This window comes from Mirounga leonina, unplaced genomic scaffold (assembly GCF_011800145.1).
Source record: "Mirounga leonina isolate KUSES-001 unplaced genomic scaffold, KU_Mleo_1.0 Mir_366, whole genome shotgun sequence".
Lineage (NCBI taxonomy): Eukaryota > Metazoa > Chordata > Mammalia > Carnivora > Phocidae > Mirounga > Mirounga leonina.
This window is the reverse complement of record NW_023270709.1, coordinates 6,354,470-6,498,648: the sequence shown is the minus strand read 5'-3', so window position 1 is coordinate 6,498,648 and position 144,179 is coordinate 6,354,470. Positions and strand designations below refer to the sequence as shown.

General features: G+C 39.5%; 3 protein-coding genes across 10 annotated transcripts; 2 read left to right on the top strand and 1 right to left on the bottom strand.

Annotated features, from left to right (window-relative positions):
- Positions 1 to 15,888: 15,888 nt before the first annotated feature.
- On the top strand, positions 15,889 to 37,789 carry ECI2 (enoyl-CoA delta isomerase 2). 2 transcript variants are annotated; one of them, XM_035030766.1, is made up of 11 exons: positions 15,941 to 15,995; positions 16,978 to 16,999; positions 18,726 to 18,879; positions 20,758 to 20,856; positions 21,111 to 21,299; positions 23,523 to 23,592; positions 29,503 to 29,605; positions 30,677 to 30,797; positions 34,852 to 34,941; positions 36,497 to 36,640; positions 37,531 to 37,789. In XM_035030766.1, exons 3-11 carry the CDS (start codon positions 18,772 to 18,774, stop codon positions 37,684 to 37,686), a joined length of 1,080 nt encoding a protein of 359 aa, XP_034886657.1. In that variant the 5' UTR covers positions 15,941 to 15,995; positions 16,978 to 16,999; positions 18,726 to 18,771; the 3' UTR covers positions 37,687 to 37,789. The 2 variants fall into 2 exon arrangements, with proteins under 2 accessions (XP_034886655.1, XP_034886657.1); XM_035030764.1 differs by lacking the exon at positions 16,978 to 16,999 and having other exon boundaries at positions 15,889 to 15,995.
- A 22,968-nt stretch (positions 37,790 to 60,757) lies between these two features.
- FAM217A (family with sequence similarity 217 member A) lies at positions 60,758 to 68,607 on the top strand. Its single transcript, XM_035030478.1, has 6 exons — positions 60,758 to 60,820; positions 62,854 to 62,938; positions 63,103 to 63,116; positions 63,747 to 63,821; positions 63,907 to 63,974; positions 67,389 to 68,607. Exons 1-6 carry the CDS (start codon positions 60,758 to 60,760, stop codon positions 68,605 to 68,607), a joined length of 1,524 nt encoding a protein of 507 aa, XP_034886369.1.
- A 5,119-nt stretch (positions 68,608 to 73,726) lies between these two features.
- On the bottom strand, positions 73,727 to 111,738 carry PRPF4B (pre-mRNA processing factor 4B). Of its 7 annotated transcripts, XM_035030762.1 has the most exons (20): positions 111,551 to 111,738; positions 102,011 to 103,210; positions 99,289 to 99,465; positions 95,363 to 95,518; positions 93,889 to 93,970; positions 92,339 to 92,549; positions 88,953 to 89,026; positions 87,295 to 87,385; positions 86,489 to 86,636; positions 85,421 to 85,558; positions 84,651 to 84,804; positions 81,699 to 81,813; positions 80,954 to 81,105; positions 79,513 to 79,599; positions 78,146 to 78,424; positions 77,681 to 77,815; positions 77,127 to 77,172; positions 76,521 to 76,606; positions 75,692 to 75,737; positions 73,727 to 73,907 (listed from the first exon to the last, which is right to left on the bottom strand). In XM_035030762.1, the coding sequence occupies exons 1-15, from the start codon at positions 111,685 to 111,687 to the stop codon at positions 78,221 to 78,223; spliced, it is 3,126 nt and encodes a 1,041-aa protein (XP_034886653.1). In that variant the 5' UTR covers positions 111,688 to 111,738; the 3' UTR covers positions 73,727 to 73,907; positions 75,692 to 75,737; positions 76,521 to 76,606; positions 77,127 to 77,172; positions 77,681 to 77,815; positions 78,146 to 78,220. The 7 variants fall into 7 exon arrangements, with proteins under 7 accessions (XP_034886653.1, XP_034886650.1, XP_034886651.1 ...); XM_035030759.1 differs by having other exon boundaries at positions 75,692 to 76,263; positions 77,681 to 78,424; XM_035030760.1 differs by having other exon boundaries at positions 77,681 to 78,424.
- Positions 111,739 to 144,179: the final 32,441 nt, after the last annotated feature.

The following is a 144,179-nucleotide window of genomic DNA, read 5'->3' as shown; positions in this document are numbered from 1 at the left end:
GACTTTGTCTGTTCTCCAGTCACTTGCCAGATTCACACCACATGAGTCTTTCCTCTGTTCCTTGAGTTTCCCAAGTTTCTTCCTGCTTCAGGGCCTTGTCACTTGTTTCCTCTGCTTGGAACATTCTTCCCTCAGATATTCACATGTGTAGCTTATTGCCAGGGTTTCAACTCAAACCTGACCTCCTCTGAGAAGTCTTTTTTTGGCAAAATCCTTCCTAGCACCTTTTAAAATCAGTACCCTCTTTGGGGCACCTGGCTAGGTCAGTCAGTAGAACATGTGACTCTTGATCTCAGGATTGTGAGTTTGAGCCCCATGTTGAGTGTAGAGATTATTTTTTAAAAAATAAAATTAGTACCCTCTTTTATTTCCTATACAATACCTGAAATTATTCTATTTTTCTGCCTGTTATCTTTTGCTTCCCTCCACTAGAATATGAACTCTATGAAAGCAAGACTCTATCTATATGGTTTACCACCATCTCCATGGTGCCTAGGACAGGCCTGGTACATGATAATTCTTCAATACACATCTCTTAAAGACGTAAAGGAATAAACTCCAATTTTCAATATCTGTGATTTATCAAAAAAAGTTAACAGATTTCTGTGGAAATTTTCAATAAAAAGAAATAAAGTTATCCAGAACATATGTTTTTAAAAGGGCTTGAGATCAGCAATTAGAAATTAATACGAATTTGGGGAACCTGGGTGGCTCAGTCGGTTAACCATCTATCTTCATCTCAGGTCATGATCCCAGGGTTCTGGGACCAAGCCCCACATTGGGCTCCCTGCTCAGTGGGGAGCCTGCTTCTCCCTCTCTCTGCTGCTCTGCCTGCTCATGGTCTCTCTCTCTCTGTCAAATGGATAAATAAAATCTTAAAAAAAAGAATTTAATACAAATTCAAAATAGTAGCAAGAGACAAGTTGATCCTGGTTTCTGAAAATTAATAAAGGTAAGTACAAACTTGAAGAAATCATTGCCTTGAAATCCACAATTAAGCAAATTAAAAAACTACAATTAAAAAGATTTGTGGCCTCAATGCTTTGAAATTAGAACTCAATCACAAGAGGAAAGTCGGAAAGAACTCAAATACATGGAGGCTAAAGAGCATCCTACTAAAGAATGAATGGGTCAACCAGGAAATGAAAGAAGAATTAAAAAAACTCATGGAAACAAATGAAAATGAAAACACAACTGTTCAAAATCTTTGGGATGCAGCAAAGGCAGTCCTAGGAGGAAAGTATATAGCAATACAAGCCTTTCTCAAGAAACAAGAAAGGTCTCAAGTACACAACCTAACCCTACACCTAAAGGAGCTGAAGAAAGAACAGCAAATAAAGCCTAAACCCAGCAGGAGAAGAGAAATAATAAAGATCAGAGCAGAAATCAATGAAATAGAAACTAAAAGAACAGTAGAACAGATCAACGAAACTAGGAGCTGATTCTTTGAAAAAATTAACAAGATTTATAAACCCCTGGCCAGACTTACCAAAAAGAAAAGAGAAATGACCCAAATAAATAAAATCATGAATGAAAGAGGATAGATCACAACCAACACTAAAGAAATACAAACAATTCTAAGAACATATTATGAGCAACTCTATGCCAGCAAATTAGATAACCTGGAAGAAATGGATGCATTCCTAGAGATGTATCAACTACCAAAATTGAACCAGGAAGAAATAGAAAACCTGAACAGACCTATAACCACTAAGGAAACTGAAGCAGTAATGAAAAATCTCCCAAAAAACAAAAGCCCAGGGCCAGATGGCTTCCCAGGGGCATTCTACCAAACATTTAAAAAAGAATTAATACTTATCCTTCTGAAACTGTTCCAAAAAATAGAAATGGAAGGAAAACTTCCAAACTCATTTTATGAGGCCACCATTACCTTGATCCCAAAACCAGACAAAGGAGAATTACATCAAAAAGGAGAATTACAGACCAATACCCTTGATGAACATGGATGCAAAAATTCTCACCAAAATACTAGCCAATAGGATCCAACAGTACATTAAAAGGATTATTCACCACAACCACGTGGGATTTATCCCTGGGCTGCAAGGTTGGTTCAACATCCACAATACATTAATAAAAGAAAGAACAAGAACCATATGATCTTCTCAATAGATGCAGAAAAAGCATTTGACAAAGTACAGCATCCTTTCTTGATCAAAACTCTTCAGCGTATAGGGATAGAGGGTACATACCTCAATATCATAAAAGCCATCTATGAAAAAACTCCAGCGAATATCATTCTCAATGGGGAAAAACTGAGAGCTTTTCCCCTAAGGTCAGGAACACGGCAGGGATGTCCACTATCATCCCTGCTATTCAACATAGTATTAGAAGTCCTAGCCACAGCAATCAGACAACAAAAAGAAATCAAAGGCATCCAAATCAGCAAAGAAGTCAAACTCTCACTGTTTGCAGATGATATGATACTTTATGTGGAAAACCCAAAAGACTCCACCCCAAAACTGCTAAAACTCATACAGGAATTCAGTAAAGTGGCAGGATATAAAATCAATGCACAGAAATCAGTGGCATTCCTATATGCCAACAACAAGACAGAAGAAAGAGAAATTAAGGAGTCGATCCCATTTACAATTGCACCCAAAACCATAAGATACCTAGGAATAAATCTAACCAAAGAGACAAAGGATCTGTACTCAGAAAACTATAAAATACTCATGAAAGAAATGGAAAAACGTTCCATGCTCATGGATTGGAAGAACAAATATTGTGAAGATGTCAATGCTACCTAGAGCAATCTACACATTCAATGCAATCCCCAACAAAATAGCATCCACTTTTTTCAAAGAAATGGAACAAATAATCCTAAAATTCGTATGGAACCAGAAAAGACCCCGAATAGCCAGAGGAATGTTGAAAAAGAAAAGCAAAGCTGGCGGCATCACAATTCTGGACTTCCAACTCTATTACAAAGCTGTCATCATCAAGACAGTATGGGACTGACACAAAAACAGGCACATAGATCAATGGAACAGAATAGAGAGCCCAGAAATGGACCCTCAACTCTATGGTCAACTCATCTTTGACAAAGCAGGAAAGATGTCCAATGGAAAAAAGACAGTCTCTTTAACAAATGGTGTTGGGAAAATTGGACAGCCACATGCAGAAGAATGAAACTGGACCATTTCCTTACCTCACACACAAAAATAGACTCCAAATGGTTGAAAGACCTCAATGTGAGACAGGAGTCCATCAAAATCCTAAAGGAGAACACAGACATCAACCTCTTCGACCTCAGCCACAGCAACTTCTTCCTAGAAACATCGCCAAAGGCAAGGGAAGCAAGGGCAAAAATGAACTATTGGGACTTCATCAAGATAAAAAGCTTTTGCACAGCAAAAGAAACAGTCAACAAAACCAAAAGACAACTAACAGAATGGGAGAAGATATTTGCAAATGACATATCAGATAAAGGGCTAGTATCCAAAATTTATAAAGAACTTATCAAACTCAACACCCAAAAAACAAATGATCCAATCAAGAAATGGGCAGAAGACATGAACAGACATTTTTCCAAAGAAGACATCCAAATGGCCAACAGACACATGAAAAAGTGCTCAACATAGCTCGGCATCAGGGAAATCCAAATCAAAACCTCAATGAGATACCACCTCACACCAGTCAGAATGGCTAAAATTAATAAGTCAGGAGACAACAGATGTTGGCGAAGATGTGGAGAAAGGGGAACCCTCCTACACTTTTGGTGGGAACGCAAGCTGATGCAACCACTCTGGAAAACAGTATGGAGGTTCCTCAAAAAGTTGAAAATAGAGCTACCCTATGACCCAGCAATTGCACTACTGGGTATTTACCCCAAAGATACAAATGGAGGGACCCAAAGGGGTACGTGCACCCTGATGTTTATAGCAGCAATGTCCACAATAGCCAAACTATGGAAGAGCCAAGATGTCCCTCGACAGATGATTGGATAAAGAAGAAGTGGTATATATATTCAATGGAATATCATGCACCCATCAAAAGGAATGAAATCTTGCCATTTGCAACGACGTGGATGGAACTGGAGGGTATTATGTTGAGTGAAATAAGTCAATCAGAGAAAGACACGTATTATATGATCTCACTGATATGAGGAATTCTTAATTGCAGGAAACAAACTGAGGGTTGCTGGAGTGGTGGGGCGGGGGAGGGATGGGGTGGCTGAGTGATAGACATTGGGGAGGGTATGTGCTATGTTGAGCGCTGTGAATTGTGTAAGACTGTTAAATCACAGACCTATACCTCTGAAACAAATAATACATTATATGTTAAAAAAAAAAGAAGATAATAGGAAGGGAAATGAAGGGGGGGGGAATCGGAGGGGGAGATGAACCTGAGAGACTATAGACTCTGAGAAAGAAACTGAGGGTTCTAGAGGGGAGGGGGGTGGGGGGATGAGTTAGCCTGGTGATGGGTATTAAAGAGGGCACGTTCTGCATGGAGCATTGGGTGTTATACACAAACAATGAATCATGGAACACTACATCAAAAACTAATGATGTAATGTATGGTGATTAACATAACATATAAAAACAAAAACAAAAACAAAACAAAAAATGATTTGTGGCCTTTGGTTTATCTGTCCTCACTTTATTTGAGTTAAGAAGGAATTTATTGCCATTAAATACCCAGCATCAGCAATAGAAAAGAGCCCATGGGTCATCTCATACCTTATGTACTATTTCTCTTTAAATATATACCCTTTTACTGAGTCCTTATTCCCTTGAATATTTTACATAGTAGAGTCCCCTGTAAGATGCTTAACTTTAGAACTCTCTACCTTCCATGGAGTTCTTAAAGAAGATCAATAGTGCATACTGTAGTGTATATCCTACAACAGTCCATACTACTGATCTAAAAGCCTGCTATTTGCCATGTAGTGTGGGCTTTGACTCCTAAATGAAAATAGATAAAAATCTTCTGAAGATAGAGCGTCTTTCCCCAGTTCCCATGTATCCACATTCTTTCCTCATTCCGAAGGCCTTCCCTGACTACACCCACCCACAGCGGCTACTCCCACCACCAACTCTTCTGAGTCATTCTTTTTTTTTTTTTTAAAAGATTTTATTTATTTATTTGACAGAGAGAGACACAGCGAGAGAGGGAACACAAGCAGGGGGAGTGGGAGAGGGAGAAGCAGGCTCCCACTGAGCAGGGAGCCCGATGCGGGGCTCGATCCCAGGACCCTGGGATCAAGACCTGAGCCGAAGGCAGACACTTAACAACTGAGCCACCCAGGTGCCCCAATCTTCTGAGTCATTCTTTACTGCTTGCTGAGCCAAATAACAAGCACATTGTATAGACAAATATTTATTCAGTCTCATGGTGTAACTGGAAAGTGGGGCCACCAGAAAGAGATTGGAACAAGCAAGAATGTTCATTATCTGTAGTACTAGGGCAGAGACAAATAGGTGCTGAAATCCAGCCAGCTCAATTTCCCAAGCCAGGTGCTGCCTAAACCATGTGTTCATGGGACTGCATATGCCCAACTGACTTATCCCTTCTATTTCAAATAAAAATGTGCCATGTGGATTAATATTGACCTTGTTCTTCTTCTTAAGAGAAGAAAAACAAGATTCTTCAACTCTCCTAAGACCTGTAAAACAAGGAGGTGATCTCTCCTCTCAGACCAAACTTCTATTTTTTTCATTGAAAAGAATGGAAATCACAGGATATCACGGTCAGAGACTGGCCCAAAGGGTTTTTATGGTCCCTTCATTCCCTAACAGATGCAGTGCTGGGAAGAATTCAGATATTGCCTATACTGCTCCTTCAGTTGTCTGGATGGTGCTCCTCATTTAACTGAAGGTTGATGACAAAGGGAGTATCATGTTTCCCAGGTGAATGTCTTTACCCTGTTGGGACATTCTCCAAAGTAGGAAGTTACTCATAAGTCTTTTGACTTGCTCTGGGCATAAATTATGGGCCGGTGGTGATCATTATCATAACTCAATTGGCTCGACCAAACCTCTCTTAACTCATTTGGTTCAACAAAGTGTAATTGCTTTCTAGTCTTATTTTTCTGTAGAAAATGGAAAGCTAACTCATACAACTTATAAACCAAGAGCAGTTTTTTTCCCAGAAAATTTGCAGAAATTATCTATTCTCTTCACTTACTACAACATAGAACTTATCTTTTAGGAAAGATAGTCACAAAATACTTGGAGATCCTTGGTTAAAAATAATCGACAACTGGGTATATACCCAAAAGAACTGAACACAGAGTACACCTGTGTTCATAACAACATTATTCACAATAGCCAAAAGGTGGAAGCAACCCAAGTGTCCTTTGACAGAGGAATGGATAATCAAAATGTGATGTACACACACGATGGAATATTGCTCAGCCTTAAAAAGGAAGGAAGCTCTGACACAAGCTACAACATAGATGAACCTTGAAGACATTATGCTGAGTGAATTAATCCTTTTGCAAAAAGAAAAGCACTGTATGAATCCACTCATATGAGGTACCTAGAGTAGTCAAATGTATAGATGGAAAGTAGAAGAGTGGTTGTCAGGGGCTGGGGGGAAGGAAGGAATGAGAAGTTATTATTTAATGGGTATAGAGTTTCAGTTTTGCTACATGAAAAGGGTTTTGGAGACCGGATACACAATAATGTAAATGTTCTTAACAATATTGAACTGTACACCCAAAATGGTTGAGAAGATAAATTTTATGTTATGTGTATTTTACCACAGTTTTAAAAAACAATCAACAATAATTGCAATCCATTAAATTCATGTGTCCTTTAAGAAAATAAAATCTGCACATATTAGTGTCAGATGGTCTCAGACCCTTCAATATATTTTCCTGAGTTTTCCTCACACCCGTCTAATCTGTAATCCCATTCCATTCATATCAATTCATTTATCTAAATTCAGTTTAGCATAGATTAAATTTGTCAGATTAAATAGTAAGGTATTTGGTCTTTTTACACAATATTTGTATTTTCTGGCTTTTTAAAAAGTTATAGCTCAGCAGAAACTCTGTATGTTTGCACAACAATCATTTCCTTGGTTCTCTGATCACTGTGGGAGTGATCAGCAGAGAGAGCACCGTGGTTCAGAGGTCGAGCTTCCAGATCAGAAAGCCGCTTACTGACTCAGATTTGGGGCAATATTTAGACTCTCTGTGCGTCAAATTCTTTACCGTAAAACAACAAGAATAATTGTACGTATCCCTAAGGTAATTGCAGATAATACGCATGGTACATTGTGGCCTATTAATATTGTTGAACTTAAAGGTTACGGACTCTTGTTGTTGTTGTTGTTGTTGTTGTTATAGCGGATGGGGCCCTGAGATCCTTCCTCCCTGGTGTGTGACTTCCCGGATTTGTTCTGCTGCAGGCTCACCCTCCCCTCTCTGTATCAGCAGAAAGAGTGGAGATCCACCATTGCCTAGCTTCTCCTCAACAAACTTGTCACTCCACAGATAACCAACATGAAAGCCTCAACCCCACTCCAACAGAGTTCTCTGCTGCTGCCTGACACATAATAAATGTCTGCTAGAGGAAGGATTGAAGAATGAGTGAATGAATGAATGAACCGATCAATCGATCAACTTTCCAACCTTGCTAAATGCTGCCAGTATCTTAATGAAGCAGGTGAGCATGACAGATGAATGGCAGATTATGTTAATGGATGCTTTGTTTGAACGTCCTGTGATTGACAGCAATACTCAAAGACATGAATTCCATCTGGCCTGGGTACCTATGAAGTCTCTGTAAAATATAGAATTAGATTTATAAGGGTTGCCTGCAATTATAATTGGGCTGAAAATGTTGAGAAGTGTGGAATGTGCAGTACATTTCTGGTCCATGAAATTCCACAGATACTTGGAATGAAGAGCATTATTCAAGATAATAATCACATTGTAATGAAGTATTACACTAGCTGGCTTGGACCTGTGAATTTTCTATCAATGAATCCACTCACTTCAATTTAATTCAAATTGTCCAGTGTGACTGAAGACACTGCTGAGGGAAGAACTAACGGTCCTAATCTAATCATCAAAGATCTAATAGCCTAGTTGAGAGGGCCCAAGACATACCTTTGATGTGGCGCTGTCAAACACAGGACTGCCCAATGCAGGACTGAGCCATGAGGTGGAGTTGCCCATCAGACAAGCAAGCAGGAGTGCCAAGGCATCAGAGACAGAGAAAATCCAAGAGGTCAAATGCAAGAGACCAAACCCATAAGGCAGTGCAGAATAAAACCAACAGCAATCAATAATTTAAAGCAGTCACTATAACCTCCTCCAGGAGGTAAAAGTGAACACTTCTGAAATGAAAATAAACATAGGTGTTGTCAGCAGAAAGCGAAACTAGTCAAATGAACCAAATGGAAATTTGAGAATGAAAAAATAGAGTGTCTGGAGCACCTGGGTGGCAGTCAGTTGAGAGTCCAACTCTTGGTTTTGGCTCAGGTCATGATCTCAAGGTCCTGAGGTAGAGCCCTGCATGGGGCTCTGCACTCAGCAAGGAGTCTACCCTTCCTTCTCCCTCTGCCCCTCCCCCCACTCATGTACTCGCTCTCAAACAAATAAATAAATCTTGAAAAAAAAAGAAAAAATAGAATGTCTGAAAGAAAATAATTTACTAAGTAGGCTCAATAACAATGGAGATGACAGATAGAATAATCAGTAAATTTGAAAACATATCAACAGAAATGATCCAGGGGCGCCTGGGTGGCTTAGTTGGCTAAGCATCTGACTCTTCGTTTTGGCTAAGGTCATGATTTCATGGGTCATGGGATCAAGCCCCAAGTTGGGCTCCATGCTCAGTGGTGAGTCTGCTTGAAGAGTCTCTCTCTCTGCCCCTCCCCCCACTCATGTGTGCCATCTCTCTCTCTAAAATAAATAAATAAATCTTTAAAAAAAAAAATAGAGATGATCCAATCTGAAGAATAGACAGAAAAAGGATTAAAAAATAAACAGTTAAAAAATAAACAGTCACAGGAACACATGGGATAATAACAATATCAGTGGAGTCCCTAAAGAAGAGGAGAGAGATCTTGTGGCAGACAAAATATCTGAAGAAATAATGACTAAAAACTCTTCAACTTTGGTAAAGATATAAATTTATAAATTCAAGAAGTTTAGTTAGCCCCAAACAAAATAAACTCAAAGAACACCATGCTTATACACATCAAAACCAAACTGCTGAAAAACAAAGATAAAGAAAAGTCTTGAAAGCAGTCATAACAAAATGATGCATTACATAAAGAGGAACAACAATTCGAACACTACAGTCACTAGAGAATACTAAGGAGTCCTCATCAGAGATTATAAAGGCAGTAGAGTAAAATCTTGAAAGTGCCAAAAGAAATGTCAACTCAAAATTCTATAATCAGTGAGAACACCCTCCAGGGATGAAAGTAACATAAGGTTATTCTTGATGAAGAAAAACAGAGAATTCCTTGCCAATCTATCTGCTATAAGAGAAACTGCTAAAGGAATTAAGGCTGAAGGAAAATGTTCCCAGAGGAAAACTTGGAACTTTAGGAAGGAAAGAAAAACAATAGAGGTGATAAATGTCTGATTAAATGATATTTTTCTTTTTTAAGTTCTCTAAAATATGTATAAAGGTTGAAAGCAAAAAATCAGCTTTGTCTGAGAAGGTGCAAATGTGATACATGTAACAACTATAAGATAAAGGGGGGAAGATAAAGTGACCTATATGGTTACAAGTCCTGTATTTTACCTGAAGCTACAAAATATGATCTCTAAGTAGACTGGAAACTTAGTCATATATATTATAATCTGTAGAGCAACCACTGGGAAAAAAAAACACAAACAGATATAGCCAAAATGCTAGCAAATACATTAAAATGGAATACCAAAAAATATTCAAAGGAAGACAGGAAGACGTGACAGAAGAACAAAAAACACAGGAGTCAGGGCGCCTGGGTGACTCAGTCAGTTAAGCGACTGCCTTCGGCTCAGGTCATGATCCCAGGGTCCTGGGATCGAGTCCCACATCGGACTCCCTGCTCTGCGGGGAGCCTGCTTCTCCCTCTCCCACTCCCCCTGCTTGTGTTCCCTCTCCCGCTGTGTCTCTCTGTCAAATAAATAAATAAAATCTTAAAAAAAAAACACACACAGGAGACAAAGAGAAAAATAACAAAATGATAGGCTTAATTCAACCATATCAGTTATCACATTAATTGTAAATGATTTAAAAACACCATTAAAAAAAGATTGTCAGATTTGATTTCCATAAAAAACACCTATATTCCAAAAAAAAACCCCAACTATATTCTACTTACAAGAAACCTACTTTCATATATTAAAAGGATGAAAATAAGCCACACAAACCCCGATCAAAAGAAAACTGTATTGCCTACACTAATATCAAATAAATTATATTTCAGATCAAGGAAAATTACTTATCAGGGATAAAAAGGGACAATACATAATGATGGTCAATTCATCGAGACATACAATCATCAATTTGTATGTAACTAACAAAGCATGAAGCAAAACCTAATAGGACTAAGTGGAGAAATAGACAAGTTCACAAATATACTTTGTTACATCAACATTCCTTTCTTAGTAATCTACAGAACAAGTAGATAGAAAATCAGTGTAGTTTAAAGAATATCTACCAGACAGCAATAGAATACACACTCTTTTCTAAGACACGTGGAATATTCACCAAGATAGACCATAAGCTGGGCCTTAAGACAAACTTATTTAAAACGAATTTAAAAGAATTGAGTTCATACAAAGTATGCTCTTGGACCATAATGGAATTAAACTCCACGGCATGTGTTCTTCATTGGCTCTCAGAGTGCCTGGGTTGAGTTTCAGTTGCCCACAAAAGTCATTTGCTTGATTAACTCACCCTTTATTGGCTGCTTTTGTTTTTCTGTCCCACTTCCCTCAACCCACACCAATGTTTCCTGGGGTCATTTCCAAATAAACTCCTTTCTGGAGGTCTGCTTCTGGAAGCCCAAGCTAACACAGCTGCATGTACAGTCAATTCTCATTATCTGTGGAAGTGAGATTTTCTAAAGTCACTGCAAGCACTGAATTAGCGAATGCTGAACCACATTGCTCCAAGGGAAAATACAGTTGGTTCCTGTGAGCCTCTGGTCATGACGTTTCATCAACTAATCAATAAATAACCTTGTTTTATGCATGTTTCTGTTTAAAGACAACTTATTTAATATACATTGAAAATTTCTTTAAGATAGATCTCATGCCAACAGCACTATTACTCATGTCTAAATGAAGCTTATCTAGCACACATATTTTCCCCATAAGACACATCACAGCCTTCTTGCAGTTAGATACGCTAGACAGAACTTCAACACTACACTTGGAGGCCATTTTAAACAGCAAATCAACACCACCACCACCAACAATAAACACACACACACACACACACACACACGTGGAAAACGTGATACTAAATAGACCATGAGAAAGACACTTGTTTACAGTATGAGAGCTGGAACAAGAAGGCAGAGCACCACCTTGTTCACCCTCAGCTGGGAACATGCATGTAGGGAAACTCCAATGTTTTGATGCTCTGCACATGTCTGTGAATAACTGTGAAAAACCCAGGAGTATTGATTTTGAGGTTACAAATAAATTTTAGCAAGTAAGTGAATTCTCAAGTACAGAGTCTGAGAATAATGAGGATTGACTGTGTCTTCTTAAAGTCTCAATTTGGTGGTTTATGGATAGAACTTTTAATTTACTTTTTCCTTATACAGAAAGGAGAGGCCAGATCAACCTCTGCTAGTCTACAAGGATGTCATCTGCCTCCCCAACCGGGGATGCCATTCTCTGACCTCTTTCTGAGCCCTGGGATCATTGTAAATTATCTAACGTTGTGCTGAATACATCGCTGATGATTCTTTTTGTCACTCCCCTTGGCTCATTTTTTTTTATTATAGCCATTGTTCTTGTTCTTTTCTATGCATTTGGACAGGTTGTAAGTTAAACTTTGGTGCGAACAAGAAAAACTGGGAATTCCTCTGGAAACAATAGCCATTTCCTACACGTGTAATATCTATCAGTTCCAATCATTCTCAGAGCACAATACCTGAGGGAGGTTTCTTTGCATGAGAAAAGGGGTTAAAGGGTAATCCTCCAGCACAAGACTGGTTTAATGTTTGTGCCACACACACACCCACACATAAATGTGGATAAAATAGATGTGGGTGAATGAACAAATCATTCAAGCATAGGGAACTTAGGCAGAGGTGATACAGAGAGTCAAATGTTTACTTCTGAAATGTGTTTCTTCTCTATATCATAATAATTGAAAAGACAAAGAACGTGCAAAAACATACACAATTCCAGAATATTATTTTTAATATCATATATGTATCATATATTTTAATAACATACTACTGTATAGGAAGATGATACAAAGCCTACATAGAAAAAAAAGAGGATTAATTTGGTAAAGAAAACATAATAGCAGCAGAGGCTTAACCGATCGCAAGCAATGTCGTAGAACTTAAGCAAGAAATAGTTATGATACGGAGCACAGAACATGGACTAGTGATTTTTAATGACTAATTGAAGAAAATGTATTTCCGCTCCCCCAGAAATTTATAGATTTAAACAATGCCACGGTTTCCCTGATCCCACATTTTCTAGTTTGTTTTAATGCAGGAACCCAGCAATAGTCAAATTCCTTCTCCTTGAGCTACCACTCCCTGAAAAAGAAATAGTTTAAAGCACAAAAACATTGATGTTAATTTCTTCTGACAACTTAATAAAAACATAGAAATTTACTCACAACCTATTATCAAAGGTGGAAAATCATGGCCTAGAGAGACACTTTCAATAGCTCATCCATCATTCAACACACATTTACAGACTATGTTGTATCAAGCAGCATGTCAGGAAACAAGACCTGGGGTTTACTGTACATGAAATTCTTCTCAGTGTGTGCCCTTGGGTGAGTAACGAGACAAATCCCTAACCAGACACACAGGTGCTCTGAGAAAGAGAAGTAGGGGGATTATAGGAGCTCAGAAGGAGAGAATATACCCAATGGAGGGTCAGAGGCAACTTCCTGGATAAGATGGTAATATGAAGATTCAGAGAAACAGAGCATCCCAAGTTCATCTGAAATGGAAGTTTCAAGTGTGGGGTTGATGAGAGATAAACTAGACTGGGAGGCAAGGGCCAAATCTTGAGGGCCTTTAGGTCAGGCGAAGAAGTTTGAATTTTTTCAGAAGACCAAGGGGACCCACCATAAGATATTCAATCATGAGGGGAGATTGGGGAGAATTACGAGTGTAGTGTCAGGTTTACTATTTAGGGAGACCAGTGAGGAAGCAGATTGACAATGGGCTGCAGATGCGGTGCTGAAGTCAGCAAAACTGGTAAGTGGCTGGGATGGTAACTTTAGTAATGATAATCCAAATAACAGTAATCCAAACACAACAAGGGCCTGAGTTAAGACACTGATAGATGGGAAAGGGAAAGAAGTGAACAAATATTGAGGAGTCAGAGTCACTAGGGCTTGGCAACTGATAGAAGTTAGGTGTCAGTGGGACAGAGGGATTCTGGGCTATTTCCAGGTTCCTAGCATGCAGTTAACGGGACAATGGTACCAAAAATCATTCCTCGTGACTGAACATGACAGCCTTCTTGTATGTCATAACAGTATCTGACGTCTTCAAAATGCTCACCATTAAGGGACTTCTTAAAAATATTGATATTTCTTTGAGAGGTGTTTCATCTTCTGGAGTCCAAGAGAATTTCCCAGTATTTCTGCAATTTCTGACTTGTGTATTTCCATTGCCTTTGAGGGTCACCTAACTCCGCCGGGGAGAGGATCCAGGTCTTTGAGAGACAGCTCGGCCTACCAGCCACACCTTGTACTACCTGAAGTTTTAGAATAATTCCAAATTGTTCTACCCTGGCTTTCTGTCCTGCCCCCGCCTGCACTATTACCCAGATCTGCCTGATGAGGCACAAATACTAACAGGCCATCAACATGAAATAGTAAAATTACTGCGGACTTCAACTCTGAGCTCTGAGTTGAAATAGGATTCTGACTACTTCCAAGTCTCAGGTCTTTGGGCAAGCCATGTAATGAATCTTTCTTGACCTCTGTTTCCACAACGGCAAAATAGGGGAACACCATTCTTCCTATGGGATTACAGAAAGAATTATAATTAGTCTGGCTCACTATATATAAGTAATTCAGTGTCAGGGGGCGCCTGGGTGGCTCAGTTGTTAAGCGTCTGCCTTCGGCTCAGGTCATGATCCCAGGGTCCTGGGATCGAGCCCCGCATCTGGCTCCCTGCTCGGCGGGAAGCCTGCTTCTCCCTCTCCCACTCCCCCTGCTTGTGTTCCCTCTCTCGCTGTGTCTCTCTCTGTCAAATAAATAAATAAAATCTTAAAAAAAAAAAAAAAGTAATTCAGTGTCAGTTTCAAAATCTGACTGGCCCCAGGCCTACTTGGATGTTGTACCTTGAGCCCTGTAAATCACAAAAATTTAAACTGAGTAAATTTGAAGAGCTAATTGGCTTTATTAAATGACTCATGAATCAGGTATCAAGCCATCTAACATAGAAAAGAGCTCTGTGGGGCTGCAGAAAAGGAAATGTTTTTAAAGGCAGAAAGGGAGCAGAAAAAAAGGAAATTATTAGCAAAGAATGCATTGTTTTTGGCAAGTTCACCCTCCTAAGAGAACAGAAGGGATTTATCAGTAAATTTCCTATTGACTGGTTAAAGGTTACATGGGGGGGAGGGGGGTAAAATTTGGTTAGGTATTAAGTCTTAGTTTGCTGACCCTGGGGCTTTACCACAAGTGACTCTATTTTGCACCTGTAGTTTTCTTTTGAGCCCAGTTTAAAGCAGTGATTTTTACTGTTCTTGAACTGGGGGAGGTGATGGCTAAAGGCCCTTCCAACTCTTAAGGATTCTTTCCCAAAGAAAATACTTCGTTAAATGCTTTGGCAGAACTCAAAAATATCCAGGGAGAGTTACTGACATGAAAAGACGGGTTTAAAAATACTCAACAGACCATTTCTGATCCCCAGGTGTTCTACCAGGTCTGTACACCTCTCATCTTTGGCGGTAAATCGTGTGTGTGTGTGTGTGTGCGTGTGTGTGTGTGTGTGTTACACACCCTCACTGTTTCCCCCCTTAACGCACAGCCCATTTTAGGTGGCTGGGGGACTGGGGGGCACTGGGGGGGCAGAAAGCGACCGCCCCAGCGCTGGCAGAGTTCCAGTGTTCCCATTACACACCTTCGCTGCTCCGAACGCACCCCGAGAAGCTCGGACGGCCTGCGCCTCCAAGCTCTGTTTTTCCGGTTCCCGCCCGGAGTGGATGCGCGTCCATACAGCCCACCTTAATCCCAGCGACGCTCCCCATTCCTCCTCCCCCTCCCCTTCCCCCTCGTCCTCCTCCTCCTCCCCCCCTCCCCTTCCCCCTCTTCCTCCTCCTCCTCCCCCTCCTCCTCCTCCCCATTCCTCCTCCCCCTCCCCTTCCCCCCTTCCTCCTCCTCCTCCCCCTCCTCCTCCTCCCCCTCCTCCTCCTCCGCATTCCTCCTCCCCCTCCCCTTCCCCTCTTCCTCCTCCCCTTCCCCCTCTTCCTCCCCCTCTTCCTCCCCCCTCCCCCTCTTCCTCCTCCTCCCCTTCCCCCTCTTCCTCCCCCTTCCCCCTCTTCCTCCCCCCTCCCCCTCTTCCTCCTCCTCCCCCTCCTCCTCCTCCCCCTCCTCCTCCTCCTCCTCTCTCTCTTCCCCTCCCCCCGCCCCCCGTCCCGGCGTCACCCTGGGCGCTGGTACCGCCCCCGTCCCGCCCCGTCCCCCATTCTGACCTATCGTGTCCCGCTCCGCTCCCCGCCCCATCGCCTCCGGGCCATCCAGGTTCTAAATACCGCCCCCGAATGCTGTCCCCGCCCCAGCTTTCGGGTCAGCCATGGCCGTGGTGGGGCCAAGCGGCCGACTGGCCCGGTGCTATTGCCTGAGAGCGGTCAGGAGGTAAGTGGCGAGCCGGGGGTCCAAGGTCGCCCGTGGGACCCCGGCGTCCAGAGGCGGTCGCCATCCGTGGGACGTGCCCTCTCTCTTATCTTGTCCCGGTGGCAACAGGGCTTTGCTTTTACGGTTTTCCCGGGAGAGAGTGAAGGCAAGTGTCCTTAAACGCGCGCCCTCTTCTTCGGCTGGGCCCGAAATTGTCCGGATGGACGCGCGGGGGGGGGGGCCTGAGCTGCCCTCAGCCCTCACCTCGGGCCACGCGCCACCCAGCCCTCGGGTGCACGTCGCCGCCCTGGCTGCCGCGAGGTTGCCACCGTAGTTTGCTAAAACGCGGTGGAACATGTAAGCACGCTTGGCTTCTCTGCTGAATGCTGTAGAAACGCAAGCCGTTATCGTCAGGGGGGGTTAAACTCTTTGCTTCCTGGGGAACACTTCTGTAATGTGAAGTGACGGCATACACAATCTATGTAAAAATTGAGGTGGTGGAGTTAAGAATGATTTTCCCGATTTTATATATTAAACGGTAGTGTTCTGTCATTTTTTTTAAAACTCACTTTATTTGTGAGAACGTGCACATTGAGGCCTTCTAATAGACATTTTGCTTTCCTTTCTGTTGGGAACTTCACATGCATCACGTAGGATGCAGAGTTTTCCCCTTTTTGGAAAGAAACGAATTCAGTTACTTAATATAAAAATTATTGAAGACTTTATTGAATTACTAGTATTTCAGAGTTTGAACCTAGGGTTCTTTATAGGCTTTGAAAGGCATATTATTGCAGAGGAAGTGATACATCAGGTGTGGGCGTTATTAAAACTGTATTATTTTAATCATCTTTGATCCCATTAACTTTAACTTTATATGCCAGGGTCATCATTGTGAACTTCAGTTTTTTGCTTGTGGCCCCAGTACTGTGCACTGAAATTTTCTCTTCCTCTGCCTACTAAACACTGTACCTGGTTGTGCTTGCTGTTTCTGGTCTCCTCCTAGCTGGCTGGTTCAGCTTCCTGGGGTGAGTATTTAGTTATGTCTGTTCAGGGCAGCTTCACAGACTAGCAGCCACAGGGGTTAGATTTTGCCTGGGTAGGTCCCCCACCTACTAGGAAGTGGCTCTTTGTCTGGAATGCCAACAACAGCTCATCCGTCTTTTTGAACATTTCTTGTATCCTAACCCATTCTCCCCTCCTTCTGATGTGGGAAACAAAGGCAGAAGAAAAATTAAATTTCCTTACCACTTACAGCCCACTGACAAGTCCTTGAAACAGGCAGAGTGACCTTCCTCTAGGAACTCAGCTGCCTGGATGTTAATACTTTGCTAAGGGCAAAAGGCAATCTTAGCCCCACCCCCAGGGTCCTGTTAGTCTACTTTAACATATAAAAATTCCTTTGGAAATGTCCTTTATCTCTACCCCCCAAGATACGTGTTGACAATCACCCCCCAAGCTTATGACTCACCGATATACATCTGAAGGGTCTCATGACTAAGGTTTTATTAGACAGTAATAAATGACCTTTTCCTAACAATAGCTAGCCCCTTCAAGGTCCTGGAAACCTTGCTTCCAAAATTCCTTAGAGACTTAGGCTACCCCTAACCCCCTCCCAACTTGAAAGTGTATAATCAGCCATCCTCTTGACCCACGGGTCGTGTCCCCATGCTTTAATAAAACCACCTTTATGCACCAAAGACGTCTCAAGAATTCTTTCTTGGCTGTAGGCCCTGAATCCCACCTTCTTTCCTACATCACTTCCACCTGTATGTTGGGACACACATTTTGCTGAACAGAAAGGATTGACCTGATAATAGTTTATACTTTGTTAACCCTCAGTGAGGGCAGACAGGATTTCTGGCCCTTAGGACACAAAGGACCAAATTCTGTACAGCTGACCTCTTCAGGCTCAGTCTCCTGCTCACTTCCATTTCGCAGTGCTTTTCATTTACTTTCTTGCCTGTGGCAAAATTTACATGGCCATTCAGGTTCTCGAAGCTTTTATCAGTAATTTGAATTGCTACAAATGCTGTGCTGGATTGTAACTTCCTTTTCCTTTATTTTAAGATTACTACAGTTAGCCTCTGTATTGATTTTTTTTTTTTGAGGGGGGGGGGATCATTTTGAAAACCACTGTTGGGAAGGAAGAGATTTATTCTGCCCTTCAAGGTCCTTCTAGCTGGATTAAGAATCAAATTGACAGAGACAGATCAACGGGAGAAAATCAAATTTAGTTTCATACATATGGGGAATCCACATAGACATGAAATTCCAAAGATGGGCAGCAGGTGGCTTACATGACTTATATTTTGAAGCTTATATTCTGAGCTAAGGAGAGGGGTTAGGAGTCTGAGGATACAAAGTGGAGGAAGACCATTAGCAGGAAGGTGAGAGGAGATCTTGGGAAAACAAAGATTGTCCCATTACACAAATAAGTTTCTTGGATAAAGGGGAATCTCTGTTAATGGCACTGTTCCTAGTACAAGCTCTTCTTTCCAATGTAAACCTAAGCAGTTGGTGGGGAGTCAGAGAGCTTTTCCTGCATCTGCTGGGCTTTGCTTGCTTTTAACTCAAAATATTGCTCATGCCAACATGGCCCATCTTGGGGCTATTTGCCCTTGGCCCCTACACCACTAACCATTTGCAGCCAGCTTGTATAGGGGTAGGTATAGAGAACATATTTCAGGAGAAACAGAGCATTTTGGTATGTAAGGACTGGCAGCAATTAGAAATCAGTCTGCCTGTTTGCAGTTCCCTGCAGGTCCCAGCACTTCAGCTGCACGTGAGCAAAACAGCAATGGGAGCCAGTCAGAAGGATTTTGAGAGTGCAGTGAATCAGGTGAAGCTGTTGAAGAAGGACCCAGGAAATGAAGTGAAGCTCAAACTCTATGCGCTCTATAAGCAGGTAAATGCCTGAGGTCTGACGTAATTTAGAGACATTTTGAGCAGAAGGCTCCTCAGACAGATCTGCCGTGTGTTTTACTGAAATGCAGCTTTCATATTTTTAGGGTTTGTATTACTGCCTTTCCTCTGAAGAGTGTCTACATGAGAGTTTTTGTACATTAGTCTTTGCAGTACCGTGAAGGCAAAAAGTAACGTATCAGGATCACTCTGGAGTCAGAGAGACTTAAAAGAGATAACCACCAAAGGCTTCTGATTAGAAAAAATCAACTGAAAAAAATTTTTTGAGACCACTGGGGAAATCTGAATGTGGACTGAGTATTAGGTGATACCTAGGAGTTATTATTAATGGCACCATGGTTATATAAGAAAATGTTGATGTTCTTTAGGAATGCACACTAAATATGTAGGGGTGAGATAGCATGGCGTTTGGGGTTCACCAAAATGAGCAAAAAAAAAAAAAAAAAAGAAGGAAGGGAGGAAGGAAGGGGAAGGGAAGGAATGGACAAAGCAAGTATGGCCAAAAAATGATAGTTACTGAGTTAGGTCGAGTATTGGGAATTCATTATAATATTCTACTTTTCTACATGTTTGAAAATTTGTATAACAAAAATTTAAAACTAAAATTTTTAAGTTGTGATGTCTAAAGACAACCTTGGGAAGTCAGCTGGTTTGGGGCTCCTGTGTGTGATCTATTTTCCTCTTCCCGTGATCGGTACCAGCCTCCCTTAGTGTCCTATGGGTGTGTACAGTGAAGAATTTGACATTTCAGAAAGAGGCCAGGACTTTGTTTGCCCTTGACTTCTGGGAGGTAATCCCTAAGCCCTCAAAAGATCATGCCTGCTAAGGAGTGTCTTTGTCAGCCTGAGAGTCTAACAATGTGATTTCAAGTCAGGGCTCCTGGCTGCGTATTCAGTCATGCCTACACCATGAGCCCCATACGAGAACTCTGAACACCAGGGCTTGAGTGAGCTTCCCTGGTGGGCAGTACTCCGTGTGCATTATTACACATCTATTCTGGGAGAAGTATTGTTTCCTGACTCCAGGCTGGGTTGGGGAAGGAGGCTTGTGGACCGTGTTGCCTGTCACTTCCCTCTTGCAGGGTGACTGGTGTCTCTTTGTCTTTGGAAAGTCTAAGCCTCCTCCACTGCCTTTGTTTCTCAAAGCCTCTTTCTTCTTTCCTCTTTTAGCTAATTATAGGATTTGAAGTTTTTACATGTGGCTCTGTAAGTGGCATGGGATACTCATCTCAAAACACTCACTCCACCTACTCTCAAACAAGTAAAATTGAGTTGTTTTTATGCTTCCTATTTACATGGCCTTCATTTAAGTTTCCAGAAGGCCGGTGGCTTTGACACCCTCCTATCCTTGCTACCCCAAGTAGGACTCTGTTCAGTTGGCAGAAATCCACCACTGAATTAAGTGGTATTTTTTGTATCTTTGAGTGGGCTTTCAGAATATACAGTAGGTTTCCAAATGTTTGTTGGCTGGTTACTTTTGAAGATGGTTTGCGTGAATATTTTGATTGTGTGTGAAAAATGGGATCATCGGTATAAAACTAATGAACTATTAGACGTTTTTAAAAAGTACTTTGCCAAAACCCTTGCCTTGCATTGTTTTCATAAGCAGGCACTTATAACTTACTTTAGGGACTGATAGCTGATGGCACATTTTGTTTCTCCAGTCTCTTTTCTGTTGTGTATTTTTACCTGCAGCATCAAAGACAGTGCAAGGGGAAGGTTAAGATGAATTTATGTATCTTCTAAAAGTGTTTGGGAGGGGAAGGCGCATTCACGCTAGTTGTCCATTTTATGGATCTTAAATATTTGACACTCCAATTTGCATGGACATTTGACTGATAATTGCCCTCTCCTCTTCACAGGCCACTGAAGGGCCTTGTAATACACCTAAACCAGGTCTGTTCGACTTGATCAATAAGGCCAAATGGGATGCATGGAATGCTCTTGGCAGTCTGCCCAAGGTAAATTTACTTGCTACTTGGCTTTTATTTTAGTTACTACTTTGCTTTTATTTTACTTGCTATATTCCTGAAGGAAGATGAGTGCTTCTCATTATTAAACCATTGTAGATGGAACCTGTGAGATCTGGTTGGATTCTGTTGAATCAGACCTCTCTACTTTCTTCATTGCAAGGTGCCATTTCTTAGCGTCGTAAGTTTCGCGAAGTGCTTATTTGTTGACCATGGGCTGCAGTTATTTGTCATCTTCTCTTCAGGAAACTGCTAGGCAAAACTATGTGGATTTGGTGTCTGGTTTGAGGTCTTCATCTGACTCCTCTAGCCAAGTGAAGCCTGAAGCAGACAAAAAACAAGCTGGGTATGAAACGCTGGTGATCACCTCTGAAGACCACATCACAAAGATCATGTTGAACCGTCCCGCCAAAAAGAATGCACTGAACACACAGGTAACATGACCTGCCCTGGGAGTTTGTCCTGCTTTTCTTTCCTCCCTCTGTCTGTTTCAGTGAACAGCTAGAATGTTTCAGCATCATTGCTATTTTTGTGATCTCTTATTTGATTTGTGCAAGAGGATTAGTAATGGTGCCTACTTCTTTATACAACTGAGTTGGGCATTTGTTATTTAGAATTTGTTGGCTTTGGGTAGGTTCTCTGTGCCCAAAAAAGCACTGCAACTTTCCTAATGATGGCAGCACAAATAAATTAAATTAATACAAATGAAACATACATTGATATAAGAGAATAGGTGTAGAGGTTCTCCAAGGTTGATATAGACCGGATTCCCCAGACTTTGCTCATGTCACTTAGACTTGAGAGTGAGTACTGTTCAAGTTGCATGGGCCTTTATTTATATAAGTAGAAGGAGAAAGGAAAGAAGACCTTCATCTTAAATATAGCATAACCCAGCTCTGCTTCAAATGAGCCGCCTGACAGGAGCTCCTTTCACCTTTGAGTCTTTCATTGAACTAGAATGATAATAAAAATAACCACTTCTACCTCTTACCCTTGAAAAAAATATAGGGAATTAATTGGATGCTTGGTGCTGAACTGCAAGTAAAATTTGAGGGGCTAAAACCCTTTCCATTGGGTTTATCATCTACATTGTAGCAGAAAGAGTGTGATCACTTAAAATGGTGTTAAATAAGAATTCCATGGAGTTGGATATGTGCCATTGACTTAGTAAAACATTTGATCCTCAAAATTTCATTGCCCTTGCCTCATTTCTGTGTAATCACGGTGATGATGATGATGATGGTGATGATGATGATGATGATGGTGGTGGGATGATGGTGGTGATGGTGGTGGTGATGATGGTGGTGATGATGGTGGTGATGATGATGGTAATGGTGATGGTGGTGGTGATGGTTATGATGGTGATGATGGTGGTGGTGATGATGGTGGTGATGGTGGTGGTGATGATGGTGGTGGTGATGGTGATGATGGTGGTGGTGATGGTGATGATGGTGGTGGTGATGATTGTGATGATGATGGTGGTGGTGATGGTGATGGTGGTGGTGATGGTGGTGGTGATGATGGTGGTGATGGTGATGATGGTGATGGTGGTGGTGATGATGATGGTGGTGATGGTGGTGGTGGTGGTGATGATGGTGATGAAGGTGATGGTGGTGGTGATGATGGTGGTGGTGATGATGGTGATGATGGTGATGAGGAGGAGGATAGTAATAGCATCTACTCTTTACAGAGTGCCTAGTGTGTGTCAGCCCTTTCCACACAGAGTTTCTTTAAATCCCACAAGGAGCCTACTTTTAATACTAACAATAAAATAATTAGGTTAAGCAGTAACTTGCTCAAATTCACATAACTAATAAGCTGGAAAACCTAAATCAAAACCCTAATATATCCATCTCCTAATCCCAGCTCTGGCCAAATACCCTGTCATGCTGCGTCATCATAACCATAATAATAATGGAGTTATTTCCTCGTTCCCTCCCTCAGTGAATACAATTTCACCTTTACTCACATATTATGTCAAGTCCATATTTTTTTTCAGTGTCTGTGTATCCATAAATAACCCTCTTCATCATTCTCTCCCACACTGATGTCTTATCTGAGGTAGAAAGGGCACCAGTGCGTTAAAAGCTATAACAACGACACCTCCAAGATTTTCAGAGACGTTGCTGATTTAAAATATTGGACCTATTGTCTTTGGCTACCATTAGAGTGTCTTGAAATCCCAGCCTTTAACACTTTCCAGAGTGCCTGGGACACACGTGCTCTTTTTTGAGGTCCCAACTGACAAACTGCTTCATGGAAATCTTCCTCTGGCCACCTCCCGTCCTACCCATGCTAGACGTCAGTGCTTCCTCCAGTCTGCCTGCCGTGTCATACTTTCCACCCACTTTAGAGCTCCCCCTCTCTAGTAATTCCAAAGGCTCAAGGACTAGGTCTTACTTGTTCACTTTTGGGGAAAGGTGGATATATCCCCCAGTGTCCACAAGCGCACATGGCACGTGATACACACCAAGTAACTGTAAAACGAATGAAAGTCCTTTCAACTTGGGCTGCCTTTTTGGTTATGTAAATGCAACCAACATTAACAGTTAGCGCTTTGCAGAGGACAGGCTTACAGACTGACTTTTAGTGAATCCCACGCAATGGTTATCATTTTCAGAGTTCCTTTCTTTTTCTCGTTTCCCCCTTTCACATAGATGTATCAGGAAATCATGCTTGCACTCGAAGCCGCAAGCAAGGATGACTCTACCATAACTGTTTTTACAGGTAAGACATTTTCTTGGATTTCTTAATAATTTCTCTTTTGGGGGAATTTCCTACCAGATAGGAAATTGAGTAGCTCTGAGGTATTTTCTAGTACTGAGATATTCTATTCTTTTTAAAGAATTTTTTAATTTTTATTTTTTTCTAAGCTTGCTTTCAACAAACCCAGTGAAGATAGGCCCTATAATTACTCTTCTTTTATACATGGGAACACTGAAAGGTTAAGTTTTGATAAATAGTGCTTTTACTATAGTTATTTTCTATATATTCTTCACTTTTGGTTTCTATTTCCTCTTTGATCCAAGCTTTACATGATAATGATAATTCCCTTTTTTTTTTAAGATTTTATTTATTTATTTGACAGAGAGAGACACAGCGAGAGAGGGAACACAAGCAGGGGGAGTGGGAGAGGGAGAGAAGGCTTCCTGCTGAGCAGGGAGCCCGATGCGGGGCTCGATCCCAGGACCCTGGGATCATGACCTCAGCCGAAGGCAGACGCTTAACAACTGAGCCGCCTGGGTGCCCCAATAATGATGGTTCCTTTAATTTCTACAAAGGTTTTTGTTGTTGTTGTTTATTTGGTTGGTTTTTGGTTTTCCATTTCTGTTATTGATTCCTGGCTTCACTGAATTATAATCAGAGATGATCAGTTTTACTAGATTTACTATTTATTTATTTATTTATTTGGGGGGTGGGTAGAGGAGGAGGGAAAGAGCGAATCTTAAGCAGGCTCCCAAAGCCAGGGTGGAGCTCGATGCAGGGCTTGATCTCATAACCCTGAGATCATAACCTGAGCTGAAATCAAGAGTTGGATGCTTAACTGACTGAGCCACCCAGGCGCCCCACTAGATTTACTTTTTTAAAAATCTATTAAGTTTGGGCGCCTGGGTGGCTCAGTTGGTTAAGCGACTGCCTTCGGCTCAGGTCATGATCCTGGAGTCCCGGGATCGAGTCCCGCATCGGGCTTCCTGCTCAGCAGGAAGTCTGCTTCTCCTTCTGACCCTCCTCCCTCTCATGCTCTCTGTCTCTCATTCTTTCTCTCGCAAATAAATAAATCTTAAAAAAAAAAAAAAATCTATTAAGTTTAGTGGGGCGCCTGGGTGGCTCTGTCCTTGGGCATCTGCCTTCGGCTCGGGTCATGATCCCAGAGTCCTGGGATCGAGCCCCGCGTCGGGCTCCCTACTCCACGGGAAGCCTGCTTCTCCCTCTCCCACTCCCCCTGCTTGTGTTCCTCTCTTGCTGTGTCTCTGTCAAATAAATAAATAAAAAATCTTTAAAAAAAAACCTATTAAGTTTTATGTATATTGCTCCATATGGAACTCTCTACCTTGAAGATAAAGAACTGGAAAATGGCCAATTTTTTATATCATCCAGGAACTATTCAAAAAATAAGTTCATTCTTTTAAGGTATAGAGTTAAAAATATATCAGTTAGACTGACCTTTCTAATTTATGTTAAGATTCCCCCATTTCTGTTTTTGTCTTCTAATTAATCTTAGACTGAAAAAAGTAACGTAAAGGCATTTATTGCTATTATGTTTCTTTCAGTGTCTCCTTCGTGTCAAAAAAACAAATTGCTTTAAAGCAAGTTTTTATCTTATTGACACTAAAAGACTTGTGAATGGTTATCCGTTATTATAAAATGGTCATCTTTTGTCTCACTTACTGCTTTTTGCCTTGAAGTCAACCTTGTCAAATAGTAATGCCATAACACCTGCCTCGTACTCTTTGCACTTGCCTGGCAAACCTTTACCACCCTTTTAGCTTTCTATCTTTCCGAATTACTCCTTACAGTCTGTGTCTCATAGAACACATTGTTAGATTTTCCCTCTTTGATCCAGTCTGAATTTTTTTTTTTTTTTTTTTTTTTGTAAAGGCCCCTTTACCTGTTTAGATTTATGTATATGACAGATCTGTTACCTTTTAGCTCTGGCATCTTACATGGTTACTCCTTAGAATACTTTCTTTGACTGTTTTTTACTTCATGGTCTGTTTTTTCCTTAGTGCGTGTTTTACTTCTCATGGTTTGAAAGGTTTTTTCCCTGCTTTTAGTAATTGCTTTTATAGCTTTGTGTGGTACCCATCAATAACTCTAGCTTGTATTATTCCCCTTGGACAGGGTCTGTTGGTTGCCCCTATGAGAGTCGAGGAAGGGAGCATGCATTTCCCGACACCCCACAGACCTCTTTTCTGAGTATATGGTCTGTTAAGTAGTGCTCCATTGTCTTCTAGCCTAGGATGTCGCCCCGGAGAAGTTTGAGGCTACCATTAATTTGGTTTTTATAAGATCTTTTTTTCCCCCTGGAAGACCAGGGGATACTTTCCGTTCTTTATCACTTTTTCATAGAACATATGTATCCTGTTAAAACTGATTAGTAACGCCTTGTTTTAAGTTTTCTTTGATAATATCTCTGAATGTTTTTGTTTCAATTGGTCTGTTCTTTTTGAAAGAAATTCTAGTTACAGAAGAGAATGTCTGGACTGTTGGGACTATTATCTTTTATTTTCTCCGAGTTCTTAACTCTTGTCTTCTGTTGTTTTGCTCACTAGTCTCAATCCTGTACTCTGGTTGCATTTTTTTTTTTTTTAAGATTTTCTTTATTTATTTAGCAGAGAGAGAGGGAGAGCACAAGTAGGCAGAGAGGCAAGCAGAGGGTGAGGGAGAAGCAGGCTCCCCGCAGAGCAGGGAGCCCGATGTGGGGCTCGATCCCAGGATCCTGGGATCGTGACCTGAGCCGAAGGCAGACGCCTAACGACTGAGCCACCCAGGTGCCCCTCTGGTTGCATTTTTAACAATGTCTGTCCTTTTTATGGCCTCTAATGACATCATTCTTTAGTGGTTGTGGTTTTCTCTCTACCTCTTTTCCTGAATGCTCTCAGGTACTTTTTTTTCTCTCATCTATCACTTCCGTTTTGAGTCCGTAGAAAAGCTCAGCTGTTAACTTTTTATATATACGTTGAGGACCAGCATAGAGTGTGTTTGGAAAAGAAGTTTTATTACTCATGAAATTATCAAAAATACTATTTATGATACCATTTGCTCCTGATAGTAATGTAAGAAAAAATTAAAGAACAAATTTATTATGTTAAAATACTGCTGATAACAAATATAGCTCTTTGTTTCTCAGTTCCCTAGCTATAACTATCTAAAGCCCTACTACAAAACAAACATGTCTTCTGAATTTTTCCTTTAAAACTTGCCCTTGAGCCCATTCCAGTGTGGTCTCTACCTTTTGCTTAGATCCCCACCCTGACCTTTGTATCATTAAATCCAGGGACATTTCTTAGGCTTCATCGGACTCTTCCCCCATCTTAAACCTGTGTCTTCCCTGCCTTCCCTGCCTTCCCTTCCAGCCTGCCCCTCTGATCTGCTGTCTCTGATCTCCTTTGTAGATTCATCCTCTGCGTGGCCATCCAAAGGGAGGGTTCCTGAAGGCTTAGTTCTGGGCACTGTTCTCTTTCCCTGGACCCCACATCCATGCCCACTCTCCAACAAAAGTCCATATGCTGGTGCTTCCTCCCTTGGTATCTTTGGTCAGGACACTCCCCAGGGCTCCTGACCCATGTGCCCACCTGGCACTTCCTCATAGGTATCACCTCCCACATCTTTCTCTCTGGAGCTTTATCAGTGTTCCAGATGACAGCGGGTGGTTTCACATCTGCCCTGTTACGTAGACCAGAATCCTAACATTCATGATTGACCTTGTCCCTCTCTCTCCTCCCATGTCCCACTTCACTTCATCAGTAGCTCTGGAGTCAGCCATTTTTTCTGTCTCCTTTGCACTAGTCCAAGCCGCCGTGGACTCTTGTCTGAAATGAAATAAACCCTTTCTCATCTTTCTGATTCCCTTTTGTCCTCCTCTCTCCCTTGCCTTATCCAATCTCACTACATCCAATAGAATCTTTTTACAAATAAAAATCTTATTCCTCCTCCATTTAAAACTTCTTCAGTGGCACCAAGACAATTCAGTGGAAAAAGAAAAATCTTGTGACAAATGATGCCAGAGCAACTAAATATTCATATGGGGGAAATGAACTTCAACCCCATCTTACACCCTATACAAAAATTAATTTGAAAGTTATATAAGCATAAAACTCAGAAACATAAAGCTTCTAGAAGAAAACAATATCTTTGTGACCTGGAGGTGGGCAGAGATTTCTTGGACAGGACACAAAAAGCATTAACCATAAAAGAAACAATTTACAACTTGGACTTCCTCAGAATTTAAAATATCTGCTTATCAAAGACAATAGTAAGAAAATGAATATATAGGTATTACAGGCTGGCGTAGGAGGAATATTTGTTATACATAAATCTGATTAAGGATTATTACTCAGAATATATAAAGAACTCCTTAGAAACTAATAACAACAACAACCAGATTTAAAAACTAGATAAAGGACTTGGACACCTCATAAAAGAAGATAACACAGATTGCCAATAAGTACATGAAAAGGTGCTCAAAATTATTAGGCTTCAAAGAAATGCAAATTAAAATCACAATGAGATATTTCACCCACTGGAATGACTAAAATCTAAAAGACAGACAATACAAAATATTGGTGATGATGCAGAGCAATTAGAACCTCTACACATTTCTAATATGAGATCGCTTCAGAAAACTGGCAGCTTTTTATGGAGTGAAACATACCAGCTCAGTGGCATATCAGTCCACTCCTAAGCAATTACTTCAGATAAATTAAGCATGTATCCACAGAATGATTTGTAATCCAATTCACAGGAGCCAAAAACAACTCATGTCCACCAACAGGTGAATAAACAAATTGTTGACTAGTCATACAATGGAATATTACTCAGCAATATAAAGGAATGAAGAACTGATACGAGAATATAGGTAAATCTTTAAGGCACAGTTCAGCAAAGAGAATACAGACACAAGAGTACATACTATAGAATTCCATTTATAAAATTTCTAAAATAGGCAAAAACATTCTGTGGTGATTGAAGTCAGAAAGTGGTTGTGTCAGGGCAGGGCGGGGTGGGATGGCTGGAAAGGAGCTTAAGGGAACTTTCTGGGATGGTAGAACGTTCCTATATCTTGTTTCAGATGGTGATCATGCAGGTATTTGCCATCATCAAAAATCATTGAACTGAGTGTTTAAAATTGGTGTTCTTGTATGTAAATTATGCTTTAACACAAAACACTTTCAGTGGCTCTTAGAATAAAAGTCAAAACTTCTTTTTTTTTTTTTTAATTTTTTATTTTTTTAAAGATTTTATTTATTTATTCATGAGAGACAGAGACAGAGAGAGAGAGAAGAAGAGGGAGAAGCAGGCTCCCAAGGAGCAGGGAGCCCGATGCGGGACTCGATCCCAGGACCCTGGGATCATGACCTGAGCCGAAGGCAGACGCTTAACCATCTGAGCCACCCAGGCGCCCTAAAAGTCAAAACTTCTTAATGGGTCAGCAAAGCCCTACATGGACTATCCTGCCTGTCCTCATCCTACACCAGTTTCCCCTCTGGCTTATTCTGCTCTGGCACAGTGGCCAGAGTTACCCCCTTCACAGGACCTTTGCACATGCTGTTCCCTCTGCATGAATTCTTCCTACCCTTCTTCTTCTAGCTAACTTTGCCTGTCCTTCATGTCTCAGTTCAGTTGTTCCTTCCTTAGAAACATCCCTCCCTAAACCTCCAGGTTAGAACAGATCCCCTGTTACACACTCTCATATCATCATCGAGTACTTTCCCTTTGTATCAGAGTTGCATTACCTACATTTGTTTGTATGTTTTTAAATCAATGTCCAGCTTACTCACCTGTCTGTAAATTAGGGCAAGAGCCATGGCTGGTTCACCGATGTATTTCCAGTGCTTGCTAGAGAGCCTGGCACATAGCAGATACTCAGTAATGGACAGAATGAATGAATGGTGAATCTGTTGATTTTATTTACAGGAAGTGGTGATTATTACTCTAGTGGAAATGATCTGACCAATTTCACTGATATTCCCCCTGGTGGAGTAGAGGAGAAAGCTAAAAATGGTGCCACTTTACTGAGGTAAGAGTGACATTTGTCTGAACCCAGCGGACTCGTTCATATTCCTCAAAGTGGTATTTCGTGCAGCAGAAGTAAGATAAATGCTTCTTTGTGTCAGTGTCATTAATGTGGCTTTGGACAAGCATATTTCTCCAGACCGCCTCTATCAATACGTGGGCATTTATTCTATCACTTTAACTTCTGTTACCCATTCATCCTGCTGCTCTACATGAGATTCGATCAGAAAGCATAAAAGTCAACTACAGTTGAAAAAAAAAAGTTCTCTCCTGTTGAAGCAGAGAGATTTAGCCAGTTCTCATTCGGCCAGAGGAATGCATGATTTCCATGATTGCTGGTAATGGGACATGTGAAGTAGTTTCAGCACAGAGAACATGAAGGCCTCTCTCCTCCTAACTCATGTATCGCTACCGGGTTCCTGATTCCCACAAAGCCGTAATATTGCAGCTCTTGTATATGCTCAGCCAGCCTTCCTAATCTCCAAGTCTGCAGCTGACATATAGCCCTGACCTGGTTACCCAGAATACACGGTTGAACCAAGGTCAAGCTTAGAAGATTCAGTCTATGAGTTTCCATCAGATGCCATCCAGATGGATATCCAGGCTGGCCAGAGTTCATTTCAGACTCATGCTGTCTTCCTCATTGTACTTCAGTCATGCCACGTTGGGACATTTTTTTATTATTATTATTATGTTCAACTAGCCAGCATGTTATTATCATCATTAGTTTTTGATGTAGCATTCAGTGATTCATTAGTTGCATATAACACCCAGTGCTCATCACCACACGTGCCCTCCTTAATACCCATCACCAGTTACCCCATCTCCCCACCCTCCTCCCTTCTGTGACCCTCAGTTTGGTTCCCAGAGTCCAGAGTCTCTCATGGTTTGTCTCCCTCTCTGATTTCTCCTCCTTCAGTTTTCCCTCCCTTTCCCTGTGGTCCTCCACACTATTCCTTATGTTCCATATATGAGTGAAACCATATGATAATTGTCTTTCTCTGCTTGATTTATTTCACTTAGCATAATCCCCTCCAGCTCATTTAACTCTGCTTTTGTATTTCCATTTCTGTAGGGATTTTGTAGACTGTTTCATAGATTTTCCTAAGCCTCTGGTTGCAGTGGTCAATGGTCCAGCTGTGGGAATATCCGTCACCGTTCTCGGGCTATTTGATCTTGTGTATGCATCCGACAGGGTAAGTCAGCCCCCAGAAACGTAGAAAGTCATGAAGTAAAAATGAGGTCCTCTGAATTTTCTTTAATTGTTGGCTGGTAGTAAATGGATTGCATGATTTATGGTAGAATGGACTAAATTTCCCTTTTTCCCAAAGAATTACTCTTAGTTTAATTCGACTTGTTTTATTTGTCCTTCATTATTAACTTTGGTTTTCCTAAACACCAATATTGTTGTGAACATTGTCTCAACTATTATGGTTCTATATTCTAATCAAATTACGTAACAGTTACTCAAATTTTGATTTTCCAATTAATCTAAAATAGGAGATCTTGAAAGCTTGCTATCAGGGCGGGGGGGCAGGGGGAACAGCATTTTTGCATGTTCTGCAAGTGGATAATTTGATACTTTTTTCCAAGTAAACAAATTCTGGAATTTAGAATTTTAGAATATTAGAATTTTTGGGGCGCCTGGATGGCTCAGTCGTTAAGCGTCTGCCTTCGGCTCAGGTCATGATCCCGGGGTCCTGGGATCGAGCCCCACATTGGGCTCCCTGCTCGGCGGGAAGCCTGCTTCTCCCTCTCCCGCTCCCCCTGCTTGTGTTCCCTCTCTCGCTGTGTCTCTCTCTGTCAAATAAATAAAATCTTTAAAAAAAAAAAAGAATATTAGAATTTTTGAATAAGAAGGGACTTTGAAGCAGTAACTACCCTCACTCCCTTTTTTGCAGATAAATAAATCGAAGTTCAAGTTACTTGCCAAAACAGTTTAGCCTTGTGTTCGCCATTGCATTGCATTGATTTTTAATTTCTGTTCTCACTACAGTATTAATATATACTGTAGTAGAATAAAATTTTGAAAAATGTGGAAAAGCATAAAGGGTTCAATTAAAAATCACTTCTTATCTTACCACTCACAGATAACCGGTCCCTGACTCCTGGAACCCTAGGCTGTCTCCAGTTCTGTCATTATGAACAAAGATGTGATGACCGTTTGTTTTAGAACTTCTGTTGTAGAACTAAGAACCACTTATAAGGTTATCAGATTCTTAGAGTAATTTTTTCTTATGCAGTCGTACAATATCCTGCTCTACAACCTTGTGGAAACATTTGGTTTTTACCCCTGAAGAGATTCCTAGCTTTGTTTGGAGGTGTTTTCCCTACCAATAGACATGACCATATTTTAAGACCCTTATCTCTGGAGTTCATTTTTTTTTTTTTTTTACTGGATACAGTTTGATGGGGTTGGGCATGTTGTCAGACCTAAATGTTTTTAATAATTATCCCATGAAAATAGCAAATGAGATTCTAAGTGCTAGGCTGCCTAACCTTCATAGGTGGAAGCTTCTGCTCAAAGGCAGAAATCAATAGGCTGTGGTCACATCATGTGTGTTAGAGGACTGATTGATCAGCCGGTCTTGACCAGGGGTGGGGTCAGGAGTTCCTGACCTGAACTTAGGGATCTCATTCTTCAGTACTTAGAGGGCAAATATATCATCCTATTTGAATATTCTCCTGGTTCTCCCTCAGAATTCAAAACGCCTGTCACATCCATCATATTTTCAAGGTTTCTAGGATTTCGGTTCTATGATACAAATTGGAATTGAAATAGAAAGAAAGCGTACATAGATACTTCCAATGCTAAAACATTTGGCCCAGAGTAAAATATTTGACAAGTACTGACCACTACTAAGAGTTCACCAACTGAATTAAACCAAGGTTCAACTTAAAACCAGAGAAAGACACAGAAGAAAGAATCTGTGAAGAGGAATGCGTTTGATAGGATTTATCATTATTGGCTTCATAAACAAATACCATATTAAATGTGGGTTTAACACTCGTACAACCAAATTATCCTTTATTGTGGGTAAGAGTTAACAATGCCCATTAGCTTCTTTGTCAGCAAATTATACATTTCCCCTATGAGGTACTAAAAGGGTAGAAATCATAAAAATAGTATTTGCGTACTCACCACATCCTAGGCACTCTGTTGATGCACGTGATACATATTTAATGCACACAGCAGCCCTGTGAGATAGGTATTTTTGTCTCCATTTTACAAAAGAGTTCACTGTGGCACAAAGAGGTTAAGAAGCTCCCAGAGTCACCAGGAAGTCAGATGCCAGAGCCTGACCCTTAATTACATTTACTGCTCTATTTCTGAAAATAAGTTAAATGCTGCTTACTGTCAGTTCTTCACATACCTGTTGGCAGCCCTTTAGCTATGGTTGGCGTTTTCTTTCGCTTTCCCACTTATCCTCCTTAGGCTGTGACTTCTCAGTACATCTTCTTGAATAAGCTTGCTTTTGGGGGGAGGGGGTGATAGGTGACATTAGTAAGTTTTTATTTTATATTTTTCTTTTCACTTATATACTGCGTATATTATATATTTATGTCTTCTAACAATATTCATTAAGAAATAGCACCAGATCCGATAATGGGAAGTGAAGTCTAAATGTTCTGTATGCATATTGTCAAGTATAAATTAATTTCCTTTCGTAAGGACTTCTCATTGATCAAGAAATACACAAAAATATTTCTTAAATCAAAAAAAGGGGGGCACCTAGGTGGCACAATCGGTTGAGCTTCTGACTCTTGGTTTCAGCTTAGGTTATGATCTCGGGGTCGTGAGATCCATCCCTGCATCCATGATCAGCAGGGAGTCTGCTTGGGGTTCTCTGTTCCCCTGCCTCTGCCCCTCTGCCCTCCCTCCCTTTCTCTCTCTAAAATAGGTGAATAAATCTTTAAAAAATTAAAAAAACAAGGGGTGCCTGGGTAGCTCAGTCAGTTAAGCATCCAGCCCTTGGTCTCAGCTCAGGTCTTACTCAGGGTTATGAGTTCAAGCCCCGCATTGGGCTCCATGCTGGGCATGGAGTCTGTTTAAAAACAAAAACAGGGGCACCTGGGTGGCTCAGTTGGTTAAGCGACTGCCTTCGGCTCAGGTCATGATCCTGGAGTCCCGGGATCGAGTCCCGCGTCGGGCTCCCTGCTCAGCGGGAAGTCTGCCTCTCTCTCTGACCCTCCCCCCTCTCATGCTCTCTCTATCTCATTCTCTCTCTCAAATAAATAAATAAAATCTTAAAAAAAAAAACAAAAACAAACAAACAAAAAAAAACTAGGGCTGGCTCTAGAGGTGTATCATGTACCACTCCCCCCAGCCATGTCGTGATAATAAAAACACAACCAATCTAACTTAAAAATAGTGGGCAAATATTATAATGGTTACTTCACCAAGGAAGATATAAAAAGAGCTAGTAAGCACATGAAAAGATGCTCAACATCATTAGTCATTACAGAATGTAAATTAAAACCACAAGACCCTATTACACACCTACCAGGATGGTTCGAGTTAAAACAACTGACAGTAACAAGGTTTAGCAAGGGGTTGGAGCAACTGGGGGGAGTGGTACATGATACACCACGTTGGAAATTCTTTTGGTCTTAAACCACAATTTACCACACAACCCAGCAATTCTACCACTAAGTATTTACCCAAGAGAACTGAAAACACGTTCATGCAGAGACCTGTGTACAAATTTTCATTAACGGTCTTACTCATCATAGCCAAAATACTAGAAATATCACCAGTGGGTTCAACTGGTGAATAGATACAGGAACTGTGATGTCCATACAATGGAATTCTACCCAGAAATGACAAGGAACAAGCTACCAATACAATAGCATGGTGACTCTCAAAAAGTCTTATGCTAAGGACCAAAGGCTACAGAATGTATGATTCCATTTATATTACATTCTAGAGAAGGCAAAACAGGGGACAGAAAACAGATCGGTGGTGGTTTGGTAGTGACAGGAATGGATTGACTGCAGAGGGCACAAGGAGCCCTTTGGGGTGATGGAGATATTCTACATCTTGACATGGTGGTGGCTACGTAACTGTGTACCTTCATTAAAACTCACCAAGCTGCCTATCTGAGAGTGAACTTGGTGTGTATATGATACCACAGCAATCCTAATTTTTAAAAAAACTTTCTCAAGTATTGTGAGGATATATACAAATAGTGATTTTTAAAAATCACATACAAAAAGTAATTGTCTTTCTTTTCTTTTTTCTCCAAATAGGCAACATTTCACACCCCTTTTAGTCACCTTGGCCAAACTCCAGAAGGATGTTCCTCTTACACTTTTCCGAAGATAATGGGCCTAGCCAAGGTAACTCTTGGAAACCCTAAGAATAAGTTGTAATAAGTAACCTCTGGGGAAGCCTGCGTGGCTCAGTCAGTTAAACATCCGACTCTTGATTTCAGATGTTTTCCCCCACTTGCACTCTCTCTCTCTCAAATAAATAAATAAATCTTTAAAAAAAAAAATAACCTCTGTTCGAAAAGTAATTCTATACTCTTTTCTTTTCCTCGATAATATAGACAGAAGAAAAGTGAGTTATTTGCTCCTCCACTCTAAAACTTCCAAATGTAGAAGAGCTAGGCTATGGGAAATGTCTGGTGTGAGGGAAAATTAGAAACTCTCCATGACTCTGCAGACTAGGATCTGCTCTTGCAGCTGGGTGCCCGGTGCCTTGTCCTCCACTGCTGTGTGGCATGAGTCATTAGAGGACCAGGGCTGTGCCACCTCACGGCCCCACTTGATTTCTGTGTGGATGAACAGCATCCTCTGGAAGCCATAAGATGACATCTTGACTTTGAGAGTCACGGGGGAGGTACCAGCAGATGCGAGTCCTCCTGGGGGTTTACGCCTTCCAGCGCTGCTTCCAGTCATAGCAGCCTCTTCATTCAGTAAGTTTAGCCGTGTGTTCAGGCTCCCAGAGGGTTCTGTGGCTGCCCAGGTCTGTCCCCGTGTCTACGGAAGCCTGGGTGCCCAGGCTCAGTGTGCATGACTCCAGGGTAATCATGATGAGACCGAACAGTGGGTAGCCGGGGATAAGGGAAGGCTTAGCCAATTCTTGGAGGTCTGAACGTGGTGGGGTTGGAACGGAGCCTGTTTTCATTGACTGCTAGGTTTTTGTTGCAAATATATAGTTTTTAAAGCTCATTACTCTGTCACATTATTACAGATTTTAACTTTGAAAAGTTGGGCAGAACCAACTCTTAAGGCTTAGGGCATTTGACTATGAAATAATATTTTTCCAGAAGCACAACTGGAAATACAGAGGATATCCGCTTAGTGAGCTCAGTTTTGTTAGAAGCTGAATATTCCTCCCTTCCTGAATAGTCCTTCCTCCCTTTCTTTTGGTCAGGTAGAACTAATTAGTAGTACCTGTGCAGGTAAAGAAAACTGTCAGAGCTGGACCACTGCATACAGTTTCCAAGGAAGGGAAGTTTGAAAGTTAGGGTGTCTAAAGTTTGGTTGGCATTCACTGTGACCTGGATTTTCCTTTTTTTTTAAGTTCTGTTTTCTTTTGTAATTGTTTATAGTGTATAAAACAGAAATTTCTAGTTGTGTGGGTTACCGGATCAGCATCTGCTTCAGGTCCTTTCTGCGGACCTGTGGCTCTCTGCTTTTGCCTTCCCAGCACAGACACATAGAGAAGCAAAAATCCTTGCAAACCTTCCAGAGAGCCTGAGATGCTCTCAGCACAGTTTGCAAAACATTGCCTATTGAGGTCTTCAGTTTCTCCCTTAACAAGAAATACTGGCAACCTCAGAAGACCGTAAGGGAACTGCCCTCTGTCTCCTGAAAACAGTTAGTTCTGAGGTTAACTGACCTGTGTTTCATTGAGTTAATGTCTTAATCTTGCTTTTCGTTTCAGGCAGTAGAGATGCTCATTTTTGGGAAGAAGTTAACTGCTGGAGAAGCCTATGCTCAAGGACTTGTTACTGAAGTTTTTCCTGATAGCACCTTTGAGAAAGAAGTTTGGACCAGGCTGAAAGCATATTCAAAGCTCCCCAGGAATGTTAGTGTTGTCTTTTGTTTTTTGGGGGTTTTTTTCCTAGTAGAAACCATGGAAATAATTTATTTGCCTTAAGAGATAATAAGCATTTTAGGGCGCCTGGGTGGCTCAGTCGTTGGGTGTCTGCCTTCGGCTCGGGTCATGATCCCAGGGTCCTGGGATCAAGTCCCACATCGGGCTCCCTGCTCCGCGGGAAGCCTGCTCTCCCTCTCCCACTCCCGCTGCTTGTGTTCCTGCTCTCGCTATCTCTGTCTCTTTCAAATAAATAAATAAATAAAATCTTAAAAAAAAAAAAAAAAGAGAGATAATAAGCATTTTAAAAAACAAGGTATACCTTGGTTGGCTGTAAGCACATCTAAATTTGAGATTAAAAATAACCATAATAATGTCAGAAGTACTGATTTTTTAAAAAACTTCTCAGATAGGCATTTTATTGCTATGATACATATGAAGGGAGAGGGACAGTTCTTTCTGGGGATAACTTTGAGGAGGAGGATGGGCAGTATTTGCTGAGCACTTTTATTCTTGAATCCAGGTGAGAAGCCAGATAGGCTGATTGTTAGGAGATTCTTACTGTGTAGCACTTTGGTTTTTATATGTGGTAACTCGTGACTGACTGCTCTTATATTCTTTCTGCTCAAAATGTGGTCCTGGAACCAGAAGCTTTAGTCTCTCTGGGGCTTTTTAGAAATGTGTGCTCCCAGGCCCTCTCCCATGTCTACCAAGATGAATCATATGCACATTAAAGTTTGAGAAGCACTGTCCTATGTTACACATACATCTGAGGGTGTGACAGGATTCCATGAACCATGGAGAAACAAAAATCAGCACTATGGAATAATCCCATTCCCTCTGGAATGCCCTTAACCTTATTGTTGGTTTTGTGTTTTCAGGCCATGCGTATTTCGAAACAGATCATCAGAAATCACGAGAAGGAAAAGCTGCACGCTATTAATGCTGAAGAAAGCAGCATCCTCCAGGAAAGATGGCTGTCAGACGAATGCGTGAATGCAGTCATGAACTTCTTGTCCCAAAAAGCCAAGCTGTGATGCTGTTACAGCAGAGTTACGCATTTCAAAGGAAGGGATGTGCTGTCATTTCTGATCCAGTACTCGGACTAAATAAATTGTGCCTTTTCTCAGTGCTAACATACCATTTATGGTTCTCATATTTCACTAGAGCCCCGATGACAAACCAGTTATGTACCACAAGCTTTAAGAATTTACATAGGATTTGGGTCACAGGGAGTCTTACGTCTTTCGACATGAATCTTTGTTTCCAGGAGCACTGAAACATTGCGCCTGGGGTCCTGCTTTGAAAAGCATTCACAGCATTGCAAGCTGAAGTCATATTTTTGAACACCACGATAGCACTTTGCCGTCCACAGAGGGTGACGGACTTAATAGGCCCAAACACCGACAGCCTCTGGATCACTGACTGAAGGTCTTCGGTGGGTTGCATGTTCTTTTTCAACCACCTAGCAAGCAAGCAGATAGAACAGTAGTAGTATTAAAAAAGAAACACACACACAAAAGAAAAGAAACAACAATAATAGTTCCACTAAACCCTATAATTTAATAAAAAAGCCATGAAGGGAAAACTGGGTTATTTCACTGGAAATAAAAGCAGTGTTCTGGATCAGTTATCACATAATTATTTACTACGTAGTCTTTGTTCTTGTGTAACGTGGTATGTTATAAAAGGCATACCCACAAGCCGCCTTAACAGTCCTTGCAACTTTGGGTTTTGATTAGAGCCATATCTAGTGACAAGGACGAGGGCATAATTTCAGCAGCTACCAAACTGGCATGGAATAGTTTGCTCTTCTAAATACCCTCATTTCTCCATAGAAGCATCAAACTACAGAAACTAAACATCTACAGCAAACAAGTGAATGTCCAACAAAGAAAAATTACATTGAAACTTGTAGGAAATTGTGTGGTGTTCTTACCCCTACTCCCCTCCCCACCCCCCATCCCCCGCCCCACCGCTACCCTGCATGGTGGGGTTGGAAGAAATTCACCTAATTCCCAGCTCCCTCCCTTGGGATAGAAGGAGCAGAGTGGAACTTGTTCGCAACCTTCTGGCCATGTGCAGGCCATCTGAGGGACTGGTTGCTGTCTTGCCTGACTCACAGTTCAGGAGGGAGATGCTGGCATAGTTTGGATGTGAGATAAGAAACCCCAAGAGGCAGCGCGCACAAACACTTGAAAGGTAAGGCTGACTACAGCCCCTCAGGTGCCAGGAAGGAGATCACAAAAAAGGAATCCAATAGAGCACTTAAGGCCCTGAGAAGAAGCTGGAGACTCTTCAGGAAATTAAGACATTTAAAAGCAGCTGAGGGAAAATTAAAAAGAAAAAAAAAAAAAAGAGAAACAAACACAGGCCTAGACAGGAAGCATACCTAGAAAAGATCTGAGAATTCCTGGGCTGATCTGAAGACTCACAGTGAGAGAGGGTCTTCCCCATCAGTGTAAGAGGGGCTCGTTTTTGCAAAAGTGCTCAATTTTCAACAAAGGGTCATAGGTCTGCAAAGAAACAGAAAAATATAGCCCACTCAAAGGAGGAAAAATTCCAGAAAAAATTCCAAAAAAAAAAAAAAAGTCATCAGATTTACTAGACAAGGACTTTAAAACAAATGTCGAGTACCTTAAAAGAGCTAAAGACAAACATGGCCAAAGAACTAAAGGATATCAGGAAAACAGTACGTGAAGAAAATAAGAGTCTCGACAAAGAGGTGCACATTATTATTTTTTTAAACCAAACAAATCCTGGGGCTGAAAATTATAATAACTGAATGGACAAATTCACTAGAGGGGTTCAACAGCAGATTCAAACAAGTAGAAAAAAAATCAGCAAACTTAAAAAGAAGTTGTTTGAAATGATCAAGTTCGAGGAGCAAAAAGAAGAAAGAATGAAAAAAAGTGAATAGAGCCTAAAAGACTTACGGGACAGACTCCATCAAGCCAACCAATGTATATACAATGGGAGTCCTAGACAGAGAAGGAGGGGAGTGAGGTGAGAGAGGAGGAGAGAAAGGGACAGGATGATTATTTGAAAAAAAAGAAGGGCTAAATTTGAGGGAAGATGTGAATATACAAATCCAAGAAGTTCAATGAACTTAAGTAGGATAAACACAAAGAGACCTACAGTGAGACACATTATAATCAGATCTGCCAAAGACAAGGCGTGAATCTTGAAAGCAGCAAGAGAAAAGCCACTCATCACATAAAGTGATCTCCAGTAAGATTAGCAGATTTCTCACCAGAAACCTTGCAGTCCAGAAGGCAGTTAGAATGACATATTTAAAATGCTGAAAGAAAAAAAAAACAATTGTCAACTGATAACTCTACATCTGGCAAACTCTACATCTTCAAAGATGAGGAAGAAATTTAAGACATTCCTATACAAAAACTGGGGACATTCATTACCACTAGATCTGCCCCCACCAGAAATATTAAATGGCATCCAAACTGAAATGAAAGGATGCTAGATAGTAACTCAAAGCCACATGAAAATATAAAGTTCTCCAGTAAAGGTAAATATATGCACAAATATAAAAATAGTGTTTTTATAATTTTGGTTTGCCTCTCTGCTTTTTATTTTCTATAGGACTTAGAAGACAAATGCCTAAGATGTAATTGTATATCTATGTTAATGGGAATGCAATATATAAAAGTAATATGTGACATCAATAATGTAAGTGGAGGGACAGAGCAGCAATTGAAGTTAAGTTGGTAACAATTAAAGATATATTATTATAGATTGTTGTAACTACATATAAGATATAGTTAATAATCTATAGTATAGATTGTTATAACTTTAGGATGTTATTATGTAATCCCCATGGTAAGCACACACACACACAAAATACCCATAGAAGATACACAGAAAGAAATGAAAAGAGAATCAAAATGTGTGAGTACAAGAAATCAACTAAGCACAAAGGGAAGCAGTAATGGAGGAAACGAGGGACAAAAAAATAGGTAAAACATACAGAAAACATGGCAAAAGCAAGTGTTTCCCTGTTAGTAATTACTTCAAATGTAAATGGATTAAACTCTCCAAAAACCATAGACTGATAAAATGGATAATAAAACGAGTCAGGATTCAATTTATACACTGCCTACAAGAGTCTCACTTTAGATTTAGGGACATGCATGGGTTAGAAATGAAAGGGTGAGGGGTGCCTGGGTGGCTCAGTCGGTTAAGCGACCGCCTTCGGCTCAGGTCATGATCCTGGAGTCCCGGGATCGAGTCCCGCATCGGGCTCCCTGCTCAGCGGGGAGTCTGCTTCTCCCTCTGACCCTCCCCCCTCTCATGTATACTCTCTCTCTCTCTTTCTCTCTCTCATTCTCACTCTCTCAGATAAATAAGTAAATCTTTAAAAAAAAAAAAAAAAAGAAATGAAAGGGTGAAAAAAAAATATTCCCCACAAATAGTAAGCAAAGGAGAACAGGGATGGCTATACTCATATCAAAGGAGACTAAAAAACTCTTACAAGAGATAAAGACATAATATAATGGTAAAAGGGTCAATACAGCAAGAAGATATAACAATCATAAACATTTACATGCCAAATATTAGACCTTCAATATGTAATAATATATAATTGTATATATACCCACACACACCATGTGTGGGATGGTGTAAGGGCAGACTTATAAACAATGGAATAGAATAGAGAACTCAGAATAAACCTTTGCATATGTGATCAAATGTTGTTGTTTTTAATGATCAAATGATTTGACAAGGGTGCCAAGACCATTCAATAGGGAAAGGATGATCTTTTCAGTAAATGGTGAGGAATTTTTGTTTGGATAGAACAAAATGTGTTATATACAGACAATGGAATGTTATTCAGCCTTTAGAAGGAAGGAATTTCTGACAGGCTACAATATGGATGAACCTTGAAAACCTGCCCAGTGAAATAAGCCAGACACCAAAGGACAAATACTGTATGGTTTCACTTATTTGAGGTGTCTAAATTAGGCAAATCCATAGAGACAGAAAGTAAAACAGTGTTTGCCAGGTGCTGGAGAGATGAGGGAATAGGGAGTTAGTGTTCAATGGGGACAGAGTTTCAGTCTGGGAAGATGAAAAAGTTTTGGAGATGGATGGTGATGATGGTGTAAACAGCAATGTGCATGTTCTTAATGCCCCCAAACTGTACACTTAAAAAAAATGGGAAAAAATAGGAAATTTTATGTTATGTACATTCTACCATGATAAAAATATTTTTTAAAAATAATACAATTCACCATATTAATAGAAAAGATAAATATGATCAACTTGATGGATACAAAGCATTTGACAAAATTCAGTATCCATTATGATAAAAACTAAGCAAACAGCCACAGTCATGAACTTCTTCAAACTGATAAAAGTAACCTGCAAAAACCAATAGCCAACAAAATACTGAATTATTTTCCCCTGACATTAAGAACAAGTACAGGATGCCTGCTTTTACCAGTCCTAGCTTTTAAGGAAAGCAAATGAATGTTCATAGAGGAAAATGTGAATAAATAGATCATTTCTTATGTTCTAACAATGGAGCTATCTTTTCAGAAACCACACAAACTAAGATGTAAATTAAAATGTATTAGTTCATGTCAAGACATTATGGCCTGAAATTGAGGTATATAAACTTTCCATGATTGTGAAGTTGTTTTTTCTTTTTTTTTTTTTATAGGCCTCTAAAGTATGGTCAAATAAATTTTAACTCAAGTAATCAGGAATCATCATTTAAAATAACGTATACCCTTAATCTGGATGCAAATTTAGTACCTTGTATTGTCCAAGAAGAAAATACCACCATTCTAATTCTTTTATAACATTTCTTTGCCTTCTTCGAATATGGACTTTTAAGTCAAATTGTCAGGTTATGCCACTGAGGACACTGGGGGGAGAAAACTAGGCAAGGACATTACGTCCACAGAACAATGGTCCCAGTGGGAGTGTCCCGTACAGGCAAATTCATGAGCTGGAAGTCTCTCCCTGTGTCTGCTACCTTCAAAGGAGAGAGAACTCTGTCTTTATAGCAAATTATATATTTCTCCTGTCAGCTTGGCAACATTTTTGGAATACCTACTAAGTACTGAGTAGAAATTCTTTATTAGGTATTGTACAGCAACACATGCAGCAATACTAAAGAAACAAATATGAAGACATCATCTGTCTGGCATAATTAGGGAGGAAGACCAACCAACAAAGATAATTTGCCAAGGAACCAAAGCTTATAACTTGCTTCTTTTTTTTTTTTAGAGAGAGTGCGTGCGCAAGAGCAGGGAGGGGCAGAGGGAGAGGATGTGAGAATCCCAAGCAGGCTCCACAGCCAGCGCGGAGCCAGACACGGGGCTTGATCCCAGGGCCCTGAGATCATGACCCCAGCCGAAGTCAAGAGTCAGACGCTTAACTAGCTGAGCCACCCAGGCGCCCCCAAAGCTTACAACTTCAGGTGTCAGAATCCAGGCAATTCCACATCCCCACTGTTACCACCTGGTCTGAAGCCCACCACCCCTCTCCTGAGTCCACCCTTGTCCCCCTCCAGGCCAGGGAGGGTTCAGATCAGATCACGTCACCACTCTCATTAAGACCCTGAAATGGCTCCCATTTCTGTCCAGGTAAAATCTGGCAGATTACAGATCAAGCCAAATTTCTACTGTTTATGCTGTTGGACCCTAGGCTGCTGGTCATGCTGGGGGTGAGCTGGTGTTTCCTGACTCATGCAGCGTAAAAGAGCTACAGTTCAGTGGTTGGCTCCCTCTCTAAGAATCCCATTGCAGCCCTGCTAGATCTCTGCTCACCAGCCTGCAATGCAATGGCTCCCGGGGGACCTACACACCTGCTCCTGTCTCCCTGAGTTTTCTCTCAGTGAGGGCTCCTCCAGACACTTGGGTGTGTGAAAATGGGGCTTATGTGCTTTAATACATAGCCATCCTTGTTTTCAGGCTTCCCATGTATCTCAAAGACCACATTAAGTCATTTTTTAGCTAAGGCATAAAGAGAGTTTGTGGTCATCCTGGATATCTCTAAATATGTTGGTGGCAGACAAAAATTAGACACCTACCTGACAACTATGGTTGACATCGGAGGTTCCTCCACGTTTATATTCCACAAGAGGCATTTCTTCCACCCACGATTTGCATTATTGATGGATTTTCTTTTCCACAGGGACATGCTACTTGGCTTTGGGGTCATGTTAATCTCTTTTGGAAACTCATGTCTTGCTAAGATCCTTTCTAAGCCAGAGAATTCAGAATTCTGACCTGGTAATAGAAGAAACATTAATGCAATCCGACATGCCTTTTCATCTTTGCACAGCAAGAGTAACATGGCACTCATTTGAGAAAGAATATTTATGCCACTACATAATTGCTATTGAGCTCTGCCATCCCTTCTCTGCAAAAATATTACTGAGCAACACTGAGACCCTAGCCTGGTCCTGGATGTCCGATAGACGCACAGCAAATGAATGAGTGAATGAACATGCAAACCAATGTGCTGGCACCACCACGAATACTGAAGTCTAGTTAAGCAATCCGTGCCTGATTCTCAAATCAATGGCAATTGATTGCACAATTATTTTGATCTCCGGAGATGTTAACCACACTCTGCATTTACGTCACATGCACTGCTTCACGTGGACCTCGTTTGACCCCAAACCAAATGGCTCATCTTAATGGGACAAAGAGCTTGGGCCAGAATGTAATTCAGTACACTGCATCCTTCATCAAAACAGTCCTGCTACCAAAAGGAAGGAAGAGAGGGACGGAGGGAGGGAAGGAAAGGGAGTCAGTAAAACTACATCGTGGATTTAGTGACATGATTATCTTACATTGTGGTACAAGCTTATCTCTTTGCCAAGTAGCAACAATTTGAGAATCAAAAGGCAGCGTGCAGGCTGCTCTATGCGTAGCTCTGCGATCCATCTGGGTGTACGAGAAACTAAGACACTGTCATCAACCTAATGCAGGAAGAGGAGCTGAGCCCCAGTGATTCAGCGTGACCCTGCACAGCAATTAGATCAGAACTCATCCAGCCTCCCTTTTTCTCAGACTGAACGCCTGAAGGTCCCTCCCAGACAAGGTAATTGGCACAGACCCCAAAGAACCAAGAATTGGCCCAAGGGGCCATAGCTTGGCAATCTGACTAAATGATGTAATGATGAATAGATTGATCCTTAGAGGCCTGAAAGTCCTTCCAGTGAGTCAGAAACAGGGCTGGAATCTGGGGCTCCTGCCCGGTGGTCTCAGGCCCGGCCCAAACAGCTTCCACATACTGCTCTTACAGACAGTTTATTAGCTCAGGATCCCGCAGTGGGGCATCCAGAAGCTCTCCCCGGCACTGGAATGATAGGAATAGCATATGGTTTGCTTTGGTTGTCAGACCCCACAGCTAAAGTTAATATAATATTAAACTGAATTAATTAACCCAATTCAGGTACTGGATGACATCCAGCTAAAAATATTATTTTTTTGCCTCAAATGAATTGTTTTTTATTGTCTTGTTGTATACACATACTTTGGTATTGTAAACTGTTTCAAATCCTTTATGTAAGGAAACAGGAATAAATTAGAGAGACTAGTATTTCACAAATATTACAAATTATCTTATCCTCCAGTATTCAGTACTGCACACCAAAATGAGATAAAAACTCAGAACTCACTTTCAATATTTAATTAGATCTTATTGCTGGCCTTCTTTGAAATTATAAGCAAGTTTCCTGGTTTTGAAAGAAAGCACAAAAATTATAAGGATGCCTCAAGACATTATCGGAAGGAGAGGCACCTGGGTGGCTCAGTGAGAAGAGCATGTGACTCTTGATCTCGGGGTCATAAATTTGAGCCCCACGCTGGGTGTAGAGATTACTTAAATAAATAAAAAAATTTTTAAAAAATTATTGGAAGTATAATAATATGGATTATCAATTTATAGATGAAATTTTAGCTATATTAGACTGTGAGCTGCTTGGATGGTTTTGTATTTCTTATTTTAATGTATGGAATGCAATACATGTTAGATGGGTGGAGGGATGGATGGAAGAATGGGTGGGTGGATGAATTAGTAATCACAAAACAATTCAGCATAGATCAGGTACACAAGTACCTGAGCCAAGTACACAAGCCTGTGTGTGTGTGTGTGTGTGTATGTGTACCAGAGGCAGTAAAAATAGGTAACTTAGAACTCCAGGCTTTAAAATGATTTGTTGCTTTCACACTTCATAAATGTCTTCTCTAATTTGCACATGGAAGTCATGGATTTGGTGGCCATCAGTGGCCGGCTGGCACGTGAACAGCACGAACACACACACACACACACACACACACTGCTTAGAGAGTTGCCCCACTGGTCTCTCCGCCTGAGCCCACTCACTCTGTGGAAACCACTCTTCCCGCCTGCTTCATCTCTCCCTGCATCCAATTATGCAACCTCCCAAAGTATCTGGAGAGGGGGAGCAGGGAATTAACCAAGAGAGGCATCTTCTTAAGCATTAAAAACAACATACAAAAGCTTTAAACTTCCTCCCATGTCCTACTTTTTGGTTTGGTACCAGTCATTGAAAAGACTGGTTTGGAGAATGTATTAAACATCATCAAACCAATCCTAAAGTGATCTCAGGATAGCTCCTTACACTGCTGTGCTGGGATGTAGTGGGGGAGGAGGAAGAGGGTCACTCACGGAGGCTTGTGATGTTTGGGGGACAGTTATGTGGGCACAGTAGATCTAAACGCATATAGTGTAATGGATCCTCATTCTTCATTTTACATTGTTCGTATGATTTAAGTTCCTATTATTTAAAATCCAGAAAAAGGACCCTGTGTTTCTTTTTTTTTTTAAAGACCCTGTGTTTCTAACTACAAATCTTCAGTTCTTTTTTCTATTTCTTTCTTCTTCTGATGGCTCTGGGTAACAAATATAGTTTAACGCAGGCAAAGCTTCCCTGCAGGTGCAGATGGGGGTGGCACGAGAAGAAATAAAACCCATTTTTAAGGTCAGGTGAAATTTCAACTAGACGGAAGACTTTAGACATGTAGCAGTGAGCCATTGGTATCCATTATTGAATTCATAATCTGACAATGAAAGTGTGAGAAATAGGGTAATCTCTTGCAGAACCCCTTCAAGGCTATCACTGGAAATGGCATTCTGGAAATGAAGCAGCCTTCCAATGAAGAATTCAGGGTCTCGGAGGCTAATGTCCCCTCAATGACTGGATTCTGCCTCAGACCCAGGACTGTGAGGAAACATTTCTTCCTCCGAATGCCGTTCACGTCAGCTACGTCATGCACTTTCAACTGACTTCCAACCAGCGAAGAGCCCCTGCAGCCCAGCCCCTCTGAAACAGAGGGACCTCAGTGATCATGAGCAGAGGTTTTATCTGGCAGGAACACTACCAGTGGCTAAAGGGGTATCAATACCTATCCGTGTCTACATTGGGACGCTAAGGGAACAAAACTGAAATCAACATATAACTGGAATATCACTAGAAAATCAAAACCCGCTTCCCCAACCTCACATAAACACTGAATGCATTTTCAATGGTAAAACTGCATTTTCATTACAAAAATACATGAAAAGATTTCCATTGGAATAAATAAAATCAGACAACTTAAAGTAGTGTACATAGTTAAAGGGAATGTCCCTATTCCTCTTTCTCTAGAGGTAGCCACCGGCCTGAATGTGATGTGTCTCTTTCCAGAACTCTTCCCTCTGCATGTACGTACATGTCTGTACGTACAAGTATACAGTCTTCTTTTGGTATAAATGGAACCAGTGTTTCTTATTTTGCAGCGTATTTTTTAATATTCTACAGGGCATTTTATAAATATTTTAACATCAGCTTCCTTTTTAATAGTATTCCACAATATGGACGTATCTGTTTATTCAAGTGTTCTGCTATTGAATGACATGAGGCTGTTTACAATTTGTCATCATGATAAACAATGCTTCAGCGCACACACTCCTTCCTGCATCTGTGTGCACGGGTGCAAGAATTTCTCTAAGACACTAACTAGAAGGGGAATTGCTAAGTCAAAGGGCATGAGTATGTAATGGGATGTTAAAAAGTGAGTTTTTCTGTTGTCTTGGTTTTGTCTTAAGGCCACACAGTCTGAGAAAAATCTGGTAGGTGGCAGTTACCCACCTATGCACAACATACCTATGTATACAAGAAAAAGCTAAACATGGGACACCTGGGTGGCTCAGTCGGTTAAACGTCTGCCTTCGGCTCAGGTCATGGTCCCAGGGCCCTGGGATCGAGCCCCACATCAGGCTCCTTGCTCAGCGGGAGCCTTCTTCTCCCCCTGCCTGCCGCTCCCCCTGCTTGTGTGCACGCACCCTCTCTCTCTGACAAATAAATAAAATCTTTTAAAAAAAACAAACGAGAAAAAGCTAAACATTCTTTAAGGCATGTGGAGATTACTTTAGGCTGAGTTGTTGTAATGCTGTGCACTCTAGCATCTCTGCTCCCCCTGGCAACTGAAGGTGCTTTAAGAGAACTACCTGAGATCCACAACTCTATGGTCAACTAATCTTTGACAAAGCAGGAAAGACTATCCAAGGGAAAAAGACAGTCTCTTCAACAAATGGTATTGGGAAAGCTGGAGGGCAACATGCAGAATGATACTGGACCACTTTCTTACACCATACACAAAAATAAACTCAAAATGGATGAAAGATCTAAATGTAAGACAGGAACCCATTTTGATAACACTAGAGGTGAAAAACAGACAATGACCTCTTTGACCTTGGCCATAGCAACTTCTTGCTAGACACATCACTGGAAGCAAGGGAAACAAAAGCAAAAATGAACTACTGGGACTTCATCAAAATAAAAAGCTTTTGTACAGTGAAGGAAACAATCAATAAAACTAAAAGGCAGCCTATGGAATGGGAAAAGATATTTGCAAATGACATGTTGGATAAAGGGCTAGTAACCAGAATCTACAAAGAATTCATCAAAATCAATACCCAAAAAAACAAAAAATCCAGTCAAGAAATGGGCAGAAGACATGAACAAACATCTCTCCAAAGAAGACATACAAATGACCAAGAGACACATGAAAAAAAGCTCAACATCACTCGGCATCAAGGAAATACAAATCAAAACTACAATGAGATACCACCTCACACCAGTCAGAATGGGTAAAAATCAACAACACAAGAAACAACAGGTGTTGGCAAGAATGTGGAGAAAGGGGAATCCTCTTGCACTGTTGGTAGGAATGCAAACTGGTGCAGCCACTCTGGAGAACAGTATGGAAGTTCCTTAAAAAGTTACAAATAGAACTACTCTACAGCCCAGCAATTGCATTACTAGGTATTTACCCAAAGGATACAAAAGTGCTGATTTGAAGGGGCACCTGCACCCCAGTGTTTATAGCAGCACTATCAACAATGGATAAAGAAGAGGTGGCATATATTTACAATGGAAAAAGAATGAAATCTTGCCATTAGCGATGATGTGGATGGAACTAGAGGATATAATGCTAAGTGAAATAAGTCAGTCAGAGAAAGACAAATACATGATTTCACTCTTATGTGGAATTTAAGAAACAAAACAGATGAACACAGGGGAAGGGAAGGAAAAATAAAATAAGATAAAAACAGAGAGGGAGGGGCACCTGGGTCGCCTAGTCAGTTGAGCACCCACCCGACTCCTGATTTCAGCTCAGGTCATGATCCTAGGGTCACGGGATCAAGCCTCGTATCAGGCTCCCTGCTCAGTGTGGAGTCTGCTTGTCCCTGTCCCTACCCCTCGGCCCCTCCACTTGCTTGCTTACTCTCAATCTCTCTCTATAAAATAAATAAAATCTTAAAAAAAAAAAAAACAGAGAGGGAGGCAAACCATAGGAGACTATAGTTAAGAGAACAAACTGAGGGTTGCTGGAGGGGAGGTGGGTGGGGGGATGGGCTAGATGGGGGATGGGCATTAAAGAAGGCACTGGTGGTGAGCACTGGGTTTTATATGTAAGTGATGATTCACTAAATTCTACTCCTGAAACCAATACTACACTATATTTAATAATTTGAATTTAAATTTAAAAAAATAATAAGTAAATAAATAAGAGAACTACCTGGGGAGCTGGGCTGTGTCCCCTAACACCTAATGTATTCATTTCCTAGGACTGCCATAATAAAGTGCCACAGTCTGGGTGGCTTAAAACAAAAAATGTATTATCTCCCAGTTCGGGAGGCTGGAAGTCTGAAACCAAGGTGTCATCAGGGCTGTGTTCCCTCTGAAACCTCTAGGAGAAAATCCTTCCTTACCTCTTCCTAGGTTATAATATTTGCTGGCAATCCCTGGTGTTACCCTGACTTACAGATGCATCAGTCCAATCTTTGCCTTTGTTGTCATATGGCCATCTCCTCCCTCTGTGTCTCTGTCCTCTTACAAGGAGAGTCATACTGGTTTAGGAACCCACCCCACTCCAGTTGACCTCCTCTTAATTACATCTGCACCTCTCTCAAGACCCTATTTCCAAATAAATTCACATCCTGGGATACTGGGGGGTTAAGACTTCAACATATCATTTTGGGGGACCTAGTTCAGCCCTAATACCTCAGAAAGTATAAGATAATTGGTTAGGACCACAGCTGCCTGTGGCCACAGAGACACAGAGACTCCCACAGTGTTGGGAGTCACTTGTATTTTCACCAGCTGGGTGAAGGTATGAAGGACAGGGGGTCAAGTTTTCTACATGTTATATGCGAACCCCCTGGAAATGGGTTAGTTTTGAGTCATCTTGAATAGGCTCTCAAGAGGGCTTCTGTCACCCAGTGAGGCAGTCTCCACTGAAACACGTTGGAAGCACAGCCTACAGAAGCTGGGCCAGGGGTGGGGATGGAGGAGGGGAAACGTCAGCAGGAGGCTGGGTGAATGAGAGATCTCCAGCAAGGGAACCCACCAAATGCCCAGGAAAGAGGAGGCCAGCTTTGGAAAGCTGCCACCCCTAGAAGGCACGAATGACAGGTGACAATCTGATATTTCACATCAAGGAAACCTTTTCAGTTCTTCCCACCCTCACCCTTGTCAACCCAACAGCAGCCAGTGAGCGGGGATGGAACGGTAAAAAACAGGCCGACTCCCAGTCTCTGAGTCTACGTCAGGCCAGAGCGGTGGGGAGCAGAGAGGTCTTTACTCTGGTTGAGGGTTTAGAATGTGGGCATTAGAGTGGACATTCTGTTATCTGAATGAATACGACCAGGAAAGCTCTGAGATCTGCTTGTAGTTTCACCCAAAGCTGATGAGCAAAGAGCAACAGAATGGGCCAAAAGGGGGAAGTTGAGAGAAAAAAGAAAATTAGTTTCTACTTACTCTTTGCCCAGTTCAACTCATTTAAGAAGCCAGTAACATACATTTCAAATTTTGACAAAGACTTTCAAATTATCTTCAAAAAAGCCTGAATCAGTAAGCATGCTAATAATGATTGGGAGGGTATTAATTTCCCCACATGTTCATCATTATTGATCTTTCAAGATTTGACCAGTATGATGGCCTAAAAAATGCCACCTTGATTTATCTTCTGCTTCCTTGATTACCAGAGTGTTTGAACATCTTTGATGCTTATTGATAATTTGCATTTCATCTTGTGAATTGCCTATCTATGACATGTATCACTTGTAGTAGGTTCCTTATATTTTCCTTGACTGTTTTTATGTAATTGTTAGTGTAATCTGGATGTTGGGGACAATTCATAATACTGTGCATTCAGGGACCAGGGACTAACCAGAATACAAATAGACAAATTTGCCATCAAAACTTCCTACCCCTGACTTGTGTCTTCATTACCGTGGTAGCTGCTACTGTGTTTCTAAATTCATGGGCTACCAGCTACCTTTGCCCTTCCCTGAAGCATAAACAATTCAGGAGGCAGGCTCCACCCAATTCTGCAAATCAGTTCAGTCATCCACTGCCCTGATGGAATTCCAGAAGTGGAGGGCCACTCCAAACTCCAGAAAGGGAAGGTCATTTGTAATCTTTGGGGGGAATATCTGGCTTCTCTCTGGGGTGGTACAAATGGAGGAAGAAGCAGCGGGAAAGAGAGCAAAGGAATAAATGTCAAAGCCCCACCTTCAACTTGGAAGTTCTCTCACTCATCTCAAAATCACATTTACACCTGTAAATTTAGTGGTAATTTCCCACCTAGTCCAGTTTCCATCATTCCACAGGTAAGCTTTGCCGAAAGAGGAGTGACAGACCTATCTCCATTCCTAAAAGACCAGTGAAAGAAAAGGAATGTGAAGGAGTGATGGTGGAGTCCATCGATGGGCACACTATCCACGGGGCCATGGGTCTCAAGGACGGACCACACCCGCCATGTAGAGAGGCAGTTCTTGGGACACCTGGGTGGCTCAGTCAGTTGAGCATCCAGCTCTTGATTTCAGCTCAGGTCATGATCTCAAGGTCATGAGATCGAGCCCCCGTGGGGCTCCGCGCTCTGCGGGGAGTGTGCTTGGGATTCTCTCTCTCTCTCTCTCTCTTTCCCTCCCTCTGCCCCTCTCCCTGCTCTCTCTCTCTCTCTCTCTCTCAAAAAAAAAAAAAAAAAAGCCAGTTCTTACTTGTGGCTAAAAGAAGAAGCAGTTTGCACCAAGATAAAGTGTGTGCTTGTTAAAAGAGCTCACACCACCCTCTACCCACGTACAATTTTGTTTGTCCTCTTCCCTCTTGTAAGAATAAAGTGTCTCCATCAGATGGTTTGGCAGCAGTCTGTGAAGGTTGGACAGAGTCTCAAAGGTGTGATGCAGAACCTCAGGCTGTGCGTAGTTTTTGGGTGTCTTCGGTTTGTCTAGGAGAGGAAGTTTCAGTGTGAAGTGGTTGTTCTTGGCCGTTCCCATGACCACCCGCCGGAGTTAGAGAGAAGAACAAATAAAGAATTGGAAGGGTGGAGCCCCTTGCCGTTGTTCTTTCTCCATGTTTTTCTACACCTCTGCGGAGATGTCATGGAATCCCTTTTCTGGTCTCTGATCGCTTAGCGTTCTGAGAGTCACAATGGCCCGGACCTTCTCCTGGAACCCTGAGGGCTATCCGATCTTCAAACCAGAGGAAATCAGCCAGTCAAAAACACCTTGCCAAGTCTAATAGGGATTTCAGGCAGAAACTCCGGTTTCCTGTCTGAACATGAGCAAGACCTGAGGAAAGCAGGTGCTTTCTCGAAGGGAAGAGGGGAAGCCAGTGTGCGTGCCTCCAGGGCTCTTTCTCCGGCTGGCACTCCGCACAGGCCATGCACCCTGGGTGCATGTAATTCAGACTCCACAGACCCACGGGGCCCTACGGGAGGGCGCTTACATCCACACAGTTCTCGAGCAGAACTGAAGAAAGAGCTCCATCGCCCCAAACTGCGGAAATGTCCAGATTAACACAGGTAAGAAGCCAACCTGCTGCGTATTCTCTTATCCAAACTGACAAAGGAAACAAAATGTTCAATTCTAGCTTGAGCAGCAGAAGCCATTCTTCACCGTGGGCCCCAAGCAGAAGTACTATATCATCTTAAGCCACCACACTCGATGGCACAGCCCTGAGCCAGATAGAAGGTGCCAAGAGATACTCCCAGATTTGGGGCAAACGTGCAAATAATAAGCGTTGTTCTAGCTACTCCTTAATCTCAGCATGTTCCACCCAAGGAGCCAGGTTCACTGTCATTGCCCTGGCCCGTGCACTGGCTGGGAATCGCACCTCAAAGTGATCAGGGAGAACCATGGAAGCCAGGCATGCCAGGGCAAGAGCTGGGAGTGTTTGCCAGCTTTTTACCGAACTTAAAAACCCTTGACCAAGACTATAAAAACTTCAGGATTATATCGTAGGGTACATTAGTGCCCAGAGCGGAAGATACCAACTTTCACTTCTTAACTATCGAGTTCATTTTCCATTTGCAAACTTTAAAAAGTAAGACTTTTAAACATACACAAAAAGGTATACTTTAAATAAACTTAAAATATGATATAGAATCAGAGCCACTCGAATAGAATGTGATTCTCATAATGTCGTGGATGTTTTTGGAAAGAGAAGGGAGCTGGTGGAAGTGAGGGTGGTAGAATATTTTGATAGACGGAGACTTCTTTCTTCCAGGCAAACTTGAGTGTATTACTCTAAATATTTATATAAATCGAAAAGAACAAGCCATGTTTTAAGCCATTCAACAGGCCAAGGAAGTGATATATTAAAATTGATTCTTTATACTGCATGTAAATTGATATATAGATATATCAATATATATAAATTGATACATATATGATATATATATAATGCTATTACAATACCATTGACTATATTCCCTCTACTGTACCCTTCATCCCCACCATATGTTCTTAATCATTGCTCTGAATAGCAACTGATGGAATGTTTCTAGTTATCTGGTTTATTGACCTTGGCTGAAATCAGAAGTAGACCACAATTATGATATTTTATTTTTAAATAAACTTTATTTAATGGATGGATAAATGTCTTTTGCAATGGATAAGACTTCTCCAAGGAATCCATCTCCTTCATCTTCTCTAATCGTGCTGGAAAGAACACTGTTCAGGACCAGAGTTAACACCCCTGTGGCTAACCAGCTGTGTGATCTTGATCTCAGCCAGCCAGGTCTCAGCCTGCAGAACGGATGTGCTCTGACAAAACAGATCCTTCTCTTTTGTATCTTGTTTGCGATTTGGCTTATTTCCAATTCTGTTCTTCCATGATCAATACATTTCCATTTCCACAACCACAGTGGCAATGTATTATTATTTTCTCAAAGAAAAGATGAGAGAGAATCCTCCTAAGCCTGCACTCCCTTTCTGATGGTGACAGCGAGTTGCTAGGAAGGGCCAGCCACGCCGCTCAGGTAGTAGCTCTGTGTTATTAACTAAATTGATCCCACAGCATAGCACCTGCAGGACACTGGGTCGTTTATCTAGTTAGGCTGATGTCTTATTCATGACTTTTAGGTAAACGGCAATTCCTTTTTTTGTTCCAAAGAGGGCTGTTGTGTCTCCCGAGCACCTTCCCCTTCCCCTCTGCCACAGTGGATGTGACAAGACCAGCTGGCTTCCAGAAGGCAAAGTATTCAGTAATGTTCAAAGGGAAAAGATCATCTCCAAGTTTCTTAAAGAAAGTGTTCTAAAGAGAGTGTTCCGTTCAAAGCAGATGAGGTGGGAGGCTTCCGGCCGCCGTAAGGAGGACCCAGGCTGCACCTTTCCTGGCACCAGAAAGTAAGTCTTGATCCTGAAACTTAAAACTTCCAAGTACACTCTTTTTTTTTTTTTTTTAAGATTTTATTTATTTATTTGAGACAGAGAGAATGAGAGACAGAGAGCATGAGAGGGAGGAGGGTCAGAGGGAGAAGCAGACTCCCCGCCGAGCAGGGAGCCAGATGCGGGACTCAATCCCGGGACTCCAGGACCATGACCTGAGCCGAAGGCAGTCGCTTAACCAACTGAGCCACTCAGGCGCCCCCAAGTACACTCTTGATGTAAGACTAAGAAAACACGACTGCAGAGCATAGGCATTGAAGGACAGGAAGCCATAAGGCTATTCCAACTGCAGGCAGCAAGTCCTGAAGAAAAATCTAAACAGGTGGACATATACCATGGAGAATTTATCCAAAAGTACTGGCTACCACTTCTGCAGCCAAAGTGTCTTTATCTTTTGGAAAGATATTCCTGGGCATCACTATCACATTCTTTCTAGGAATGAATAGATTTTAAACAAGATCTGTTACATTTTTGCAACAAAATGGTGGTCTCCCAAACAAGGGAGTAAAAAGTTCAAGGTTAATTTTTAAAAGAGAAACACAACTTCTAACTAAAAAAATATTTTTATACATATTACATATTTCCTAAAAAGAAACTGTACACACCCAAGCAAGTTAGGACATTTCAGGTAAATGCTTACAGAAATGGAGACCTAAGTCGGGGATTAAGGTAATTGGCCATGAGGGAAAGAGAAAGCTGAAGCTGCAAACAGGGGAAGCACAGGACTAGTTACCTAACCACACACAAATTGAACTGAAATCACGTAGAATTGAACTGAAATGTTTCCCACTGAATAGCATCTTATTTACTTGAGAACAAAAATGCATGCTATTAATTAGAAAATATGACCTTGACTTTCTGAAAATAGTTACATAATTACACCGAACAAGATTCCATTGCAGTAAACAGTCAGCCGTGAGGTTGACAATACAGCAGGGACAAATAAAGGGAAGTGGGGGCAAACACATGGGTGATATAAAAGATATGAAAGGTTTTGAAAGAGGTGGACTGAACTAGGAGGATTTCCCTGCAGGGTAATTAGAAGCTAAGTAATGTAGCACTGACATTTCTTTGCATCACCCTGGGCTAAAAAAAAAAGGAATGTCTACAAAGTGCTTTCCAAAAGAGTTTTCTGTGGGCCCAAATTGTCACCTCTCTCAGAGTAGGGGAAACTGAGGTGAGCAGCAAGGCATGCTTACCTACCGAGGGATTGGCCCAAGGCTTTCCTTCTTTCCACCAATTCAGACCACCTCCATGGTAATGAATGGAAGAGTGTGTTGAATGCCATGCCGAGACAGAACATCTGCCTCACCTTACCTCACTAGATTAGCTAAGAAGTACAGGTTTAAAGTAAGGCAAGCCTGATGCTACCCCTAAAACCTGAATTCCCAGAGGGGTCTTGGGGTGGCCTGAAAGGAAGGCGCATTCTGTTGGGCTAAGGATTGACATTAGGGCTGCCCCCGAGCTGCTGTGGAGAACAGTCCACTGTCTAATGATTGTCCTCAAGGCTGGATGACAGCCAATCCAGACTCAAAGCCGTGGAGAGGGCGATTCTCTTCGTTGTTGCCCTTATATTGTCCACGACCACAACATCCCACGCTTACTTTTCCTCTCTCTCAGCCTTGTCTCCTCACCACCTAGACTGCATGTTCTCCTGCCGAACTCTCTACAGGGACTAGGCTGTCACTATCGTTTTAAACCTGTAATACTAACAACTTTATCAATTCAAAAAGTGAGGGGTGGGGCATGATTTTTATGCCGATGTCAAAGCATTCAGAAAGTCTCCAGGGAAAGTAAGGAGGGTCAAGTTGATAAAGAAGGTTTTTAGGAATATGTTCTGTCAAGGAAAAATAAAAAGAGAGAGAGAGAGAGAGAATCTTAGAGGATGTATTTATGGAGGACAAATCTCAGAGGGACTTTAAGGGATCAGGATCAGTTCATGTTCTGAAACAAAAGGAAAACGCGGAAACCAACATGGTAACCATATCACCACAAATGTTATTTTTTGGAGTAATTAAATTAACTCGAACATTTACTGAATGCCTACTATACACCAGGTACCAGGCCAGATAGAATAAGGCCAGGCCTTGCCTTTAAGGCATCGGAAAAGATGGTGAGTGAGATATTGTAAATGAATAATTATAATGTAACAGTGAGAAAGGAATTGTAAGCAAATAAATCATAATAACCTGACAGGGATTTTGGAAGAGGAAGAGGTAGCAATGTATTCTTCCTTGAGGGGTCAAGGAGGATGATTTGTGAGCTAGATTTCTATGGATAGGACTTAACTAGGTGGATAAAAGGAGGGAGGAGGAAAAAAAGGAGAAGCTATTATAGGAAAAGAAAAATGATGTATGTCCTGGAGGAGACAGAGCGTTTAGAAAAATTGCAAAATATCTGAGGTGTTGAACATGTAGGCCCTGAAAATGATAAGCAGATACTTAAAGCCTGGCTCATTCTTTGGGGTTAGGAGGGCATTAGAGCAGATCTGTGCTTTTTATCAGCAGAATGGAAAACAGTCTGAAGGAGGAGGGAACCCAGGGGGGAGCCCGCCAAGGAGGCCTATGCTAATCTTATATTCATTCTCCTATATTTACTGTGCTCCAGCTATGTGCCTAGCAGTTTTTTAAAAAATATTTTATTTATTTGTCAGAGAGAGAGCACAAGCGGGGAGAGCGGCAGGCAGAGGGAGAAGCAGGCTCCCCGCTGAGCAAGGAGCCCGACGCGGGGCTCGATCCCAGGACCCTGGGATCATGACCTGAGCCGAAGGCAGATGCTTAACCGACTGAGCCACCCAGGTGTCCCATGCCTAGCACAGTTTTAGCCTGGTGATGGGTGTTAAAGAGGGCACGTACTGAATGGAGCACTGGGTGTTATACGCAAACAATGAATCATGGAACACTGCATCAAAAACAAATGATGTACTGTCTGGTGATGAACATAACATACTAAAATAAAATTAAAAAGAAAAAAGTTAAAGTGACAGGGTGTATCAGTGAACTAGACAGGCAAGACCTCTGCCCTCATTCTCTACTGGGAAGAGGCGATAGAAAAGCACACATGATTAACGAGACTGTGAGGAGTATAGAGAAGAAAATAGGGTGTTATGAAATAGAGTAATGTGGTGGAAAGGTGTCTTTGAAGCTGAGTCAGAGCCGGCCTTTCTGAGAGGAAAATGGACATGCTGAGGAGGGAGACAGACACCTCCGGGCAGGGGATAGAGATGGGAGATAGAAGAGCTGACACACCCTTGAAATTGGGTTGGACATCTGGTTTATATGTGCATTTTCCTGGGAAGATTCTCAGAAGAGAACCTGAGATGGCCTCTCTTTCCCCCAAATGTTAGGAACCAGTGCATTTAGATGCTTAATGAAACATTTTGGGGCTTGAATTTAGATGCTTAATGAAACATTTTGGGGCTTGGATGTTCAACCCAACAGAATGCAATAGTATCATCAGCAAAGGATTGCAAAAATGTCTTCCTCAAATGTCAATGCTTTATTATAAAGAATATCTCTGACATTTTTAGTATTCGTTTACTTACTTACACACATATATCAGTAAGAAATATGTAAGTGTTCACTTACATATTTATGTTATATATGTACGTACATCATAATGCATATATAATAATATATCCATATTATATACGTGTATATATACTCCTTCCTCTGCCACCCCACACACTTATTTCAGGGAACTGAAGTCAGAGACAGGCATTTGGAGGGCAAAACTGGCCTATCATCTACATGTATCCCAGGTAGGAAAAAAAAAAAAATCATCTTTTGTTCTTCCTGTTGTAACACCAGTGACTGATCTGGAACGACCAGAGGTGGGCTTGCTCTCAGCTGGGATACTTTCCTTCTTCCATTGTAATTATTTAAATGGTATACACTATCAGCCCAGACAGAACTGTGCATATATCCACGCGAATACACACAGCTTGCTCCGCCTAGCGCGCTACACGCCCGAGCTCCTGGCTCTATTCGAACAGGGGCCAGGGACCCCCTGGGCGCCGCGCAGAGCTCTCAGCTCGGGGCCAGGGCCAGGGCCAGGGCCAGGGCGGGAGAAGGCCGGGGAAGGCCCGGCGGCCGTGACCGCCGCCCGCGCGCGGCCCCCGGGCGGCCCCCTCCGCCCGCGATGGCCGAGTGCGCCGGGCCGCCGCGGAGGAGGCGCGGAGGGGCGCAGGGGCCCGGGCTCCGGCTCAGCGCCCTCCCCCGGTCGCGTCGCCCGTCCCGCGGGCCTGGCGGCCTGGTGGCCCCCGGGGACCGGTGGGCGCGGGCGCTCGATGGTAGTTGCCGGGCGGCCCGGGCGCGGGGGAGGCCCGCGGAGCCGCAGCCCCGGCCGAGGTTGGCCGCGCGGGGCCCCGCCGGGGTCCCGGCGGCCCGCAGGCCGTCCAGCGCCGAGGGGGCCGTGCTCCCGGCCGGCCGCCGCCCGCTGCCCTCCCTGTCCTCCCGCCGCAGGAAGGCCGGGTCCGAGGGGGCGCCCGTCCAGCCGCGCGCCCCGCACGCGGACGGGCCGGGGCCTCGGGGCGGCAGCGCCCTCGGAGACGACGCTGAGGACGACACGTGGGCCTGCGGCGCCGTGGGGTAAGAGGCCGGCCCGGGGCGCCCCCGCGAGCCCCACCTGCTGCCCCCGCTCTGCGCCCCGCCCCCCACCCCGGCACGGAAGGCGGGGGGGTGCCCGCCCGCGCGCTTTGGGCCGCCCACCTGCACCGCCCTGCTCTCCTGCCCCGCGGCTCCTTTCCCGACCCCTTGTCTCGAAGGCCCCTGTCCTCGGGCCCCTCCTCCAGGCGCGGTGGCCTCGTCCAGGCGCCCGGCGCCCTACTCCGTGGCACACACGTGGATGGCCCCACGCAGCGCCACCTCTTCAGCAAACCCCTCCGCCTTCACCGTTCCATCCCAGGGCCCGGCACAGAGCGGGTGGATCAATACTTACTGATTCAAAACTTACCTGAACTGTACCTTCTATTTCTGCAGGTTACACCTCTCCCTCTAGGAGACAATAAATTGTAAACGATTCGCAAATATACTGATTACCGCGGTGGCTTTAATTTGTGATTCTTTCCGGATAGTCCTACCTTAATGATTGTTTTACCTGTTATCTGATAGTTTTCTGATCCTTCTACCTTAAACAGTAGCGGGCTTAGGGCGCCTGGGTGGCTCAGTTGGTTAAGCGACTGCCTTCGGCTCAGGTCATGGTCCCAGGGTCCTGGGATCGAGCCCCGCATCGGGCTCCCTGCTCGGTGGGAGGCCTGCTTCCCCCTCTCCCACTCCCCCTGCTTGTGTTCCTGCTCTCACTGTCTCTGTCTCTGTCAAATAAATAAATAAAACCTTAAAAAAAACAAAAAACAGTAGCGGGCTTAGATACTATGACAGTTGGGCGTGGAAAGTAATGCTTGGCCCTGCTTGGCCCTGTGGGCCTTTTAGTGTCCCGGAAACACGCATGGGGTGCCTGTTCTGCCTGCGAGGTTAATCCTGCTTTCAAACGTAGCACCTGTTTTGAATAATTAAAAGAAGAGTTCATGGCCCTGCTTTATAAGTTTCAGATAATTCATCATTTTTTTTCTGATTTGTATTTTATCTTTCTGTCTGATAATGTCTCTGTTCTCACCTAAGACCTTAATATCCTCATCTTCTGTCAGATCTTACAATTTGCTTTCTCCGTGTTTTTCTTGGGGGGGGGTCTGGTCCCCCTGTTTCTGGCTGATTTCATATTGTTAGCCCTCCTCTGCCCTCATAGTCCCCGTTCTCCTGCACTCAAAGCATCGTTGGACCTCCTTTAGACAGGGAGCCAAAGCTCAAGCTTTTAAAACAATCGTTGTTCTACCTTACCCATAAATGTGCCTGTCACAACCTGTGTAGGATTTTAAGGAAACAGAGGACCAAAATGGGGAGAAGAAATGGTGAGAACAGTGGTACCAACCCGCGTGGGTCCAACATCTCCCATGAGGTAAGGCTAATGGCTTAACCTGAGCGTTTGGGCCCCTCCCCTGGTCAAGATCTCACTCCCGCTGAATCTGCCCACATCCCTGCTGCTTTCTCTCTTTGTGAGCACTTTGTACTGAGTTTTCCTCTTGGCACATTTGGAATATCAAGTGGGAAATTTCTTTCTTTCTTTTAACAAAGGAAAAATTAACCAGCTTCTCTCCAAATCTCAAACCGGTTCTTATTGCAACTGGATTTCCTGAAAGATGCTGCCTTGCTCCCTCAGGCTGTGCTCACCTTTTTTTTTTATTCTCTCACACATATTCTATGAGAAATGTTGGTAAGGCAGGAGGCGGTATCAGAAAGCATAATCAATTCCCAACCTGTAAGGAGTTTGCAATCTAGCGGACCTCGTGTGTAGTTGATAGCTTCCCTTACCAGTTGACAAATTTGGTTATATTAATCTTATTATATGATCTCAACTGCAGTTTTCATCAGCTTCCCTTTACGTGTCACTGTAAGGGTATTTCTGTCACATGTTATTTTGTACATTAGTGGGCCAGGATCAGAGAGCTGAAAGAAGCCTGATAATCTGTCAGGGAGGTTTTAAAAATACAAATAACTGAGACTTACCTTCATCCTACTGAGTCAGACCTTGTAGTAATTTTTTTCAAGTATTTTTATTTTTTAAAGATGTATTTATTTTAGAGAGAGCGCAAGCAAGGGGAGGGGCAGAGAGAGAGAGAAAATCTTAAGCAGATTCCACACCCAGCACGGAGCCCAACCCGGGGTTCGATCCCACGACCCTGAGATCATGACCCGAGCTGAAATCAAGAGTCAGATGCTTGGGCGCCTGGGTGGCTCAGTTGGTTAAGCGACTGCCTTCGGCTCAGGTCGTGATCCTGGAGTCCCGGGATCGAGCCCTGCATCGGGTTCCCTGCTTGGCGGGAAGCCTGCTTCTCCCTCTCCCCCTCCCCCCTCTCATTCTCTCTCTCAAATAAATAAATAAAATCTTTAAAAAAAAAAAAAAGAGTCAGATGCTTAACTGACTGAGCCACCCAGGTGCCCCTCAAGTATCATTTTTAAAACGCTCCCCAGGTGATTCTCACGTAGAGACTAGACCTAATTATGTATCATCTTGGGGAGCAGGGAATTAACCTCCAGAAAAAGATAATCTGCAGCCTACCTTCCAATGTTCAGCTACCCTTCCCAGCAGGAGATAATTTTCTTGTGGGCCAATTAAATCCTCATACTGTATTTAAGCTTATTCTCCCTGTTCCTCCTTTAGTTTGCGGATGATACCTAACATTTTACTTGTGTAATTTACAAAGGCTTTTCTCTTTTGGAGATAGAAAACGACTGAGTTTGCTCTCAAAAAATTATTATTTTTTTTCTTTAATAAACTCCTCACCTCTTCACTTTCCCTCTTCCAGGATAAATTGTTAATAATCCTCTCCTGCACACACTCCACATTTTTCCGCCACAGCATTCAGCACAATGTCTGGAACATAAATAGTACATATTCGTGCCTTTCCCTATTCATTTTTTGGCTTGCTTTTGAATATTTCCTGAGTGCGTTTCAATGTCTGGAGTCTAGAATGAGTAGTGGGCTGGTCAGTGCTGAGTACAATGTGAAGATTAGAGAATTTTCTTTGGTGGTTGGAAAGATTTTATAGGGTTATCAGATCTGGTGTTCAGATACAGAAAATTTGGCGAATGTGCCATTGTGTACCAGGGACACGCTGAACTGGATATCTTATTATATTTTTAAAATCAATTTTGAAAACCCGTGTGTCATTATTTTTAACAAAGTGAGAACGAAACCGTAAATTATTGTAAAAGCCTATCTCCTAATAGGTGTTATCAAGCTGATAATAAGTTTGATTAGAGAACACTGCATTCTTCTCAAAAATTCTGGTAGTGTCCTTCTAGGAAGGGGAATGTGTCATGAAACTTTATGCCTTTCTCATACTTTAGCCACAGACATGAAAAATTATGTACTTGAGCTTTTAAAGTGTTCTTAACGTTAAGTTCATCCTAAAACAAATATTGTTTTAGAACTTGTCTCACTGGAATTTGGATTCAGAAGTACCTGCTCCTGAAAATAAAAATCTCCCACCTGGAAAGGACAGTGCAGTAGGTGGTAAGAAATCCTAGATGTGTGTATTTATATTTATAAATACTGCAAATTTATGTTCATTCATATTTATAATATGAATAACCACTCATATTAAAGGGGGTTTGTTTTTAATACAACCAGTTTTATGTAACTATTAATTGTCATTTTTTCCATACACATTCTTTCAGGCAAAATTAACAAGGTAAGGATAAATGTTTGGTTTTAAATAATTCACAAAACATTATTTTAAAATTATATGTATGTTCATTAAAAAAAATTCTTTTTTTAAAAATTTCAATTTCATTTCTGTAGAGTTCTTCAAACAAGTCAAAGCCTTTTCTGTTCTGCAGGGCTGCAAACTGGTCATTAAGTTAACATTTTATTATATATTTTTTCAATATAAGAATACCAGAAATGGAAATTAACACTGTAGTGACTATAGTGTTTTGTAGTCATTTCCAAAAGAGAAGTAGTCTCAGCTCTTAAGATATACTGAGGCAGTTAAAATGGTTAATATTTTGTTTTGAAATAGTGAGGAAATTTATCTTTCATCTACTTTTTTGGATCAAAATATAAGACACTTAACTGTTAGTAAAATAAAGATAATCTTAATGATATTCGAGGCTCATTAGTTAACACTGTTGGTATTTGTAACTAGTTCCTGCTGAAGTCAGTAAAAACAAATGATATCTGTATGTATAAACGGGAGTATTTTATGACTTTACAATATATTTACAATATATTTGTTGGTTAGAACAAGAACTATACATTCTTAGAACAGTAACAGGGACTAGAGATGTATTGTGTTTAAAAGTCTTCTGCTGCTTTATAGAACCATTTGGAAATTCCAATAGAGCAACTGATGCTAGAACTAAATTTGTCAGAGCATGCTCACAAAAGAACACAGGTGAGATGTTATTCATCATAATCAAAGTATTTTTTTTAAATGCATGCAGTTACTAAAATGTTGTCCATGGTTTTTCTGTTTCCAGAATAGTAAACAAGGGATATTTCAGTTATGGAGTTATCCTCTTAACGAAGGAAGTACCATGGAGAACAGGTGAGAGAATATCTATTTTCGTAACCCCCTAAATTAGTGAGATGCATTTAAATGCAAATGAGTTAACTACTCATCTGAAAGACAAAGAGAAGAACAACCAGAAGAAAAAGTATTGTGTGCCACTTGTGGGAAGTTATGGAAACTCACCCTAAAATAGGAAGTGGCTGGCGTACACCCCAGAGATCATCAGTGTAAGAAGAATTCAGTTTCCTGTGCCCTTAACAATGAGAGTTTCCATGGATAGAGCTGGGGCTTCTTGTCGAAGGGAAAAGGAACTGTAATAGAAACTGTGATAGAAAAATAACAGTCCATGGGGCAGGAATGATTTCTGTCCCTTGCATATATTAATTCATTTAAACGTCACAATGATCCTATAAGACACTATTGTCAGCATCCCTATCTTACAGATGAGGACATTGAGTCAGGGTGACAAGCTATGTTACTTGCCCAAAGTCATACAATGAATGAATGGCAGAATCAGATTCATGCTCTCAAGCACTACAGTATATTGTTTCTCAGAATTTACTTGGGTTTGAATTCTTATTTTTTGGTTCTTAAACTGAATGTGTGTTAGAACCAGCTGGAATGCTTCTCACAAACACAGATTACTACTATATGGAGATTCCATTTATTGAATACTGGCTCACTTTTACATACAGTGTGTTGTTTAATGGAGATCTTGAGTTCTGGATCAGAACTAGAATTAGTTCCTCAGTTTTGTCCCCACTTTTGACAGTAGGATGGCTCATTGGTAGCAGTCTCCCAGTCAGAGGACTTTACCTCGGTGAGGCTCAGGATAAAACTCAACCTAATGCTGAAATGAGTCCAAGAAGCGCTAAAGGGACCGTAGTGACTAATGTCCCAAAGGAATGTCAGTGTGAGGGGCATAGGAAAGGCTACTTTTACTAGAATGAACTCTGCTGGGAACAAGGATTTCAAGGTAAGAGGTCAAATGAAATAAATTGAATTTTATCATACTAACATACAGCAAACATAAACTGAGTCAGTAGAGGGCAGTGGCTAGGATTACCAACATGGGGTGCCACCACTCAGGTTTAAATCCCAGCTCCACCACTTACCAGATGTGTGACCTTAGCCACTCTGTGCCTCAGTTCCCTTGCCCATAAAAGGTAGAAAATAAAAGCGCCTATCTTATAGGGTTGTTGTGAGGACTAAACAGAATCATGTGTTTGATAGGTATTTATTATTAATCCTGGGGAAGCCTAAGTATGTTGCAGTGTTAGAAGTCCAGGATCAGGGCGCCTGGGTGGCTCAGTTGGTTAAGCGACTGCCTTCAGCTCAGGTCATGATCCCAGGGTCCTGGGATCGAGCCCCGCATCGGGCTACCTGCTCAGCATGAAGCCTGCTTCTCCCTCTCCCACTCCCCCTGCTTGTGTTCCCTCTCTCGCTGTGTCTCTCTCTGTCAAATAAATAAATAAAATCTTAAAAAAAAAAAAAAGAAAGAAAGAAAGAAAGAAGTCCAGGATCAGTGAAATACTCTATCACTGAAATTTTTCTCCTCAGTATGCCATCAAGAATAAAATACCTTTGATTTAGTGTTTAACATTTTGCAAAGTACATTCATGCAATTGTTTTGCTTCTCAGACAACCAACCCCAAGGTTGGTGCTGTCATTACCATTCTGCTCACTGGTGGCAAAGGGGTTCAAACCTAGGTCCTCACCCCCAGATTCCATGCTCTTTTCACTAAACAGCATGGATTCTGTCTCTTATCAATTGTAGATTTAAAATGACTTTCCCATGGTTTTACAAAAGCAAATGAGTTTAACTAATATTTAGCTAAATCAATAAATTTTTACATTTTCTATAGAAATAAAAGTATTTTTCAAAATCCTTCGAGAACACTTTGCTGTCTTGGGCGCCTGGGTGGCTCAGTTGGTTAAGCGACTGCCTTCGGCTCAGGTCATGATCCTGGAGTCCCGGGATCGAGTCCCGCATCGGGCTCCCTGCTCGGCAGGGGGTCTGCTTCTCCCTCTGACCCTCCTCCCTCTCATGCTTTCTGTATCTCATTCTCTCTCTCTCAAATAAATAAATAAAATCTTTAAAAAAAAAAAAGAACACTTTGCTGTCTTTACTGTAAACTGGCATTAAAGGAAGCAAGAAGATAATGAGACTATATATGTCAATTAATGTTTCAACTCTTCCAATGTCAGAATTTCTTTTTTTTTTTTTTAAGATTTTTTTATTTATTCATTTGAGACACAGAGATACAGAGAGAGAGAGAGAGGGAGAGAGCATGAGCAGGGAGAGAGGCAGAGGGAGAGGGAGAAGCAGGCTCCCCGCTGAGCAGGAAGCCCGATGCGGGGCTCGATCCCAGGACCCTGGGATCATGACCTGAGCCGAAGGCAGACGCTTAACCATCTGAGCCACCCAGGCGCCCCCCAATGTCAGAATTTCTAATAAGCTTTTAAAAGAAACAAACTATAAACTCAGTATTCTACAACACGGCTCTTTTGCAGTTTTCATTCTAATATAGTACCTAGAAGCATTACTCATAAAATAAAAGACCCTCAGATGAAAATTACTATGGGATAATTTTTTATTTTTATTTATTTATTTTTTAAAAGATTTTATTTATTTATTTGACAGAGAGAGACACAGCGAGAGAGGGAACACGAGCAGGGGGAGTGGGAGTGGGAGAGGGAGAAGCAGGCTTCCTGCGGAGCAGGGAGCCGGATGCAGGGCTCGATCCCAGGACCCTGGGATCATGACCTGAGCCGAAGGCAGACGCTTAACCGGCTGAGCCACCCAGGCGCCCCTAATTTTTTAAATTATACAGTTTCTTTCTTTTTTTTTTTTTTCTTTCTTTCTTTCTTTCTTTCTTTCTTTCTTTCTTTCTTTTTTTTTTTAACTATGGGATAAGATTTGGTAAACATTGTTTTGCTTCCTTTTATGTTAGCACAATTTTTAAAACCACAATGGCTAAAGTAGAAGGCTTTATTGAGTAACCTAATTACATTCTTTGAGTTTCCTTTTATCTAATCTTGTGTCCGTAAATGTTTCACCATAATTTCAGTTTGAGTTGGAGAGCCCCCTTCTTAGACATCATCACTGCATGTATAATATGTTCATAGGCAAATAGATATAATTAGCCATTTTTAACCTAGTGGCCATTCATAGACACAGCTAGCCCATTTGTGGGTAGAATGATCTCGTCACCTGTGCATGCACAAAGGGGTGTCCAGTTAATATTCTAATCTATACTTTAAAAAATGTATATAGTTTTATATAATTGGCCATATTTGGAAATGAACATATCTCTGTTACAGATAGGTACACATAGGCCATTAGGAACTAAACATTATCCAGTCTTTGATAATTTTGCTTATTATCATTTTAACAGCATTTTAATTCTAGTCAACACACCATTCACTATTTAAATCATTTTTTTAAAGGGATTTCAAGAAGTCTGCAGTGGAAACTGGCTTTAATGTAGCCAATAATCCCATGAGGCTCTTCACTCTGAACCCCGCCCTGACAAGTGCTTCGGTCGATAAGCAAGTTGGTTCTTACTCTGGCCTCCAGATACCATCGGGTCTCTGCTGGCCCTATGCTGATGGAGACTTTTTTCAGGACAGAAATGAGCCTTATGTTAATTTATGTTCAGCCATGGAAAACAATAATGGTGAAAGTTTATCTGCCCCAAATTGGAATTTGAAATATGGAAACAGCAGTGTGGAAGAAAACTTAACAGATGAAAGTGATTTATCAGAAAATGAAAAAGCAAATGATAGTTTGCTCAGCTATTTTAAAAAGATGGACCTGAACTTAAAGCCAGAAACAATAGAAAATGTTGAGGAATCTTTCACAGAGGAACCAAGTGAAGTATTTCCATATCCTGATTTTCTCCCTTCTCCTTTCAATACTCTGGACTTGCACAAATTAGCCCTCTCAAAATCTGAAAATTGGAAAGCGACAGTGGAACCTCCCGAAAGCTCTATTGAACATTTGATAACTCGTTTACTGGAAATGGAAAGGTTACAACACATGACTATACAAAAAGAGAGGCCCAGACTTCAAACTACCTTCTGCACTCCAGCAGCTACTGAGCGACCCTTTTCCTCCAAAGCTATCTCCAAAATGAGACAACCAAAACTTTCGGACTCTTTGAGTCTTCAGACAACTTGTGTAGATAAAAGTCGCGAAAAAAGAAAAAGCAGTTCTGGATCTTGCAAGCTTGAACAAAATGCTTCCAAATGGAATTGGAGCAATGCCGGCAATACATACAAATGGACTTCTAGACCACCGTCTCTAAAAAGTTCATCTGCCACCAAACAATTGATGGCAACTTGTGATGACATTAGGAATCTCAAAAGCTCCATTTTGAATCCATGCCAAGAACTCTCAGCCAAGCCCACTACTTCCCAAACAACTCAATCGTTGGTTAAGATGGTCTCAACAAGATGTCTGCCACCAAGGTCTCCAATACCAGTTTCACCTACACCTCTCTCTTTTCCCGAAAATCACAGAGAAGACATTAAGGCACCAAGGACCAAAAAGAAACCTTATCAAAAAAACATAGAATTGAACAAACCATTCTATATTCAGAAGTTAAACTGTCTATCGCCTTCCTTTGTAGGTAAGGATAAGTGTTCACCCATTGACCAAAAATAACTTTTCTCTCCTGCATCTCAATGTGAGCAAATCTATTTCCAAGAAGCTTGGCTAAAATACGGTTCATCATGCTGAGATACAGGTATTACACACATGAATAACTTGATGTGATGTGGAGTGGAACTTGTGAAAAGCACTGCTGAGATGTCTATATATAAATCCAAGGGCTTCCATCCTGACATATTTGACAATCTTTTGCGTGTCATGTTTCAAAGGAATGTTTCAAAACTATTCAAAAGATTATTCTTTTGTTGTGTTTCCCAGTAGAATTCCATCATCAGTAAATGCTGTAATCGACTGATTGCTGGTGTATTTTGTGTTCCATTATAGTCTTTTTTTTTTTTTTAAAGATTTATTTATTTGACAAAGAGAGACACAGCGAGAGAGGGAACACAAGCAGGGCGAGTGGGAGAGGGAGAAGCAGGCCTCCCGCTGAGCAGGGAGCCCGATGCGGGGCTCGATCCCAGGGCCCTGGGATCACGACCCGAGCCGAAGGCAGATGCTTAACAACTGAGCCACCCAGGCGCCCCCCATTATAGTCTTAAGAGTACATTAGCTCTATTAGCAAATTAATTTTTTTAGTTCTTCCCGCTCTGGTACCTTTTTTTCTTTCCTTTGCTAGCTCTAAAATCTCCTTTGTCTATCATCTTGACCTATCTTTTGAGTATTTTTTTGGCCATTAAAAGCTAAGATACTTGTGATTTTGTTGAATTAATATGCAAGATCCTCTAGATCCTCCAGTGAATCTTAAAAATTTTTCCTTTCCCAGGTCCTTTGTCATATACATGAAAGCGAGATCAGTTTTCTTGGGTCCGAATGATAGTTGTAGGCATGAAACAACCCTCTTCCACTCAGACCTAACAGTTTTAGAATGTCAAAGGAAAAACGAGAAAAGGTTGCTGTCCACAGAGCAGCCAAAAATCTCATGTTAATGGAACTTTTCCCCAAATTTCTTTGTTGCTGCAAGTCTTAACTTCAGTTAGTTGAAAAGCAAACAGCTAAAGCTTCTTATCTCATTAATAGAAAGTGTGTGTGTGTAGGGGAGACTATGTGACTGACACATCTTACTGCACCTAATCAGGGAAACAAAGAAGTTGAGTCCGGGGTTCTGTCCCAGGCCCAAGGACACGGAACCCAAGAGTGGGGCTTGGGGACCTGCATTGTAAACAAATATCCCAGGTGATTTTAATGCGGGTGGTTCTTGGATCACACTTTGAAAAACATTGTAAAGGAAAAAGTTGGTGTAAAATGCATAGCTCAGAGTCTGGATGTTTGGGCGGGCGGGGGTAGGGATAGTGTGCTTTGGTTTCAGTGGATGTTTGGTGAATTCAAATGAGTTTTTCTTAAACATTAAAAAAACACAATGAAAACTTCAAGCGTTGCCCAAAGGAAACTGAGAAGTAAAAGGATCCCTACTCCCCAGCCCCCTGCCAAGGCACAGTCAATATTGTGTATCATCTTCCCTGTGGGCGCCCCACCACCCCCACAACCCACCCCCCCCCCCCCCCCCCCCCCCCCGCCCCCACCCAATTTTTTTTTTCCCTCCCCCCCGGGGGCCCCCCCCCCCCCCCCCCCCCGCCAAGCCAGATGAAATATTTGAGATAGGGATGGGGGAGATGAATTAAAAGACAATTCAAATGCATATTGAAGAGAGCAACTGTGGCTTCAGTTCCCGCTATTCTATTTTTAGTAAAAGAATAAGGCTCAAAGAATTAGAAGCAGAGGTCAAAGAGAGTAGGCAGTTTTTAGATTAATTTCAAAGAATTTTCTGGAATTGTATCAACATGGCAATAGAAAAATAAACTTAACTGTTCTTATCGTAGAACAGAACCTTACCTAAATCCCAGTTGGTGTCATTATCCAAAGAGGTAGAACATCCCTTTCACAGAACAGAATGTAAAAACGGACTCATGCTTTCACTCCATCCCAGCTTGCAATGGTCTTTGTTTCCCGTCAACCCCCTTTCCTCTCATTGTTACAACTCTAACTTGAGTCCCGAGCCTTATTTGGCAGACCTCTTACCCATTCTCATTTGTGCCTTCTTCACTTGCTTGGATTTCACCCCCTCACCTTTAGGTTCGTAATGATGTAATTTTTATCTGTAAAAGCGCCAGGAAAGGGACCTGCCTGTTCAGTTCACCACTCTTATTCTGAACAACCATCGCCTGGTCTGTAGATCCCTTCCAAGTATTGGATTAAGGAAAGGACTTGGCCCAGCCTTGAGGCCGGTTATGTGGCTCAGCATCACCGCTCCACAGCCAGGCTCTGCCACTTAACACATCTGCACCTCGGGCAGGTTCCTTAACCTCGGCTCGGACCTTTTCTCTCATATAATCATGTGAGGATTGAATCAAGCGCCTGACAAATTAAAAAAAAATAGATCAGGGGAAAAACCGGAATGACACAGGAGGGCACACTGGATGGAACGAGCTGCCTCAGCACTGAATTAACTGTCACTGGAGTAACAACTCCGATGGTTCACGTCCTGCTTCTTGCAAGGCATGTGTCCGGCGTCAGGAACATGCTGTGGAGTGATGAAGACACAAGCCCTGGTTTCCAGGAAGACCAGGAGTGGGAGTGGACATGGGAGACGGGAAACAGGAGGTAGGGAGTAGTACTACAGAGGTAGAGGTAATAGATCACTGTGTCAGCAGTTCCAAAAAATACATTCCTGCACTGAAGGATTGCTTTGGGGGGGTGGGAGGAGACGGATTCTGGGCTTCGATGTCTTAAGAGATAGGTAGGGCAAATTTCTCACTGGAAACATAACCAGGCTACTTTATTTAGGATGCCATTAGACCTAAAAAAGTAGTTACTGACACACCTACCAGTTTTCAATTAGTCCCAAATTGCTTTAAATATAACTATGTAAAAAATGCATTAGCAGCAATGCTGACTTCAATTATGAGGCAAAGGTACTTATTTTAATGTTATGATCATTAGTAAAAATAATTGAAAATTTTTTGTTAATCCCCATACATTACATCATTAGATTTAGATGTAGTGTTCCATGATTCATTGTTTGTGCATAACACCCAGTGCTCCATGCAGAACGTGCCCTCCTCAATACCCACCACCAGGCTAACCCATCCCTCTACCCCCCTCCCCTCTAGAACCCTCAGTTTGTTTCTCATAGTCCATAGTCTCTCATGGTTCGTCTCCCCCTCCAATTTCCCCCCCTTCATTTTTCCCTTCCTACTATCTTCTTTTTTTTTAACATATAATGTATTATTTGTTTCAGAGGTACGGGCCTGTGATTCAACAGTCTTACACAATTCACAGCGCTTACCAGAGCACATACCCTCCCCAGTGTCTATCACCCAGTCACCCCATCCCTCCCACCCCACCCCCCACTCCAGCAACCCTGTTTATTTCCTATGATTAAGAATTCCTCACATCAGTGAGATCATATGATACATGTCTTTCTGTTTGACTTATTTCACTCAACATAATACCCTCCAGTTCCATCCACGTCGTTGCAAATGGCAAGATCTCATTCCTTTTGATGGCTGCATAATATTCCATTGTATATATATACCACTTCTTCTTTATCCATTCATCTGTCGATGGACATCTTGGCTCTTTCCACAGTTTGGCTATTGTGGACATTGCTGCTATAAACATCGGGGTGCACGTACCCTTTCGGATCCCTACTTTTGTATCTTTGGGGTAAATACCCAGTAGTGCAATTGCTGGATCATATGGTAGCTCTATTTTCAACTTTTTGAGGAACCTCCATACTGTTTTCCAGAGTGGCTGCACCAGCTTTCATTCCCACCAACAGTGCAGGAGGGTTCCCCAATAATTGAAATTTTTTAAATGGAGTCCCTGAAATGAGGCTAGAAGAGACATCTACATAGGAAGTAGATAGCCATCTTCAGTTTATCTTGTGAAGTGTTGGGAGTAAAACAGGAAACATTTGGCCAAGAGAAAAACTTACCATTGGGGGGTGGGAACACTATAGTTACCAACAAATTTGAAAGACTCGGCTGTTTTTCAAACCTGTTGGAAGCCAACTTCTACCACTATTTTTGAAGAAACACTTGGCAGCTTCTAACAGACGCATATAAACTGAAATAATTCTGTTCAGGAAATTTTAGTTGAATTTGGCTCTCTGGCTTGCTTGTACATTCCCCATGTTTTGGCTGTCCAGTACGGACACCTTTTCTTAGCTCCTTTTTGGATCTTAACCCGAGGCAGATTCTGACTTTCTTTGCCGTGACCGCCTCCCAAACCCAATGCACCCTGCATACTACCTTCCCTAACAAAAGATGATCTCACGACCCTTGTCAGTTGCTTTAGACAGACGAGTATGTAGTTCTTAATCCTCTGCCAGCCCAAGTAGAAAACTACAACTGGGGCCTTTGCAAGGCGGCTGTCCAGGGCCACTGCCTTTACGGCCCATCTCTTACAAAAACCAGGGCTCGACAACTAGGTAGAGAAGGTGGCACCTGCTTGGTCAGGTGTACCCCACACAGCCAGACCCTTGGCCCTGCCTCCTCCAGTCCTGCTTTGCATTAAAGATTCACTCAATCTCCCCATTCCTCTTAGGTATTTTACAGGTTTTTTGCTTGTTCTAAGCTGAGAATGTTTCCTTAAAAGAAAATGAGGAGCGGACAGACCAAGGATACAGTCCAATTATTTGTCAGGCTTCCCCATCTATAATGAACCAACTGATTTAAATCATTACAGAAAAGAGTGTTATCTCATTATTAGGTAACCAAATCAGAAATGTATATAACAAGAACATGAATACCACACCCTTTGGCATGTGTTCTGTACTTAGTTGCTAGGAAAGATTTTGATGTTTGTAAGGAAGATCATACTAAATTAGCCGTTTCCATGCAGCAGGTTCTGCCAAGTGGTTTGGTAAACTTCTCTCCACACCTTTCTCCTTCAGAGGTTCACAATGCACATCAGATATCTTCTCAGAAGTTTTAACATAAATATCTAACTTTAATCTGGCAGTTGCCAATCATATTTGGGCACAGAATACCCTTCAAAGCACATCTATGAACACCAGTGAAATAGCATCTAAGAAACCTTAGGTAGGAAATGGTGAACTTAAAACTAAATGTAAAATAGCAAACTCCAGCAGAGGAAAAATCAGGAAACAATATGGTAACAAGAGGCATATTTTATTAAGTTTTCCCAATAATTGGAAACATTGCTTCTAAAATGCAAGTTACAATTCAAATGATACCACGAGTAACTGGGATACATATTGAGTATTTTCAGAGACCAGCTTCCATATCTTGATCACTAAATGGAAAGATTCTTCAGAAGAATAGCCCCTTACCCTACATACAGAAGGAGAAAAAAAAAATTAAGGATGCCATGATGATATCTATCAAATAACTGGAAAACATTTTAAAAGTCAATTTAGTGTACACTATTGACATGTAAAAAAACACAAATGAATTTGTAGTGAACATTTCCATAAGGAAGATATTCCATCTAGGAGGATGATAAACTCATGTTGAATATATGCTTGAACTACGATACTACAAGGAAAGAAACACTTTTTATGAAGCCCAATTTCTAATGTCATTATAATTAATGAAAGGAAATTACTTGAGTTATCTCCAACATTTAAAAGGGCATTCTTTAACTACTTGGCCTAAATTTGAAGATATGTGATTCCTCTGTTTCACTCCAGAGATTTATTTCTACCTACCCAGCTAGCGTTACAAAATGATAAAGAACAGGTAAAGCATAGTAGGAGGAATGCAAATATGAAACAGATCTGAGAACATTACACGTTTCTCTGCCTCTACCACATACCATAAAACATACATTTTTTTGTATTGTAGAAATGTCCTGAGTATTTGTTTTGGAGAAAAAAGGTGGTTATTATAATGGGAAAAAAATTACAGTATCTTAAAAACAAACTTATTTTGAAAGTAGTAGAGTGGAATGAGTTATACATTGGGGAATAAACAGGATGCAACTAATAAGGACTAAGGGGTGAATGGGAATACTGGGAAGGTCTTTAAAATTAAGATGTTCCCTTCCTTCAAAACCTCGATAGTCCAACCTGATACTCCAACCTTGATACTCTAAACCATGACTTTGAAAATAATGACCCTGTTGAAATGAAATGAAATGAAATGAAAACCATGACCCTGTTCACATAGAGAACAGGGTCTACAGTGTATCTGCATTCTGGATCTCACCTGCCCCGACTACAGAAAAAACTATGATCTTTTTGAGGGTTAGATCCTAAGACTTAGGAACCCTGACATCTGACAATCACGGGATATTTTTGCTGTGAAGTATAATAAAACAAATGCTTCATCAGAGATTAACTTATTTGAAAACTATACAGCTACTCTGAAATATGAATGCAGGCTAAAGATAATTCACTAAATTATGACCATCATCTAATAGAGGTCTTACAAAGTTCCAAATCTCTGCCTCAGCAAACTTATTAATTCTAATAAAATCATGTATATGTACATAAAGAATGTTTATGGGTTTTTAGAATAGACAAATCTAGGAATGCTAAATTTGGGAACAAAGATCTACTTCTCTCACTTAAGAAGAAAAACGGACAGTGGTTCTAAATATTTTGTCTATCTTAAGACCATGACTGGAGCACTCGCAAAAACAGTTACTAAAAGGGAAAGTTGGGGACTAGAGTATTAAAGGAGTTGAGTAACAGTGGTCTTAAAGTTCCACTTTCTATTCTTTTGCATCTGCCAAGGAGATAAGATACCTAAAGCTAAAGACTACTTTTTGATACATGTGATTTTGGTGGTTTCTATTTTTCTAATAACCCCTAGGAACCAATTTTGATGGCCATGTGTTATGTGGAATCTCACCATTCAAGACTCTTTCATAAAGAGTCACTAAATTTGACTACTGTTTTTACTGGGGGGGGAGGGGAAGGAGGCAGGAAGCATGATAAAACAAGCACTTTACAGATGTGCACCACAACAGCACTACTATTCTAAGTGCCAAACATTAACGAAACCCAAATCATAATGCTGAAAACTAAAAAATTAGACAAAAATTAAATGGAGAACTCTTTTTTTCTTTCTTTCTTTCTTTTTTTTTTTTAAATCTTTTATAGGACAGAAACCTTAGCTCATGTCTTCTGGCTGTCATCATCTTCCACTGAACTGCACCTAAAACACAAAGAACAAGTAACAAGCAACTTTGTTTTTTAAAGAATAGGTAACAGTTTTGAAGGCATAAGATGAACTGTTTCTAGTGGAAGTTAACTTACTTATTAAATAATTATATAAAATGAAGTCACGAAAATCACCAGAAGCATCAAAATGTTAACTATTTCGAGTGAAAATAACTACCAAAGACTTGAATATGCAGCATATTATCACCAAAATAAAGTAAGTCATGGTGGGAAAATCACTACCCATTTTGGTAAGGTAGACAGCTGCACCTGTGATGCCTTATTTAAAAGGCTTCACTCTACCTGAAGATGGAAACCACCTTTTATTTATTTTTAGTAAGTCTAAACCATGAAGAGACGGGGTGTAGATTCAAAGTTGGCTTATTATATCATCTATCACCTTCCTGGCTGTAGTTCATTTCATGTCTTTAAATGGAGCAAAACCCACCAGAAGAATGCTGCTATTCTGATTTTCCATTCTTGAATGCACCAAAATGTGCATGCTTGTTGTAATTAGGTGCCTGGGTGAATAAAAAAATCCCATTTACAATTTAAAAATATTATTTAAACCCCCAAAATCTGGTTATTTTCCACAATGCTCAGGAAGACAAGCATTAATTTTACCACCCAAACAGAAAAGATGTACATACATTTCTGAAAATGCTCTCCTACCATGTTAAAAATACAAATTCCTTTGTGTTGCAAAACCAAGCTGATTTACAGGATTTTGTTTTAAATCGTTGCTAAATGTTTAACTACACATGCTGTCAGAAATAACCTTGTTAAGAAGGTGAAGCTGGTGTCTCAGCAAATCAGACCCCTTGGAGAAGGCGGTGAGTGGCCTGTGCCCCGTTTTCCTTTTCTCTTTCCGCACCATCAAAAGGAAAAGTGAGAAAATAGCAGAAACATTAGTTAAATCCTGAATTACACCCTGTAACCTACAGGAATTATCTCACTACACTGAAAGCTGACAATATCTGTAGGATTTTTTTTTTTTTGATGAAATAGTTAGGATCCTGATTATTAATAAAATGATCAACTTGTGGCTAAGCTTACATCTTTAACAAATAAATCTTTTAAAGACTTAAAGGAAGAAATGAAAGATTGCTTTTTAACTATGTATGGTTTACCTGACTTACCAGCACTGAAGACAAAAACTTTTAAAAATGGCTACAAATGCCTTGTTCACAAAAGACTTTATTATCTAGTGATGCATACTGAGAACATACAGAAATCTGCATGGTCCACTTCACATGCAGGAGAACAATCTTCACTTTACAATAAGTGAGTGTCAACTGTTTTATGCAATAGACAACACTTTAAAGTCACATTCTTAAAGAAAAGCTTCATTTACAAAAGAAATAAAAGGTAAAGAAGCAATTACCGCTTTTAAAAAGCAGCTGCTTTGTTCAAGAGTGGAAGGTTTATGCCTGTATTGAAAGACAACATGATCACAAATAATGAAAACAATGAACAAATGAAAAACACTTTTACCATAAAGCAGTACACTTTCAAAATGACATACAAATAGTTAAAAATTTCATTATGTTGTCTAACTTTTAAATATGAGGACTTTCAGAATTAGGCCTCAACATGTGTAATTAGTAAAGGAAAACTATGCCTTGTTTCTACGTCACTACGAACTGTATTTAACAAAATGTATATAAAGTCTATAGCAAGTTGATTTAAAAAAATTAAAGTTAATAAGAAACAGTACACTGAAGGCGCTCTATCCATCAAGCGCGTACTCTTCCAATTTTAAATGTGATGAACAGAACAGAAACTGTAACTATGCCACAGTTGCAATGCCAAAAAATAAAACAAGATCAGTTACCACACATGCAGGGAATTCCGCCACAAAGCTAATATCCCTCATTTGTCAACTGTTCCAGTAAAATAACATCTTAAAACACCAGTGATGTTGATGGTTTAGCTTACCTTCAGTGTACTGAATGTTGTACACAACCTGCTTTAAAAGAGGAGACCATCCCTGCAGGCAGGCTCAAGAAGGAACAGACCCCTTTCGGCACTGACTACACCAAGGGCATGCTGCTGTGGCCTGCACACACACACCTAGGAAAACGTGAATATAAACAGCATTTATGCTGGCCATTTTATCTGAAGACCAATATGAAGCCAAGTTTGCTAAAAATAAATCAACCACCCAATATTACTACTCATTTTATAACAGATGCTTTTTGTCTTTTATGTGAACTGCAACCATATACATTAGCACTGTAATTTTGTGCAGTCTTGGCAATTAAAACAGTTCTACAGTGAAATTTCACATAAGACACAAAACAGATTAACTAACATTTCTAAAAGAAATATCACCCTTGGTGTTAATTCAAATATATCATGCTTCCTCAAATTTGCTGGAGAAATATTTATAAGTTTATATACATTAATAAACTGCTGTGAAATTTCTTCAGTCTTTGTATTTAATTACTCAAACCCTTGGAGCTTCTTTCATCTCGTTTAAATTTTTTCCTGGATGAAGGCATGCTGTAGGGCCTGGTTGATGCTAATTCGTTTAGCGGGGTCCAACATTAGGATCTGGTCCAACAAGTCCTTTAGCTGGTGTACTTTTTTACGTTGGTCTTCAGGAAGTCGCTGGCACCCAATCAAGTCAGCCAACAGGTCCTTGGTTGGATTAATGGTGCTCATGACAGTAACTTTCTCCTAAAAATAATTTTTAAAAATGTGTATGTCTACATGAGTTACTAAACATATGTACCTTAATTTAAATCAGACTGCTTGGGCGTCTCAGAACTTCTAATATATATACATATGTGTGTGTGTATATATATATCATATATATATATTATCTACTCATTTAAAACTTCTACGTGACTTCCTCTATTCCCTACATCTTTTTAAGAAGTAACCGAAAAACCTGAATGAAAAAAAATCAACCCCAAGTTAGCTATGATAGTTTTTAAAAAACATATTCCAAGTTTGTAAAAAGACCAAACTGCTAACAGAAAGAAGTCTATGAAAATCCCCACACCGTTAAGTAATTAATAATAATTAACAGTAAGCACTTCCTGTTTTAACTGTCCTCTCCCTACCCCGAAGTGGTGACAGACAGACATGGAAGTGTTTGTTAAGGGCTCTGACAAAGTTAGGAACAGACAATATAAGGGGGCAAAAACAGAGAAGTCCTTACTTCAACCTGGAGGATTTGGAAAGGCTCATAGAGAATGTGTATTTCCCCTGAGGCTTGAAGTTGGATAAATTATTTTTAGGGGATGAGGAAGGAGAGGAGGCAAATAAGGTCAGGATGGTCTGTGAACAAAGGCAGAGAGGTATGACACAGCTGCCTGCCAAGTATGGACCAGGGGTGGTTTACAGAGTACCATGAGGGGGTATGCAAACTGCTCAAGACAGCAGAGGTAGAGTTCATCAGAGAGGAACCCAATGAAGGGATTTTAAGCACGGAGAATAACATGATCAGATTTGTTTTCAAAAAGATCACTCTGGTAAGCAGTCCAGAAGCTGGATGGGAGGCCAGAGAAAGAAAATGATCCAAAGAACAGAGGAAGAGGGTCTAATTATGACCTATGATAAAAACAGACTCATTATACTAGACAAACATTTTAAAATCCTTCCTCTTTCTCATAACCTCATTGTGTTTTATTCAGGAATTGGCCACCAGCAAAAAGGATTTATTTTTAGTGTTTTAAATATTCACAGCTCCTACTACCACCCAGTATTCAGCTCATTCACAATAAGAATCATTTACTGTAGCACAGTTAAAAGAGACTTACCCTCTCTGTTACTTTATCAACTTCTATATACATGAAGTTGAGGTTTTGATCAAAATGTTGGTCTTTGAATACACCTTTCCGAATCATCTGGCAATAAAGCAAAATAAAACTTGGGTTTTGAACTATTATAAAACAGTCTGGCCTACCAACAATTTGATACATAACAAGTCACAAATAGGACTTATTTAGTCTCTTCATTTAAGGATTCACTTAGATTCCTTGCTCTGGAGAGTCTAACATCTTTGAAAAAGCTAATATAAATGCTGTGCCTGAAACTATATTTTAGTAACTTGAAATTATATTTTCCCAGGCAGTGACTTAAACCAATTATAATATCACGTTGTGCTTTCACTATTCAAAATTGAGACTCAAACAAAACAAAAAATCATTTGTTCCTAGGAAAAATATTACACAGTTGGGGCCTTTTTTCTTGGCAGCTTAAGAAACCCGATGACGTTTTACAAATTATGTTCCAATAGCCCTGAAATGATACAGGTCAGACCTCATTAAAACAAATACCAACATAACTAATTTCTGTGTAACTTATTCTAAACAAGTCCAACATGAGAGAATTTGGACAGTACCTAAAAAACGTAGTGGCTTCTGACCTATATGGGGAAAAATCTGTATAATCTCTCAGAAATTCAGCAAATAAGCTGAAATCATCAAAGTTTAAGATATGGCCCTCAGGTTTATAAATGCCTAAAGTTTCTGCTTCATTTCTGAAACTAATTATTGTGGCTGAAGCATTAAGGGTGAGTTTTATGTTAGAAAGATGTCAATTTTAAGGGAGTTTTTCTTGGTATCTTCCTATCCCAAATAACTTCCAATCTTTAATAAACTGATTGCCATCAAGCTCCTTTTCCAATATTCACCCGTCATTCTCTGACAACTGAGCCCTTCTTCACATCTGAACTAACCTGACCTGCATCTTTTTTCACTCCACCTCTCAAGCATGTTTGGTGCTGTTACCAATAACGGTGTGCTCCCAAGGCTGCTTCTCTGCCCATCATTAAAGGATAATAAATGGAACAAGGGAAGAACAAAGATATGAAACAGTCAAATATACATGTATGTTGCTTAACAAATTTATGCTCATCAATCTCTCTTCCTCAATTCCAACTCTAAACTACGGCCCCCTACCCTCCTGCTTAATTTAAGAGGGTAAAGAAAAGCAAAGAGAGACATTAGAGGGGAACAGGAAAATGGAGTTCTCTTATTCACTTCTGATAGCTCTTGGCTGGTTAGACCCACTACTTTTTAAACAGCAGAAATAAACAAAAGCTAAGGAATTACAGTAGCCATACACTGGCCTTTCTGAAATGGTTTTACAGCCATTAGTGATGAGTAAAGTGTCAGCAATCCACTGGTCTACAGTAAACTATTGCTAAGGCCTTGGGGGGGGAAAAAAAAAAAATAACAGCTCGCATTAATGTCCTACCTTATTCGGCATCTTTCCTTTGAGATCCATGGCGAGCTTCAACATATGGTTATTGGTTTTGCCAGGAAATAAAATTTTTCCAGTGTAGAGTTCATATAAGGTACAACCTACAGACCACATATCTATACCATAATCATAGCTTTTACCTATAACTGAAAACAAAATGGAAGTTTAATACATGATGTCAGAAACAATCAACTATTTATTTTCATTAATAGGGGATTAATCTAGCTTGGCCTACATAACTGCAATCTTAATACCTCGCTTTGGCATTAACCTCATGTTTTTCCCCCACTAATTCTTAACAGACTCTTAAACTTAAAAACCTTAAAAAATGAGGGAATGCGGAAGGAATGGGGGGAGGGGTAGAAGGAAATGTGTATTTCTTTTCTCATTTCACCTTTGGTGGAGGTGCTAACCAGCCTCAACCAAGGCAACAGGAAGAGCAAAAACAAAGGTCCCATACAATCCATAAATTTGATAATCAGACCTTGAGTAATCAAGAGCAGTCTTCTAAAGCCGAGGATTTTCCACAATTGTTTTGCTACTCTTGTCAGACATGATCAAGACTCCTGTCACAACTACCACCATTCCACCTGAGGAGGATGAACTTGCTACGGTTCCCTTCCTCATCAATGACCTCGTGCAGCTGCTGAAGTGCGATGGAAAACAGTACTTAGACATTACATATGCTGTTTCCACTGCATATGATGGCCCAGGTCAAAGAACATTTGAAGAAACTTACTGATTTCAGGAGCACGATAAAATCTACTGACAAGATAAGGTGTTATGTCATTATCCGCAACATGTGAAGCCGACCCAAAATCGCAGAGCTTTAAAATAGTTTTTGATTCATTAACCTGCAAAACATTTTATCATGGAAGTTTAATTCATGCCAGAAATAATTAAGACAAGTAATCAGATAAAAATAATTGGCTTTGAGAAGTTACTTCCAATACTGAAAACAAAGTTACCCATTTATAATTCCTTTTCTAATTATAACTCAATTTCCTAATTATAAAAAATTAAGAGCTATCAAATATTTGATTATAATTAGTAAAATAACTTTTTCAGTGAGGAAATATGGGATAATACCAAGTACACTTAATTTTAACCAATGCTACTTTGAAAAGGGAGGGGTAGTAAGAGAAAAATCTTATTGAAGTAAAGCATCTTCTAAAAATCCCCAGAATACCTGAATAAAGTCGAGTTACTATTTAAGGGAACATGAAGACAATTCATTAATAAGGGATCAGACTTAGATTAACTTTCAATTAACTGAAGGTAACTTTCAGTTGCCAGAAAATTACAATAGCAATGAAAGCAGAGGATGATTCAGATTAAATCTGGACAAAAACGGAATAAAAACATTCTTCATCCGAAGCTGCTAGACCATCCCAAATTTAGCAATCACTTCAAGTCTAAAAAATATTAAATCCCTTAAATATAAAGAAGGTATTAGTCAAGAAAATGTTAAATATATTTGGCACAACTGATAAATATGAACTCTATATTAGTCATTTGTTTCTTTTTTTCCTTTGTAAATACTTCAACATACACAGTAACAGTGACATCTGCTGAGAAAGGCTGGAGTTGCTCCCATGGCTGCTGCCACTCATGAGTCAGAAGCATGTTCAGGATTAACAAGTGAAGGTAATTCATATTCCAGAGTCCCTTCCCCCCTTCAAAAGAGACACACACAAATTCCGAGTTGGGACTTGAACTTGGCCTACGGTTCCCACCCCAAAGAAACTTAACACTTTAAATAAATAGTCCTAGCCACTTTCTACTGGGATATCATAAAGCTTGGTCAGTGTTACAGATTGGCCCATTACAGAGGATATCCACAGAATTAAGCTATTAATGGAAATGATTATTTTTCACTGCCATATTCATAACCATTCTCTTCACCTGGGGAATCAAGAAAATCGGTATCTTCAAATGCACAAGTACTTCCGAAACTTTTTAAAGTCTAAACTGCATTCAGCTATTTAAGGATGCAGTTTAAAACCCAGAGAAATCCCAAGACAATTTTAAAATTAAAACCTATCAGTAGGACTCTTGGGCTGGCTAAAATGCCTTCAACAACCTCAGGGTATCCACACTTATACGCACTCCTAGACAACATTTATCCTCCCTGAGGAACATGGTGCTCCTACCACACTGATGGTTGAAATCCTGGGCTAAAAGCTTTGGATTTTCATTCACAAACAGCTCCCTCTAGCTTCTGATGTCTACTTCCTCCTTTCTCAGGAAGGAGACAACATTCAATGTCTGAAGTCCATGTGTAAACTTATACTAGAGTAGCAGTAACTCAAGGAAAATAAAGTTTTAAAAATAAGAGCTCCTAAAATACTGGCAAATGTTTTACTCTAACTTCTACGGTGGTTACACAGATGTTCACTGCATAGTTACCTTTACATTTTACGTATTTTATACGTTCTTTGATACAGATGGTATACTTCACAATTTAAAATAGAGAAACAAAACTGAGGTAAAAATTAACTATGAAGTTGAAAAGTCTACAATTCAATCCTAACATGAAGTCTACAATTCATTTATTTCACTGTAATTACTTAGCTCCTCTAACCCCAGGTTATATTAGATGTGTAACACACTGTAAAGTCAAACAAAACCTATTAAGATGGAATGTCTCATTATTAACGTGGTAGTCTGGAAGGATATATTTTAAGATATTAAAAAAGAAGAAAAATCTGAACTAAGAGCTAAGCTACTGATGAGGAGTCCTTAACAAACTTTAATGGCATCATAATCTTCTAAAAGTGGTACCTGGGTGGCTCAAGTCAGTTAAGCATCTGCCTTTGGCTCAGGTCATGATCTCAGGGTCCTGGGATCGAGCCCCACTTTGGGCTCCCTGCTCAGTGGAGAGTCTGCTTCTCCCTCTCCCGCTGTCCCTCCCCCCTGCTTGTGCTGTCTTAAATAAATAAAATCATTAAAAAAAAAAAAAAAGTGTAGAATGTTATTAGCAGACAAGGTAGGAATTCCCCAAGTTGTGAACACACCCCCAACTCTGAATACCTCAGAACAGGGGTGAATAAATGGTGCCAGGGAAGGAAGCGGTATGTGTGTATTCATCGCTCCCCTATGATAATGTATTACTTCTAAATTTAAAAAACACAAACCCTGTGAAAGCTGCATATTACCATCCCAGAAGTCTTTAGTTAAGAGATGAAGAATGTGAAAGGAACGCCTTTCAACGTAACATCTAATCACAACCTAGCTCTGCTGTCTTTGGGCCCCTCCTGGGCACCTATAAAACACTACTCCATACCTCTATTTAAGAGATAATTCCTTAAATGTCTCTAAGCCTGTCAGACCACAAATTAGAGAACAAAGACCTGTGAACACCATTTCAAAACAGCAACATGTGCATTTTTGTGTTTAGATACCAGAGGAAGCCCATCATTACTACATTAAGGCACTTTTGGGATTTGTGTGTACTCCAAATCCATCAATCTAAGGGAAAAAATTGAGAAAATAGCCTATTTCCTCTTTCTTTATACTTTACTATAAAATTTCATGGACCAATTTCCAAAAAAGTAAACACTGGTTAAGTCCTTTGTAATGAGTAATATGCTGAGTTATTAAGACATCATTTCTAGAATAATACAGTGGTTATCACATTACTGGCAAGAACCTATATGGATATACAAGGTGGCCTGATTGATTGACTTACCAGGATATTGTCTGGCTTGATATCTGCATGTAGGATATTGCATCTTTTAAGGAGTTTTAATGCCAAGAACAACTGCTGACTGTAGGATCTTACAGCTTTAATATGAAGACCAACATCCTTACCATATTTTTTTAACACCTCTCGTAAATTCATACTTTTAGGAGAGAAAAAAAAAACCCACAAAATTAGGGCTTAAAATGCAAAATGGAAATAAAAAAGGCAAAACCATGTTCAAGCATGAAGTAAAATCAAATCCAAAACATTAACTAAAATGAAAGTATCTGTTCATGAGCCCAGATGTTTAATGAATTATTCTACACTAAAATGAGAGCACATGAACCTGTATATAAATAAGACAGTTTTCCAATAAAACTCAATTTTCAAAATAAATGGAAGGGAAGACACACAATGGTAAAATTCCTATTGATTTTAGAATGGGTTTACATTTGAAAGCCCAAAACTGAAGCCATACTTTTGAAGATCAAAACTATTTCTACTTCACTACTCCCATTTCTTTTTATTACATTGTGATCCTTCCTTGGAAGTATTTAACTTTCAGAGAATCTCTGTTGAGCTGAAGGCTACATAAGGTTACTATCTGACACATAGTATGTGGTCAATTACGGTCTTTACATTAATGATTGTCATGAAGCTAGTTCTTAACCAAAAGTAAAAAAACAAAACCAGAGCTAACTGGAAAAAATAAACATCCAGAAATCTGTCATGGTGTTTATCTAAATTTTTAGTAATGTACAGGTTTGACAGTGTACCTTAGAGGCTCAAATACGAGACAGAGATGCTGTTTGTGATAAAAGTGTCTGAAGAGTCGCAAACAATGAAATTTGTCATCAGGATCAGCATCATTAAGTTTTTTCAGGAATTCTAGTTCTTTTAAGCCAGTTTTTTGCCTGAAAAGAAAATTAGTTCAAAACTGAATACAGAATTTAAGAAAACTAAATATTTACCAGTTCCAGTCTGATTTACCATAGGTGATAAGTAGTTTGGATTTTTAAGTACTAATAGTAAATCTGTTGAGGAATGACAAGTCTGTAGGTCACTCACACAATACTTTATATTTAGTGAAATATGGTTTCCACGGAGCTTATTTCCACAATAATTAACAGAAAAAAACATTGGAGGAACAAACCTACCCTGCCTGAAGGGAATTCAATCTTCCACATTTTCTTTTTTCTCTGGGGGCGGGGGGGTGTGGGTGGAGGGAGAGGGAGAATCCTAAGCAGGTTCCACGCCCAGCTCAGAGCCAGATGTGGGGCTCAATCTCACAACCCTGAGATCATGACCTGAGCTGAAATCAAGAGTTGGACGCTCAACTGACTGAGCCATGCAGGTGCCCCCAATCCTGCATATTTTTATTTAAAAAATGTCTTGATGTAAATGCTATTTTAACAAAAATGGAACCACACTATATAAGAAACTAAGAATGGATGTCTTACCAAGTATTAACATTTGGTTTTCCTCTAAAATTCTAGTTATAATTTGTCAGTAGGCCATATTTTTAAAATGGCTTTAAAATATTTTCTAAGCCTAGGGCAGCTGAAGATGTTAATATACATCTGTAACATTATGCCCAGTGTTTTAAAGCCGATGGCAAGTTGACTTTAACATCAGCTCAGTGTGTGGTATAGACTGTGCTTATTAAAACCTATGGGTATGGCAATTACCTCTATTGTATAAAAGAAAAAAAGGCAGCAGATTCACTACCAGACTTCTGTTATTTTATAACTTCAATACTTTTACAGATTGTGTTACTTTTTAAAAATGTTCATTTGTGACTACCTGTGTTTTTAGGTTTCATTACATAGGTCTTCTGAACTTACATGAGCTCATTGTTTCTGATGATTTTTACTGCCACTTCTTGGTTGGCTCTTGCATTATCTCTGGCTCGTACGACATTACTGAAGACACCCTGGCCAGTGTAGCCATATACATTGTAACGCTTATCTAGGACTTCACCTATGTTCACACCTGAAAAAGTAAATTAAGAAACGGGAATTTCGACCATAGTAAATACTTACTTAACAAAACTATGAGATACATATAATAAAGCAAAAAGAAACACAGCGCAGTCACTTAAAAAAAACCGTGTCAAATCTCTACTGTGTGCCTGGCTTCCTAGACACCACGGAGAATCAAAGACGAGCCTCCATCAGTCACTCTTTCATAATGTGGTTCAAGCTGCATGCCCACTTCCTATCAACTGCTAAGGATTTTAACATTGAGTAGGGAAGAAATGTGCTCACTGAAGTGTTTCCAACTGTAGTCCTGCATGACAAATACTGCATGATTGGCATCCCAAGTTCCTGTATGTCGTTTTTCTTGGTTTCAGATCAAGACGAGCAAGTGACGTTCCCCCTTCCTCCTGGAGGATTATCTCATGGCTGAAAACAACTTTGATTAGATTTAAGTTGCACATCAAGTCTTCACCTCACTTCTATTCATGAAGCTCCTGAGCTGCTTACTAAAATACAACATGGGTTCATGCAGCTATTAGATGTGCCACACATTTTAAGTGATGGCACTGTGACGTGACTTTCAGAGTTCTCCAACATGTAACTTCATCAAGCAACATACTTCTACAAAATGTTGTAATGAACCCTAAAATTAATCAGAACTGTGAACTTACGGTAATAGCCTTCTGCATCTGTCCAGTTATCCCTGAGGTTGGGATTCTCTTTGAAATCTTTTCCAATGCCAGCAGCCCGAAGACGGGCACTCTGAAATGGAGGAGGCAACAAGAGAGCCATTTATCTAACAGCTACTACTCATCAGGCAGATTCTTAAAGCACTTCCTTTAAAACCAAAATGGGGAAAACCAGCTATAATTTAATAAAAACATTTTAGCCAAATTAAGTCAACTCCTACCGTCACCTACGTAAATGCAATACAGCTGAAAACATGACTGATTACCAAAGTCTCACATCACAGTAATGCTCAGGAAAAAAATTAACAAAGTTACCTTCAAAAACTCTTAGTAATATGACTAGGGGATTATAAATGAAAATAAAAACTCAAAACCAGATCTGGTTTTTACAGTTATTAATAGACAGAGGAGGACAAAAATTATAGATGGGCACTCAGTTAACAGCGTTCAACTCTCTCTCCTACAATTTTCACATTTCTTTTACTGCTTTGTCCACGAAACACCCCTTGATTTCTCTTCCCATATATGCTGCACTAACAGTTGGTGTGAGAAATTAAGAGTATGTGTAACTTCTGAAGAGCATGACACATCACTTTCCGTGATACCCGGAAGACCCTTCACTATCATCCAAGTAATGATAGGCGGGGATACTTTCACTGGCTTAATCATTTCATCCTCTCTTAACCTAGCTTTGTTTTGGTGTTCCGGTTGCAAAATATAGATACATTACTTAAGCCAATGACAATGTCCTCAGGGTCCTAGACACAGACTGTTTAATCTTACTCTATTTTTTTCTCTATTTTATGTTTGGCCCTCCACCTTCCCTTGCCAAAGCCTCCTTATTTCTCATGTTCTCTTGAATTTATAATGAAAATGGTCTCATACTTTTAAATATGTTAAAACTTTTTCAAGAAAAGTCATTAATAGCTAAAAAACCAAAATTTCTTAACCCCTTCTTTGTAATAACATTCCCAACTCTTCAGTGAATGTATTAGGATCCAAATCCCAAGTTCTCATTCACCCACAATATAGAAGCCCAAAGTGGACTCTGTTTTAAACCAGGCCTGGAAATTACTGACATCATCTTGTCTCAGCTAACTATGTATCCCCGCCCCCCTGCCCCAGTTTGTAAATCCAAAAAAAAGTTGTTTCAAAAAAATAACTACACGTTTAAGTCATTTGGTGTTTAACTTTTCGGAAGCTCTCAAATCGTTCTGCCATACTTTTTAAAATCTTAACCTAATTTTAGACTTCGAGAAATGCTGCAACACTACTACAAAGAGTTTCCAGATACCATTCATTCAGACTGTCCAAGTGTTAACATTTATTAATTTGCTTTATCCTTTTCTCTCTCTATATACAACACACATACTTATTATATATATGTATAATTATTTTTTTAATAAAGATTTTATTTGACACACACGGGGGAAGGAGGGGGGCGAGCAAGCACAAGCAGGAGGGAGCGGCAGGCAGGGGAGAAGCAGGCTCCCCACTGAGCAAGGAGCCCGATGTGGGGCTCAATCCCAGGACCCTAGGATCATGACCTGAGCCAAAGGCAGCCGCCTAACCGACTGAGCCACCCAGGCACCCCTATATATATTTTAATAGTTATGTTTTTATGACTTAAAATTACTTACATCAAAGTAGGCAGCAAACATATCATCAGATTCGGTAAACATATCAGGTGCCAAGAGCTTTTTCTGAGATGAACCTTAATGGAAATTAACAGTAATATTTGAAAAATGAAGGGATACAAATTAAAACACAAATAAGTCATTAATGTAATATCACTAGCAATTCAAACCTGCACATCAGTTTTTCACTAATACCCAACTTAAAGTCACTTTGTAACACTTAAAATCTAGAAAGCTATCCACTTTTTACTAAAAGGATGCATTTTAGAAAGTTGAAAGACCTAATGTCAGTATTTTCTCCACTGTTAAATTAATATGCTAATAGCTAAATTAATTATGTATTACATTCAAAGTTCCTCTTCAAAAGGTTAATACCCCCACTATAGATCTAGATCTCTATGTATCTCTCCCCTAAAAAGTCCAATAATCCCCAAGAAAAACTGGGCAAAATAAAAGGAGTTCCTTAAAAAAAGAAAGGAAGAAAGAATGCAAGGGCTTTAAGGATATGAACACACACCCAATCTCACTTATAGTAAGGGAAATACAGATTAAAATTATAAAGAAATACCCTTTCTCTTTTGAGATAGGCTAAAAAACCTGAAAGTATGATAACATCCTGGTAACAAGGCCCTGATAAGCAAGTACTCAAACATTACTTGCAGGAGGCAAAACTGTGCAAGCCTTACAGAGTGAAATTTGGAAACATAGCACATTATACTCTTTTGACCCAGCAACCCCACTTCTAGGAAATTATTTCAAAGATACAGTTTTAGCATTAAAAAAATGACTTAATGCACAATGCCATTATAATTAATGCTCCAATGAATAATAACAACTGGATACAACCCAAACATCCACCATTAGAAGACACAGTGAATAAGCCGTGGCACATTCATTACACTGGAATAGCACAGAGCTGTAAAAAGGAATGAAGATCTTTTCATACTGATGAGTGTGTATATATTTGTGTGTGCTTGTGTAGGCAAAATACAAATACACATGTGAAAGACATTTTAATAATCAAATAGAAAATTCCTAAAAATCAAAAGCAATTAAAATAAACCCAAATCTATCAAATGGGTGGTATAACCATACCAAAGTATTTCAAATGACTTTACACCTTGGAATGTATCCCAAGGATAAAAAGAATCATTAAATTTTCAATTTGCATTCACTACATTGAATATTGGTGATCATACTGGTAACTGTAAATAAAAGCTTCAAAATAACCTAAATAATCAATGTTATTGGGAATCATGTTTTTCACTATAAAAGAAGTAAGTCAAAAATCAAAGAGGTTAATAAGAACCCTGTAATCTCAAGTTTGAATTGGCAATTTTTCAGTATGAACCTCCCCTTTCCAAAAATGCAGAAATGCACGTCCTAGCTTGGTCCACTGAAAAATCCCATGAATAATGGGCACTCCTAAGTGCTTTGTGAAGTCTAAATGGCATTTCCTATTAAATGGAACCCGGGTTCCTTGCAGCAATAGCTGCTTCTATTCTGGGACAAGATATGCACAAGGTGAGCCTGTGATATCTTACAATGTGGTAGAACGGAGTTTGCAAATTACAGAGTGGGGCAAATTTGGTCCCCTGCTTGTTTTTATATGGCCCATTTTTACATTTTTAAAGGTTTTAGGGAAAAACATAAGAATATTTTGTGACATGTGAAAATTATATGAAATTTAAGTTTTGATGTCCACACAGTTTTTTTCGGAACACAGCTGCTTTGGCATTACAACAGCAGAGTTCAGTAGTTGGAACAGAGAAAAAAAACGCATAAATTACAAAAGCCTAAAATATTGACTATCTGACCTTAAACAGTTGCCAGCCCGTCCTAGAAAGAAACATAATATATTAATACCAATAAATCCTGTAGGGTTTAGATCAAAAAGACAATGGAAACCAACTTAAAAATGCTCCCTCCCTCCCCATCTCAGTTGGAGAGAGAATTTTAGTACATAATGATACCAAATAATAAAAACCTAACAGAAACAGCCCAAATCTCACTGGTCATCTCTGGAGGTTGTTAATGTACCAATTCTATTCTACCCTAAGTTATCAGTCAATAAAAGAAAATAACCAAGCACTTATCCTGACTTTCCTGTACAAACTATATTTCTTGGTTAACGAAAGAATGGAAACCTCTTCTTTTACAGAATTATAGCTAATAATTCAAAAGGAATTATGGAAATTTAAGAATCACGGCTTCGGAGTGTGCCCACCTGCCCCCACCCCTCATGAAACAGTGGATCTAAGGAATGATGACCAATGGCTGCTGAAACTGCCAGGTGAACAGCTGAAGGGCAACTTCATGTTAGACAGATGTGATCATCTTATCTAAACACACAATCTCAATATCAATAAAAATAGGACAAGCACACAGCACATGCCACTTGATGCGATGCAAGTACACACCACCACTTAGGCAGTATTCTTGCCAAAAAAAATTAATGTAAATGTACTCAGGTCTCTTACACTTATACTAGTTTATAAGAAACCTGGAGAATAGAAGAAATAAAGATAAATGAAACAAGAATGTGGCAAAATCACAAAAGAGAAAAGTTTATAGGACACATGGCCTCAGCATCCTCACAAGAAAATGGGAAGGATGAGAATAACTACTAAAGACTTGGAGATTAAAAGATGTGCATCTTATTTGGATTTTGATTCAAACCAACCAACTGTAATTCGAAAGATATTTAAAAATGATCAATTCTTTAGGTATAATGTTTTTTATTTTTAAAAGATTTTATTTGTTTACTTAGAGAGAAAGTGCGAGCGGGGGGAGAGAGAAGCTTCAAGCAGACTCCCTGCTCAGCATGGAGCCCAAAATGGGGCTCAATCCCAGGACCCTGAGATCATGACCTGAGCCGAAATCATGAGTTAACAGTTAACTGACTGAGCCATCCAGGTACCCAAGTAATTTTTTTTTTTTTTAAAGTCCTTATCTAGAAGAGATACACAATTTCATTTATGAAATGAAATCATGGCTGTGTTTTGCTTTAAATGACTCTAGCAAGCAAAATAGAAGGTCATGACATTTTTTTTTTTTTTTAAAATAAGCTCTATGCCCAACACCGGACTTGAACTCACAAACCCGAGATCAAGAGTCACATGCTCTACTGACTGAACCAGCCAGGTGCCCCAAACAGAAGGTAATGAATACATGAGATTCAGTACAATACTGTTTAGGTTATGTGAACTAATCAAAACATTTATAAAGGACATTCACTGGGACACATTTAACATTGTTATTACCCTAAAATTTAGGAGGGGCAACATTTCTAATCCCTTTCACTTTTACCCATTTCAAAACAATCTTTTTCATTATTTACAGAGCTAAAAATTCAGAGAAAAGCATGTCAAAACAAAAATCTAACTTACCATTATTCTGTTCAACAGTCATTAGATTATGCTTGGCTTTTACTGAGGCCTCAAATGTATCAACGTTTTCCCGTTCATACTCTTTCACATCAGCAGCTACCCTTTCCAGAATGTCATCCGGAGAAGGTGACCGTGTACAGATACTGCTCTGAGGGCTGCTTGGTTCAGATGGCACAGACATATTGCTATCTTCAGCAAGATATTTGTATTTCTGTAACAATAATACAACATATTATTTTCGTAAAATCTGATGCATATCTGCTAAGAGATATTGCACTGAAAAGACTGTCAATGTTAAAAACTTTAAAAAGGTATTGATGTCTTGATTGAATCAGATCCACAATCCCTTACATGTATTTCCAAAATCCACAAAACTCTGAAGAAGTTTTTCTACGTTTGGTGCACATTCATTAGGTGACAAAACCTCACCTGAACAGATGCGATACTATTTGTAGTCTTATTTTTATCTCCCCCAGTGTGAACATAGTATGTTTCATTGCAGAAATACTAATGTGTTTGATAGTGGGGTGCTGTTCTAGACCCCACTGATGGGGCTAAATAATATACACAGATGCACCATATTACCTTTCTAAAATTCAAATAGTTCTGAGTTCTGAAGCACATCTGGCCCCAAGGGCTGGAGATAAGGGATTGTGGACCTGGGCAAGAACAAAAAAAGATTCAACCAAGTCTCTAGGGATATCAGTTTAATAACAACAATTTCAACAGTGCCCCAGAAAAGCAAGTTTCTCTGGAATTCCAGTTTTGCCCTACATCCTCTGGTGATTCAAGTTCTTTCCTTTGCTCTGACCTCCAGTGCTAGATTTATGATTTGCTATGTATGTGTAAGCTGGCACAACTATTCTTTCCTTTTGCCTGCTATCCTCCTTATAGTATCTAAACATTTTTCACTTCTTCCAGAATGTGTTCTTTACTCCATCACTCACCTTCCCATGATCAAGAGAAAGTATTACACTTTACAGGGACTGCCATCCACAAAGGATCTAGTGGTCATGGTTCTATCTCAGGATGCCCGAGGCACAACGGACAATCTTCCAAGGAAGGTAATCTTAAATGACTACACAAAGACTTATATACAACACCCTCTCCCCACCCCATTTGCTTAATCACCTACCTCTAAACTACTTTTAAATTATTTTTGAGATGTCCCATTTAAGCAATCACATTTACACAAGAAAATCTGTTATTTTTTTAGACATTAAAATGGTTTCCCCCCCAACATAGAAACAGATGTAATTACATAATTTTTTGCTAAATGAAATTCCAAAAAACAAAAACAAACCAAAAGAAAAAAACCACTTCAAATTTTGCCTTATAGTTTATATCTGAATCCTAATATATAACAAAAAAAGAGCAACCATTTCAACTTAAGAAATTATCATCTTTTCAAATCTCATAATCTCACATATACGTTTCCTTAAGACTTAATCAATTGCTACTACCATCGATTCTTTATTAAAGTAAAAACCTTTTTTGCTAAGAGAGTAATTATTTAAAAAGATTGCTCAAACTTTACTAATATCACATACCTGAACAATTGCCTGCCTCTGTATTCTTCTCTGTTCTATTAGGGCTTCTTCATCTTCTTCCTCTACATCAAAGTCTTCAAGGCTTAAAAAAAAAAAAAATTGCACATATATACATACAATTTCAAACATCCTTAGACAGTCACAAACCATAACTATTACACAGTTTAAAAATAAAAACTAGAAAACATAGGTCATCCGCAAGTTCCAGCAAATGTCTTAAGCCATCTTACTCTCTTTATCCTGTTTCTAAACTCTCTCAGTTGCCTGGTTTGGAATCCTGGCAAGTAATTTAACCCTCTGTATCTCATTTTCCTCCTCACTTGTTTCATGGCACCAAACTAGGGAACAAAAAGATCCTTAAGTTCAAAAAAGTGACCCCTGGCTCTACCATGACCTTGCTATTACTAAAGTCATTTCACCTAGCCAGCCTCAGTTTTAACCCCTAACAGAGTAAGAGACACGTAAGAAAACTAGTACCTTCTCTGGGTCACAGAAAGCTACAGATCCTTGGAAAGCTATGGATCCTTTCCCTATCAAAAATATGTATGTAAATATTCGCATACAATCTGACGAGGAATGTGGCTCTACCCGCAGACACTGCCCCACTGGTCCCAATTTCCTCCCGTAAGAACTCCGAATCTTTACAATCCCTCCCCGCACGGCCTCTTTTATGATCTGCTGAATGTTCACTCCACACCAGTAAGCAAACTGCATTCTCAAGGTATCAGGATCTATGTTTAACACCCTTCCCTTAACTTGCATATCACCTAGCTCTGACTGGGCTTTCTTGACCTTAGCACTACTGACATTTTGATAATTCTTTGTTATGGAAGAGGGCGTTGTCCTGTGCATTAGCAGATGCTGAACAGTATCTCTGGTCTCTAGCCACAAGATGACAACCAAAAATACCTTTAGAGATTGCCAAAATGTCCTCAGAAAGGCAAATTACCCCCAGCTGAGGACCACTGCTCTAAATTATCTTATTTTTTGAGATGTTCTATCTAGACAACTAAATTCACATTAAAAAAATTTTATCCACTAGACAGTGAAATGTTTCTGTATTTTCCACACTGTAACAGGCATACCTAACACCAGATAGCTTCAACTGCAAAGGATGTGTCATTTTACACGAACTGAAAAGTTTAAAAATTACTATACCCCCCACCCCCAACCACTGTAAAACTGGTAATCAAGATTGGTAAGGCTATCTAATAGATCTGCTGTCTCTAACAAAAATGAAAAAGGGAAGGCTCATGATATTCATTCCAGTCAAAACTGGAACCTCTAAATTCAGAAAACCATGACCTCTGCCATATAATTTTAACCTATAAAATATACACAAAAATTAATTTTTAAATTCAGGACCTAATTAATAGATTCACTTACAATATCCAGGTGGAAATTAAAAGATTTCCAGGTCAAACAGTACTTGTCTAAATTGGAAAAAGGAAATTATGGGAAATTCCATTCTTACTTATCATCAGATGAAGATTCTTGTTCAACTTTCATTCCTTCAGAAAGACTTCCTTTAAATTTATCTTCCTTTATTTTGCTTCTGCTTCTACGTCTACGACCACCCCGTGATCGAGACCGCCTTCTCAAGCGTGACCGGCTCCTCCGACCTCTGTCCCTATTGGGGGGGGGGGAACATACATACACACATTTTAAAGGTCAATTAAAGGTAGAGAAGCTGTGGGTGTGTTGGGGGCAGTAGTATACAGAACTCTTTCTACTTTTCAAAAGCTCAATTTTGCTGTGAACCTAAAGCTGTTCTAAAAATGAAATCTTTTAAAAAGGGGTTAATTAAAAATTTAAAAGTAAAATAACATCAGAAAGATTGGGTTAATCAGCTTAATTGAAGAGAACTAAAATACAGGTATTGTTCTTACTGGACTGCAAAGGGGCACAAAAGAACTCTGGGGGCAACAGAAATGTTCTTGATTATGGTGATTATGTGTTTGTCAAAACTCATATAACTTTACAGCAAAAAGGGTGAATTTATTTTATGTGAATATGTTTCAATAAAACCGAGTTTAAAAAGAGATCACTGCTAATAAGATATAGAAAAGACAAATGTGACAAAAATTCCAAGTCTAATTAACATGCCCCTCAGACATTTTTATAAGTGCATAAAGATCTTGCCTCATGTGTAACAGAAACTGATATTACAGCTCAAGCATTAAAGGTGAAGTTTATGCTGGAAAGATGCTATGGAACTCCAAACAAAAGGCTGCTAAGTCTACAAAGAATTGGCAAACTCTGGTTAATGTCACATCTGTCTACCATGCTTATGTCACATTTCTCAAGAAACCTTACTAAAATAACATGAAAGGAACAACTGAAAAGAAAACCCTCAGGCAAAGAGAATGAGAAGAACTATGACAACAGAAATGTCAACAAAATCTTGATGTGCAAATTGGATAGAATAGCAATAAATCAAATTTAAATATCAGTCCAACAGGAATAGACAAGGTAAATAAGAAAGAAGTAAATGCATGCCACAAAACCCAAGAAAGCCTCACGAACTGGAGACACCATATTCTGTTGGATGTGGTGTGAGGTAAAAGCTAAAAAGAACTGGTTGAAAGCCTTAGCAACAACTTGCCTCTGTATAGTTCAAATGCCAAAAACCCCCCTTCACATTCTGGCATAATACTTAAAATTTATTTTATAGAGAGGTGTTGGTTGTTATAAAAACTGACCCAAGGTAGCAGGGAGGCACAGTACTGAACATTAAAGGATTAAGGGAAAGTCTACATTATGAAGAACCACCACTCTCCAGGCAAACATGACAATATTCTCCAGCAGATGAGAGGATTCTGGAAAACTGCTAGCCCAAAAGAACAGGACTATAGTCATTGATATGCTAAAGAGATTTAGTTACACTGAAGTGATACCCACTAATCCACAAATTCTACATTCTCAGAATGGAAGAAAGCTTCCATTCAGCTTTCACAGTGGCTAAGTTTTAAATGAGAATAGGCAACAAGAAGGATCCAGCTGTTTATGAGTAAAGTCCTCAAATGAAAAAAGGTAAGGAACAACAAAAGGAATCTGGGAAGAAACAAAGTATAGGTAAGGAAACTATCAAGAACAAAAACTCCATAAAATAAATTCATTATCATCTTTGACCTAAGAGATGCTATTTCTATAAAACATGAGTAAAATGTCATAAAAAAAATTAAACAGCCAACAAGTCTTAGAAATAAAAATAAATATACATGAGCACAGGGGAAAAAAATCAATAGAAAGGTAAGAAGGGTGAATGGGAAAATCTCCTAGACTGAAAGTAGAACAAAAGGACAAACATCAAAGATGACTGTGTGTGGGGGGAAATCAGTGGAACAATACAGAAGGTCCAGTGGGGGGGGGGGGGGGGAGAGACAATGGGCAAGAAGGAAACCAAAACAAAAGAGAGAAAACTTCCCAGAATAGGCAGCCATAATATTTCTGCTTTAAAGGGCCTACTTAGTGCCCAGCAAAATCAATGGAAAGAGACATGCACCAAGGCACGTTATAGTGGAATTCCAGAATGCAGGACATTTATTATAAAGAGAGGGAGAGAGAAAAAGCAAGTCCTCTAAGAAATGCCCAGGCATCAGAACAGGACTTCTCAATAGCAATCAATATTGGAAACCAGAAATCTGTGGAATAACAATTTCAAAGTTCTTAAGAAAAAAATTATTTCAACTTGCAATTCTACTCCTTGACAAATCAAATCAGCAATGGGGATTTAAAAAAAAGGGGGGGCTTTTAAGAAACAAAAGTCCCCAAAAATGTCCTTTTCATAGGAAGCTGTTGGAGATGCATTAACAAAGCAAGGAAGTAAAACCTGAAGATGCTGGATACAGGAAAGGGAACCACAAAATAAGACAGAAACAAGGGAATATCCAGAGGACAGAAAAGGGAAAAAAATTCTACAATAACTGTACAAGCAGGCCTATTAGTCAGTTTGGAGACAGAAGGCTAGAAGCATTAGGAGGAAGGTCTTTCCTTGCCCCCTTCCCCTGACTACTTGCTCAGCAATGAGCAATAGGCACAAGAGCATAATGACTGTAACAACAACATAGAGAAATGTGATACAATTAGGTAGAAAAGAAAGTGTGATGGGTGGAATTAAAAAAAGTAATTGTTGGGGTGCATGGGTGGCTCAGTTTGTTAAGCATCCAACTCTTGATTTCAGCTCAGGTGTTGATCTCAGGGTTTTGAGTTTAAACCCCATACTGGGCTCCACTATGAGCGCGGAGTCTACTTAAGAAAGGAAAAGAAAAGAAACTGTCCAAAGTAAGATTGAATCAATAGATAACATAGCAATAACTTCAAAAATTTAAACATACACAACCTCAGACAAAGCACTTCTACTTCAAGAAATCTAGTATACAAAAATACTCAGAGATAATGTAAAGATGTATCCACTGGTTAGAATATAAGCCATTGGTGTGCTGTCTTTTTAAACTACATTCATGTATTAGCTCAATTAAAAATGTTAAAAAATTGGCAAATTAAAAGTCCACTTATGTTTGAGTTAAAATGTTTAACACACAGGGCTGTGTGAGTGGCTCAGTCGGTTAAGTGGTAGACTTGGTTTCAGCTCAGGTCATGATCTCCGGGTTGTGAGATGGAGCCTGAGGCTGGCTCTGTGCTCAGCAGGGAGTCTGCTTTGAGATTCTTTCCCTCTGCCCTTCCCCCCACTTGCATGCATGCTCTAAAATAGATACACCTTTAAAAAAGAATTTAATGTGTATACTTTAAAATGATTCCTGCTTTACAAACCAACATTTTGATTAACCAATTCACTACATGTGCTTTACATAAAATAGTTTCTACTACTGTGAGTTAAAGAGGTTTTTGCCAAGAGAGTCTTTCACAACTACTGAGGCTATCATCTTGAGGTCATGTTCTAGGGGACCAAATACAAGTTAAAGAGGTTTTTGCCAAGAGTCTTTCACAACTACTGAGGCTATCATCTTGAGGTCATGTTCTAAGGGGACCAAATACAAGTTAATAGAAAAATAGAGACCTGCAATTACATAATGACTGGAAACTGGGCTACTTATTTATTACCTTACGATCTATCCTGCTTAAAACAAAACAAAACAAACCAGTAAGCATAGCTCACGTAGTATTTCTTTCTTAAGAATTAGGGAAAAAAAAGTGTTCCCTTTTCAAAAGATTGAGTTTTTAATGAACCACTGATTTAAATTTGAAAAAAAGATAAAGAAAAATCAGTGTGTGTGAAATATCACATGTTGGTAAAAAGGAAACTATATGGGATCACAGCTTCAATTTTTCAGAGAAAAATGGTCTTTAAGGAAACTCACCTAATGAGCTAATATGAAGCTTCAGAAGCATACAGAGTTTAATGAATTAAAAAGGTCAACATATGTAACATATCTCTACCTCCTCCGAGGAGACCTGCTTCTTCTCCTGGGTGACCTACTACGTCTGAGTGGGGAACGAGACCGTCTTCTGATGGGAGATCTACTTGCTCTTCTTCGGGTTGGAGACCACCTATTGATCGGGCTGGCATCTTTTGATCTTTCACGTCTACTGAGGATATCATCTCGAGGTCGTGTTCTTAAGGGGACCAAATACAGGTTAATAGAAAAATACATTAAATTAATGAATTTGTTTTGCACATAAAAGACATCTTAAGGGCACACTAACCTGAAGACAGAACACACAGATTAACATGTTTTGCAACAAAACCTGAATTCAGAAAATCACAATGACATTTTGGTGTTATGGTATGCACACAGTAGAAGGTCTACTTCCTCTGGTCTCACAATTTGAAAAATTATAAAGGTTATTCACGTTGTTAAACCACTGATTCTAATTCCAGATAAACAACTCAAATAAAACTTGTCTAAGTGACAGTATTCCATTTCCTCAGTTTGAAGACTGTTTTCTTCCTAAATCTTGACATTTTTGTAATATAGTCTTATTTTTAATATATTACATACAACAGCATCTTACAATTACTGTTACCCTTACAACAAAGAAAATCAAAGTGAGGGTTTAGAGAAAGGGACAGTCTATCTAGTCAAGGAAATACATATTGGTGTAACTTTCCTGGAAAGACATTCGACGGTACTTCATAAAATGTAAATGTACGTTACCTTAGACTTTGCAGTTTCACTTCTATGAATATATTCTACAAAAAACTTCACATATAAACAATGGACATCTTTGCATACAATCCTGAAAAACTGGAACCAACCAAAATTTTCATGTTTCAGTGAGGGATTGATTAGAGGTGACCCCTGAACATGGGTTTGAACGGCACAGGTTCACTCACATGCAGATTGTTTTCACAGTACAGTACTGTAAATGTATTTAGTCCTTAGGATTTTCTTACCTCTAACTTACTTTATTATAACAATACAGTATATATGATACTAGAGCATACAAAATACGTGGTAAGTTATTGGTAAGGATTCCAGTTAGCAGTGGGTTATTAGTAGCTAAGTTTTGGAGGAGTCAAAAGTTATATGCCGATTTCTGACTGTGTGGGCAACTGGTGCCCATAACCCCTGTGTTGTTCAAAGCTCAACTTTGTATATCTATACTGTGAAATGTGGTGCTGCTATATAAAGAGCTAAAAAAGATCTTTGCTGTCACAGAAATGTTTCATGAAAAAAGCAAATCACATTTTAACATGTAGGACTCCATTTCTGTATGAAAGAACATTCATATAATTGTACGTGCATAAAAAAAGAACTAGAAGGATGTATTCTTATGACTGGTAGTGGAAGGATGAAAAGGTAAAGACTTTACAGGCTTCTGCCTTATCTGAATTTCTCTTTAATTAGTATCTTTTCTGTAATTAAAATTGTTTCAAATATTCAACACTAGTCCTTAATAAACTGCTCTGAACTTCCTTTTCAAAGGGAAGACAAACTGAAAGAGACAAAGATCACTTAGAAACACTTTAGAGGACATAATCAGCAACACTAACAACTGTCTCAATTTAGAAAGCTAAAGGAAGAAGGGGCCATTTAATTACAATGCTACTTAGAAGAATTAAGAGTATCTAAGATGCAGCACTTTGTGAAAACAGCATTCTTGAAATTTTTCAGAAAAAACGATTTAAACCTCAAGGTCAACTTGTATTTATACTCACACACAATACGTGGCTAGGAATTTATATCTTTACATAGTATAAGCCAACCTTCTTTTAAGCTAAACCTGGGTGATAATTTCACATGTCCAATTATTCAACATAAGGATACTAAAAAAAATCAGTTTCTAAAATAGTTTAATCTAAACAATCCCCACCCACTCTGCTAAAATCCTTCATGTGCCTTGATTACCTATTAGTTCTATGATGCTAGGTAAATGGAATAATCTCTCAATCTATTTTCTCTTTTATAAATTGAATATGAGAGTCACTCCATTTTATGAGGAGAGATAATCAGGAGAATTTGAGGAAAAAAACCGATGGGCTAAAAGCATTATACAAATATGAATTATTTTCATTATTATAGGTAAAAAAATAAAATCATTTCTTACACTATTCTTCTTCCTAAACTTAAGACATACTACTTTTTTTAAACAATGAGATTATAGGTATATGAATTAGTAACAAAAAAATGTCCACTTTCAATTTAATTTTATTTTTGGGGCAAAAAAAAATTTGGTAGTTCCAATTTACATTGTTGGAATTCAAAATCATGCCAATTCAAATGAATGGATACATCACAATCCTTAAATTGACACCTCCTTTTTTAAAGTTAAAAATTTCAGCCTATACTGTTCAATGAAAAATCCCTGCTCTAGAAATTCCCCTCACTTCCCATAAATGGGAATACATGAATGGGTATACATAGATTTATCAGCCAAATTACTTGGATTTAAAGCAGTGATTCTGCAAAATTGATACTAAATTAAGAACCTGGGGGAAAAAAAACTGATTCTGTCACCAAGTTCAGTATTTGTAAATCTTTCAGTCAAGCTACTCACTGAAAAAAGTACAAATATTAATTTAGTTAGTGGACATGATCTACTTAAAACTGTAAGACTGATCGCACTACCTCATTTTTTATTGTCCACAAGTTCTAGTTTCTCCTTTTTAAAATCCGGTGCATTGGTAAAAAGCATTAACATTTTGAAAACAAGTTACCTTGGAGAAGAAAGTCGTCTCCTTTCTGGTTCTCTTCGTTTTCTTTCCAAGGATCGGCTCTTGGCTCTTCTACCAGGAGACAGAGTTCGGGAAGGTGATTTGCTTTGTTTAGACCTTCTGTCATTTACAAGTGGAGATCTACTTCTCCTTGATTTATCCCGTTGTTTTGGAGACAAACTTCTTCTTTTAGGACTTCGACCCGGTCTTCTACTGGGTGACCGATTTTCTTTCCCAGAAGAAGCATCTTTAGAGGGAGATTTAATTGGCTTCTTTTCTTTATCCGTGTCAGACCGTTTTGATTTTCTCTCTTTGGACCGTGATCTTCTGTCTTTGGATTTACCTCTTAAGTCAACTGGGGATCTGGATTTTTTGCCTCGATCACGACTTCTACTTTCATTTATAATTGGGGATTTTTTTCTATCTTTTGACCTACTTTTATCTTCAATTTTAACCTTGTCATCAGTAGGAGATCTGGCCTTCCCAATTTTCTCTTGAGATCGCCTTCTAAGGGTAGGAGATTTTGATTTCCTTGCTTGATCTTGAGACTTACTTCTCTTGGATGGACTTTTGGACTTTTTCCTCTCCTTTGACTTGCTCCTAGTTGTCTTCTCTTTAACTATTTCAACACCTCCCTTACTTTTCTTTTTATCACTCCTATGTCTAGTCCGTTCTTTGGATCTGCTTTTACTTCGCTTTTTCGTACTATTTTTATTGTCCATTAGTTCAAGTTTCCCCTTTGTACTTGATGATCTGGTACTAGACCTATTTCCATTTCTTGCTTTTTCATGAATCTCCCCCTCTTCTTCAGAGCCAGACTCATAGCCTTGCAATATGAGCCCCATCCCAGATTGGACCTTTCCTTCCATTAACTCATTATCAAGTTCAGCTTTAATCAAGGCTCTCTGTTTTTCCAAGTCTTCCAGCAAAGCTAAATCATCAAGTTTAGTTCTTTTTGCTGGAGACATACCTTCTTTGTCAGAAGCATCAATAACCTCTTTTCTTTTGTGTTTCTTATGTTTATGCTTATGTTTATGTTTTTTATCCTTGTCTTCTTCTGAGGAATGTTTATGTTTCTTATGTTTACTTCTGTGTTTATGCTTCTTTTTTTTGTGACGACTGTGCTTATTTTGAGACTGGTCTTCTGATACTTCTCCATTTTCTTCATTTACACTCTTTTCGGAATTATCAGCATCTTCCATCCTATAAATTTATCAAACACATTTTAAAATTCCATCATTTATCAAGCATTTAGTCATAACAAAATAATGATAAAACACATCTCAATGTAATACATGAAGTTAGTCACTGAAATATTTTCAGAACAGCTTCAGACATTTAATTGCAAAGATATATGGCAAAAACTGACTTAGTGATTTAACTTCAATTTGTTTCCAATGGTTGAACTCAAATACACAGAATACATACATAATGAGGGAAGTCAAAATAATCACGCTTAATAAAAAGAAAATCCAAAACCAGTACAGTAAAATGTTAATATTGATTTAAAGTCACTCAGTAACTTGTTTTTAAACCATAATTTCCCACACAGACTTAACACCAAAGGCATGCCCCACCCCCTATTTTCTTTTTCCAGAAAACATACTGCCATATATTGGGAGACTAATCTCTTTCTCCACTTTATATTGAAAAGTATACTTTTTCTTTTTATAATCTTTACAACCAATATTCAGCTATATCCAAAAAAAGCACTCTAAGTGTGCACTGGTGGCTGATGTTTTAACCCCCCAAAGGTTTAAAATTTCAAAGTGAGCTGACAAGGAGTTAGGATGCTCAGCCTGTAGTGGCCACTGAGCAACCACTGAATCACATCAAAGGGTCTCCTACAGGTCAACAATAGTCCAATATCAGCAAAAGCCTACACAGTTCAACCAGTATTTGTTCAACAGGCTATTTAGTCTCTTTAAATTTCAAATGAAAGATTACTTTCCCAAAATACACTCATATTGATTGGTGCCATGCAAAAAAAAAATATTAATAAAATTAATTACATCAAAGGGGTAGCTTTTATGCTTAAATGCTTAGACTATGCTGAAAGAGTTTATGATTCTAAATTATTTTGCTAAATCCTTGCTGTTCATTAATCCCAGGTTAAATACAGACTACAATAGTATTATTTAACCTTCTCCTTTAAAATCATTCCATACTAAAACATCACATCCCAGAATGTGAGACTAACGTAAGACTTTAAATCATCTGGATTCAGACACACTATTTTTGGAGGAAGATATGGATTATTTTGTCCAAGTCCTTCAAGTTATATACTCCTGTACTTTTACTAAATTTATTATTTGTGCCAAAATTAAGAACTAAGGAATTCATTTTTTTTTTTTTTTTTTAAGAGAAGGAAGGGGAGAAATGGGAGGGGGAGAGAGAGAATCTTAAGCAGGTTCCACACCCAGCGTGAAGCTAGATGCAGGGCTCAATCTCATGAACCTGAGATTATGACCTGAGCCAAAATCAGGAGTCAGATCCTTAACTGACTGAGCCACCCAGGTGCCTCAGAATTCAATTTCTTTTAATATTTTTTTTTAAATCACTACACTTAACGCAGGCATTAAGAAAGGTAGCAGGAAAACAAAGATGTACAAGACCTGTACCTGCCACTTCAAGGAAATTATAGTTCAGGGGAAAAGAAAGTCACATGAAACACTGGAAGAATGCAATGATAAAGTCACAAATAAGGGCATTACGGGAACACTGAAGGATCAACTAAAATCATTCTGAAAACGGTCAAGGAGATCACAGAAAAGCCCCAGCTACTTGTTAAGCAGAGACTTTGAAAGGAGAGAAGGAATGTTTATTGAGAAGGTACATAGATTATAAAATAAAGGTTGTGTAAAAATGTCCTAGAGAATGAGTAAGAAATTAATGAGAAGGGAAAAGAGTACTTTAGATAGGAAAAAAGAAAAAGGTGACAAAAGGTACAGTTATAGATAGCAAACTATAAGCAGATCAGTGTTGCCAGGCATCAAACTTGTGAAGAAACTGGTCTAATGGTTAAGATCTCAAATGGACCAATTCCAGGAGATGAAAAGATATTGCAGGAGATTCTGGGAGTGAATGGCTGAGATAGAGTTAGAGGCTCACTGGGGTCGGAGGCCCAGGAACTGCAGGATTAGGCTGCCGGATAGTGGTCTGTAAAGACACTGCCATTATGGCAGGAGTCAGAGGAAAATCTGGTCCTCCAGTCAGGTCTCAGTCTTCAGTAAAGTTGGAAGGGCTGAGGAGGGAGGTGACATACTAGAGGTATTTTTGAAAAGTTCTTAGTTGATAACAATGAGGTGGTGTGGAGAACATGAAGAACATACAACTACCCCATGGCAGGAAATTTAAATTTTTGTCAGACTGCCAATCCCCATTTTGGTACTGTGGACTGTGAGAAAGAAGAAAGTATTGAAGACAGCTGCAGAGAAAGCTGTATCTTCTGGTTGAGAGGTTTTAGTTTGGACTGACTTCTCTCTAATGGGGAACAAAGGCGACAGAATAAATAAACAAACAAAAAATAAATATATAACAAAGACGACAGAATATACATATATATTTGCATCTTCCAGTGCACTTTAATCAAAATTCCGTCATCAGAAGAGTTCTTGTAGCATACAATGTTAAGATGGGCATGTCAACTTGGTCCTACAAATGGAATTTCCACAGACTTGCACTTCAAACACGTATGAAAAATAAAATATATAATATTTAGCTTTATAAATTTCCCCACTTCATCACTTTGTCCTTAAAATAAATTACTACCTCTGTCCAATAAATTAAGGAACCTGGAGTCACGAAGCAAATATCAGCCAAATGACTTCCATTTCCTGAAAAAGTTCTGGGGGAAATACTTGAGACAGTCAAATGCTTACAGGAATCAACATGAATTAAAACTAGCACATTCCTCACAGTTGGGCGAGACATCAAAAATAGAAGGCTGCTAATGGTTGTTCTTCTCTGTTGGGAAAAAATAAATCCCCCCTGACCATACCGAATGGTTGCAGAAGCTGCAACTGAACTTTTGGCACTGGTGGAGAAAAGAGGCTTTGCAAAGAGGCTTTCCAGGGTTCTCTGGATCATCAAATTTTCTCAAAGACTTAGAAAAAGAAAGTGTAATATCTTTATGTGAAAACAAAAACAAACAAAAACAAACAACATGGTTCTATTATGGTGGGAAGAGGGGGGAAACCACAGATTTAAGTAGAATACACAAAGACATTTCTTTCTCTTTCTTTTTTTTTTTAAGGTTTTTATTTGACAGAGAGAGAATGTGAGCGCACCCGCAGGGAGAGGCAGCAGGAGGGGGAGAGAGAGAGAGAGAATCCTGAAGCAGACTCCCCGCTGAGCACGGGGACTTATATGGGGCTCGCGCCAGGACCCTGAAATCACGACCTGAGCTGCAACCAAGAGTCGGACGCTTAACCGACTGAACCACCCAGGTGCCCCGATACAAAGACTTTTCAACTTTGTTCCTTATATAGGCTATATCCTCATATAGGTAACCACTTCCCTTACCCTGAAATCTCCCATCACACAACCTAGAAAGTGGTAGTATAGGTTTTTTTTTCCCCCCGCCGAAACTCGACTTATAGGGGGAAACGTGTGAGAAAAACTGAATTAGGCTAATTTAAGATATGGAGACAAGTATGGAGAACCTGTTTAAAGGCCGACAATGATTTTCAGGCATATAAAATCTCAGTGCCCAAAGTACAAAATTCTAGTCAATAAGCTAAAACTCAAACTATCTAAAGATCCTCTAATGTGTCTTTAGGAACCAGTCTCCATAGCCAGACTATCTGGTTTCAAATCCTGATTCCAATACTAGTTGTGTGGCCTCGAGTCTGCAGGCACCTCATCTACAAACTGGAGAAAATAGTACCTACCTCAAAGCAAACTGTAAGGATTGCATGGTTGTTAAGAGATGTTATTAAGGCTCATAATAGTGCCTAGCACAAACCAAGCACCTCAAAAGTAAGAGATTATTCTTCCTCAGAAACTGGATTAATATTTACTCACCATGACACTGTGGAGCTGTCAGGGCTGATACTAAGAATGTTATTTTCAGTAATATGGTCAAAGAGCATGGATTGAGTCAAACTACCTTGTTCAAATGGTGTTTCCAACATGACACACCTAGTCTAACCTTAAGCAAGTCGCTCCTCCAAGCTTCAGTTTTCTCAACTGTACAAACTGGGGAAATAACAGTATTGATAAATCACAGGCTTGTTGTAGCAATAAGTTCATATATAAAAGGCTACCACACAAAGTACTGAAGAAATACTAAGTCTCCAGGACAGAGGAGACTAAGTTTCAAGGAAGTTTAAGGGTCCTGCCTTCGGTCAAACACACATCAAGCTAGTGAGAAGGCTAGTATTACATTCCAAGTCAGTCAAGAGCTCTTCCATTTGATTGAAGATGCTTTTAAAATGTCAGATCGTATCACTACTCTGTGTGAAACTTGATTATTGCTTCCTATCACATTGAGAATAAAAACCAAAATTGTTTACAAGGCCCCATACTATCTGCCCAACCTCCCCAACACACTGATCTTACTACTTTCCTCCCACACTTAACATGCTCTTAGCCACACCGCTCCCCTTAAACAATAGGTAAACCCTACTTCAGGGCCTTGGTACTTGTACTTGCTGTTTCTCCACCTGGAATGCTTTTCCCAAACATATACATTGCTGGTTCCTTTGCCTACCTCAGGTCTTTGCTTAAATTACTTTCTCAGTCAAATTTTCCTCACCAATTCATTTTAATCACAACCCTTACCCTACCACATATCCCCTTTCTCTGCTTATTTTTTTTCTCTAAAGTAATTGCCACCACCTAATTCTTGTTTGTCTCTCCGTATTGTAACACATGCCCTATGAGAGCAGAATTTTAATTTATTTAGTTCACTGCTCTATCCCTAAGGCCTAGTAAACTTTCTAACCTATAGTAAGCAGGTACTCAATAAGTAATTTGTTGTGTCAATAAATGATTTATATAGAATAACACATAAAAATTGTATTCATTGGACTACAGCTGTGCTTACTGGCTACACTACACTCATCTCTTGACAGGAACCATTTTGTTTTTGCTCGGTTCTATCTCCAGTGCCTCACACAGTGCATACACCTATCTGGTGAATGCAGTGCCCCCAAATGATTTAAATTTAATTACCTCCCTCCCCAAGAAAAATCTACTCTTTGAACTCTTTTCTAGTGCTTTCTACAATTTAGAAGTCTTCAAGGAATTGCAAATCAAAATTCTTAAGAGTTTACCCACAGAGGAAGTAATTCCCTTCAAAAGAAAACCTAGCTCCTAAAGCTTCTGAGAATTAGAAGCTACATCAAGATGTCCAGTGTCACTTGAGTTATTTCCATGAGTGTCCCTAGTTTCTAACGTAACTTAATGAATGTTATCTAAAGAAATGACTACACTACTGATAAAGATGCTATAAGCACTTAGGGCCCATTAGTTTAACCTTAATAATTCTAGAGTTCTCCTACACTGGGGTTAGTAGACCTTCACCCTCCTCAAGTTGCTCTCTCAATGCAAATTCCATAGAAAATACCAACTGAAGTCTGACTAGGTACATCAGGAAATCGTGAACTCAATGAATTGATGGCATATTACACGTAACAAGCTTGTGCTAAAACAGCTAATTTAGGTTCATCATCAACAACTTTCTTCTAAAACTTTACGGAAAGCTACCCTGATAAGAAACTTCATAGTCTTCTTGCATAGTTCATGTTTATAATAAATACAGGTATTTAAGTTCCATATATGTAAATTTACATTTTAACATTTACGTTCTGCAATTTAACACTTTACAATTTACACATTTAGCAGGTCTATGTTTAAACCAACATTTAAAATTGTCTACAACAAGACTGTCATAAAACAGTACTTACTGAGAATTGAGTAATATCCTTCAAATCACATTATTTGGAAATGAAGCTGATTTGAAGTGCAGACTATATGGAAGTGTTAGGAGTGTTATCATTTATTTTGTTAAATGCAACGTGTAAGTTTCATCCTTCAAAGAAGGGTCTCTGGGCATCTGGCACAATGAAACAATTTTAAAATAAAGACTGATTACGAACCACTAGTGTTATTTTAACTTCGTCTTTCAAATTTTTAAAAAGAATACTCTTAATGACATTTTATCTGGGAGGCATTCAATTTATGCTCTGGAAACAGAATGTGAGCATTCTCTTCTTTACAAAGAAAGTAATTAAGCCTGTTTCTCTGACAACTTCAACTACTTTAATACAGAATTAATGTAGATGTAAAAATAAGAATGGATTCAAAAGACCAACTAGTCTTAAAATGAACTCCTCCATCCCTCCTTTTCCAAATCAGGTGTGGAAAATTAAGCTTCAAAGAATTAGAACTGTCACATCAAAAAAAAAGGGACCTTTCTGGGACACTGGAAGTCAATAAAAAGGATTTCAAACCTTAAAGGCTATTTTTAAAAGGAGCCACAATGTATAGTGGGCGAGTACCCAGTACAATAGTTAGGAGCAGGGCTCTAGAATTAGACTACCTGGGTTTAAATCCTGGGTTTGTCACTTAGTGTGACCTTGGGTAAGTTAATTTCTCTGTGCTTCAGTTTAACCATTTGTAAAATATAGAAAATAACAGCATCTACCTCCATAGGGTCGTTATAAGGATAAAATATTTGTTCAGTGCTTTGAACAGTATCTGGTACTTGGTAAGTGCAAATAAGTGAATGCCGATAAAAATTTAAATGTTTAAAACCATCAAAGAGGCTGAACTAAAGAGAGCTAAAGGACAAACGTAAAAGCCACTAAAAAGCCTTCAGGGAACTTAACTTTTTATTTCGTCCCAAATGTTCCACTTCGAATAGAGTTCACACAATTGTAAACTACTCAGTGTCCTCTAAAGAACTGTTCAGACACTATATTCCAGCATTCACTATGAGCAGCGCACAGTACTTGCTTTCATACAAAATTTATCTTTGTTAAACATTTTAAGTGCGACACTTAACAGACCAAATACTCCATTTATACCAAGAGTCCTGTGAGGAGGCGAGGTAGAATTAAAGACTATTTATCTCAGGGGCATTCATGTTGCAAAGGCATAAATAAATGCTAATTATCAAGTCTAGTATTTGAATATGCATATAAATATGATCCCAGCACTCCTCAAAATTAATCTGAACGGTCCCTGAAATCAAATAAATGGACATGATACTACAGAACTTTGAAGAGATTGCTAGAAAAAACAGCTGCATAACATTTGTATTGTACTGGCATAAATACTGGAACGTGCCACGCTGTGAACTCGATGAGAAACAAAAGGAGGTGAAGTCTAGTTAAAACTTTAGAATCCATCTGCTCTCTTCTAAGTCAATTTGTGAAGATAACAGAGCAGTCTTCAAAAGCCCTTAATTTCAACTTAGTTTAATTTTCTGAGTAAAACAAATGATTGAGGAGTCCAGAACTGAATGCCTAGCAATGAAGTGCTGGGGCGCCTGGTAGTAAAAATTTCTCCTCTCAGTCCCTAGTTGCTGGGAGACTGTATCTCTTTCCTAAAACGGATTTTTAAAAAAATCAGATAATGCTGATGCACAAAACGATCGCTCTATGAATTCTGTTTTAAAATGCACTCTCTATTTTGGGTTCTTGTTTGAGTTTTCCCAACATGAACAGGAGAACAAAATACTGCTTTTAAGCAACGATTAGACTTTGCAGCATATACAAGTTATGTTTTCACTTGGCCGCATCGATTCTTACGTTAGCTTAATTATAGACATTAAAGTGCTTGGGTTTGGAAGTAGCTACTACTTCTTCCCCTTGTACTCCCAAAGAAGCCCTACAAACTCAGGCCAAAAATGTCAGGCCTCAAAACCAAGAACTTGATCTTACTTTGCCTCAAGTTGGCAAGTTGGCAAATAAGCTGCCAATAGGCAGAGGGGGGGAAAAAACAGATCGAATGATGCTGGAGTTAAGAGCACAGAGATGGGGAAATGAAGTACCCCGTTAGCGACAAACTATTATATAGCTCTGGGATGGTCAAAGAGGTTAGCCCTACATCCCTTCTCCTCCCTGCTTTCAGGTCCTAAAACTGACACCAGCAGCAGGACGACGGCAGAAAGTCTTAGGGCTTGCCCCTCTCCCGCCACTGCTCCTCGGGTGCCCCAAACCGATGCACTGAGTGCTGCAGCCAGGGAGCTCGGCTCGGTCCCAGAGGGAGAAATACTAAGGCGCGACCGCACAGTCGCGGCAGCCGCCTCGCGCACGGGACCTGTAGAGGCCGCTCGCGCGTACGCCTCCCAGGGAAACGACGCGCGGCAGGCCGCGGCCGCCTTCGACCCAACAGCCGCGGCCTCCGGGAGAGCGAAGCTCGAAGGCCGCCCGCCCGCCCGCCCGCCCAACAACGTATCGCGCGGGGAAAGACAAAGTTTGGCTCTCGCCGTTAGGCCTGAACTTTCCCGCCCGCCCATGCAGGTCTCCGCGGTTTCCCACTCGGCGGCCTCCTGGGCGCCGGCCTTCCGCACCGCTCACAGAGACTACTTACTCTGGCTGTTCCCGCACCGACAGAGTCTCCGCGGCGGCCATCTTGAACTTCCTGACTCCTCGGCGGCGGTGGCGGCGGCTTCCCGGACGGTATAAGGTAGTGGAAGTGGAGGAAGAGGGAGCAGAGCCGTCGCGCATGTGCTAACCGCGTAGGGAACCGTGGAGCTCTGAGTCCGCTCTAAGAATCCGGATATAGAAGTGCATCCGGGGACATGGCGCACGAGCGCCATGACGCAACTTCCGGGGCGGGGGTTGGGCGTGAGGAGCTATAGACGGCACCTGCTAAGGGTTTAGGGGTGAGTGACTTAGGCTTACCCGCTAGTGAGTGTTGGCACCGAACGTTTGGTTCTGAAAACTTGCTAAAGAAGGGACAGAGGGAGTCAGATACCGGTATTTTGTGTGCGGTTCCGAGAACTAGTTTCACTGAGGGACCCACAAGTTGAGTTAATTTTCAAACTAGGACAAGATGATGATTTTGCTGCTGGGCTGAGTAGGAGACATAGTAAATGCCTTATTACTGGATAGATAACCCAATCTGAAGTGGCATTAAGGGAAAGTTTGTAGAAAGACATTTTGAGAATACTGGGAGGTTAGGACTGTATCTAGAACGTAAATGTCTTTTAATACGGAATTATTATTAATACATTTATTTGAAACTTTTGCATTTCCTTTCAGCTTTTGCTTAATTTAGGGGTAACGATTCGGGAGTCGTTAGGTTTGCTGGTTCAGTAATATTTTTGGTCCAAATCACTTTATGTGATTTTGTTTTTCTATAATGAATTCTACAGTAATCGATTAAATGAAATACGAGAAAATATTTACTGGTTCTTGGAGAGCTTTTAACACCACGTAGGTTTCTATATTCGTTCTCTTTCAAAAATATCTTTCTTTATACTCTGGAACCTGAAATCAGGGTGACGATCGCTTTCATTCTTGTAATCAACTGAGTTTGGTTTCACCATAGAAATTTGACCTCAGAATATCTGGGCTTGCTATGTATCTTGGTTTTCAGAGGGGAAGATACACAAATATTCTTACAAAATGAGTCCCTCGTTGGCTTAATCCTAAACGTGTTTAAAATGTTAAACGTTTTACCTTCGTGGACTCTATTAATATGGAACACTAACACTGATTTTTGGGGATTCCCTCTCCTCCCCTGACTCCACTGTAGCATTTCTTTATATGGTCCTTAATTGCATTGCTTTCTTTGTGAAGGATTTTTCTCTTTCTCCTTAACAATGAGATTCAGGTATAATAACTTGGAAGACTTTTTTCATAGGAAAAAGTTTTCGGAAGTATGTTAAAGATGGTTTATATCTGTTATTTACTAATAGTGTGTAGGTTGGGATTTCAGAGTTCTAATTGTTTCTGCCTCTAGATTCTCATCTCTATGTATCTTTTCAAAAGTAGTGTGAATTCATGAATTTATTCTTATATTTATGGTTTATTATATTCTCTGCCCCAGCCCCCATGAAGGCAAGGCCATGTGTCATTGTATCCAGATTGGCTCAAATGTTATTAAAATAACAAAAAATATTTAAAATAAAATTTAAAATTAAAATAGATGAACATAGTTATGTATGTACAACCCTATTTCAGATTTATTCTTGGAAATAAGTGCAAACCTGCAAGAGATCTCATCTTGGATATAAAGTAGAATGTACGTTAGGGCAAAAGAAGCCTAGCACACTGGCACCAGGAGGTAAAGTAACTTATGATGACTTAGTTCCCAATTGCCAAGCCAGGATATGAAATGAAATCTAACTCCTTTCTGTGCTCTTTCCTTACGCTGCTTCCCACAGAAATGTCATTGGTTTAGCATCTACTTATTGAGCACCCACCTACACAGCTCTTTGATATTCAAATGTGTTTTCAGTTAAAGGTAATGGAAAGAGCAATGGATGGGCATCCAGATATACCTTATTTTCCCCGGGTCTCTTCCTTAATGCTGAGTAGCTTATTGCTGAAAGCTCATAGGCAAATCCCAATTTCCTCAACCACAATATTATCTCCTTTGTCACCTCTGCTGTTTGATTCTAAAAAATTTCTTAATTTAAGTGTAATTGACATGTAATGTTTTATTAGTTTCAAATGTATACATAGTGATTTGACACTGCTCACCATGCCGTACGAGTGTGGTTGAGGGAGGATAGGTGGGGAGAATAGACGCTAAGTTGTTCAGGTTTGAAGCCACATTATGACTGGCTCAAATTTAGACTTGGGCAAACCCTTCAAATTTTTTAAAAAGAGCATAGTAAAAACAAAAACAAAACATTTCAGAAAATGATGCTGGCAAATTTCCTTTAAGATTTTCTCACCAATTCGCTTTCCCTTGCACAGTTACTACCAGTTCGGACCGCACTAGGAGGGATTTGTTAAGGATTCACCCAAAACTGTGTTGTAGTTTTGGAAGAATGGGGTTTAGGGAAGGCGGAGTTAAAATTAAGGCAAACATCCTGTACTACTTTAAATAAGTCAGCAAACGTTTATTAAAAGACAAACTTAAGTCCAGGTTTTCACTCTTCTGCTTTTCCTCCCAGAGTTTGGGAACCGCTGCACCGAAAACGTGCAGACACAGCTAGACCCGACCCGCGCGGGAGGGACAGTATAGCGGCTGAACCCGCCGGCCGGAAGTCCCTGAACAGGCGGGGCCTCGGCGAGCACGCGCTTCCCGACCGTGGGCACTCCGTCCGCGCGCCCAGAGAAGCGCGCTCGTGCGTACGTACGTGCGTGCATGCGTGCGTCTGGCGAAAGGGGTGGGCGTGGCTGAGGGAGGCAGCGGCCCGCCGCCGCCGGCGGTAGCTTTTCTGTAGCTGCGGTTGTAGGTTGAGAGCTGGTTTTCTATGGTCAGTACATTTCCGTCGCGCCTGGCGGAGCCGCCCAGCCTTTGCGCTACTCCTTCGGGCCCTGAGCCCGCGCTCTTTTGCCCCTGTCAGTTTCGCCGCTCTTGCCACCTTTAGAGCTGAGGCGGTTTTCCGGAGCCGCAGGGCCGGCGCGACTACTAGTAAGTAGGTCCGAAATCCGCGGCCTGCGGCCGGGGGGACCTGGCACGCCTTGCTGACCGCCGCGAAAAGCCGAATTCAAAAAAAGCGGACGTTGACTCTCCTTTGCAGACAGGGAGCGTAAAACCCGCAACGCTTGGAGCCTCACTACCGAACAATACCAAAAAAGTGTTCTGGCCCGGAGACAAGGTTTTGAGAACAAGCATGCATTTTTGACTTTTTTTAAACCATCTTTGCTTCCTTTTAAATATTATTACTTTCGTGCGAGATACACACTCCAGGGGTAGTTTGAAAGTGCTTTTGAATTATGTTCCTCCTATGGAAAGAGATTATTAACGTTTGGACCACCTAAGCTACATAGTCATCAATCCCGATAAGCTCTTATTTAGCTCATCCTAACGTAGGCTACAAACAAAATAAAGAGTATCATAAAATCCTTTGAAAAAAACTCCTGGTCCATGGAGAGTTCTCAGATGTCAGTTAAAAGAATGTAGATCGCCTTTTAGATAATACTTAAGGTTTTATCTAGTTTAGATCTAGATTTCGAATCCGTAGCTGGAAGACATTGAGACTGAATTTTCTTTTATTACTAATCAAGAACTTTGACTTTTGTTCCATGAAATTTAGTTTTTTGTTGTTTTAAAAACAGTTCTGAAGCATTCACGAAAATCTGGAAAATACAAAAAGCAAAAGAAAACAAACAAAACCACCTAGAGTTCTATTGTCCAAACTGAACCAACATTAATATATTGGCTTGGTTTGACTTATTTCCATATGAAATACTAAGTTTTCTTGTACTCATGAGTAGAATGCGATAGTTGGCTTTTTCATGTAACACACCCATCTATTTTTACATAATTCTAGTTTCAGTAAACATTTTTATAACCAGGTGATGTCTCTTTTTTCCTTTGTTGGTGGATGTGTATGTCATTTCAGTTTTGCACTATTGTATATGACTATGATGAAGCGATATTTAGAATAGTATTTAGAACGTGACCATTCAAGGGGAGTTGACTTGGGCTTCACCACTCTACCAAGCAACTTATTTAACCTTTCTGAGCCTCATTTTACACATCAGTAACATGAGGGTAATAGTTCTCATCACAAGGGTTATTATGGGAATTAATTGAAATAATGAATGAAAATGCCTGGATCATATATTAGTAAATACCAACTATTTCTACATGTAAAGTTTTTTTCGATTTTTGTATTTTTAAATTTCTTTTGTTCTGATTTTTTTGGTAACATGCATGGTTTATTCCCAGATTTTGTATATGGTTAAATACTATCACCACACTGGGTCTAAGGGGTTTTATACATAGGCTTTTTATATATTTTACTATATAAATTATTCATAAAAACATAAGTTAGAAATACTTTTTTGCAATAAAAGTTATATTTGGCTATAATTTATAAATATTCATGTTTTATGGTAGGGCCTATTCTTTCTCACCTTTTATACATATATACATACATTGTTATTTTTAAGAATTGCATCATAAAGTGTTCAGTGTGAAGAGAGTACAGTGATTAAGGAGTAGGAAAAAAGCTGGAAAGGGAGGTTTTAGAATTTAGATTTCATTTCGAATTTATGGAATAAGTTCAGTGTTGAGGAATGACCTGATTTAATTTGTTTTGGAGGGTTCATTTGGCTGATGTATGGAGATAGACAGCAGGGCACCAGAAAGGGAAAGATGGAATCCAGTTAGGAGTGTAATTCAGTAATCCTCGTGAGTGATGGTGGTGGTTTCAACCAGGGTGGAAATGGAAAAAGTGCTGGATCCTGAATATATTTTGAAAGGACAAGCTATAGAATTCAATGATTCATTGGATGTGGGGTGCAAGAGACAGCAACTTAGAGGTTTGTGGCTTGAGCAATTGGATGGATGCAGTTGCTGCTTACAGAGATAGAGACTGAAGGAGGAACAGATTTTAAGTGGGGGGAAAGAAGAGTTCTGTTTTAGTCAGATCATACTTTGGAGTCTGTTAGATGTCTAATTGGAAGTGAGGTCTTAAAAACTTCAATTATTGTTGAGTTACTTGTTTCTCCTTTCACTTCTCTCATTAGATGCATTCATGTTTACAAACCTTTTCCATTTGGATTGACACCTTTATCATTACCAAATGTCCCTCCAGTAACTTTTTAAAAAATTTTAGTTTACTTTGTCTCATATTATACAACAATTCCAGCTGTCCAGTGGTTCATGCTGGCATGAGAGATCATTGTTGTAGTGTCTCCTATAGACAGCACATACTTGGATCTTTTTAGTCTAGTCTAATGATCTCTGCCTTTTGATTAGAATGCTTAATTCATTTGCATTCAATGTTATTGGTAAAGATGGATTTATGTCTGCCATGTTACTTTGTTTCCTATAGTCTAATGTGTTTTTTGTTCCTCTATCCCTCTTTTACTGCTTTATTTTGCATCAGGTGACTATTTCCTAATGGAGCAGTTACTTTCTTTAATGATTTTTGTTCACATTTTCTCCTCCTTTTTTTTAAGTTGAAGTATAATTAACATACAGTGTTATATTTGTTTCAGACATACTATATAATGATTCAGCAATTCTCTACATTATTCAGTGTTCATCATGATAGGTGTACTGTTAACCTCCTTGATCTATTTCACCCATCTGTCCACATCCCGTCTGGCAACCACCAATTTTTCTCTGTATTTAAGGGTCTATTTTTTTGTCTCTTTTTTTCTTTATTTGTTTTGTTTCTTATATTTCGCATATGAATGAAATCATATGGTATTTGTCTTTGTCTCTCTGACTTATTTCACTTAACATTATACCCTCTAGGTCCATTCATGTTGTTGTGAGTGACAAGATCTCATCCTTTTATATGGCTGAATAATATTCCACTGTATATGTGTACCACATTGTCTTTATTCATCTATGGATGGACACTTGTGTTGCTTCCATATCTTGGCTATTGTAAATAATGATAGGGGTGCATGTATCTTTTTTTTTAAGATATATTTATTTTAGAGAGAGAGAGAGAAAGAGAAAGCATACATGTGTGGGAGGGGCAGAGGGAGAGAGTCTTAAAGCAGACTCCCCGCTGAGCGTGGAGCCTGGTGCTAGGCTTGATCTCAGCACCCATGAGATCATGACCTGAGCAGAAACCAAGAGTTGGATGCTTAACTGACTGAGCCACCCAGGCATCCCTGCATGTATCTTTTTTAAATTAGTGTTTTAATTTTCTTTGGATAAATACTCAGTAGTGGAATTACTGGATCATTCTATTTGTAATTTTTAATCTTAAGAGGAACCTCCTTAATGTTTTATACAGTGGCTGCAACAATATACATTCTCACCATCAGTGTGCAAAGGTTTCTTTTTCTCTACATCCTTGCCAACACTTATTATTTCTTGTCTATTTGATTCAAGCCATTCTAACAAGTGTAAGGTGATATCTCATTGTGGTTTTGATTTGCATTTTCCTAGTGATTAGTAATGTTGAGTATCTTTTCTTGTGTCTATTGGCCATTTGTGTGTCTTTTTTGGAAAAATATCTATTTAGGTGCTCTGCCCGTTTTTAATCAGATTATTTGTTCATTTGTTTTGGTGTTGAGTTGTTTGAGTTCTTTATATATTTTGGATATTAACTCCTTATCAGACATATCATTTGCAAATATCTTTTCCCATTCACTAGGTTGCCTTGTGACTTTGTTGATGGTTTCCTTTGCTGTGTAAAAGCTGTTTCTTTTGGTATAGTCTCAATAGTTTAATTTTGCTTTTTATTTCTGTTGCCTAAGAGACCTATTTAGCAAAATTTTGTGATGGCTGATGTCAAAGAAATTACTGCCTGTGTTTTCTTCTAGGAGTTTTATGGCTTCATGTCTCACATTTAGGTCTTTAATCCATTTTGAGTTTATTTTTGTGTATGGTGTAAGATAGTGGTCCAGTTTCATTCTTTTGAATGTCCAGTTTTCCCAGCACCATTTGTTAAAGAGACTGTCTTTTCTCTGCTGTATATTCTTGTCTCCTTTGTCATAGATTAATTTACCATATAAGCATGAGTTTATTCCTGGGCTCTTTTATTTTGTTTTACTGATCTATTTGTCTATTTTTGTGATAGTACCATACTGTTTTGATTACATAGCTTTGTAGTATAATTTGAAATCTGGAATTATGATACCTCCAGCTTTGTTCTTTCTCAAGGTTGCTCTGGTTATTCAGGACCATTTGTGTTTCCACACAAGTTTTAGTATTATTTGTTCTAGTTCTGTGAAAAATGCTGTTGGTATTTTGGTGGGGATTGCATTGAATCTATAGATTGCTTTGTGTGTTATGGACATTTTAACAATATTGGTTCTTACAATCCATGAGCATAGAATACCTTTCTTTTTATTTGTGTCATCTTTAATTTCTTTCATCAATGTTTTTTAGTTTTCAGAGTACAAGTCTTTCACCTCCTTGGTTAAGTTTATTCATAGGTGGTTTTTGTTTTTGTTTTCACTTTTTTAAAGCATTTTTTTAGTGGTTGCTTTAGGGCTTGCCATAAACATCTTAATTTACTAGACTCAGCTTTAGTTTTATGCTAACTTAATTGCAATGAGATTAAAAACCTCACTCTAATGTAGTTTTATTCCATTTCTCTGCATTTTTGTGGTATAATTGTTATACACATTGTATATATAGATGTTACAAACCCAACAATATATTGTTACAATGATTACTTTATATCTTTTAAAGAAGCTGAAAGAAAGAGAGCAAGTATATACATATTTATAGCTTTTGTTATATTGACCTTGACTTTTCTTTTTTAAGACTATACCAAAAGAAACAGCTTTTACACAGCAAAGGAAACCATCAACAAAATCACAAGGCAACCTAGTGAATGGGAAAAGATATTTGCAAATGATATGTCTGATAAGGAGTTAATATCCAAAATATATAAAGAACTCAAACAACTCAACACCAAAACAAATACGATTTTTAACCTCTACACCCTACGTGGGGCTCAAACTTACAACCTCATCAAGAGTCACATGCTCTACCAACTGAGGGAGCCAGGCACCCCTGACCTTGACCTTCTTATTTATGATTTCTGGTTCTCTTCATTTATTGTCTTTGTGAGTTCGTGTTACCATTCAGAGTAATTTCTTTAGCCCAGTACAGCTTTTCTCCTACCCACCTCCTTTAGCAAATATGTTATATTTCCATGTGTTAGAGGCTCAACAATACATTGTGATTTAATTTTTCGTTAAATTCATTTCATTCATTCATGAAATTTCATTTCACTAAAATTTTTAAAATTTAATAAATCTACCTTGAATTTAAAGCACTTTGTATTTAAAAAAATTTTAATTGCAGCAATTTGTGAAATAGACATCTGTATGTACTGTATGCTATGCTCTTCAATAGGCTATGTTCTTCTTTGGCTATGTTTTTAAGTAGGTAAATGGATAAACTGTGGTACATCCATACAATGTAATGTGATACTATTGGAATACTATTCAGTGATAGAAATGAACTATCAAGCCATGAAAAGACATGGAGGAATCTTACGTGCACATTGCTAAGTGAAAGAAATCTTAGTATATGAAAGAAGTCATGGCATAGTATGATACTATAATGATGGATACACATCATTATATGTTTGTCCATACCTTTAGAATGTACAACACTGAGAGTGAAGCCTAATGTAAACTATGGACTTTAGTTAATAATTCATCAATTTTGGTTCATTAATTATAAAGACTGTACCACACCAATGCAAGATGTTAATGATAGGGGAAACTGAGGGTGGGAGGGAGAGAGAGTACAGTAGTCCTCCCCACCCCTTCATTCATGGTTTCACTTTCTACAGTTTCAGTTACCTATGGTCAACCACGGTTCAGAAACAGACAATCCTCCTTCTGATATATCTTCAGAAGGTCAGTTGTAGCCTAGCACTGTCACAATGCCTACATCATTCACTTCACTTCATCTCATCACATGGATATTTTATCATCAAATATCATCACAAGAAGAAGGGTGAGTACAGTACAATAAGGTATTTTGAGAGAGAGACCACATTCACATAGCTTTTATTATAATATATTGTAATTGTTAATTTCTTACTGTGTCTAATTTATGAATTAAGTTTTATCATAGGGGTGTATGTATGTATAGGAAAAAACAGTATATACAGGGTTCAGTACTATCTGAGGTTACAGGCATCCACTGTTGGGTCTTGGAACGTATTCTTTGCAGGTAAGGAGAAACTACTGTATATATTGATACTGTACTTTCTGTTCAGTTTCTCTGTAACCCTAAAATGCTCTAAAAAATAAATCTATAAAAAAAAAACCTCTCAGCTAGCAAATTTGTGAGATAGACCTGTATATGTTCTAAGTGTATCATTGTGTTACTGGGTGGAATCAGAGATAACTAGATGTCATTTCAGCAACATTATTCCCTCCACATTCATAATAGATTATTTTTAAAAGATTTTTATTTATCTATTTATTTATTTAGTTTTTATTTATGAGAGAGCGAGAGAGAGCACACGAGCAGGGGAGGGGCAGAGGGAGAAGGAGAGAATCTCAAGCAGACTCTGCACGGAGTGCAGAGCCCAACAGGGGGCTCAATCTCATGACTCTGAGATCATGACCTGAGCTGAAATCTAGAGTTGGACACTTAACCGACTGAGCAACCCAGGCACCGCACACGATAGATTATTTTTAAAATTTTATGCCTTGTAGTAAAGATTTAACATTAGCCCTTCGGTATGTTAATTATATCTCAATAAAACTGTGAGAACAAAAGAATTTAACACCAGTCATTTAAAATGCCTTCTCATACATTCATTTCTCTGTTTTTGTTTTTTTTTTTTCTATTTGGTCTGTGTTGTTAATGAATTCAAATTTAAATTCAAGTAAATTTCATGTGATCCTGACAATTATCAGAGGAAAGCATAATGCTCAATCCTTTTTCTTCCCTAGGGAAGGACTTTGAAGCTCCAGTTGCAACTGGTTGAAATACTTTCATTAGATATAAGGTGCAAGATTTGCTAGTTTACCAGCAGCACAAAGAAAAACCTCAAGAACCACATTTTAATTTTCTTCTAAAGGATAGGTGGCATTACAGTTTTGAACTAGAAATAAATTTTGACTCAGATGAAACATCAACAATTTTAGAGTGTAGATTAGTCAGAAAACAAAGAAAATTTGAGAAAGATACCTTTTCTGTTATCAATGTAGAGTACGCCCAAACCTGAATTCTGTGTGCTGATTCTAACTGCAGGTGGTCAAAACAACAGTCCTCATGTACCTACCCCACACACGTGAAGCAAGCACACTATTTGAAGAAGCTGGACAATTCCTGCTAAAGGGCTTTTCTCTCTGTGGCTAATATCCTCTGAGCTAAAATCAGGTTGGAAAGATAAAAGACCTAGTCTGAGTGCTTTACAACTGTTGGTTTATAAAGAGTTTATAGTATATAATCTCAAAACCTTGGTACAATTAAGTGTCCAAAGTAGTTTCCAAACAGAGAATTGAAAAAGGCAGAAAAGAAGGAAGAAATGACAAGAATTCACCTGTTAAAATGTTACGATGAAAGAAGCCTTCTATATAGCCTGATATCTTAGACCAAAGTGTACTTACACTGTGAATGTCAAAAGAGACTTTTTGGATTTGTCCATTTCTATTGTAATTGACAAATGACTGAATAGAACTCAAAGGGAGGACACCTAAAATTTCACATGCTGGTTGGAGTGCTTGATACGGAAAAAGTTTTCTTGACACAAAATGATTTGGGGGGCTGCATAGGAATCAGTCACCAAGAAAAGGAATCAGTCATCATAGTATTTTTTAGTGTCCAGAATGTTTAGCTTTCTGTGAAGCTGAACATGTACGTAATCACAGGAGACTTCTCATGATGATAACTTATTTAAATCTGCACAGTAATTTCACTGGTACGTTTAGAGCATTTCTTTTGGTTGTTATTGCTGTTCTTATTCATTCGTCTTCAATGATATCCGGCAAATTGTATTTTAGACACGAACAGTAATGGCACCTGCATGTGTTAGTGCAACCGTATGATTAGCGTCTTGTTTGCATAATTTCAGGCAGTTTGATACAATTAGGTATAATCAAAGTGTGTAGGAGTAGAAAATGATTTTCTAGTGTATGTATTACATTGTCTCCTTTTAATCTATGTTTGAATATATGTCCCTAATCTTGTAGAGTTAAAGACATACCTCAATAGAGTTACAGTCTGTTTACTGTGAATTAAAACTGGTGAAGAATACGAGAATTGCTTGTACAGTTTGGTGCCACTTGATTTATACTAAGGTGCCAGCAGTTCTACCACCTTTGATTTTGTGCCATCAGTACAACATCAGCACAGCCAAAAGCAGACAGCATCTTGGTATTACAGGTATCCCCTGATTTTTGAAAGTTTGCATTATGCCACCTTGCATTTATGAAAGACCCACGTTATATTCTTTCCTCACTAACCGAAAGAAAGCCATAGAGGATTTCCACTTTTACATAAAGCAAAAATAGTGTTCAGCATCTGTTTTGCAGCGAACAGCTATACTCCCCAAGTAGGGTGGGCGGCACTGCCAAGCGCTTTCCCCAGGAACTATCCTCGCCATCTCAGTGCGGAGCCGCTATAGCTTTGAACTGTGTCTGTGAGCATTTGTGCCTTATCTCAATTTATTTTGTGCATCCATTGGCAAGATGTGTTGCAAGGTATCAGAAAAGCCTAAGAGGATTTTATTGGGTCTGGGAACGCTTAGAACCTTTTTTGTATAAATTAATGGTAATCGTTTCTTCGCTTTACCCCATTTTGCCTAATGGAAGGTTTCATAGGAACGCTCTGCTTTCAGATAATGAGGGATACCTGTATTATGAAAGTCATTTTGACATTGTCGACCCCACATACAAGTTTTGGGAACCCCTAATGATTCATGGACCATACTTTGAGAACTACAATGATACTTAGAAAAGTTAATCAAATAGACAAAAGAGGGAGGGATGACTTTTGCCGTTACTGTTAATCCGAACACTGCACCAGTTACCAATGCCAGAAGACTCCAACTATATGGAGGATAGCAAAGCTCATCACTGTGCCAGCCCCCAGGAATAGAAGTCCAGACACTCCTGTCTACAGCATCTTCATGTCAGAGTCGCCAAGGAAAACAGAACACAGTCAAGCACTAGATGAAACAATGCTTTTACTCAAGTATAGAAGGGGCAGAACAAGATCAGCTCTAACAGTGTGCTTTGGTCCCCCCTGGCCAGCAGGTCCCCTGGCAGCCAGTGCAGGACAAATGGCCTGCACCAACTCCGCGTATGCTGTGGGAGAAGGACGCCGACACCTCCCCTGTGGAGACTGAAATACTGAACGCTAGGGGCACGTCTGAGGGCCTTTGAGGTGCCCACTTCAGCAGAACAAAGGAGCACACAATGAGCCTGAAACAGGGATATATCTTCTTACACAAGGTGATAAGATCAACACAGGCTGTGTGGACTCTTTACCTTGGTAAGGAAGTGTTCCTGCCCACGGCCTGTTCTTATGTGGCTGAGTGGGGTAGAAGGACTGTGGGCATGAGACTGCCTTCCCAAAGGTCATGTCTTCCCTGCTGCTCCTCTTGAGCTAGCCTACGCTCTGTGCTTTACTTTCTTTTCTGTTAAATCGTTTTGTTTTAATGTATTCTGTAATGTTTTCTTGTTGAAATTATTATAAAATGTAATTATATAGATGTTTGCTTTTAAACTTCTTAAATTAGTAGGGAACTAGGCATAAGTTAAATTTTATAACCTAATAGCCATGAATCCAAACTAGTGAGGAAATGCTAGATAGCTATGTACTACGAATGTCCTCGAGACCAAAGAAAGCATAAAATCAAAGCTTCCGGGACATATGCCATTTTTATACACTGGGGAAGCATGTTGTCAGTTTCTGCCACTGCTTCCTCAGTTATTTTCCATCTATTTATAGTCTTCTGCCATTTCAACAAACTATTTGGAATCGATACTGCCTCCTTTTGGTGCTTATTAAACTGATGACTGACATCCTGTTGTAGATTATTAGTAGAAAATCTGATTTTTTTTTTTAAGATTTTATTTATTTGATAGAGACAGTGAGAGAGGGAACACAAGCAGGGGGAGTGGGAGAAGGAGAAGCAGGCTTCTCGCTGAGCAGGGAGCCTGATGCGGGGCTCGATCCCAGGACCGTGGGATCGTGACCTGAGCCGAAGGCAGACGCTTAACGACCGAGCCACCCAGGCGCCCCAAAAATCTGATTCTTATTAGTAAAGAGTCTGATAGATTATCAGTGAAGAGATCTGCTACAGAGTTGGATTAGTCCTACAAGGGAACTATTTCTGTACTTTCCCTGTATCTTGAAAGAGATACTGGCTACCTGACTCTGCTTTTTCAGTTGAGAGCTCCTTCCTCTTTTGGTAGCAACTTTGGTGTTCTCTCTGGAAGGAAGTCCACTATTTCCTTTGGTTGGTTGATTGGCACTGCCCCGTTTTAAGTCCTAGGTAGTATTTTGGGGGAAATTGGAATTGCTTTGTATTAAATGTCCTAATGTGTACAGAGATTAACCCAAAGATTGGGATGACACCAAAATAAAAAGTTTTTGCACAGTAAAGGAAACCATCAACAAAACGAGAAGGCATCCTACTGAATAAGAGAAGATACTTGCAAGTGATATATTCAATAAGGGGTTAATATTCAAAATATATAAATAACTGCTATAACTCAACATCAAATAATCCCATTAAAAGTAGTAAGAGGACATGGATAGATATTTTCCAAAGAAGACATACAGATGGCCAAGAGATACATGAAAACATGCTCAACATCACTAATCATCAAGGAAATGCAAATCAAAACCACAATGAAATATCACCTCGCATCAGTCAAAATAGGTATTATAAAAAAGACAAGAAATAAGTTTGGCAAGGATGTGGAAACAAAGGAACCCTTGTGCACTGCTTATGGGAGTGTAAATTGGTGCAACCACTGTGGAAAACAATATGAAGATTCCTTAAAAATTAAAAAAGAAATATCATATGATCTAATAATTCCACTACTGGTATTTACCCAAAGGAAAAAAAAAACCCACTAATTCAAAAAGATATGTGCGCCCTTATGTTCAATGTAGCATTATTTATAATAGCTAAGATATGGAAGCAACCCAAGTGTCCATCAATAGATGAATGGCTGAAGATGGTACAGTATGTATATACATAATGGAATATTACTCAACCATAAAAAGTGAGATCTTGCCATTGTGACAAGATGGGTAGACCTAGAAGTTATTATGCAAGTGAAATAAGTCAGACAGAGAAAAACATATGCCATATGATTTCCCTTATATGTAGAATCTGAAAAACAAATGAGCAAACAAATGGAAATAGACTCATAAATGCAGAGAACAAACTAGTGGTTGCCAGAGGGGAGGGGATGGAGGGAAGGGCTAAATAGGTAAATGGGAGTAAGAGGTACAAACTTTCAGTTATAAATAAGTCACAGAGATGAAAAGTACAGCATTGGGAGTATAGCCAATATTACTGTAATAACATTGTATGGTGAGAGATGGTAACTACACTTACTGTGGTGATCATTGTGTTAATGTATAAAATTGTTGAATCACTATGTTGTGCACCTGAAATGAACATTGTATGCCAACTATACTTCAATACTAGAAACTTTTTTAAAAGCATATAGTGTATAAGAATGGCTTGTAAACTCTAAAATGATATATACCAGAAGGTGCCAGTGAGATCACTTCTAATTTTTAGGTACACATAAGTTCATTCATTTTTCCAGGAACAAAATTTATAAATGTCAGTTTTACTTGGATATTCTGAGTGGTTCCTCTTAATTACACAATACATTGAAAAGTACATTGTAATCTATAAGGGTATATACAAATACTAGTTACTGAAAGTTACCAAAGTAAAAGAGAAAGAGATGAGAGCAGGGGTAAAACACTTGGATGAAGAGAAGACTACCTTAAACAGAAATATGAGGTCAGTATGAATATGAAAGGATGATTTTTATATTTGAGGCTGGATTTCCATCTTTCAGTGTTATACCCTTTTATAAATTGTAACTTTATTCTTGTGCTTTTTTCATCTATAAAGGACTTAGTTTGATATATTGATCTTATTATCGTCAGCGTATATTGATCTGTAAGTATATAGATGCAGGTTTAAATGATATCTGTAGTCACTAAAATTCATAGAATTAAAATAACATTTCAGATTAGTCTTCACAAACATTTTGAAGATTATAGATAATCTGTATACTCCTGTGCTTTTTTTAGACAGATAAAATTTTACCTGAGATTCTCAAGCATTTCAGTGCTCATGCCTACAATTTCTATTCACATTTGCACACTGAATGTGAAGGAAACAAAATAACAGCAACATACGTAAGTGGCTTGCTATTAGGAGGTAAGCTAGGAAATATGGAACATTATAAAGTGAAAAATAGGTTATCTATATTTCTCCCACCAAGACATTGTCCTACTAACATTTGGTACATTTTCTTCCAGTTCCATTTTTTTGGCATTTTCCTTAATTTTTTTTCTTTTTTTTTTTTTAGATCTAATGTGACACTTTTGTAGGTTATTTTTCATCATTTAAAATTTAGGCAGAACCTGGGGAGCCTGGGTGGCTCAGTCAGTTAAGCGTCTGACTCTTGAGTTTGGCTCAGGTCATGATCTCAGGGTCATGAGGTCAAGCCCCACATCCAGCTCTGGGCTCAGCGGGGAATATGCTTGAGATTCTCTCTCCTTCTCCCTCTGACCCTCCCCTCACTCGCATGTGGGCACATGCTCTCTCTTTATTTGTAAATCTTTTTTTTTTTAATTTTTTTAATTCTTATGTTAATCCCCATACATTACATCATTAGTTTTAGATGTAGTGTTCCATGATTCATTGTTTGTGCATAACACCCAGTCCTCAATACCCATCACCAGGCTAACCCATCCTCCCACCACCCTCCCCTCTAGAACCCTCAGTTTGTTTTTCAGAGTCCATCGTCTCTCATGGTTCATCTACTCCTCCGATTTCCCCCCCTTCATTCTTCCCCTCCTGCTACCTTCTTCTTCTTTTTTTTCTTAACATATATTGCATTTTTTGTTTCAGAGGTACAGATCTGAGATTCAACAGTCTTGCACAATTCACAGCACTTACCAGAGCACATACCCTCCCCAGTGTCTATCACCCAGTCACCCCCTCCCTCCGACCCCACCCCCCACTCCAGCAACCCTCAGTTTGTTTCCTGAGATGAAGAATTCCTCATAACAGTGAGGTCATATGATACATGTCTTTCTCTGTTTGACTTATTTCGCTCAACATAATACCCTTCAGTTCCATCCACGTCGTTACAAATGGCAAGATCTCATTCCTTTTGATGGCTGCATAATATTCCATTGTATATATATACCACTTCTTCTTTATCCATTCATCTGTCGATGGACATCTTGGCTCTTTCCACAGTTTGGCTAGTGTGGACATTGCTGCTATAAACATCGGGGTGCACGTACCCTTTCGGATCCCTACTTTTGTATCTTTGGGGTAAATACCCAGTAGTGCAATTGCTGGATCATATGGTAGCTCTATTTTCAACTTTTTGAGGAACCTCCATACTGTTTTCCAGAGTGACTGCACCAGCTTGCGTTCCCACCAACAGTGTAGGAGGGTTCCCCTTTCTCCGCATCCCCGCCAACATCTGTCGTTTCCTGACTTGTTAATTTTAGCCACTCTGACTGGTGTGGGGTGGTATCTCATTGAGGTTTTGATTTGGATTTCCCTGATGTCAAACGATATTGAGCACTTTTTCATGTGTCTGTTGGCCATTTGGATGTCTTCTTTGGAAAAATGTCTGTTCATGTCTTCTGCCCATTTCTTGATTGGATTCTTTGTTCTTTGGGTGTTGAGTTTGAAGAGTTCTTTATAGATTTTGGATACTAGCCCTTTATCTGATATGTCATTTGCAAATATCTTCTCCCATTCTGTCGGTTGTCTTTTGGTTTGTTGACTGTTTCCTTTGCTTTGCAAAAGCTTTTTATCTTGATGAAGTCCCAAGAGTTCATTTATGCCCTTGCTTCCCTTGCCTTTGGCGATGTTTCTAGGAAGAAGTTGCTGTGGCTGAGGTTGAAGAGGTTGCTGCCTGTGTTCTCCTTTAGGATTCTGATGGACTCCTGTCTCACATTGAGGTCTTTCAACCATTTGGAGTCTATTTTTGTGTGTGGTGTAAGGAAATGATCCAGTTTCATTCTTCTGCATGTGGCTATCCAATTTTCCCAACACCATTTGTTGAAGAGACTGTCTTTTTTGAATTGGACATTCTTTCCTGCTTTGTCGAAGATTAGTTGACCATAGAGTTGAGGGTCCATTTCTGGGCTATCTATTATGTTCCATTGATCTATGTGTTTGTTTTTGTGCCAGTACCATACTGTCTTGATGATGACAGCTTTGTAATAGAGCTGGAAGTCTGGAATTGTGATGCCACCAGCTTTCCTTTTCTTTTTCAATGTTCCTCTGGCTATGCGGGGTCTTTTCTGGTTCCATATGAATTTTAGGATTATTTGTTCCATTTCTTTGAAAAAAGTGGATGGTATTTTGATGGGGATTGCATTGAATGTGTAGATTGCTCTAGGTAGCATTGACATCTTCACAATATTTGTTCTTCCAATCCATGAGCATGGAACGTTTTTCCATTTCTTTGTGCCTTCCTCAATTTCTTTGATGAGTATTTTATAGTTTTCTGAGTACAGATCCTTTGCCTCTTTGGTTAGATTTATGCCTTGGTATCTTATCGTTTTGGGTGCAATTGTAAATGGGATCGACTCCTTAATTTCTCTTTCTTCTGTCCTGTTGTTGGTGTATAGGAATGCCACTGATTTCTGTGCATTGATTTTATATCCTGCCACTTTACTGAATTCCTGTATGAGTTCTAGCAGTTTTGGGGTGGAGTCTTTGGGGTTTTCCACATAAAGTATCATATCATCTGCAAAGAGTGAGAGTTTGACTTCTTCTTTGCCGATTTGGATGCCTTTGATTTCTTTTTGTTGTCTGATTGCTGTGGCTAGGACTTCCAATACTATGTTGAATAGCAGTGGTGATAGTGGACATCCCTGCCGCGTTCCTGACCTTAGGGGGAAAGCTCTCAGTTTTTCCCATTGAGAATGATATTTGCTATAGGTTTTTCATAGATGGCTTTTATGATATTGAGGTATGTACCCTAGTTTTGATCAAGAAAGGATGCTGTACTTTGTCAAATGCTTTTTCTGCATCTATTGAGAGGATCATATGATTCCTGTTCTTTCTTTTGTTGATGTATTGTATCACGTTGATTGATTGCAGATGTTGAACCAACCTTGCAGCCCAGGGATAAATCCCACTTGGTCGTGGTGAATAATCCTTTTAATGTACTGTTGGATCCTATTGGCTAGTATTTTGGTGAGAATTTTTGCATCCATGTTCATCAGGGATATTGGTCTGTAATTCTCCTTTTTGATGGGGTCTTTGTCTGGTTTTGGGATCAAGGTAATGCTGGCCTCATAAAATGAGTTTGGAAGTTTTCCTTCCATTTCTATTTTTTGGAACAGTTTCAGAAGAATAGGTATTAATTCTTCTTGAAATGTTTGGTAGAATTCCTCTGGGAAGCCATCTGGCCCTGGGATTTTGTTTTTTGGGAGATTTTTGATGACTGCTTCAATTTCCTTAGTGGTTATAGGTCTGTTCAGGTTTTCTATTTCTTCCTGGTTCAGTTTTGGTAGTTGATAGACCTCTAGGAATGCCTCCATTTCTCCCAGGTTATCTAATTTGCTGGCATAGAGTTGCTCATAATATGTTCTTATAATTGTTTGTATTTCTTTGGTGTTGGTTGTGATCTCTCCTCTTTCATTCATGATTTTGTTGATTTGGGTCATTTCTCTTTTCTTTTTAGTAAGTCTGGCCAGAGGTTTATCAATCTTGTTAATTCTTTCAAAGAACCAGCTCCTAGTTTCGTTGATCTGTTCTACTGTTCTTTTAGTTTCTATTTCATTGATTTCTGCTCTGATCTTTATTATTTCTCTTCTCCTGCTGGGCTTAGGCTTTATTTGCTGTTCTTTCTCCAGCTCTTTTAGGTGTAGGGTTAGGTTGTTTACTTGAGACCTTTCTTGTTTCTTGAGAAAGGCTTGTATTGCTATATACTTTCCTCTTAGGACTGCCTTTGCTGCATCCCAAAGATTTTGAATTGTTGTGTTTTCATTTTCATTGGTTTCCATGAATTTCTTTAATTCTTCTTTAATTTCCTGGTTGACCCATTCATTCTTTAGTAGGATGCTCTTTAGCCTCCATGTATTTGAGTTCTTTCCGACTTTCCTCTTGTGATTGAGTTCTAGTTTCAAAGCATTGTGGTCTGAAAATAGGCAGGGAATGATCCCAATCTTTTGGTACCAGTTGAGACCTGATTTATGACCTAGGATGTGATCTATTCTGGAGAATGTTCCATGGGCACTAGAGAAGAATGTATATTCCGTTGCTTTGGGATGGAATGTTCTGAATATGTCTGTGAAGTCCATTTGGTCCAGTGTGTCATTTAAAGTCTTTATTTCCTTGTTGATCTTTTGCTTAGACGATCTGTCCATTTCAGTGAGGGGGGTGTTAAAGTCCCCCACTATTATTGTATTGTTGTCGATGTGTTTCTTTGCTTTTGTTATTAATTACCTTATATAATTGGCTGCCCCCATGTTAGGGGCATAGATATTTACAATTGTTAGATCTTCTTGTTGGATAGACCCTTTAAGTAGGATATAGTGTCCTTCCTCATCTCTTATTACAGTCTTTGGTTTAAAATCTAATTTGTCTGATATAAGGATTGCCACCCCAGCTTTCTTTTGGTGTCCATTAGCATGGTAAATGGTTTTCCACCCCCTCACTTTCAATCTGGGGGTGTCTTTGGGTCTAAAATGAGTCTCTTGCAGACAGCATATCGATGGGTCTTGTTTTTTAATCCAATCTGATAGCCTGTGTCTTTTGATTGGGGCATTGAGCCCATTTACATTCAGGGTAACTATTGAAAGATAGGAATTTAGTGCCATTGTATTGCCTGTAAGGTGACTGTTACCGTATATTGTCTGTGTTCCTTTCTGGTCTATGTTGCTTTTAGGCTCTCTCTTTGCTTAGAGGACCCCTTTCAAGATTTCTTGTAGGGCTGGTTTTGTGTTTGCAAATTCCTTTAGTTTTTGTTTGTCCTGGAAGCTTTTTATCTCTCCTTCAATTTTCAATGACAGCCTAGCTGGATAGAGTATTCTTGGCTGCATATTTTTCTCATTTAGTGCTCTGAATATATCCTGCCAGTCCTTTCTGGCCTGCCAGGTCTCTGTGGATAGCTCTGTTGCCAATCTAATGTTTCTACCCTTGTAGGTTACAGATCTCTTCTCCCGAGCTGCTTCCAGGATTTTCTCTTTGTCTATGAGACTCATAAGTTTTACTATTAGATGTATGGTTGTTGACATATTTTTATTGATTTTGAGAGGAGCTCTCTGTGCTTCCTGGATTTTGATGCCTATTTCCTTCCCCAAATTAGGGAAATTCTCTGCTATAATTTGCTCCATTATACTTTCTGCCCCTCTCTCTCTTTCTTCTTCTTCTGGGACCCCAATTATTCTCATGTTTCATCTTATGGTATCACTTATCTCTTGAATTCTGCCCTCATGATCCAGTAGTTGTTTATCTCTCTTTTTCTCAGCTTCTTTATTTTCCATCATTTGGTCTTCTATATTACTGATTCTCTCTTCTGCCTCATTTATTCTAGCAGTTATTGCCCCCATATTTGATTGCACCTCATTAATAGCCTTTTTGATTTCAACTTGGTTAGATTTTAGTTCTTTTACTTCTCTAGAAAGGGTTTCTCTAATAACTTCCATGCTTTTCTCAAGCCCAGCTAGTATCTTTAAAGTGATGATCTGAACTGTAGATCTGATATCGTACTAATGTTCGTATTGAGTAGGTCTCTGGCAGTCGGTACTACCTCTTGTTCTTTTTGTTGAGGTGATTTTTTCTGTCTTGTCATTTTGTCCAGAGGAGAATAGATTAATGAGAGAACAAAATGCTAGCAAAGTAACAACGTCCCCAGAAAATATACTCTAAACAAATCAGAAAAGACCTGAAACAGTGGGAAAAGAAAGGGAAAGAGAGAAAAAAGAAAAAGGAAAAGAAAAAGATAAAGATAAAGATAAAAACAAACAAAAACAGAACAAAACAAAACAACAACAACAAAAAAACCAGAATGTGATCAAGTATGATCAGGCTGGTATATAGATCAGTGCCACACACTAGATTTTGGGTGTATTTTGATCTGTTAGAAGAAAGTGCCTCTCAAAATTTTAAAGAAAGAAAAACTTATATGTGTACAAAAATAAGGGTTGATATGATGAAGGGATGGAAAATGACTGTAAAGATGGAAATTGTAAAAAATTTTATAAAAGGAATTGATAAGAAGTTGTTTGAAAAAAGAAAGAAGAGGATTTAAAAAAAGAAAAAAGAAAAAAAAGGGAGAGAATGTGATCAGGCGGGGGAGTAGAAAAAAACCATACACTAGAGATTTAGGATATATTTTGATCTGTTTGAAGAAACTATCTCAATATTTTAAAGAGAGAACAACTTATATATATATATGCCAAAAATACAGGTAACTACTATGAAGGGATAGAATATGACTCTAAAAATGAAAAATAAAAATGTTTTTTTAAAAAAGGGATTGATAAGATGTTGGTTGAAAAAGGGAAAAAGAAAAATTCAAAAAAAAAGACAGTTAAAAAAAATTAACTTTGAAAGACTAAAGAATCATGGTAAAAAAAGCCATGAATTCTATGTGCAGTATTCTCCTAGCGCTGGAGTTCTGCCATTCTCATTGATCGGTAAACTTGGTCTTGGCTGACTGTTCTCGCTGATCTTCTGGGGGAGGGGCCTCTTGCCGTGGTTTCCAAATGTCTTTGCCGGAGGCGGAATTGCCCCGCCCTTACCTGGTCCGCACTAAGTGATCTGCTCGGGTTTGCTCTCCAGGGCTTTTGTTCCCTGCGAGCTTTCCGTACAGCTTTGGGGGCAGAGAGTGAAAATGGCGGCCTCCCAATCTCCGCCCCGGGGGAGCTGAGAACTCGGGGCCCCACTCCTCAGTGCACCCCCAGAGAAAAGCCGTCAGTCACTCCCGTCTCCCCGGTCTCCGCCCGCACTCCGTGCTCGCCCGGCCTGTGACCGCGCGTTTCTATCTCTGGCACCCGACCCCGGGTGGAGTCTCCAAACCCAGCAGATCCCTGCGGTGCGCTCCCGCGCCGCTCCTCCCGGGGAAGGAAGGTGAGTCTCCCCGGATCTGCCGCTTGTTGGGTCCCTGCTGGAGGAGCAGTGGCCCGACGGTGCCGCGGATCACGGTTTATGGCAACCCCGAGCTGAGAGCCCGCGCCTGGGCTCCGCCTCTGCAGCCGGCTTCCCTGCTCCGTTACCTGGGAGCTCGGCCACACTCAGGCACCCCCGGTCTTTCTGTGACCCCGAGGGTCCTGAGACCACACTGTCCCGGAGGGTTCCACCCCCGGCTTAGCCACCAGAGTGACGTCCCTCAGCGGAGCAGACTTTTAAAAGTTCCGATTTTGTGCTCCGTGGCTCTATCACTTGCCAGAAGCGGCGGACAGAGGCCCCTCCCCCGTCATCTATCCTCCCGAATATCGCCTCGGATTCACTTCTCCGCACGTCCTACCTTCCAGAAAGTGGTCGCTTTTCTGTTCAGAGAGTTGCTGCTATTCTTTTCTTCGCTCTCCTGTTGAGTTTGTAGGTGTTCAGAATGGTTTGATCCCTATCCAGCTTAATTTTTGAGAGGAGACAAAATCCAGGTCTCCTACTCCTCCACCATCTTGCTCCGCCCCCCTCCATTTTTTTAAATCTGTTACAACACATACAGTTTGTTATGCAAGAAATGTATTTTCAGTGAAGGAAACTTTTTTTCTTTGATGTTTTGTTTTAGGCATAGTGTAATTTTAGCTTGTCCAGGTGATTTTTTTGTTACAGTGCGAGATAAGATTCTTTTTATTTTTTTCTCTCATGACTATCCAGTTGTTCCAACACTATTAAATTACCTTGGTCCTTGTGCTGAGAAATCAAATGGATATATTTGTATGGGTATGTTTTTGGACTATCCATTCTGTTCCAGTGATCAGTGTGTCTGTTCTTACACCAAAACTTCACAGTCTTAATTACTGTAGCTTTATGGCAAGTTTTTTTTAAAGATGTATTTTTATTTTAGAGATGGAGTGGGGGAGGGGCAGAGGGTGTGGAGGATCGATCACGACCTTGAGATCACGACCTGACCTGAAACCAGGAGTCGGATACTTAACCAACTATGCCACTCAGGTGCCCCACTTTATAGCAAGTTTTGCAATCAGGTAGTGTAAGTCCTTCAACTTTGTGTTTTTTCCAAATTGCTTGACTATTCTGGGTCCTTCCATTTCTATTTCCATATGAATTTTAGAATTTGTCAATTTTTAGTTTTCTGAGTAACTATTTCTCCTTTATTTTTTAACAGTTTTTAAAATTGTGGTAATATATACATACCATGATATTTATCATCTTAACCATTTGTAAATGTACAACTCAGTGGCATTAATTGCATCCACAGTGCTGTGTACTCATCACTACCAATTATACACAAACGCTTTTCATCATCTCCAACCTTTTATTGTCAACATAAACTGTATTCCCATTAAACAATAGCTCTTCCTTTTCTCCTTCCCCATGCCTTAGTGTAACCTTTATTCTGCTGTTTGTCTCTATGATTTGCTTATTCTAGCTACCTCAAATAAGTAAAATCATACAATATTTGTCCTTCTGGGTCTTGTTTATTTTAGTTAGCATAGTATCTTTGAGGTCTGTCCATGTTTTCATTCACCCTTATGGATGAAGAGTATTCCTTTGTGTGTATATACGCCACAGTTTATTTATCCATTTATTCATTGATGGATGCTTGGGCTGCTTCCATAATTTGACTATTGTAAATAATGCTGCAATAAACATAGGGGCACATATATCCTTTCGAGTTAGTGTTTTTTGTATTCTTTGAATAATTACCCAGTACTGAAATTACTGGATCATGTGGTAGTTCTATTTTTAATTTTTTAAAGAGCCTGCGTAATGTCTTCCACCGTGGCTGCACCAGTTTTCATTCCCACCAAAAGTGCAAGAGGGGTCCTTTTTCTCCACATCCTCACCAACACTTGTTTCTTGTGGGGGTTTTTTAGTTTAGTTTTTTTTTTTAAAGATTTTATTTATTTATTTGACAGAGAGAGACACAGTGAGAGAGGGAACACAAGCAAGGGGGAGTGGGAGAGGGAGAAGCAGGCTTCCTGTGGAGCAGGGAACCCAATGTGGGACTTGATCCCAGGACCCTGGGACCATGACCTGAGCTGAAGGCAGTTGCTTAACAACTGAGCCACCCAGGCGCCCTCTTGTGTTTTTGATTTTAGTTATTCTGACAGGTGTGAGGTGATATCTCATTGTGGTCTTCATTTGCATTTCCCTGAGGATGAGTGATGTTGAGCATCTTTTCATGTGTCAGTTATCTGGATATCTTCTTTGGAGAAATATCTGTTTATGTCTTCTGCCCATTTTTAAACTGGATTTTTTTTTTTTTTTTTTTTTTTTTTGGTGTTAAGCTGTTTAAGTTCTTTGTATATTTTGGACACTAACCCTTTCTCAGGTATGTCATTTGCAAATATTTTCTCCCATTCAGAGGGTTTTCTTTTTGTTTAGTTGATGGTTCCCTTTGCTGAGCAGGAGCTTTTTATTTTGATGTAGTTCCAGTGGTTTATATTTGCTTTTGTTTTCCTTGCCTTGGGAGACTTATCTAGAAAGACGTTATGGCCAATGTCAGAGAAATTACTGCCTGTGTTCTCCTCTAGGATTTTTATGACTTCAGGTCTCACATTTAGGTCTTTAATCCATTTTGAGTTTATGTTTGTGTATGGTGTAAGAAAGTGGTCCAGTTTCATTCTTTTGAATGTAATTGTCCAGTTTTCCCAACACCATTTGTTGAAGAGACTGTCTTTTTCCCACCATATATTATTTCCTTCTTTGTCAAAGATGAATTGACCATATAATTGTGGGTTTGTTTCTAGGCTTTTTATTCTGTTCTGTTGAACTATGTGTCTATTTTTGTTCCAGTACAATACTGTTTTGATTGCTACAGGTTTTTTTTTTTTTTTTAAGATTTTATTTATTTGACAGAAACACAGCGGGAGAGGGAACACAAGCAGGGGGAGTGGGAGAGGGAGAAGCAGGCTTCCCGTGAGCGAAGAGCCCGATGCAGGGCTCGATCCCAAGACCTGGGAACATGACCCAAGCCGAAGGCAGATGCTTAACGACTGAGCCACCAGGCACCCCTGATTGCTACAGTTTTGTAATATGACTTGAAACCTGGAACGGTGATACCTCCAGCTTTGTTTTTCTTTTTCAAGATTGCTTTGGCTATGAGGGATCTTCCATAGTTCCATGGAAATTTTAGATTATTTGTTCTTGTTCTGTGAAAAATGCTGTTAGTATTTTGATAAAGACTACATTAAATGTATAGATTGCTTTGGGTAGTATGGACCTGTGAACACTGTTTTCTGTTCCAATCCATGAGTATGGCATATCTTTCCATTTGTTTGTGCTGTCTTCAGTTTCTTTCATCAGTGTTTTATAGCCTTTAGAGCACAGGTCTTTCACCTCCTTTGTTAAGTTTATTCCTAGTATTTGACTATTTTTGGTGCAGTTGTAAATGGGATTGTTTTCTTAATTTCTCTTTCTTCTGCTTTGTAGTGTATAGAAATGCAGCAGCTTTCTGCACATTGATTTTGTATCATGCGACCTTACTGAATTCGTTCATCAGTTTTAGTAGTTTTTTGGTGGAGTCTTCCTGGTTTTCTATATATGGAATCATCTCATCTGCAAATAGCGAGTTTTACTTCTTCTTTACCAATTTGGATGCCTTTTGTTCCTTCTTCCTTTCTGATTATTATGGCTAGGACTTCCTGTACTATGTTGAATAAAAGGTGAGAGTGGACATCCTTGTCTCATTCCTGACCTTTGGGGAAAAGCTCTTAGTTTTTCACCATTGATTATGATGTTAGCTGTCCAATTAAGAATTTCAATCTCATTGTGATCCCTAAACTCATTGACCCTTCCATGTTCTCTTTTCTTTTTGCTCTTCTCTCTGCCTAGTTTAGATTCATGTTACATTATTTCACTTATTCTTTCTTGATTATGTGCTTAACTCCCTTGTCTATCTGCTTTTCATAGCTTCTCCCTCCTAAAATCCTCACCCTGAGTAAACTCTGCTACCTACCTTCCCTGTTTGGACATAGGAGGATAAGCCTTCTAACTTTTGTTTATTTATTTGTTTTTTAATTTTTTTATTAAGTTTATTTATTTAGGTAATCTCTACACCCAACATGGGGCTTGAACTCAGGATCAAGAGTCACATGCTCTTCCAAATGAGTCAGCCAGGCACCCCAAGCCTTCTCACTTTTGAAGGATAATTTCACTTGACGTGGAATTCTGGGTTGGTGTTTTTATTTTTGATTCTCCCAACATTTAAAGTATGTCACTCTACTCTCTTCATTCTTGCATGTTTGTTGGTGAAAAATCTGATATAACTAATATCCTTGTTTTGCTATAGGTAAGGTATTCTTTTTCTCTGGCTTCTTCCAAATATTCTCTTTATCCTTGATTTTCTGCAGTTTGAATATGACATGCCTAGATATATATATATTTTAGTATTTATCCTGCTTCTAATTATCTGCATTTCCTGTCATTAATTTTGGAAAATTCTCAGCTATTATCACTTCAAATATTTCTTCTGTTCTTTTTTTTCTCTTCTTAGCAGTTCTAATACACATATATTATACCTTCTGTAATTGTCTTATAGTTTTTGGACATTCTGTTTCCTTTTTTTTTTAAAGATTTTATTTATTTATTTGACAGAGAAGACACAGCGAGAGAGGGAATACAAGCAGGGGGAGTGGGAAAGGAAGAAGCAGGCTTCCCGGCCAAGCAGGGAGCATGATTCAGGGCTCGATCCCAGGAGCCTGGGATCATGACCTGAGCCGAAGGCAGACGCTTAACGACCGAGCCACTCAAGTGCCCCATCTGTTTCATTTTTTTAATCCTTTTTTCTCTTTGCATTTTAGTTGGTTAGTTTCTATTGATCTGTTTTCATCTCCTGATTCTTTCCTTGGCCTTGTCCATTCTACTGACAAGCCCATTCATTCTTCATTTCTTTCTTTTTTTTTAAGATTTTATTTTTTATTATTTATGAGAGAGAGATAACGAGGGAGGGTATGAGCGGGGCCAGGAGAAGGAGAAACAGGCTCCCCTTTGAGCAGGGAGCCCGATGCGGAGCTTGATCCCAGGACCTTGGGATCATGACCTGAGCGGAAGGCAGACACTTAACCAACTGAGCCACCCAGGCGCCCCTTTTCTTTGTTTCTTTCACAGTGTTTTTGATTTCTAGAATTTTATAAAATTCTTTCTTAGCATTTCCATCTACCTACTTACATTATCTACCCTTGCATGTTATCTACTTTTTCCATTATGGCTCTTAGCATATTAATTATAGTTATTTAAAATTTCTGATCTAATTATCCCCAAATCCCTGGCATATCTAACTCAAGTTCTGATGCTTGCTTTATCTCTTCACACTGTGCTTTTTTGCCTTTTAGCATGACTTGAAATTTTTTGTTGAAATTCATAGGTTTTGAAATGAGATAGATAAGCCTTTATTATGAGGTTTTATGTTTATTTGGCGGAGAGTTAGGCTGTATTTGCTGTAGCAGTGGTGTCAGAGGTTAAAATTTCCTTCAGTATTTTTGTTTTTGTGTTCCCTATTGTCTTTGGGTATCCTTAGAGATTCCCTAAATAAGTCCTGAGAGTTGCAGTTATTTTAGTTGTAATATCCTGTGATTGTATAGGAGCTCTATTGATATGGTGGTAAAGTATCGGGGCGGGGGCGGGGGGGAGGCATTCTATAGTCCTGTGATTAGGTCTCAGTCTTTTAGTGATCGTGATTTAGGTATTTCTCTTCCTCCACATTGAAGACTATAGGAGGATGGAGTTATTTTCCTCCCCTTAGGAGGCTAAGGTAAACCTGCCCCCCTCCACCAAGTCAGTTATGCTCTGATAAAATAGCTTCCCTTGAGGGCAGAACTTGTTAAAAAGAACAAAATGCTCTGGGGACATTTTTTTATATGGTTCCTTTTCCAGTACCACTCCTATAAACATGGAATTTTTCTCTGACCTTCACAGTGGTAGGACTCCTGGAGGTAAACCTCTTAAATGTGGAACTCCGGGGCGCCTGGGTGGCTCAGTTGGTTGAGCGACTGCCTTCGGCTCAGGTCATGATCCTGGAGTCCTGGATCGAGTCCCGCATCGGGCTCCCTGCTCGACAGGGAGTCTGCTTCTCCCTCTGACCCTCCCCCCTCTCATGTGCTCTCTCTCTCTCTCATTCTCTCTGTCTCAAATAAATAAACAAAATCTTTAAAAAAAAAAAAATAAATAAATGTGGAACTCCCCCCGAAACAATTGACCCTTTTAGGTATTTTAACCTTCAAGTTTCCCCACACTAAGCCTCCAGCAATTCATCAGTTACAGTTTAAAGTGATTCTTGTAATGTTGACTCTAGCTGCCAGCTTCTGCTAGGCCTTTGTTCCCAGTAAGCTGTGATTCTTTGTATCTGTTTGTTTGTTTCTTCAGTTTTGGGGGCAGCAGTTTACCCTGTGATCTCAATTCTCAGATGTATCAAAGAAGAGTTCTTGATTTTCAGTTTAGTGTTTTTCTTGTGAGGATGGGAGTAAACTTAAAAGCACTTTATATGTCTGACTAGAAACTGCAGAAGTGTACTTGTTGATTTTTCAAAATATCTTGCTGTGATTTTGATTGGAATTGTGGTTAATCTATAGCTCAAATTGGAAAGAATTGACCTGTTAACAATATTGAATCTTTTAGTCTATGAACATTGTATAGATTTCCATTTATTTAGATCTTTTAAAATTTCTCTGACCAGTATTTTCTAGTTTACAGTATACAAGTCTTACATACACTTTGTTAATTTTATCCTTACATGTTTCACATTTATTGGTGCCATGGTATTTGTTAAATATCAATTTTTAATTGTTTACTGTTGTATATAGAATATAAATGATTTTTGTATATAGACTATGTGTCTTGCAACTTTGTAAAATCATTATTTCTAGTAGTTTTACTTTAGATCTATTAGGATTTTGTATATATAAACATCTTGTTTTCCAAATAAAAACTTCTACTTCTTCCTTTCCAAGTCATATGGTTTTTAAATTAACAGATGTTATTGCTTAGAATAGTTTTAAATTTACAGAAAAATAGAGCAGACAGTACAGAGTTCCCATATTCTTCCCCCACCTGCACAACTTCTGCTATTAACATTTTGCAGTAATGTGGTACACTTGTTACCATCAATGAATCAATACTAGTACATTATTATTAACTGAAGTACATAGTTTACATTAGGGTTCACAATTTGCATCATATAGTTCTAAGGGTTTTGACAAATGTTTAATGTCATGTATCCACTATACAGACTAGTTTCACTGCCCTAGAAATCTCCTCTGCTCCTCTTATTCATCCTTTCTTTCCTTCCACTGAACCCCTGGCAGCCATTGATCTTTTTATTGTCTGCATAGTTTTGTATTTTCTAGAATATCATATACTTAGAATTATACAGTATTTGCAGATTTGCTTTTATTTAGCAATACATATTTAAATTTTTTACATGTCTTTTTATATGTGTGTGTGGGGCTTAATATAGTTCATTCTTTTTATTGCTAAATAATATTTCTTTGGGTATACCACAGTTTATCCTTTCACCTATTGAGTGAGTTCTGAATAAAGCTGCTATGAGATATCCATGTGCAGATTTTTGTATGATCATAACTTTTCAACTCAACTGGGTGAATATGTAGGAAAACAATCACTGGATCATGCAGTATCTTAATCTACTCAGCTGCCATAGCAAGATACTACAGACTGGGTGACTTAAACAACAGAAGTGTATCTCAGAGTTCAGGGAGGCCAGAAGTCCAAGATCAAAGTGTGGGAAAATTTAGTTTTTGGTGAGGCCTCTCCTCCTGGTTTGGCTTTGTTGATGTGTCCTCACTTATTCCAGAGAGAGATCTCTGGTGTCTCTTCCTCTTTTTATAAAGACAGTCCTACCAGATTAGAGCTCAACCCTTCTGACCTCAATTAACCTTAATTACCCACCCCCCACTCCAAGACCCTATCTCCAAATACAGTCAAACTGGGGGATAAGGCTTCAACATATGAATTTTTGGAGGACACAGTTCAGTCTATAACATACAGTAAGAGTTTGTTGGGGTGGGGGGTAGGAGGTGGGGAAAATGGGCAGAGGTGGTCAAAGAGTACAAACTTTCAGTTACAAGATGAATAAGTTTTGGGATGTAATGTACAGCATGGTGACTATAGTTAACAATACTGTATTGTACATTTGAAAGTTGCTAATAGAGTAGATTTTTTTGTTGTTGTATTTTGTTTTTTTTTAAACTTCTCACTACACAAAAAATTTGTAACTATATGAGGTAATGGTTGCATTAACTAACTTTATTGTGGTGATCATTTTGCAATATATATCAAATCATTATGTTGTACACCTTTAACTTACACAATGTTATATGTTACTTATATCTCAATAAACCTGGAAGGGAAAAAAAGACAATGTTTATCTTTGTAAGAAACTGCCAAACTGTCTTTCGAAGTGCCTGTTCTATTTTGCATTTCTACCAGCAATGAATGAGAATACCTGTTGCTCCACATCGTCACCAGATTTAGTTATTATTAGTTTTTGGATTTTAGCCATTTTAATAGATGTGTAGTGGTATCTCATTGTTGTTTCAATTTGCAATTACCTAATGACATATGATAGTAAGTCATCTTTTCATGTGATTATTTGCCACCTGTGTGCCTTCTTTTGTAAGGTGTCTGTTCAGATCTTTTGATCAATCTTCGATATGATTTTTTTTCTTTACCTTGGTGATGTGGTGGATAACATTAACTGATTTTTAAATGTTGAATCAGCTTTGCATTCCTGGTATAAATTCTACTTGGTCATGGTTTATAATTCTTTTTACACATTGTTGGGTTAGATTTGCTAATATTTTGTTTTAGAATTTTACATCTATGTTCATGAGTCATATTAGTCTATAATTTTCTCTTCTTGTAAATTGTATAACTAGTTTTGGTATAAGGGTAATAATGTATAATAGAATGATGTAGGACCTATTCCCTCTGAAACATGTTTAGAGTCTGTCAAAGCAAGGGTACCAGTTTACAAGGTGAACAGAAGATTTTGTTATTTGAAACTTTAAAAATATCATTGAAATAACAGGTGAGACTATCTTTTCAACATTCTATATTGGAGCCCTTCTCAAAGATGAGTTGATTGCTAAGCATGTTTTATTTCTGGGATGTGGATGCCTTTCTGGATGCCTTTTATTTGTTTTTCTTGACTAATTGCTTTGGCTAGGACTTCCAGTACTATGTTGAATCAAATGGTGAAAGTAGGCATCCCTGTTTTGTTCCTGATCTTAGAGGAAACACTTTCAGCTTTCACCATCAACAGGTGAATGGATAAAGAAAATGTGTGTGTGTGTGTAGTAGAATATTATTCATCCATAAAAGAAGGAAGTTTTGTCATTTGTGACAACATGGATGAACCTGGAGGATATTATGCCTAAGTGAAATAAGCTAGACACAGAAGGACAAGTTTGAGCTCACTTATATGTGAAATCTAAAAAAGTCATATTCATAGAACCAGAGAGTAGAGTGGTGGTTGCCAGGGACTGAGGGCTGAGGAAGGGTGGTCAAAGGATACAAACTTCCAGTTAAAAGATGGGGCTCTAATGTATAGCATTGTGATTATTGTTAATAGTACTGTATTTGCTAAGACAGTAGATCTTAATTTTTTTTACACCACCACCACCACCACAAAAAAGAAAAAAAAAAGCTGACTATGTAAGATGATGGATGTGTTTGTTAACTTGATTATGGTAACCATCTCACAGTGTATGCATATATTAACTCATCACATTGTATGTCTTTTAAAAAGTCACATTGTATAACTGAAATATATAACATTTTTATTTGCCAGTCATACCTCAATAAAGCTGGGAAAAAAAGAAATACAAGGGAAATCTCAGATATTTGTTTGAATTCCTTACATTCATTCTATGCATTAATATTGTTTTATTTTGATATGGTGAGGGAAGCACCATCAGTCTTTAGGATTTTAGGGCTGCTAGTGTTCTTAATCCATATTATATCAGATTTTATTCTTTCTCTTTATAGTCACACTAAATCAGGCATTCATGCTCACAAAACCATTCTTTTGGTTTTCTTTCCTGTTTTTACTCTCTTCCTGAACCTATGATAGTGGATCTCAAACATTCTGTTCTTTGGAACCCTTTATATCCCTAAAAATTAATGGAAAACTTTTATTTAGGCAGGTTATACCTATTGATATTTGCTGTAATAGATATTAAAATAGAGAAATTTAACAATACTGATTAATTAATTTAAAATGTCAATTATAAGCCCATTATATGT

Bases quoted from the DNA above. Each gene is read 5' to 3' on its own strand.
- FAM217A (XM_035030478.1), top strand. From the start codon at position 60,758: ATGGGGAGAAGAAATGGTGAGAACAGTGGTACCAACCCGCGTGGGTCC. The intron at 63,822-63,906 runs GTGAGATGTTAT...TTCTGTTTCCAG, and splicing joins ATGCTCACAAAAGAACACAG to AATAGTAAACAAGGGATATT. The intron at 63,975-67,388 runs GTGAGAGAATAT...ATTTTTTTAAAG, and splicing joins GGAAGTACCATGGAGAACAG to GGATTTCAAGAAGTCTGCAG.
- PRPF4B (XM_035030757.1), bottom strand. From the start codon at position 111,687: ATGCGCGACGGCTCTGCTCCCTCTTCCTCCACTTCCACTACCTTATAC. The intron at 95,519-99,288 runs GTAGAGATATGT...CCCCCCCAATAG, and splicing joins AGCAGGTCTCCTCGGAGGAG to GGACAGAGGTCGGAGGAGCC. The intron at 87,386-88,952 runs GTAAGTAATTTT...CCTCCATTTCAG, and splicing joins TGTTTGCTGCCTACTTTGAT to AGTGCCCGTCTTCGGGCTGC.
- ECI2 (XM_035030764.1), top strand. From the start codon at position 15,934: ATGGCCGTGGTGGGGCCAAGCGGCCGACTGGCCCGGTGCTATTGCCTG. The intron at 30,798-34,851 runs GTAAGTCAGCCC...TTCTCCAAATAG, and splicing joins TTGTGTATGCATCCGACAGG to GCAACATTTCACACCCCTTT. The intron at 34,942-36,496 runs GTAACTCTTGGA...TTTTCGTTTCAG, and splicing joins AGATAATGGGCCTAGCCAAG to GCAGTAGAGATGCTCATTTT.